Source organism: Girardinichthys multiradiatus, chromosome 24 (genome assembly GCF_021462225.1).
Source record: "Girardinichthys multiradiatus isolate DD_20200921_A chromosome 24, DD_fGirMul_XY1, whole genome shotgun sequence".
Taxonomy (NCBI): domain Eukaryota; kingdom Metazoa; phylum Chordata; class Actinopteri; order Cyprinodontiformes; family Goodeidae; genus Girardinichthys; species Girardinichthys multiradiatus.
In genome coordinates, this window is record NC_061816.1 from 4,754,750 (window position 1) to 4,876,645 (window position 121,896).

A 121,896-nucleotide genomic window follows, 5' to 3' on the forward strand; every position below is an offset into this window, starting at 1 on the left:
CTGGGACACATGAAACACAGGATGGATACGTAGGCTGGAAGGCAGGCACAGACGAAGAGCAGAGGGACTGATGACTGAGTCAATAGTGTAGGGACCAATGAAGCGAGGAGACAGTTTCTTGGATATAGCCTTCAATGGGATGTCCCGAGAGGACAACCAAACCTTTTGGCCAGGACTGTACACCGGAGCAGGTTGCCGTCTGCGGTCGACGTACTTCTCATTTTGGTCTGCTGTGCGAAGGAGGGCTCTGGTAGCGTTACCCCAAATTTGTTTACATCTACGTATATGGTGACGAACGGAAACATCCGTGGGAAACAGAGGAGGTAGGTAACCCATGGATACCTCAAAGGGTGACAGACCAGTAGCTGAAGAGACTTAGGAATTGATAGCGTATTCAACCCAGGGGAGATAAATACACCAGTCCAGAGGTTCAGTAGCGGTCATGCATCTGAGTATGGACTCCATCTGTTGATTCAGGCGTTCGGTCTGACCATTAGATTGGGGGTGGTAACCAGACGTCAAAGAGACATTGGCTCCAAGAGCCAAACAAAACTGTTTCCAAACGCAAGATATGAATTGGGGACCACGATCTGACAAAATGTCCTGACGTATGCCATGGAGGCGAAAAACATGCTGAACTAACAATTGGGCCGTTTGGAAAGCAGATGGAAGTTTCTTTAATGGGACGAGGTGGCAGGACTTAGAGAAACGATCTACTATCGTGAGAATGACCGTATTTCCCTTTGATATGGGTAGCCCAGTTACAAAGTCTAAAGCAATGTGAGACCACGGACGTTTGGGAGTGCTGAGAGGCTGGAGTAACCTACAAGAAGGCTGATTGCTCGATTTTTGCCTGGCACAGATTGAGCAAGCCTGCACATACTCCTTAACATCCCTGTGAAGGGATGGCCAACAAAATCGCCTTGAGATGAGGGAGATGGTTCTGCTAACCCCTGGGTGACCTGAGAATTTTGCTGAATGAAACCAATGGATTAACCTAAACCTAACAGATGTGGTAACATAAATCCTGTTGGTAGGGCCAGTACCTGGGTCTGGTTCATTACGTTGGGCTTGGTTTACCAGTTATTCCACCTCCCAAACTACGGCTCCAAAAGTCCATTGAGATGGTACGATGGGTTCAGCCTCTTTCTTGGTGGTGTCTGGTGAGTAAAGCCGGGAAAGAGCATCTGGTTTGAGGTTCTTTGAGCCAGGCCTGTAAGAGATGGTGAGATCAAAACAAGAGAAAAACAGTGACCAACGTGATTGTCGTGAGTTAAGTCTTTTTGCTGATTGCAAGTAAGCCAGATTCTTATGATCGGTCCATACTAAGATGGGGTGTTTAGCACCCTCTAGCCAATGTCTCCATTCTTCGAGAGCTGACTTGATTGCAAGTAGCTCTCTATCTCCCACATCATAATTCTGTTCAGTGTTTGTTAGGCGATGAGAGAAGAAGGCACATGGGTGGAGTTTTTCATCAGAGGAAGAGTGCTGAGAAAGTACGGCTCCAACCCCTGTATCTGAGGCATCAACCTCCAAATTAAACTGTCTGGAGGAGTCGGGGTGAACCAGTATGGGAGCCTGAGAAAACCTCTCTTTTAAAGGTCCAAAAAGCCTTATCTGCCTCTGGTGTCCAGGAAAATCCTATTTTAGTGGAGGTCAGTGCAATGAGAGGGGCAGTTATTAAGCTGAAGTTCTTGATGAACCTTTTATAAAAGTTCGCAAATCCAAGGAACCGTTGTAACTGTTTGCGGGAGTCCGGGACAGGCCATTCCAGTACTGCCTTGATCTTCTCGGGGTCCGAGCGAACCTGTCCACCCTCCAGGATGTAGCCTAAAAATGTGACAGATGTCGTATGAAATTCACACTTTTCAGCTTTCACAAACAGTCTATTTTCCAAAAGTCTCTGGAGGACTAGACGGACGTGACGAATGTGTCCTTTAATGTCCTTAGAATAAATCAGGATGTCGTCAAGGTAGACGAAAACAAAAACATTCAAAAAGTCTCTAAGGACATCAGTAATTAGTGATTGAAACACTGCTGGTGTGTTACACAGGCCAAAAGGCATAACCAAGTATTCAAAATTTCCCAACGGGGTCTTGAAGGCGGTCTTCCATTCGTCCCCCTGGCAGATCCTAACTAAGTGATAACCATTACGGAGATCTAACTTAGAAAATATGGTTGAGCCATGAACTGGTTCAAAATCCGAGGAAAGGAGTGGGAGAGGGTACTTATTTTTTACAGTGATTTGATTTAATCCCCTATAGTCGATGCATGGGCGGAGTGAGCCATCCTTCTTTCCTACAAAGAAAAACCCTGCTCTGAGTGGAGAAGAGGAGGGGCGAATTAACCCAGTTACCGGTGACTCATTAATATAATCCTCCATAACTTTTCTCTCAGGTCCTGAGATATTATAAAGCCTACTGGACGGCAGGGGGGCTCCAGGAAGCAAGTCTATGGCACAGTCATATGGTCTATGTGGAGGTAATGATAAAGCCTTGGATTTGCTAAACACTAACCTCAGATCATGATACTCTGGAGGGACGTTTGAGAGATCGGAAATCTCATTCTCTGCAGGAGCTGAATCTGAGGGGAGTGAGGCGACTGCTGACCGCAGGCAAGAGGAATGACAGTTCGTGGACCAGGATTCAATTCGGTTCTCTGCCCGGTTAATGTGAGGATTGTGTTTCTTTAGCCAAGGAAAACCTAAAACAACGGAATTTAAAGCAATGGGAAACACAAAAAAAGAAATCTCCTCCCTATGATTTCCAGAAAGGATTAATGTCAAAGGTTTGGTACGATGAGTAATTTGTGGTAAATTTTGTCCGTCTAATAAGGACACTAACTGGCGTGCAGAAAGTGGTTCAGTCTCGATCTGTGCTTCATTAACTAACCTCTGATCAATAAGGTTCTGATCACTACCAGAGTCAATAAGGGCAGATAGGTTCTGAAAAGGGCAGTGTGAAATCATTGTGGCCGGTAAACAAAGTCTAGGGGTAAGTGGACAGTCCGTCAGTCTCCCCTTACTTACTGACGGACCTGGCCTTTTGGTCCCGTGGGACGAATAGAGCAGTCAGCCAGGAGATGCTCAGATGAGCCACAGTAGAAACACTGATTAGTCTGGCAGCATCTCAATCTTTCCTCTGGAGAAAGTCGAGTCCGCCCTGTCTGCATGTGTTCTATTTCGGTAATATGTGAAACTGAGGTGGGGCGAGATGTTTCAGTGATTTAACTAGGAGGTCGGATCTTAACGGTGCTCTGTTCATGACGGGATCTTTTTCTCTCTCTCATTCGATTGAGTCTGACAGCTAAATTGATTAGTCCATTCAAAGTCTTGGGCTCATCGATTAATGCTAACTCATCCTTTAACGGATCGTTTAAAGACTGGAAGAAAGCTGCTCTGAGTGCAGTCATTCCAGCCAGAGGCTGCTGTGAGGGTGCGAAAATCAATGGAGAACTCTGCTACTGACTGGTCTCTCTGTTTAATTGAACATAATTTACGTGCAGTGGCAGTTAAATCAATCTCACAGGAAAAGACCTGTCGAAACTCCTCCTCAAAGTCAGAGAATGTACAACCAAAATCTAAACAGTTAGAAAAACGCGCCTCCGCCCATCTCAGGGCTTTACCGGTGAGTAAGCCCAGAACATAAGAAATCTTTACTGAGTCAAATGGAAAAGACTGTGGGGAGCGATTAAACACAAGAGTACATTGGAGGAGGAAACCCTTACAATCACCTTTCTCCCCGGAGAATTTTTCAGGGTTTGGGGATATGACATCACGTGAGTGCAGAAGTTGCTGGGAGACCAGAGAGGCTGCAGCGCCCTCTAAAGCCGGGGCAGTGAGATTGCTCAGGGTGTGCTGAAACATTGACGTTAGTTGTTCGATCTGCTGGTTAGTTTGTTTCTGCTGTTCAAAAAGAGAGCGGAGGGAAGAGTCATGAGTTGTGATTTGATGATGTTGTTCTGAAAGAGTTCTCCTGAATGCTTCTGCTGGGTCGGGATGGCCAGACTGTTCTGTCATATTGTTTCGAACAGATTTTACCCACATGCAGAAAGCAATTCAGGAGACAGAGTTTAACGGTAAAGAGTTTATTTACAGGAAGTTGAAATGTGTAGGAAACTGGAACTGGATACCAATGATTTGAAGGAGAGATCCGCCAGAGGGGGGTGGAGAGACAGAAGGTTGTTTACCCGTGGGACTGGAGACTGTGAATACTGGTGTGCCAGGATGATAGATGGTCCAATAGTTTCTGTAGTTGGTGCAATGGAAGGAGGAGGGTGGACAGGGTTCACAGAGGTAGATCCACGGAACGAAGGAATCAGGAGACTGCCAGCTGGTTTGATCCAATGAGGTAACAGGAGGCTTGAGTCTTGGTTCATGGAGCTGGATAGTTTCTTTCCAGAAGACGGTAATCCAAGCAGGGTTTGATGCTGAAGGCAAAGTCAGGTTCAGGTAACCTGCAAGGCAACAAATCCAAAATTACAAAGAGAGCAAAGCATGGTCAAGGCAAAGGCAAAGGTAATGTGGCTTGAGCTGTACCACAAAGGGCAACACTCTGGCAGTGAGTTGCTGGCAGCCTCCTCCTTAAATACTCCTCAGCAGATCATCAAGGAGATAGAGAACACCTGTCACCTCTCCTCCGATTCAAACGCCATCTAGAGGCTAAGCACAGAAATAGCACCATACAGACAGACATGGCACAGATCCTGACAGTATCAGGTCATAAACCAAGGAATTTAAGTAAGGTACTAAGTTTTTCATCATCATCTCTAATTGAAAACTGACTACAAGATATTTGCTTGTATACTTGGTAAAAGGCTTAAAAATGTTTAGGATCAACTTACTGATGAAACTCAGTCTGGATTTCTGAGGAAAAGACATACCTCCAATAATATTTGGCTTGTTTTAGATCTAATCGACTACTCATTTCTGTGTCCTGATGACAGTCTTATCTTCTTCCTGGATTTTTCTGAAGCCTTTGACACCTTAAAGCATAACTATATTTATAACAATTGAGCTATTTGGATTTGGTATGTTTTTTTATAAATCTTCTTTACCCCCTTCTGGGGCATCAAACAAATGAGAGCTATTATGGGGAGCTAGTGTGTATGCTGAAAAGAAAGATAACACTGTAGTAATATTAACTGGCTGAAGCAGTGATGACAGTGGCGTGGCATGCAGCAGGTGGGTACAGACAACTGGCATACCTTACGTGCAGTATAAGCTGTGAGATGACCTCAGAGGTTGTCAGCTACACAAAGATGATCAAAAGTATGCCTTTTACTCACATGTAAAGGAAGTGATGCTTTCAGGAAAGAAAATGTTTTCAACATTTTGTCATTACATTGTCAATGTAATTAAAACAAAGCATGCAATAACCGTCTTTTCATTTCTTCTGAACATCTTGAGCCCAGGGTGTGCTGATTAGAATAAATGTAGATGGGTCCTCTTCTCCCCCTCTCTTTTTTTATGAGGAGAAATATAGCAATTAGAAAAGAATTAGGCAAAAGCACTGCCAGGGAATGAATTGATCCCTTGAAAAGAGAAAAAAAACAGAGTTCTTCACCAACCGCTTTGGACAGCTGGCCAGCTGCAATTACAGTTCTTTGCCTTTGTGGTTTGCCATTGCCCTGGACTGGTTGTTCAGGTGGTGACCCTGGCAAAGGATCCGTCACCTCTTGCAATCCGGGCGCGTCCTGTGGTCCTGGGGGATCCTGTGCTTGGGCCTCTGGGGTCGGTGGAACCTTCCTGCAGTGAGATCTGTGAATACAAGGGACGCACTGTTTGACTTTAACAGCCATGTGGGTCACCAGCACTACCTGGAATGGCCCCTGCCAACGCTTGGATTGCCAGCGTGTTCTGCGGAGGTCCCTGACGATGACCCAGTACCCAAGAACAGAGGATGAAGGAACCCCGGTGCCGTCACTAGTTGGGCGTCCTTCACCGTCTGCGAAACTTGTGAAAGCACAGTGAAGAGATTTTGGCAAGAAGCCAACATGCTGTCATCACATAAGGAGTGGAGGGTAAAGGTCTTGACAGGGTCCCCATGCCCAAGTCTGGGGTCCTGCCGAACAGCAAGCCCAGGTGCGCCTCTCCTCCACTGAAGCAAAACTCTGCTGAGCTGTCAAGTCATGCAGAGGGGAGAGGTCAGCATGTGTGTCACTGGGGAGCTCCCTCCAGTGAAACACAATTTCCTTTTAGAATTTTTAAAAGCAACTGCTTTATGGCATGCCAAAAGAGGACTGTCTCAGTCAATGTTCTATCTTTCAGCAGCAATAAGGTTCATATTTGCTCTGCACTGAACTGAATTCCTCACCTGAAACAACATCAAGCTAAATGTAAACATCATTGTGTCTGCAAAAAAATCAGCTGAGGTGCAATGCCTCTATTCTAGCAGTTCCTACTTATAGCGGTTTGTGATTACTTATGTCCATGTAAACATTTTCATTGTAACTCAACTACTGACCCAATATAGGGTTTTTATTTTATCTGAGTAATATTTGATCATCATGACTGCTCATGGATTGAGACAGCTTTTAATGTATAAAAAATCTGTTTGTTCTTCTTTTGACTTTCATTTTGTCTCTTAGACTTAGATCCTGTAACCTCTCAGGGAGAACTTGTGAAGTTCTGTCATCAGTTCTTAGATCCCAGTCCTGCTGTCTGAGAGAGGTTGACCTGCTGAACAACAACCTACAAGATTCAGGGGAGACGTTGCTTTCTGGTTCAGACTGTACACTGGAAATATTCAGGTGAAGATTCGTTGAACAGTTTCTTCTGGGTTTTAATGAGGAACAGTATTCTCGTTTCACAAATGAAAATGGTTGAATTGATAAGTTGATTTTCTGGTAAATCCTTCTGAGTCGTTAGTTTCTCAACTGGAACAGACAGCAGTTAGTTCATCATCTGTTTCATTGTCTTATTTAGAATCATGTGTGACCAAGATCAAACATTGTCCTGGTCTCTCTGACCGGACTCTGGTTTTAAGGAACATCTCTTTATGTTCACTTTTCTAACCAAACACTTTAGTTCCAACGACTTACAGAACATTGACTCTTTTGGACCTTATAGAACCATTTACTCACCAATTCCAGAAATGTCTGTAAACTCAAGGTGCCTCCAGAGATACACCTCACTTCAAAGAAAAAAGCAGGAGGACCAACCAACTGTTTTATCTTGCACTGGGTGGACACAACAGCAAAGGCAGGAACATCACCAGGTGGTGGAGTGTGTCATATCTAATAACAGATGGTTTGATGGTGTAAACATCAGGACTTTCCCATTCTGATTTAGCACATCTGGAGCATCTGTCCATTGGTTTACCTGCTCTGACCATCCTTAAGGATCAGAACGGTTGTCAATATTACACCTCAGGCAGATAAAGATCTAGCTTTGGCTGCACTACATGATGAACTCAGTGAATATCAGAACAGTCACCTGGATGCTGCTCCTATCATAACAGAGGACTTTAATAGTTCACGTCTCAGACAGGTCAGGACTTTTTGCATTAAGATCTTTGAGCAGATGAAGCTGCTGCAGCTCATCTTGTCCAGGAAGTAGAGCTGATAGTTGCTGAAAAATCTGCTTGATTGTCTCTCATGTCATCAATCTGCTTCAATCTCATTGTGGATGCTGGACTAAATAAACCTTGAGGATGTGAGTGCTCTTCAAACTAGAGATGAAAAACCAGACTGGATGGTGTCCTCCTCCTGCCTAATTTAAAAAGATGAAATGAAATGAATGAGTTCAAACTGGGCTAAAACATGACAACTACAGGACAGGATATCATTGTTTTAATTTTTTTTCTTCAAGCATGTCCTGTCCGGTAGAGTAGCACTCAGAATTGTTGTCTGAGTGCCAAGAAAAAGCCCAACAGATTTACTTCCACAAGGGGAGCATTACAGCTAATGCTTTAAAGCTCTGCTTGATATTTATAAAATAAATGTTTTTATCAGAACTGTTTTTAGGATTCTTTCAATTGCTACGGACACGGAGACAGAAACGAAAAGGAAAAAAATAAGAAGCACAAAAGAGAGAGAGGTGGGGTAAAAAGCAAAAAGGGAGAGAAGGAAAAAAGAATGGAGGAGAGAAAGAAGGATGAAAAAGAATACAAGATAACACCCTGCTTGCTTTTACACCTGCAGAAACATGTATATTGACAGCTTTTTTTTTTACAAAAAGTGCACGGTACTTATGAATGCAAGATGTATTTAGTGGTAAATGCGACTCAATATAGAACATTTGTGTGTCTGTTATCACCGGAATCTAAACACCTGTGGATCTGAATGTGAGCATGCTTATGTATACGGGGTTTCTCCATGAAAATATGCAATAGCGAGTGTGAGGAGCCACAGACCTGCCCCCCGGACATGAGACCGATACGGAGGAGAGTCGAGCCATAGACATCTAAAGGTCCCCCAGAGCACAGGAACCCCAGAAGAACCACTGCCGGGACTAATGCAACAACCCCACAGAAGGGGCGAGTCCCAGAGAACCACCCAGCAGCCACAGTGCAGAAGCCCCAAGGAGCTGCAGTGATGAGCCCACAGGCAGCCGTCTATGCCCGAGCAGATCTAGCCATGGACACAGAGACCCGAGACCCCAGGCGATATCACTCCCCAAGCAGAGGCCCGACAAAGCCCAGGGGTCCAGGCCCCGGGACCGGGAGTGAGCCGGCACATACCAAAGCACCCAGCCCCGGACACTGAGAATCACAAGTACACCAGCGGGCAGAGCCACCAACCACCAGCACGTAGTGTGGCGGGGAGGAAGTAGGCCCCCATTTGATGGGGAGCCTAAACTGATCCAGTAGAGGGAGTAGTCCAATACCCAACCTGACACAAAAAAACAGGCACACACTGTCATAATCACACATTCCCACCTCATGTGTATACATAAAAACATTCACACCCATGCACCCAACATAATGACAAACAACAATGGACGTCGTACACTCACTCACACTCCCCATAAATATTTTATACTCCCAGGTCCAGGTGCCGATACCCCATAGGGGTAACTGGCCCCTGGACCCAGGAGGTGGTCCCCGTCCCTCCGGGGGTGGAGACAGGCAGACCGCCCCAGCACCTGAACTTGGGCTGGGGCTAGCCTGGGCTGGTCCCTGAACCTGAGCAACCCCGGCCCGGACCCGGCCCCCCGCCCCGACCCCAGTCCCCAACAACCTTATCCGGAGAGGGGGCAATGTAAAAAAGAGGGGGCTACATGGCCCAAACTAGCCCGCCAACCAGAGACTCCACAGGATGAAACAATTGCAACCACCAAATGAATTCTGATTCTAACCCCATGAGCACCCCGTCCCCCAACATGAATTTCCGCACAGGGCCACCCCAACTAGGACACAGATATCAAACACATGCCCCCAAACCCAAATGCCATGAATCCCCTCCTAGCAGCACAGGGGCACATCCCCACAGGTGAGCTCCATGCCCGAAAAGCCGACGAAGCCACACCCATACAGCACAAACTCCACACACAGCCCAGCTCAGAGCAACCCCGTCGGATCCTGCTCCCCACCACACAGCGCACCGCGACGGCAAGACGAGGACCCCTCTCCATTCAAATGGATGTGTCCAAATGTTGGACAGTTGTATTCTGAGTGAAGAAGTTGTGGCAGAACCTTCAGAAATAAGACAGGAAAAGCCAGCTTGGATGATTTGGACTACATAATGTTAACATTGAGAAATTAAGAGAATTGGGTCTAGAGGCCTGGCTGACTGCAGCTTGACTGAGCCAGACATGAGCCAAGGTTCCTCAGTCATGAGCTAGCTTTATACAGCATAGTTCATTGTTAGCAACTGACAGACAGTATAGGCTGTGTCATGTTGTCTTGGTTGATACTGGTCTATCAGTCTGGTTCCTCCCACAATGGACCAGACATCATATGAAGCAGGTCAAAGAGTCCAAATGACCCAGATCTAGTTCTTCCAGCAGCATGTCAGAGTGGAATCTGATCTGATCTATTACAATGTCTATGTTTGCTGCTGAAAGAGACTAATGGTCTGACCCTCCTCCTCCTTCCAGGAAGCCTGCTGGAGTCCGATGGTTGAAACCAGGTCTGAGGAAGTGTAAGTGTGTTTTTCATTTGTTTCATGACAACAAAGCAGCTCACATTCAACCATCTTCAAACTGTCCATCACTCATTCAGGAGTCATCATCAAAGTGTCAATAAATGATCAATAACTGCAGCTGGATTGTGTTTGTTCTCTCCATCAGATTCCTGTCAGCTCACAATCGACACAAACACAGTGAACAGAAACCTCCAACTGTCTGAAGACAACAGGAAGGTGACACATGTGGAGGAGCTTCAGTCATATCTTGATCATACAGACAGATTTGATTACTGGCCTCAGCTGCTGTGTAGTGATGGTCTGACTGGTCGCTGTTACTGGGAGGTTGAGTGGAGAGGATATGTTTTTATATCAGTGAGTTACAGAACAATCACAAGGAAAGGAGACAGCTATGACTGTTGGTTTGGATATAATAATCAGTCCTGGAGTCTGAGCAGCTCTGATGGTGGTTACTCTGTCTTGCACAATAACAGAATTACATCCATCCACTCCTTCTCCTCCATCTCTAACAGAGTAGCAGTGTATGTGGACTGTCCTGCTGGCATTCTGTCCTTCTATAGAGTCTCCTCCAACTCACTGATCCACCTTCACACCTTCAACACCACATTCACTGAACCTCTTTATCCTGGATTCTGGATCAGTTCTGGTTCCTCAGTGTTTCTGTTTTGAGTCTAAAGAGTCTCCTCCTGTCGGAGAAACACTCTCACTGTTGAACAGATAGTTCAGTCTCTACATGTCTGTCTCTTTCACTCAGAAACATTTTCACATTCAGTCAGTTTCTTTCTGAAACTCTTGGAAAAGATTCCTTGTAAACTTCGTCCTCTTCCAGTCCTTTAAAGATGGAAGCTGGGATTATTCCAGAATCCAAAGGTTTTGTTCTGTTTTCAGTCAAAGCTTCATTTAGAGGTTTTCCTGCAATGTGCTTCCAGTGCTATACCAAGGCTGCTGCTGGAGTTGGTTCTTTATTGGTTCTTTACTGGTTCTTCACATCTCTTCCAGTAATTGGTTGATCCTGGCTCTTAATATCACCATCCAAAGAAAGTTTAACATTTCTATCTACAGTCCTTTGTGCCATGTCTTTTGATTGTGTCACTAATGTAGTTTTTTTTCATTTGATCTGAACAGTTTTGTACTTTAGTCCCAGATGAACAGGCTGCCTCCTCAGGATCTGTGGGCTGTGAAGCTCAGGGTTTCTGGAACTGATTTGTGATGAAAAATGATGACGTGAGTGGAGCTGCTGTTTTAACTGCCCAGGTGGTTGTTCAGTTCCTCACTGTTAGTATCTGCTATGTTTTAATGAGCCAGATCAGTTCACAATATGACTTCTGATGAGACTGTTCCTAAAAGAAGAATCGTTCCAGACTATTTGTGGCTGAACTGCAGATGATGGAAATGTAAATATTGGAGAATAAAACAGTATTTGCTACCAGTTTTCTGACTGTTATTTTACAGAACATCAAATATGTCTAAAAGGTTAAAACACTGATGGACTCAGCCAGTCTCAGTCTCCTGCAAATACTCATTTGACCTTTAGTCCCAAGAGAGGAGGAGGGGGTGTCTGTCCCAGCAGTCATTAATGGACTACAGGCTGAGGACACACTGGACAGGTCACCAGTCCATCACAGAGTCAGGGTTGGATCTACCTCACCAAAGTCTAGGTTCTGATTGGGTCAACTGGACCAACTTTGACAAACTTAATACAATTATGTCAAGTTTGTTGTTCATGTTCTACCTCTTCCAGTAGTCATTGTTGTAATAAATAAGTTGAAGAAAATCACAAAACATTAAGATAACATTGTTCCTCCAGGTTCTTCTGTCAGCAGATTAACATCTTACTTTTAAAGGTATCAGAAGGAGACACATATCTAATGGACATGAAGACAGAGGAACCATTTTCTGGGTCTCTTTGGGTTCCTGTTCTGGTTTATTGTTGAGAAACACGCCTGCAGTCCAGATCTATCTCCAACTGATGCTTGGACCATCCTGGAGAAACTAGAGAGACAACCATCCTGTTAGTGGATCACAAGAGAGACGATGATTGTCATCTGGAGTGATTTCAAAGTACATCTCCCCACCCTGTTAGTGGAGGCTGCCTGGCCCCGCCCTATAAAAGGAAGGGGAAGCCTTCACTTCCTGTTTGACAGTCTGACCTTTCACTTGAGCTGGTATGGATGGAGGAAGCACATGAAGCCAACATTTGGGTAACTGCACTTTGATATCAATCAGTGACTTTCAGTCTGTCATCGCATACAGCTCACATAAATGCAAAACACCATCGTTCATACATCATTCGGAGATTCACCCATTCATCTATCTGCCAAATACTGCGGATCCAGGCCTTTTCATTCATACATCGCATCCACACTTTTTTTATCCTTTTCATCATTTATCATGCCCCTTCGTGCTTTTTCATGCCCATTCATGCCCCCGGGGGTCCACTGACCTGATTAATAGTTTGTTGATGGTCAATTTCAAAATTTTTATGTGTTCACACAGTTTTAATTATTAGATTATTACTCCAATCCATTTAACAGGATGAATTTACCATTTCTGCAGAACATCAAACTCCGCTCACCACAGAGATCTCGAAAATACTGCAGTTTTCTCAGTTTCAGGCTTCAACTCTCCAAGGGGTCATCCTCGATTGCCCCTTGGAAAAAACCTGGGCATGTGCACGTAACTCCAGTTTCTCTTTGCCTCTCAGGCAAATATTACTCAGCCTTTAAAATGTCCGCCTCTCAGGCATTTCAAAGAGGTTTCAATTCACCTCTACTCAGTCCACCGGCTATTTATTTTCAAGGCCATTACGTGCCTTTTGTAACGTTTTTTTTATATATCAAAATAGCTATTTTCCTACAGTGATGGCTTAATTCCCTGGAGAAAAAAAAAATTGTATAATAAACCAAGCACTCTATCATTTAGGAATATTCCGGGTATAAACATTACTCATTTCGAGACTCCCAGGTAGCCAATTCCAACTTTGTGTTTTTGACTGACAGCCTCCTTATGTGCGAAAGCACACGTCGGCACATAAAGGAAAACCAGATGTCCGGTCTAATTTGACAGGGATACATCTGATATTGTTCACTTGAATTAATAACCAGAGCTGAGGGCCTATGGACAGCCATATTTCTAAAGTGTAAAAAAAGAGACAGATGGTCTTACCTCTTCTGGTTCAACGGGCCCGTTTCAGCAGTTCAAGTCCCTCCACCTGCACCGGCCACTTTTCTCTTCTCCCTCGGCAAAAACAATTTTCCCGTATGGGCCACCAACTATGTGGAAGAAGAAAGTTTAAAAATGATGAAGAGACAACTGGTTTCCTCTCAAATCCGACGCGGGGGACCTTTTATTCAGAACACATCTCTGAATACATCTTCATACAAAATCCCAAAGAATCCCAAATCCCTGACACAAATCAGGATGTATATATATATATATATATATATATATATATATATATATATATATATATATATACAAAAGTCATATCATTGTTGTGTATTGAAACTTTTTGACCAATCAGTTGTATCCTTTCAATTTACGTACATTTTTGGAAGCATGGACTCTAGACTCTTAGCAGTACTTACGGGAATAAACGGGAATAGACTCACATGTGGTAGATATCAAGACCGGTCTACGTGACAGTTGTACCAAAACAATTTCATTAGCTCTTATCAACTCCTCATTCCAAAGCTGAACTGGACCGCTGTTTCCCCTTTTTGGGCCCAACAAGACTCAAAACAGGCCAGCTAAGAAAGACTCTTTTTTTGTGTCGAAAGCAGTTTATGCAGAATTCACTTTCACATATAGTAAGGACAGTAGTAATACGTTTAATCTACCAAACAAAGCTGTAAGCTTCCACAATACCACAGAATTTATTGGTAAAACAACTTAAACACTATAACACATATAACTTTCTGAACCAAGTTTAAATCCATTTATTTGTAGAGCATAATAACCAATAAACTAAGCATTAACATCAGATGTATTCTGACTGAATTATATCTGTGTTTAACTTCCATTCATTGGTGAAAACTGGCGATGATATGAAAACGATGGGCCTGGAGACAGCCGTTATCCCCTGGTCTAGCAAGCCTCGACCTCCCAGTCAGTTGACAGTTTGCGAGGCCAGCCGTCGAGCACTATTGCAATTAAGCGATATCTTGGCAAACCGAACAGATATGTCAGTTTCACACAGCTTTATTCTCGCCTACAAACATTGTAAAAGTTAATTTTATTTCACAGAAAACATAATATACCCAACTTTATTCACTCCCATTACTACTTCCGTTTGAACAATTCACTACAGCCGGCAATGAATCATGCGATTTGGGTGGGTCATGAAAATTACACCGAACCCATCCTTCAAATCTGGGGAAAAGAAGGACACATTTGTCGGCTGCATTTGGAGGAGCCTTCGAATTTGGACAGCCTTTATCGCCTCGCTATGACGTAATCGGTCTAAAATCTGGCCTTCAACAGATGCTGCCCCCTAAACCTAAGACCATTTTGACATACTACCATATCAAAGTGTTTTCTTTACCGCCTCCAAAGTCCTATTCAGTAGCCTACAGCACCCTCTGCTGGTTGTCTTGAGTAAAACATTGCAGAGATGCAACTTAATTTACATGGGGTTTGGAACCCATCTTGGGCATGCCAAGATACCTAAATGGGCAGGCTTGTCCCCCCAAGCCCGCCCTTTGGCGCCTGGTCTATTTTTCTCGATGCTCAGGTAAGACACTTCAGGAGTGGATTGACACGAGGAATGCTACATTTGTTGCCCATGTCTAGGATTTGGCTGTGTGTGGTGGCTCTTAATGCACTGACTCCAGTGAAACTCCCCTAAATATTTTAATGGATTTCGCTTGACAATACTCTCAAGGCTGCGGGTCTCCCTGTTGCTGGTGCACCATTCCTACCACACTTCTTCCTTACACTCAATTGTCTGTCAATTTACTTGGATACAGAACTCTGTGAACAACCAGCTTCTTTAGCAATGATTTTTTTTATGGCTTAAGGGTGTCAATGACTGTCTTCTGGACATCCATGAAGTCAGCATTCTTGCCCATGATTGTATACCCTGTGATCCAGAGTGAGAAACCGTTTAAAGGCTAAGGAAACCTTTGCATGTGTTTTGAGTTAATTAACTGATTAGGGTGTGCATCATTGGACACCTTGAGTGTCCAATATTCCAATTTTCACTTATTTCACTTATGTGTAATAAATCTATATAATGTATGAGTTTCACTTTGAGATGGTTGGCAAAAAATATTGCACTTTTATGCAATATAAATTTTTTTTTTAGATGTACCACTTTATTTACTAGCAATTAAGTGTATAACAGAGTGAACTGCCACCAGCCAATTATCATCAGTATAAGACTCATAAATGAATGATGGAAGCTGCTCTGATAAGTCAAATATGAATGAAAGCAACATTCCCCACAGAAAGGTCAACAGTGTCTCATTCCCCAACAATTCATTCAAGTGGCATTTTCCTCTTTGTGGGATATTCTGTCTGCAACGTTAAAAAACAACATTACCTCTGATTCCTGTAGCCCTACACTTATCCATGATCATTGTTTTTTTTCTTCCAGCATGAAATGAGTGCAGCCTAAATCCTACACCCTGTTTGCTCGTGGTTGTTTAAACCTAGGTGGACTGACTTGGGAAGCACCTGTTCGCAAACAGGAGACACATTATTGTGATAAGAAGTGGTTCAATCCTTGACTCAAACAGCCATAGACACAGTCAGCAGCGTAATATGTGGGTCTTCCCACATTGGATTGAAGCTGTTCCCTCTAAAACACTTTGAAGAGAACCTGACCTGGCCACTGGTGTTCTGAGGTTATGCGGAGGTACATAAGGTTATATTTTGTCCATTTGTGTTCTTTTTGCATAATTTCCTGTTTTCCCATTGGAATCACAATGGAATTACAGAAGGTTATTCATACCAAAGGTCATAAGAATACAGTCCATCCAGCTGATTAGCGATGATACACAGATCGATACTTTATTTGTATCCCAAAATTCCAGTCATGATTTATGATTACAATAAATTTTAGTAAGATACCAGAAATGTCACTGTAATCTGTCACCCACTAGTTTACTTAAAGCAATTGCATAAGGATGACCTCCAGGAAATATTTAAACTTTACAAAGAACACAGTTTTACTTGCCCTGCGATGGACTGGCGACCTGTCCAGGGTGTACCCTGCCTTTCGCCCATAGACTGCTGGAGAGAGGCACCAGCTCCCCCGCGACCCACTATGGAATAAGCGGTAGAAAATGACTGACTGACTGACTGACATTTTTACTTCCGATTCATCTAATTCATTAAAAATAATTTTATTGTTTTAATCTGTTTAATATGACATTTGGGTTTAGGAATGAACCTTGGCTCTTTTTTGGAATGACACTTTTGGACTATGGGAGGAAGCCGGAGTACCAGGATAAAACCAATGCCTGCACAGTGAGATCATCCAAACTCTGTGTAACCAGAGCCCTGGTCGGGATTTAAACCTGGGACCTTGTTGCCTACCAACTGCATCTACACCTCAACAATGGCATCAGTGTTTTAAAGTCAACCACAAAGCATTGACTGTGGTTGACTTGAAGTTTGTTTCAGTAGACCTGTATCACCCCATCATTCCACCTGGACCTTCATCTCCCCCTCAGAGGGTGGCCACCCTGAGGAACACCACAAGCTGCCCATATGTATTTAGGAAGTAGAAACTTTGAATCCTGCAACCATTTTCAACAGGAAATGCAGCAAACAGCTATATTCCTCCATCAGTTTAGTATGTAAACAAAAATAGAAATCCGTCAGTGTATGTAATTTTATAGTGAGTTCAAAACTGAAACATTTGATGTTGTTTGCATGGTTCTTTAAAGATTTTAATTCTCTGGAGATCAAATCACGTTTGCACACACTGTGGATAATAAATACTTAAATGTAACTTTTGTTTAATGTAAACCATTTGGTCCATTTTAAAAGCCAGTTTTATCAGGTTTGGCTTCTGCATGTCCAGAGCTGTGATCAGAATAAACTTTCCTCAGGGATGCATAATTATGATACCTCCTGAATTAGGAACACATGACCAGAAAATCCTGATCTTTTGGACCAACATAGATAGTTTTTTTATGAGAATCCACCCCTGGTAGTTGACAGATTTGTTTTAGGTTAAGGAAACACAGCTTAATTCTCCCAAAACACATAGGTCAATTAGCTTTGATGTTGTTAATAATAAACAGATGTTAGGTTTTGGTTGCAGATAAATTAGCATCTAAAACTAATCTTTTTTGGAGACTCTTCCTGTTACAGCTGTTGATGGTGGTTAGTAATGAAATGTTTTCTACTTTGTAACTTAAATAATTTTATTTCCATTATTTGTAGATGAAATCTTTAAAAAATATGTATTACTACCTGGGTGTCCAAGTTTATCTCTACAAACATTGAGAGAAACAAATCGGGGGTGGTCCCGGGGTACACTCTGGACAGGTCTACTGTCATACAATTAACTATCCATACCCCTGGCTAACTGCAGGCCAATTATACCCAAGGACTGAAAAGGAAAAAGGCCTGGTTACTGAAGGGTTTTTAGAAATGAAAATAAAGATGATGTGGGATAAACTAAGGGTTTTGTCTTATTCAATAGGAGTGGTTGCTGTATAACCGACTGGGACTCAGGTTGGCAGAGGAGATGGAGTGAAGTTGTGTGTCTTTCAGTTTCTCAGAGTGGTTCAGAGGCAGGCTGAGGGCGCACGGAGAGGAGAGTGATTTCCAGGGGAGCTGTGAGCCTATACTTGCTTTGAAAAGAGATGAGATGAAGAGTGGCATGGAGATCAGGAGAATTTATGACAAGTAAGTATCTTGAAGCAAAGAACAGATTCCAGCAACAAGAAGCCTGATTGCCACTAAGAAGCAGAGCAATCTGGAGACCCTCCTCTCTCTCAACTACTCTTTATTGCCATCTTTTAATGACTCTTAAAAAAGAGCAGCTACAGATGTTTAAACCTATCAGCTGTTGCTGCAGCAGAGAGTTGGCACAGGACTGCACACACACAGTCTGCATTCAGCCCAGCAGATGACACTGGCAGATTTACACTTAAAATTATTTTTGTGCAACCAAGAACTTTGATTCTGATCGGCAGTGAAACAGGCAGTTCTCAAAAGCTAATTAACAATGGAAGACCATGTTTAACCATTGCTTTGGTCATGAGTGCTCCTCAGCTGCTCTCTGGGGATAACAATCAGCCCTGGGATGCAACAAATGTCAACTCATGTTTTATCGCGGTGCAGTAAAGTAAGTGCAAGTATGAAATCCAAATTCAGACAAATTCCAACAACCTACTCAACAGTTTGTGTTTCAGTCCTCCGGACAGCTCTGCACATTCCAAGAAAACTGACGAGCAGTTGGAAACTTCACCTCATTTATTTTAGTCTTTATTAAATCCAGGAATAATTTTACTTTGCCTGATTCCATAAATATCTCCCTGTTAGGATTCAGTTCTCTTAAAACTTCCATTTACTTCCATCTCCCCAACAATAGAGTCTATAATTGTGGAAAAAGCCCCCTGTTCACCATCCTTTTCTTGGTGACCAAGTGTGTCTTCCACCACATGATCCTGCAGCCAAATCTGTGCCTGACTGGGTCTTTTGGGAGAGAAAAACAATACAGGTGTCATTCCGACAGTCAATCCAAATGTTTAGAAACTCATGATGGTTTTCCACTGAAAACCGATGTGCCATTGAGCCGAACAGTGGTGAAGTTGAGGTTTCTGGGTTGGAGCATTTTGTTTGTTGGCTCCAACAGTTGCAAAATCATTTGAATCTCACAGGTCAGAAATGTAAATTTGGCTTCCTTGTTTGCTTTATGGAGTCCCATACCTTTTATGTTCACATCAGTAGTTGTTCTCCAGGTTTCTTTCACTTTTAGAAGCTCTGCAAGTGTCATGTCGGATTTCAAAATTACAGATACAGTCTCAAGGTGTCCACCATTAATTAGTCCAACAGCCTTTTAAGCTTTTTCTCCTGATACTCTGCAGCTACAGTTGACTTTCTCAGGAACTTAAACAATCTTCAGTTGCACTTACTAAAGAATTGGCACAACAACAAGGTGAAGCTGATGATTAAAACTGCGGATCTACAGAACTTTCCTTTCTAGTTTTTTCTCTAAAAATGGACATGCAGAGAGCTAGCTTAGCTCTTGATGTGAATGATATCATTGGTCTGAACTAACCAATCAGTGGATGAGATCTGAACGGTTAGAAATGTGAGTGCATCATGTAAGTATGTCTAATAAATTCTATATTTGTTTTATTTGAGATGGCTAGACTTTACCATTAAACAGTTAAAAGTAATGCCCCTGTACTTCCTCTCACTGGACCCATCCAAGCTGCGTCCCCATCTGAGTTTTTTTTTATACAGAACTCAGTTGTAGTTTTATGAGAACATGAAGAGAAGGCATTTTCCTTCTGGCCTCAGAACTACTAAAGACAAACCTAATAGTTTTGCTTGTGAGATGACTTTCCATCCAGATGGAAGAATGGATAAAATACTTTAAAAACTGCTAATAAAAACAAGAACAAAATCATTGCTGTCTTTCTGCAAAGCTTTGGTCGTTTTTCATTCTGTATCCCTTAAAATTCAGTGAAGCTGCTTCATTGTAGACTTGTTTGTCGGCAGTTAACTTAGGTCTACACTTCATCCTGCAACACCTCGACCACCCAGGGACGTACGCCAGGATCTTGTTTGTAGACTTCAGCTCGGCTTTCAACACCATCATACCAGACATCCTCCACCAGAAGCTCACCCAGCTCAACATCTCAGCCTCCACCTGTCAGTGGATCAACAGCTTCCTGACGGATCGACAGCAGCAGGTGAGACTGGGGAGCATCTTCTCCCGATCCAAATCAATAAGTACTGGTGCGCCCCAGGGGTGTGTTCTATCCCCACTCCTCTTCTCTCTGTACACAAATGACTGCACCTCACCGGACTCGTCCGTGAAACTCCTGAAGTTGAAAGATGACACCACTGTCATTGGTCTGATCCAGGACGGTGATGAGTCTGCATACAGACAGGAGGTGGATCGGCTGGACACTGGTGTTGTCAGACCTACCTGGAACTCAACCCACTCAAGACTGTGGAAATGGTGGTGGACTTTCGGAGAACACCACCCCCATACAACCCCCTCATCATCCTCAACAACACTGTATCGGCCGTGGACCACTTCAGGTTCCTAGGAACCACAATCTCTGAGGACCTGAGATGGTCTTCACACATAGACACTGTTTGGAAGAAGGCCCAACAGAGACTGAACTTCCTGAGGCAACTCAAGAAGTTCAACCTTCCACAGGAGCTGCTGGTCATCTTCTACACTGCCATCATTCAGTCTGTCCTGTCTTCATCCATCTCAGTGTGGTTTGGCTCATCCACAAAACAGGACAGGTCCAGACTGTAACAAATAATCAGGACTGCAGAGAGAATAATCAGGGCTGACCTTCCCTCCATCCAAGACTTATACAGGTCTAGGGTCAAGAAAAGAGCTGCTAAAATCTCTGCAGACCCCACACACCCTGCACATAAACTGTTTAGAATTTTACCTTCAGGTCGCCGCTACAGAGCACTGTTTACTAAAACCAGCCGCCACAGAGACAGTTTCTTCCCCCAGGCTGTTTCTCTGTTGAACATTTAATAGAATACCAAACAATTGCATCCAGAAGTTGCAAATGCACCTTTTTATATGTGTATATTTAAGTACATAAAGATATATGCATAAATATATCTTATAACGCATTAAAATAAAAAAATAAAAAAACCCAGAGAGCAAAGTGTACCGGAGTCAAATTCCTTGTTTGTATGTACGAACTTGGTAATAAAGTTGATTCTGATTCTGATTGTAGACATGGAGGTGGGTCTTCTTTGACCTTGGCTGACCTTGTCTGATCAGTGGTTTATACAGAGTGCAGATGGATTAAAATTAGGACACATCCACAGTTAGACAGTGGGACATTTTCACCTGTAGAGTGAAGCTTTGAGACATGGTTGTGCTGCAGCTGAGCTGCTGGGAAACTGCCTGGAATGATTCCTTAGGAGTCAAATGTTGGAAGAGATCAACATGTCTGTGAAGCATTTTCCTCAACTGAACCTGTCTGTGACAAACTGAACTAACTTCAACATTTCTGTCCTGCAGCTCAGAGTCTCAGCAGCTGTTTAGTCCCACCTCCTGACTCAGGTTCTGTAGCGGTCCAGTCAGCCTGCAGGGTCATCAGAGGTGGAGCTACACAGGTGGTTCTGCTGCTTTGTGTTTTAAGAAAATGGATCTTGTTGGACTCTTGTTGTTTCTTCTCATCAGGATGTTTCAGCAATGAAACCTGACTGATTCCGGTCTCATTCAATCCTTCATACTAAATGAAGACCAACTGCTGCTTCAGATTTATTTGCTCATATTACGTCTAACCTTCTGCTGAATGTTTGAGACTTTAATGTCACCTTCTTCTCTGAACCAAAGCTCTGTTGGACAAACTGGGAACAGTGAAAACTGCTCTGGCATCAGATAAATCAGGAACACAGTGGCTTTTACTTATCCTGGATGCTGCAGAGAAAATCCACCTTGTTATTAGAACTTAGTTCAAACTCTAGCATCTCTGCTGGTTGGGAAGATGGAATACTTTAAATAATCAATAAATCAATCCTTGGATATATATATACACTGCTCAAAAAAATAAAGGGAACACTTAAACAACACAATATAACTCCAAGTAGATCAAACTTCTGTGAAATCAAACTGTCCACTTAGGAAGTAACACTGATTGACAATCAATTGCACAGCTGTTGTGCAAATGAAATAGACAACAGGGGGAAATCTTTGGCGATTAGCAAGACACTCAATAAAGGAGTGGTTCTGCAGGTGGGGACCACAGACCACTTCTCAGTACTTATGCTTTCTGACTGATGTTTTGGTCACTTTTGAATGTTGGTGGTGCTTTCACACTCGTGGTAGCATGAGACGGACTCTACAACCCACACAAGTGGCTCAGGTAGTGCAGCTCATCCAGGATGGCACATCAATGCAAGCTGTGTCAAGAAGGTTTGCTGTGTCTGTCAGCGTAGTGTCCAGAGCCTGGAGGCGCTACGAGGAGACAGGTCAGTACACCAGGAGACGTGGAGGAGGCCGTAGGAGGGCAACAACCCAGCAGCAGGACCGCTACCTCCACCTTTGTGCAAGGAGGAACAGGAGGAGCACTGCCAGAGCCCTGCAAAATGACCTCCAGCAGGCCACAAATGTGCATATGTCTGCACTAACTGTTAGAAACCGACTGCATGAGGATGGTATGAGGGCCTGACGTCCACAAGTGGGGGTTGTGCTCACAGTCCAACACCGTGCAGGACGCTTGGCATTTGCCAGAGAACGCCAGGATTGGCAAATTCTCCACTGGTGCCCTGTGCTCTTCACAGATGAAAGCAGGTTCACACTGAACACATGTGACAGACGTGACAGAGTCTGGAGACACCGTGGAGAGCGATCTGCTGCCTGCAACATCCTTCATCATGACCGGTTTGGCAGTGGTTCAGTAATGGTTTGGGGTGGCATTTCTTTGGAGGGCCACACGGCCCTCCGTGTGCTCGCCAGAGGTAGGCTGACTGTCATTAGGTACAGAGATGAGATCCTCAGACCCCTTGTGAGACCATATGCTGGTGAGGTTGGCCCTGGGTTCCTTCTATTGCAGGACAATGCTAGACCTCATGTGGCTGGAGTGTGTCAGCAGTTCCTGCAAGATGAAGACATTGAAGCTATGGACTGGCCCGCCCGTTCCCCAGACCTGAATCTGATTGAGCACATCTGGGACATCATGTCTCACTCCATCCACCAACGTCACGTTGCACCTCAGACTGTCCAGGAGTTGGAGGATGCTTTAGTCCAGGTCTGGGAGTAGATCCCTCAGGAGACCATCCACCGTCTCACCAGGAGCATGCCCAGGTGTTGTAGGGAGGTCATACAGACACGTGGAGGCCACACACAATACTGAGCCTCATTTTGACTTGTTTTAAGGACATTACATCAAAGTTGGATCATCCTGTAGTGTGTTTTTCCACTTTAATTTTGTGTGCGACTCCAAATCCAGGCCTCCATTGGTTAATAAATTAGATTTCCATTGATGATTTTTGTGTGATTTTGTTGTCAGCACATTCACCTTTGTACAGAACAAAGTATTCAATGAGAATATTTCATTCTTACAGATCTAGATTGAGTGTTCCCTCTATTTTTTTGAGCAGTGTATATATATATATATATGTGTGTGTTAAAGTGCAGCATGTGCTTCTATCCAGACAGTGTTTCCTTCAGAGAAGTCCTTGAATATTACAGCCAAATAACAATAAACTTCATCCATCATCTATTCTAATGGCAGATCTTCTAACATCATCTTCAGAAACATTTTCCTCACAGCTAAACTTCTTCTGTTTTCTGTCTTTTGAAGCAGTTTTATTGCTCCTAAAAGGGAGGATTGGAGCAACCTGTGAAGACAAAGTCAGACACGTCTAACATCAACCAGCCTCTAGGATCAGTTACTGCAAACAGGTTTTTCTGGGATTCTTTCATAGTTTCTGTTCAATGGAAGAGTTCAACTCAGGACAGAAAGCTCAAACCTTTTCTCTGGAAATGAAAGCTGATCAATGTCTGAGAAACTGCTGCTGCCCCTCCTACCTGTCTCTTTAGGTCCAGCCTCCATCACAGGTGAAGCTCTGACTCATTCCAGGAAGCAGCTCACCTGTATCTCAGTCCAACTTCAACACATCGAGTGTCTTCAACACTTTGGGAAGTTCTAACAAACTGTAAGTTTATTTTGCTTTGTAATTAAACTTTGACTTTAATCATTTTTTACTTTTTCATGTGTGGAAAACTCCTTATTTCAGCTCAAAGTTTCAGCAGTTTTATGTTTAAAGGAACATTTACTGGATTATTAAATATCTGAAATCAGTCAACATGATGAACAGCTGATGTTTAAATATTTTCTTCATTAAACAAAATAAATAGTTTTTAATTATGAGAAGTAAACTGTCATCTCCACTATTAAAGTCTTACACAACAGCTTCCTTCTACTTCGTTTTATAATTTCAAAATAAAATGATATTAAATAAAGTTAAACTGCTTGATTTTAATGAGGTAAAGTTTGTTGCAGTTTTAACTGAGCAGATTATCCAGTTGTTTAGTTTGATGGTTGTGAAACACAGCAGCTCCAGTTGTTCAGTGTTCATTCTGCTTCAGGTTAGTATTTTAATTGGTTTTATTGTGAAGCTGCAGCAGAAAACAGTCTGACTAACCTGAATCTACAATTGGACTGATCAGGATCTATAGTCTGGGATTCTGCAGATCCTTCAGTTAGAATTTACAGTCAAACTGGAATCACTTCATTCCTTCAACATCAACCTTTACTTTCAGTTTAACTGTCAAATATTGTGTTTCAAATATTACGTCTGGTGTACCTGGTGTGTCTAAGTGAATAAGTACTCCTGGATCAGTGCTTCTGTGTTCTTTTTGCGTCTCTGCTCCGTTCTCTCAAACCCCCAGTCGGTCGTGGCAGATGGCCGCTCACACTGAGCCTGGTTCTGCTGGAGGTTTCTTCCTGTTAAAAGGGAGTTTTTCCTCTCCACTGTCGCTACATGCATGCTCAGTATGAGGGATTGCTGCAAAGTCAACGCCAGTGACTGTCCACTGTCTCTACATGCTCATCCAGGAGGAGTGAATGCTGCAAGTCACTGACTGGATGCAATCTGCTGGGTTTCTTTAGATGGAAAAACGTTTAACCAATTTGAATAATAAACCGAATCCTACTACACTGTTTGATAGAAAGGATTAATTGGAATCTATGTACCTGACTTGAAATCTGCATGATTTGACTGAATTGCCTTTGTAAAGTGCCTTGAGATGATGTGTTGTGAATTGCCGCTATAGAAATAAAACTGAAATGAATTGTTTCTATTCGAAAATGTATCTTCATCATGTGTGTTCTTGGCTGCAGCTCCATGTGTGTGAGCTGATGTGAACTGAGCAGCATGGATCAGTGTGAGGACAGAGAGGACAGAGTCCCTCCCTCTAAAACCACTCTGTGTGGAGAACATGAGGACCAGAGCAAAGTTCAGAGGTCAGATCACCATCTCTAACTGTCCAGGACTCTTCTCCATGTCAGAGCTCAGCTCTCATATCACCAAACCATCTTTATTCACAGGAAACTACCAAAACCTGCATCTGGACTTGAACCAATCTGTGTGCCCTCAAGGAGCAACAGGTCAAAAGATGTTCAATCAGACGAACATTCATCTGCAAACAAGTGAGCTGTTTCTAAATGTTCAAACTAATTAGTTGAAACTAACTTCATTCCAACATACACTGCTCAAAAAATAAAGGGAACACTCAAATAACACATCCTAGATCTGAATGAATGAAATATTGTCATTGAATACTTTGTTCTGTACAAAGTTGAATGTGCTGACAACCAAATCACACAAAAATCATCAATGGAAATCTAATTTATTAACCAATGGAAGCCTGGATTTGGAGTCGCACACAAAATTAAAGTGGAAAAACACACTAGAGGCTGATCCAACTTTGATGTAATGTCCTTAAAACAAGTCAAAATGAGGCTCAGTATTGTGTGTGGCCTCCACGTGTCTGTATGACCTCCCTACAACACCTGGACATGCTCCTGATGAGACAGCGGATGGTCTCCTGAGGGATCTCCTCCCAGAACTGGACTAAAGCATCCGCCAACTCCTGGACAGTCTGTGGTGCAACGTGACGTTGGTGGATGGAGTGAGACATGATGTCCCAGATGTGCTCAATCGGATTCAGGTCTGGGGAACGGGCGGGCCAGTCCATAGCTTCAATGTCTTCATCTTGCAGGAACTGCTGACACACTCCAGCCACAGGAGGTCTAGCATTGTCCTGCATGAGGAGGAACCCAGGGCCAACCTCACCAGCATATGGTCTCACAAGGGGTCTGAGGATCTCATCTCTGTACCTAATGACAGTCAGCCTACCTCTGGCGAGCACACGGAGGGCCGTGTGGCCCTCCAAAGAAATGCCACCCCACACCATTACTGACCCACTGCCAAACCGGTCATGCTGAAGGATGTTGCAGGCAGCAGATTGCTCTCCACGGTGTCTCCTGACTCTGTCACGTCTGTCACATGTGCTCAGTGTGAATCTGCTTTCATCTGTGAAGACCACAGGGCGCCAGTGGCAAATTTGCCAATCCTGGTGTTCTCTGGCAAATGCCAAGCATCCTGCACAGTGTTGGGCTGTGAGCAGAACCCTCATTTGTGGACGTCGGGCCCTCATACCATCCTCATGGAGTCGGTTTCTAACCGTTTGTGCAGACACATGCAAATTTGTGGCTTGCTGGAGGTCATTTTGCAGGGCTCTGGCAGTGCTCCTCCTGTTCCTCCTTGCACAAAGGCGGAGGTAGCGGTCCTGCTGCTGGGTTGTGGCCCTCCTACGGCCTCCTCCATGTCTCCTGGTGTACTGGCCTGTCTCCTGGTAGCGCCTCCAGGCTCTGGAAACTACGCTGACAGACACAACAAACCTTCTTGACACAGCTCGCATTGATGTGCCATCCTGGATGAGCTGCACTACCTGAGCCACTTGTGTGGGTTGTAGAGTCCGTCTCATGCTACCACGAGTGTGAAAGCACCACCAACATTCAAAAGTGACCAAAACATTAGTCAGAAAGCATAGGTACTGAGAAGTGGTCTGTGGTCCCCACTTGCAGAACCACTCCTTTATTGAGTGAGTTTTGCTAATGGCCAAAGATTTCCTCCTGTTGTCTTTTCCATTTGTACAACAACATGTGAAATTGATTGTCAATCAGTGTTGCTTCCTAAGTGGACAGTTTGACTTCACAGAGGTTTGATTTACTTGGAGTTATATTGTGTTGTTTAAGTGTTCCCTTTATTTTTTTGAGCAGTGTATTAATGAGAACACAACTCTTTCTCACACATGTCTGTGTTCACATGTGAAGCAGTGTGTGATGGATGCTAAATCATGAAAATAATCAAACCATTGTATTATTGTGATGATATGAAATTATCTTGTTAGATGATATTGGAGCTAAAATCAGTTGTTCTTCCATCCAGTTGAATCATTCTGTATGTTTTAACTGTATGAAACTGAATTGATTAAGTTTGAAATGTTTTGATTCCACATTTTTCCACATTTTTATTCCTATTTATGAAACTGTTCGTTTTTGCTGGAAACTTTTCCACAAATTCAGTCTCCAGTGAGTTCAGGGTAAACATTGTTGGAGGTGTTTCTAAGTGTCTGTAGTTCACCTGTTAGTCCAGCAGGGGTCAGGCTGATTCCAGCTGAAGACATAATTCAGGTTCACCATTTTAAAGAAATAATCAATGACAAAATAAGTGTGTTCCCAGTTCAGACTCTAGTGGATTGTTTTGTTCCTGAATTTGTGCTTCTGATGTTTTTCTCCCTCAGTTTTAATTCATATGTTGAATCAGACGACTTTTAAAGTGAAGAACTAAAGGAGGGCAGATAATACAAGATAAATGACCAAATTAACAACCAACCCTTTTTATCTGATCATATTTAACTCATAGGTTTAAGTGTGTAAATACAAATGCACAGATGTTTAAGCTATGTTTTTTCCTTCTGGTGAAGATATGGAGCAAAAACAAAATAATTCCCCTGTAAATACCTTACTGAGGTCCAGTTTTCTTTTAAATTAGTTTATTTTTGCTTGAATCTGAAAATTAGATATAAAACCTCAAATGAATAATGTTTTCATTCAAAGTAAAGAAATGACTTGTTGCAGCCACTTTCTTACCACACAGCAACATTATTTCTGGACATGAATCCTCCTGTTAGCTCTCTGCAGATGTTGGACGATGTTCATCATGAAGCACACAGATTCATCTCAGGATGTAAACCTCTTACCTACCTTTGGACTTTGTTCTGTCTGACTAACTTGCCTTCATTGTTCTCACACAGACTGTTGCACTGGAATATTTTCATTTCCAGATCAGTTCTTGGCTTAATAACTGTGTCTCCAGCTTCCTGTCAGTCATTGAAACAGAGCAGCTGCAGCCTCTGATCACAGACTTGTATTAGATTTACTGTTCCTTCAGTAGGGTTAGGGTTAGGGATGCTAAAGGTTGGGAAAAACTCATTTTTACAACAAACTACAACAGGAGCTGGAGCTGTGCAGCTTAATGTAAATGAACAATTTTAAACACATTTTAAGGACAACAGACAAATCACTGAATGGCTGTTCCCGTTTTTAATATTTTATTATTATCTTCTGTTTATATTTGATATTTTCAGTTAAACTGTTGAATACATAGTTGAACCTCAGTCAGTCATTTTCTACCACTTATTCCATAGTGGGTCACAGGGAAGCTGGTGCCTATCTCCAGCAGTCTATGGGCAAGAGGCTGGGTACACCCTGGACAGGTCGCCAGTCCATCACAGAGCAACACACAAACAACCATGCACACACTCATTCATACACCTAAGGTCAATTTAGAGAGACCAATTAATCTAACAAGCATGTCTTTGGACTGTGGGAGGAAGCCAGAGTACCCGGTGAGAACCCACGCATGCATGGGGAGAACATGCAAACTCCATGCAGAAAGACCCCTGGACAGGAATCGAACCCAGGACCTTCTTGCTGCAAGGCAACAGTGCTACCAACTGCGCCACTGTGCAGCCCTAGTTGAACCTATTATATTGAATACATCATTTTTACTTTTGTTGACATTGATTCTGGTCGTAGCAGCAAAAATCCATTTGTGAAGGTCACGCTGAACCTCCTGAAGAAGATGAAGCAGGAGGAGCTGGCTGAACGTCTGGAAAGCAGTAAGAGGATTTCTATAAAGATTTGACATGGAGATAAAATTATGTATTTAATTATATATTATGGATGCTATATTACATATTTAATATCCTTTCAAATATTAATATTTATATATATTTTTTTACTTCTGTCTAAATACAGAACATGTTACATCCATTTGTCAACGTGAACTTAAATCTGGTCTGAAGAAGAGTTTCCAGTGTGTGTTTGAGGGGATCGCTAAAGCAGGAGGTCCAACCCTTCTGAACCAGATCTACACAGAGCTCTACATCACAGAGGGAGGGACTGGAGAGGTCAATGATGAACATGAGGTCAGACAGATTGAAACAGCATCCAGGAAACCACACAGACCAGAAACAACCATCAGACAAGAAGACATCTTTAAAGTCCCACCTGGAAGAGATCAACCAATCAGAACAGTGATGACAAAGGGAGTGGCTGGCAGTGGGAAAACAGTCTTAACCCAGAAGTTCACTCTGAACTGGGCTGAAGACAAAGCCCACCAGAACATCCAGTTCATATTTCCATTCACCTTCAGAGAGCTGAATGTGCTGAAAGAGAAAAAGTTCAGCTTGGTGGACCTTGTTCATCACTTCTTTACTGAAACCAAAGAAATCTGCAGCTTTGAACACTTCCAGGTTCTGTTCATCTTTGATGGTCTGGATGAGAGTCGACTTCCTCTGGACTTCCACAACAAGGAGATCCTGACTGATGTTACAGAGTCCACCTCAGTGGATGTTCTGCTGACAAACCTCATCAGGGGGAACCTGCTTCCCTCTGCTCTCCTCTGGATAACCACACGACCTGCAGCAGCCAATCAGATCCCTCCTGAGTGTGTTGGCATGGTGACAGAGGTCAGAGGGTTCACTGACCCACAGAAGGAGGAGTACTTCAGGAAGAGATTCAGAGATGAGGAGAAGGCCAACAGGATCATCTCCCACATGAAGACATCACGAAGCCTCCACATCATGTGCCACATCCCAGTCTTCTGCTGGATCACTGCTACGGTTCTGGAGGATGTGTTGGAGACCAGAGAGGGAGGAGAGCTGCCCAACACCCTGACTGAGATGTATGTCCACTTCCTGGTGGTTCAGACCAAACTGAAGAAGATCAAGTATGATGGACGATCTGAGACAGATCCACACTGGAGTCCAGAGAGCAGGGAGATGATTGAGTCTCTGGGAAAACTGGCTTTTGATCAGCTGCAGAAAGGAAACCTGATCTTCTATGAATCAGACCTGACAGAGTGTGGCATCGATATCAGAGCAGCCTCAGTGTACTCTGGAGTGTTCACACAGATCTTTAAAGAGGAGAGAGGGCTGTACCAGGACAAGGTGTTCTGCTTCGTTCATCTGAGTGTTCAGGAGTTTCTGGCTGCTCTTTATGTCCATCTGACCTTCATGAACTCTGGTGTCAATCTGATGGTAGACCGAAAAAAAAAAGTTTCTTCTTGGTCTAAGTTAATTAAGAAATCAAATCTAACAAGTCTCCATCAGAGTGCTGTGGACAAGGCCTTGCAAAGTCCAAATGGACACCTGCACTTGTTCCTCCTCTTCCTCCTGGGTCTTTCAGTGGAGACCAATCAGACTCTCCTGCAAGGTCTGCTGACAAAGACAGGAAGTAGCTCACAGACCAATGAGGGAACAGTTCAGTACATCAAGAAGAAGATCAATGAGAACTTGTCTGCAGAGAAAAGCATCAACCTGTTCCACTGTCTGAATGAACTGAATGATCGTTCTCTGGTCCAGGAGATCCAACAGTCTCTGAGTTCAGGAAGTCTCTCCACAGATAAACTGTCTCCTGCTCAGTGGTCAGCCCTGGTCTTCATCTTACTGTCATCAGGAGAAGATCTGGATGTGTTTGACCTGGAGAAATACTCTGCTTCAGAGGAGGCTCTTCTCAGGCTGCTGCCAGTGGTCAAAGCTTCAAACAAAGTTCTGTAAGTTCTGACAGAATTTGGGTTTTGACACCAGGAGCTAAAACCAGGAAAGAGTGACTATTATCATAAATGTTCTGCTCAACAACTAAGGATTTATTAGAAAGTATAAATATTGATATTTTGCCATCAGTTCTCTCAAAATGTGTTTATTAAAACCCTGTAATGTTGTTTTATAAACTATTTAACATTTTTATTCCACAAGACCCAACTGACACTTAAAATCTGGTCCAAAATGGTTCCTTTTAAAAATGTTCAGTTATTATTATTTTCTTTTCACTTTTAACATATAAATTATATTCGGCTTCTTCAGACAAAAAATAGACATATATATTTTTATTAATCTGATTATTTTCAAAGGGGAAATCATAAAATATTTATTGTGTTCCAGTATTTCATATAATTAGCCTTTAAGCTGAGATTAAAAATCAAAATTAAAACAAAACAGTCCAGTTTGGGTCCAAAGCTCCCTCAGGCTTACATTATCATAGGACTGCTCAAGTTAAAGGTCACAGCACAAACTTCCTCCTCTAGAGGCAACATGTTTCCTGCATATAGTGACTAGAATTTAAAATAACAAAATATTGCTGCTTGGTTCTGATAATTAATGTTGAGATTTCTGGTTGCTGTTCTGTTCTCTTAATGTCCTTCCCTTTAGTGATAACTTTCTTTCTATTTTCATAAGGATTTTTATTATACTGATTATCCCTCAGCATTTGAAGGAGGAGTAAATATGCATCAGAACCTGATTCCAATTTGGAATAGGGTTATATGGAAATATCATTTAGTTTTCCACTATTCGCAAGCCGATGCAGGATATTTTCAATAAAACAACAACAGGCCGTGTTTACAGCTCAATCTGTACAGATTAAAACGTTATTCAAAGTTTAAGTGGGTCACTGAACATAGAAATTTGAATAAATAACATTTTGTTCTGTTTTAGGGGTCTGACATGCATTGCATTGCAGTTGCGTTTCTGAGTTCTTATTTCATGAAGTAGTTTCATCTGTCTTGTTTAATACTAAGATGTTTTTATTTAGTTTTATTCCATCAGAATTGTTCTTATTCATTTTGATTTCTGTCTCTTCAGATTGAAGAACTGTAACCTCTCAAAGAGAAGCTGTGAAGTTCTGGCTTCAGTTCTCAGCTCCCAGTCCTCTAATCTGAGAGAGATGGACCTGAGTAACAACAAGCTGAAGGATTCTGGAGTGGAGCTGCTGTCTTCTGGACTGAAGAGTCCAAACTGCAGACTGGAAACTCTCAGGTCAGAACATTTACGCGACAATGGCAGAGTAATTGAAGAAATGATGGATGACAAATCATTGGTATGCCTTGATGATGGTCAGGGAACAAGAATGAATATAAATTAAGGCACAGTTTCATGCCTTGATCTTACATTAGTGTCTGACTCTACTGTGAGTTCATGTGAGTGGAGAGACTACATTGGGGAATGATCACTTCCCAGTAAGTACAATAATTAATGACAATATATGCAGACAATGAGAATTCATATTAACAAGATGGTGCTTTGATAAAGCTAACTGGCAATGTTCAAACAATCAGTCAAATAAGTCACTTGGTAACATAAAAAGGAAACATAAGTATTGACTAAACAGGTAACAGAACATCCATTAAATGCTGCAGTGTTTAGTGTTCCAACAATAACTACAAAAGGAGTGGTACTATGGTGGAATGAGGAATGTAGAGGAGGGTTTAAAGAGCTCAAAAAGCATTTAAAACATTACAGAAAAATATGACAGGAGAAAACCTTATAGACTAAAAAAGTAAATGGGCAGAGGCTCGTAAGATTATTAGGAAGATATAAATAGGAAAGAACCAAAAAAACAGTAATAAAAGACACAGGATATTCAGCTGGAGGGGAAGACTATTTATGCTATGCCATGTTCCAGAAGCTTCCTGAAGTAACATTAAATTTAGTACTAAAACGTTTTAATAACATTTGGAGAGAAGGTACAATTCTGAATATATGGAAAAGGAGAACAATACTTCCATTTAATAAGCCAGGGAAAGATACATCAACCCGAATAATTATTGACCGATTGCTGTAACATCCCACATGTGCAAATGGATGAAGAGAATACTAGTCAATAGATTGGTGTATATCCTGGAACAAAGCGAGCTGATTAATAATTACTAGTCTGGATTCAGAACAGGTCGATCAACAAAATATGCACTAGTTAGAGGAAGTAATGATATAGAAAAAGCTATAAAAATGACAGAACTGATGATTGTTGTATTCTTTGATATAGAAAAAGCAAATGTCTCAATGTGGAGTAAAGCGTTGCTAATTGTAAATTGAAACATAAAAATGCACCTCAATAAATTCAGTTAACAAAGGAGATCGGAGAGAATCAAAGTGGCACTTTAATTAGTTCTTGCAAGAATTGAGAATGGACAGAGAATACAATCAAACAAGTATGATGTCTGGAGACTAGTTAGTTGGCAGTCAAGGTTTAAATCTAAGGACCTTACCAGGTCCTCAGGTGTCCCATATCAGTAATCAGTGCTGGATATGAAAGATAAATGCCCAACCCAACTACAAGGGTCCTGCAGGAGTCATAATAGTGGAACATCAATACCGACCCTATTTTTATCTGAGCAAACTTTGATCATCCTGACTGTTCATGGATTGAGACAAAGTTTTTATGTCCAAATAACATCTGTTTGTTCTTCTTCTAACTTGTTTCATTTTGTCTCTCAGACTTAGATCCTGTAACCTCTCAGGGAGAACTTGTGAAGTTCTGTCATCAGTTCTTAGCTCCCAGTCCTGCTGTCTGAGAGAAGTTGACCTGCAGAACAACAACCTACAATATTCAGGGGAGAAGTTGCCGTCTGGTTCAGACTGTACACTGGAAATATTCAGGTGAAGATTCATCAAACTGGTTCTTCTGGGTTTTAATGAGGAACAGTATTCTCTGTTTCACAAATTAAAATGGTTTAAATGCTAAGTTGATGATTTTCTGGTCAATCCTTCTGAGTCGTTAGTTTCTCAGCTGGAACAGACAGCAGTTAGTTCATCATCTGTTTCATTGTCTTATTTAGAATCCTGTGGGACCAAGATAAAACGTTGTCTTGGTCCCTCTGACCCGACTCTGGTTTTATGGAACGTCTCTTTAAGTTCACTTTTCTAACCAAACACTTTAGTTCTGACTACTTACAGAACATTGACTCTTTTGGACCTTATAAAACCATCTATTCACCAATTCCTGGAGAGTCTGTAGACTCAAGATGGCCTCCAGAGATAAACCTCACTTCAAAGAACAAAGCAGGAGGACACAAATAGTGACAAAGCAAAGACAGGAGAACCTGCTGGAGTCAGAACCGGACCCAGTGAACAAACACACAGTTTCCAGTGGATGATGGTTACTGGGTCCCCAGTTTCTGGACATCAAACTGGATCATCTGTGTCCAGAGTAAAGTTACAACAGAACTTTAGAGATTTTAATATTGTCTGCTTCTCTGAGACATGGAGAACCCTAGTGGTTCTGGACCTCACCATGATACGGTCCAATTGTTTTACCCTGCACTGGGTTTACAGAACAGCAAAGGCAGGAACATCACCAGGTGGTGGAGTGTGTGTCATATCTACTAAGATGGTTAGATGGTGAGAACATCAGGACATTTCCATTCTGATTTAGAATGCTGCAGCTCATCTTGTCTAGGAAGCAGAGCTGATAGATGCTGAAAAAACTGTTTTTATTGTCTCTCATATCATCAATCAGCTTCTATCTCAGTGGGGTGTGGGAGAAGGCAGTGGAATAAATAATTCTTAAATAAAATGATGAAGAAACAACTGGTTCCCTCTCAAAGTTGATGTGGGGGACACCACAACTGAATACATCATCAACCAAATCCAAAGAATCCCAAACCCCTGATACAAATTAGTGTGTATATATACAGACACATACACTCACCAGCCACTTTATTAGGTACACCTGTCCAACTGCTCGTTAAGTTTCTAATCAGGCAAACACATGGCAGCAACTGAATGCATTTAGGCATGTAGACATGGTCAAGATGATCTGCTGCAATTCAAACCGACCATCAGAATGGGGAAGAAAGGTGATTTAAGAGACTTTGAACGTGGCATGCTTGTTGGTGCCAGACGGCTGGTCTGAGTATTTCAAAAACTGCTGATCTACTGGGATTTGTTTCCAGAACAAGGTTCCTCAGTCATGAGCTACCTTTATACAGCATAGTTCATTGTTAGCAACTGACAGGCAGTACAGGGTGCGTCATGTTGTTTTGGTTGATTCTGCTCTATCAGTCTGGTTCCTCCCACAATGGACCAAACAACGTATGCAGCAGGTCACAGCGTCCAAATGACCCAGATCCAGTTCTTCAAGCAGCATGTCAGAGAGTAATCTGATCTGATCTATTACAATGTCCATGTTTGCTGCTGAAACAGACTGATGGTCTGACCCTCCTCCTCCTCCTTTCAGGGAACCTGCTGGAGTCAGATGGTTAAAAGATCTGAGGAAGTGTAAGTGTGTTTTTATTTGATTAATGACAACAAAGCAGCTCACATTCAACCATCTTGAAATTGTCCATCACTCATTCAGGAGTCATCATCAAAGTCTCAATAAATGATCAATAACTGCAGCTGGATTGTGTTTGTTCTCTCCATCAGATTCCTGTCAGCTCACAATCGACACAAACACAGCGAGCAGAGAGCTCAAATTGTCCGAAGACAACAGGAAGGTGACATGGTTTAAAAAGCCTCAGTCATATCCCGATCATCCAGACAGATTTGATGTTCCTCAGCTGCTGTGTAGTGATGGTCTGACTGGTCGCTGTTACTGGGAGGTCGAGTGGAGTGGAGGAGTTTATATATCAGTGAGTTACCGAGGAATCGGGAGGACAAGACTCATTAATGAGTGTTTGTTTGGATCTAATGATCAGTCCTGGAGTCTGACCTGCTCTGTTGGTGGTTACTCTGCCTTGCACAATAACAGCGAAACAGCCATTTCCTCCTCCTCCTCCTCCTCCTCCTCCATCTCTAACAGAGTAGCAGTGTATGTGGACTGTCCTGCTGGCATTCTGTCCTTCTACAGAGTCTCCTCTGACTCACTGATCCACCTCCACACCTTCAACACCACATTCACTGAACCTCTTTATCCTGGATTCTGGATCAGTTCTGGTTCCTCAGTGTTTCTGTGTTGAGTCTAAAGAGTCTCCTCCTGTCGGAGAAACACTCTCACTGTTGAACAGATAGTTCAGTCTCTACATGTTTATCTCTTTCACTCAGAAATATTTTTCACATTCATTCACTTTCATTCTGAAACTCTTGGAAAAGATTCCTTGTAAACTTCGTCCTCTTCCAGTCCTAAAAAATGCAAGCTGGGATTATTCCAGGATCTAAAGGCTTTGTTCTGTTTCCAGTCAAAGCTTCATTTAGAGTTATTCCTTCAATGTGCTTCTGATGCTATACCAAGACTGCTAACATTTCTATTTCCAATCTTTTCTGTCATGTTTCTTGTTTGTGTCACTAATGTAGTTTTTCTTCATTTGATCTGAACAGTTTTGTATTTTAGTCCCAGATAAACAGGCTGCTTCAGGATCTGTGGGCTGTGAATTTCAGGGTTTCTGGAACTGATTTGTGATGAAAAATGATGACGTGAGTGGAGCAGCTGTTTTAACTGCCCAGGTGGTTGTTCAGTTCCTCACTGTTAGTATCTGCTATGTTTTAATGAGCCAGATCAGTTCACAATATGACTTCTGATGAGACTGTTCCTAAAAGAAGAATCATTCCAGACTATCTGTGGCTGAACTGCAGATGATGGAAATGTAAATATTGGAGAATAAAACAGTATTTGCTACCAGTTTTCTGACTGTTATTTTACAGAACATCAAATATGTCTAAAAGGTTAAAACAGTGATGGACTCAGCCAGTCTCAGTCTCCTGCAAATACTCATTTGACCTTTAGTCCCAATAGAGGAGGAGGGGGTGTCTGTCCCAGCAGTCATTAATGGACAACAGGCTAAGGACACACTGGACAGGTCACCAGACCATCACAGAGTCAAGGTTGGATTTACCTCACAATGGTTGGTGAGGTAAAGAAAACCCATCATTTCAGGATTAAATGACTACAGGCCTGTTGTCCTGATGTCTGTGGTCATAAAATCCTTTGAGCAGCTGGTGTTGAAGCATCTGAAGGACATCACAGGTCCCCTGCTGGACCCCCTGTAGTTTGTTTACCAGGCACACCGGTGGGACTACACTTCATCTTGCAACACCTCGACCACGCCAGGATCCTGTTTGTGGACTTCAGCGCGGCCTTCAATACCATCAACCCAGACATCCTCCACCAGAATCTCACCCAGCTAAAAGTCCCGGCCTCCACCTGTTTGTGAATCAGCAGCTTCCTGAAGGATCAGCAACAGCAGGTGCGACTGGGGAGCATCTTCTCCTGCACAAGATCAAGAAGAGCTGGTGCACCCCAGGGGTGTGCTGTCTCCCCACTCCTTTCTACACAAACCACTGCATCTCAGCAGACCAAAACTCCTGAAGTTTGCAGATGATACCACTGTCATTGGACTGATCCAGGATAGTCATGAGTCTGCATACAGACAGGAGGTGGATCGGCTGGTACACTGGTATGTTAGAACCACCTTGAATTAACCCACTCAAGAGTGTGGGGATTATGGTGGACTTTTGTAGAACACAGCCACCACACACCCCCTCACCATCCTCAACAACACTGCGTCTGCTGTGAACCACTTTTGGTTCCTAGGAGCCACCATTTCTCGAGACCTGAGATGGTTCTCACACATAGACAATGATTGGACGAAGGCCCAGCAGAGACTGTACTTCCTTAGGCAACTCAGTACAACCTTCCACAGGAGCTGCTGGACATCTTCTACAGTTCAGTTATATAGTCATCCTGTCTCTGTCCATCTCAGTGTGGTTTGGCTCATCCACAAGACAAGATGGGTCCAGATTGCAACAAACAATTAGGTCTGCAGAAGGGATCATCAGGGCTGACCTTCCCTCTATCCAGGACTTATACAGGTATAGGGTCAGGAAAAGAGCAGCTAAAATCTCTGAAGACCCTACACACCGGGCAAATAAACTGCTTAGGCTTTTACCTTTAGGTAGGCGGTCCCTCGCTAAGTGGGAAAGAAGGAAGAATTTCTAGTCTGAGTTGTTAGAGTTCAGAGAGTTAATCGTCAAACCGAGGAGAAACGTAACGCGTGCCATGATGATGTACAAGCAACTGCATCATCTATGTCTGTCGGGGAAGGACTGTGGGTCGGACCAAAGCGCAGACAAGAGCTCGGTAGCCGCATCATAATTTATTCCACACTCCAGGTAGTATGGCAAAACGTAGCAAAACGAAGCATGAATAAAGCATAGACATAGAAACGTAGCATAGAAACGTAGCATAAACGAAGCATAGACATCACCGACATAGAAACAAGGAACCAGCAAGGAACTAAACAAACAGAACAACCAATATACACAGAGCACAGAGAGGGGAAAAGGCAGGTAATCAAAGAAACAGGGAACAGGTGTGACAAGGAACAGGTGAAACAAATACAAAGGCTGAGGATGGGTGAAAGGACTGAAACAGAAAACACAAACTAAGCAAGATAATAAATCAGAGGAGGAAATAAAGAACTAGAATAACTATGAACTAAAGTAAACAGAGAAACTAGAGGGGAACATAGGAACAATAACTTAAGACATAAACAAAGAGCCATAAGGAGAATCAAAATTACAAAATAAACCAACAAGTCCAAAATGTCACTCCATGACATAACCCCTTCCTCAAGGTCGGATTCCAGACGACCACTTGGAGACTAAAACAAAAGTTCAAAACAACCCGACCAGGGCGGGCGGAGGGGGCCCCGGAAGGAGGGCAAGAGTCCAAAACACAAACCACCAAACCAGGGTGGGTGGAGGGGGGCCTTGGGAGGAGGGCCAGAGTCCAAAACAAAAATAACTCCCAATAAACAAAACAACAAAACCAAAGTCCATAATCTCCAGAGGCCTGCGGCGAAGTAGCCAGCGAAGTGGTTGATGATCCGGAGGCCGGCAGTGACGAAGTAGCCATCGAAGTGGTTGATGATCCGGAGGCCGGCAGTGACGAAGTAGCCATCGAAGTGGTTGATGATCCAGAGGCCGGCAGTGACGAAGTAGCCAGCGATGAAGGAACCGATGTCTCGGAGGTCTGCGGCGAGGATGCAGGCGCCTCGGAGGTCTGCGGCGAGGATGCGGGCGCCTCGGAGGTCTGCGGCGAGGATGCAGGCTGCCTGGAGTCCGACAGCGGAGATGCCAGGCAAACACACGAAGCGAGGAGTCAAGCAGTGTATGATGTGGCGAGATCCTCAGAGACTTGGCCCTGGCGTCCAACTTGGACCCAGGCAGAAACCCTGAAGACTGGGCCCTGGCGTCCGGCAAAGAGTCAGGGAAAGAGTCAGGCTCTGGTGTGTCAATCAAAGTCAAAAAGTCAGTCCGTATCTCCAGTAACACCCCCCAGAGGAAACTAAGGCTGAGGCTCTGTAGACCCGGCAACGGCCGGCTGAGGCTCTGTAGACCCGGCGACGGCCGGCTGAGGCTCTGTAGACTTGGCGGCAGCCGGCTGAGGCTCTGTAGATCCGGCGACGGCCGGCTGAGGCTCTGTAGGCTTAGCTGCATGCTGTGAGTCCAGAGGCATGGTTGCCTTAACGGCCATGAGAAGAGGATCGAAGGGACCTCCAGCGGAGAGTGGAGCTGGAGCGTCTAGCCATCCCTCTGCAAGAAACTCATCTAGTAAAATAGTGTGCACGTCAACCAGATCCTGAGGATTGATAGTCAAGTGAGGAACACACTCTAGGCAACGTGACTTCATAAGTTCCTTCTTGATCTCCTGCAACCCGGCCTGAAACCATGGCGGAGCAGGAGGTCGTACCGATGACCGGAGACCAGCACAGGGCATGACGAGCTCAGGTGCTGCTACTGCTGCTGCTACTGCTGCGGACGCGGCAAGCTCAGGCGCTGCTGTTGCTGCAGCTGTGGACGTGACGAGCTCAGGCGTTGTTGCTGCTGCGGACTGCTTACGGCGCCGGCGACATCTCCGACGAGATGGGGCAGGCTCCGAACTGGAAGAGTGCGCTGCAGGCAACTCTGGCTCCAAGGAGGAAAAGTAGACTGGAGCTGGTGACTTACTCCGGGGATGAGGAGAGGGTCTGTGGCGCAGCGGACCGGTACCCGGAAGAGGCCTAGCCAGTCTTGTGCCCCAAAATGGTGACCGCTGCTCTCTCTCCTCTGCAGCCTGACGTGCGCTCTTCTCCGCGGCATGTCGGAAGTACTCAAACAAAGTAATCCTCTCATTGTCTGCTTGGTCCATCTGTTGGCTGGTTCCTAATGTCGAGGAAGGACTGTGGGTCGGACCAAAGCGCAGACAAGAGCTCGGTAGCCGCATCATAATTTATTCCACACTCCAGGTAGTATGGCAAAACGAAGCATGAACAAAACATAGTCATGGTACACGTAGCATAAACGAAGCATGAATAAAGCATAGACATAGAAACGTAGCATAAACGAAGCATAGACATCACCGACATAGAAACAAGGAACCAGCGAGGAACTAAACAAACAGAACAACTAATATACACAGAGCACAGAGAGGGGAACAAAAGGCAGGTAATCAAAGAAACAGGGAACAGGTGTGACAAGGAACAGGTGAAACAAATACAAAGGCTGAGAATGGGTGAAAGGACTGAAACAGAAAACACAAACTAAGCAAGAGAATAAATCAGAGGAGGAAATAAAGAACTAGAATAACTATGAACTAAAGTAAACAGAGAAACTAGAGGGGAACATAGAAACAATAACTCAAGAAATAAACAAAGAGCCATAAGGAGAATCAAAATTACAAAATAAACCAACAAGTCCAAAATGTCACTCCATGACAATTTCACCTACTTCCTCATCTGAGATACCTATCAGAATTCCCGTCATGACATACTCTACTGATGATGATGATCCAACTGTCTACCAGCATTCATCCCGTGAATTGAATGCTCCTAAGAAATCAACATACTACCTTTGCAAGATGCAAAGACACCCGTTGGACACTCTGTAGGAAGAGTGGTCTTTGGAGCCATATGGCCTGAGTGGTAGCTGGGGGTCTATTTTCATGTATGAAATAGGAGAGCTCTGCCTGTATAAATTGAATCAAGATGAGGTATTTAATGGATCATTGGCTCTGTGTACTCTCACCCACAACGACTGGGCTGTGTTAAGGCTTGCAATCCTGCACCTTAATGATAGCCCTGAAACAGTCTCAATGCAGGAAAGGGAGGATGAAGAAGAAAATTAACTGTCTCTTCGACCTGCAAAATGGGCGACAATGTCTCATATTTCATCCGATGTTGAAATAGTTGAGAGAGAACCTCTCCTTAGTGCTGTGTGGGGGTCAAAAACCACAGCAAATGGTCACTGGTCTTTTCGGGCAAGCAGACGCAAGAACAACCGGACGAACCCCTCAGATCTGTTTGTGCTGGATGAGTTCAATCAGGACTGTGGTATATTCAAGACAATGCTGGCTCTGCCATTTGAAGCTTGGGCAGAGAATTTTGAGTGAAATTGGACAGCGTCTTTCCAACCTTTTCCACAACTCACGCATTTGGATTGATGTCATGTCAGTGAAAAAAACGCTGACGTTGCCTGTTTTACGTCTAAACCACACCCTCTTCTGAGGACCCGCTCCCTTATTATGATATATATATGTGGGGGATAACAGCAAGCTCACAGACACTGAGAACTGAATCCTGAGAATGAGAGGCGTACGATAAAACACCATACAGGGATCTCTACAACCACCAAGCAGAGATCCACTTCTCTCCTGAGCATGATGAAAGCTTCAACATTGGACCGTGTCATCCGCCTTCCCTGGACCTCTTCTCACAATCCACCTCAACGTCCTCGTTCTCTGAGACCCACTTCAGTCCTGCATCACCTACAGGATACAACATGAAAATGCATCAACCGCCTTCTCCAGACCTCGACTCACCATCGCCGCAATTCATGGCTGAGTCTGTAGAAGTAAATATCCAGAAAAATACCTCAAACAACTTAACTTTGTTTCAGAGTGCTACCATCTGACAAACTGATCTCACATGTTTGATGACTTGTTGTATCATTTTTAGTATTCCAGTACTTTAATTAATCTGCATTATCTGATTGTTCTTCTTTTTTTTACTATTAAATACAATTAAAGTGGGAACATATTAACTTTTCCCAAAAGTGTTGTTTAAAAGCTTGCAGTGTTTGAAATTAATCTGCATTATCTGATTTTTCTTGTTTTTTCTTTTTATTATTAAATGCAATTAAAGTGGGAACATATTAACCTTTCCCGGAAGTGTTGTTTAAAGGCTTGCAGTGTTTGAATTAATCTGTATTATCTGATTGTGTTTTTTCTTTTTCTTTTTACTATTAAATACAAAAAATAAAAAAGGGTTAAATCTACCCTCCGGTGTGTTTTTTTCTCATTATTTAACAAGTAATCATCTGAGTGAGCATAAGGCAGAGATGGCTGGAAGACGGTTGATGAAGAAAGTATATTATAGCCCTTCAAATCCGGGAAGTTTTAGGGGTATAGATAGGTTGAGGAGAGTTATGTAAGATGAAACGGGAAAGAAGGTTGCGGTGATTTTTTATCAGGAGAAGATACCTATACTCCACATAAACCTGCAAGAATAACATTTTTGTCACTAGACCATTGAGGCAGTTCCAGGCTGATCTCTGTGACATGCAAGCTCTGGCCAAGGAAAATGATGGTTATAATTATTTATTAACAGTCATTGACATCTTTTCAAAAAGAGCGTATGTACGAGTTCTGAAGAGGAAAACAGCCGCTGAGGTGGTAAAGGCATTTGAATCAGTTTTTAAAGAAAGTCAGATGCCCAAAAAACTTCAGACTGATGCCAGTAAAGAATTTTTTTAACAAGAAATTTAAGGTTTTAATGGAGAAACATGGTATTGAACATTTCGCGACAGCGAGTGAAGCAAAAGCTTCTGTGGTCGAGAGATTTAACCGCACATTAAAAACAAGGATGTGGAGATATTTTACAGCTAACAACACCCGGCAATACGTTGATGTCCTGCAAAACCTAGCTAGAAGCTACAACCACGGCTACCACACCAGCATCAAAATGGGCCCTATGGAAGTGACCTCAGAAAACGCCTTTCAAGTGTTTCAGAATCTGTATGATGTCAAGTCCAACAGATATTGCAAGGACTCAGTGATAACGTTTAAACAAGGGGATCTTGTCAGAATATCCAAGGTCCGTGGAGTGTTTGACAAAAAATACAAGCAGAGTTTTACGGATGAAGTGTTTACAGTGTATGAGCGGATACCCCGATTTCCTCCTGTATACAAACTCAAAGATTTGGATGGGGAACCTATCTAGGGTTTCTTTTACGCAGAGGAACTTCAAAAAGTAAAAATATGTAACGACAAGATGTATCAAGTCAAAAAAATATAAAAACGACGCACAGTCAAGGGTGTCAAACAGGTTTATGTAAGCTGGAAAAACTGGCCTGGGAAATTCAACAGTTGGATGAGGTTTGATGAACTTCGAAACGTATAAAAAGGTTTGCACTAAACCTCACAGTTGACACAGCATCATGAACCGTCAGGTAGAGGATGATGGCTTTTACGTTACCCTTCCCTTTAACACTAGCAAGGAAGTGTTTAAAAATAATACCAGTTCAAGTTTCCGTGTAAATTTAGATCAACATATTGATTTAGAAGGTCAATGGCTGGTTGCATTAGCAGAGATTTCATATCCCCATACATGGCATGATTTACCGGATTATGAAGCCTACTTTGGATGGAGGAAGGTTGGTGATGTGGAGATCCATACGCAAAGGATTAGAGGAGGCTACTATAACAACGTTATTCAACTCGAGACAGAGATGGACATGTTTTTCAAAAAAATAAACTCGGATATCCGCATTAAATTCAGCAGAGTTCAAAAGAGATTTGCATTTCAAGCAAGCAGTCCGTTTGAAATACGCTTCTTCAACACTCTAGCTTATATGCTGGGTGTGAAACTAGGGGAATGGATTCATGTATCTGAACCAAAGCTGGCTCCTTTTCCAGCGGATATGAAGGCTGGTTTCTATCACCTATACTGTTACAGCGACGTGGTCAGCCCGCAAATAGTAGGCGATGCTTTTGCACCTTTACTGCGGACCGTCAAAATACAAGGTGACTTCAGTGATATGGTTACTCTGTCGTTTAACCCCGCCCACTACCTTCCAGTTTCCAGAAGACATATTGAAAATATCCATATAGAAATTAAATCGGACCAAAACGTTCCTGTAAATTCTGTCTACGGAAAGACCGTCATAAGACTACACTACAAACCGGTGATATCACAACGTAGCCTGAGATAAATTTTATTTGTATAAACTATTCCAGAGATGTATATAACATCTAAGCCATCTAAACCAATTGGTTATCATTCATATTCCCCCTGATCCTTCAACACTGCATCAAGCAGGCAAGAGAGAACATGGCACAGCTAAGACTGAGACATGATCCAAATCGCTTTGTAAATTACTATGTAAGTCAATCAGGCGGTAATCTGCCAGGGATTTATGGGGCTCCGGTAATGTACGGACGTGGAATTGGATCATTATTTTCAAAATTATTTTGCTTCGTATCCCCTCTGGTTAAAAAAGGATTTGCTATTGCAAAACCCCATCTGAAAACAGCAGCATCAGAGTCTGAAAGAGAGCACATAGAGTTTGTTACAGTTAAGCTCAGTCAATCGCCATGTCTAGGAGAGAGAAAGGGTTAAACACTAAAAGACAGGGCTATGTGGATCATCGGTAGAGGGTGAGCATTAAGTTGTTGCCAGCAGAATCTCGGACGATTCCCCTCTCCAGAAAGGTATCACAGGTAGACACAGAGCCAGGTCAGGTGTAGCTTCTAGGAAGAGAATAGAGAGAACAAGGTTAAAAGCGGAAATAACAGCAAATAATGCAAAATTGGAGAGTAGTGTGAGAATGTAGCGAAGAGGGTGAAAGTGGTCGTTATGTCCTCCAGCAGCCTAAGCCTACAGCAGCATAACTACACAGATAGTTTCAGTTCAGATTATTTAGTTAAATAGCACTTATTTACAACAATGTCGTCTGAAGGAACCCCACAAAGGGTCCCACTGATGGTCATTGTTATACTAAAAACCACAAGGATTGGGATACCTCTCTCTGTCAGACTGATTATAGCCATTGGAAAAGAGAAGGGGTCATACTTATGGGAGGGTATCTTAATAAATACCTGTTTGTGTCCCAGCAACGGCTAAATAAGGACTGAAGCCTCTTTTCATCTTATGCCTTATTGTTATTCTAAGTTATCTTCCTAAAATACTACTCTTCTAGGGTGATCATGGTGGCCATTAAAGGGTGCCTCAGAATGAATATTACTGTGGGGGGTCTACACCTATTTTGTGCCCACTAGGAGCAGTGGTTAGTTTGCTATAGGTAGTTTGGTTTTTCTGAAGCCAAGGTTGTTATCAGTTTTCGGAAGATTAAAACAAAGAATGCTAAGTTTAAAAAGCTTGCGGCCATTTTGTTTTGTTTATTTTGCTTGGCAGCCATTTCTGTTTGGAGGAATGTTTCGGGGTGGGTTAATGTCGCTGCCAGGAGTCTCACGCTGTACCATAACTGTCTCTTCACCCCTTTTGCTTCAATCTCTGCCTTTCGTATTTCCATGTCATACCTATTACAATAAGGTAGCACGCAGATTTTACCTTTAAAACTATATGATTCAGTCTTTACATTTTTTGAGTTGGAATGTTAAAGGTTTAAATCACCCAGTGAAGAGAAGGTAGGTCTTCTCACATATTAAACAATTTAATGCAGATGTGGTGTTTCTGCAGGAGACTCACATCAGAAGTTCTGATGGTGGGCGCCTCCTGTCGTGCTGGAGGGGACAACGTTTTCATTCCCATTTTCAGGTTAAGGCACGAGGGGTCTCCATACTAGTCAGCCAGAATGTCCCATTTGAGGCTAATGAGGTGGTAGCTGATAAACATGGCAGATTTGTTATAGTGAGTGGAAAACTGTACGGTACTCAGGTCGCCCTGGTGAATGTCTACGCCCCTAATACAGATGATGAGAATTTTTTTAAACAACTATTCTCTTCCCTACCAGATCTTAATAAATACTCACTGGTCCTGGTGGGAGATTTCAACTGCTGGCTGGACCCAGTTTTGGACCGCTCATCCATTAAAAGCAGTGTCATAAGCATATCATCATCAGTTCCTAAACTTTCTATCTGAATTTGGACTGTGTGATGTGTGGCGCGCTTTAAATCCCAACAAGAGGGACTACTCATACTTCTCAAATGTAAACAAAACTTACTCTAGAATTGATTATTTTGTCATTGATACTAAATGTCTGCCACAGGTCAGTACTTGTGACTATCAAAGCATAGTCATTTCAGACCATGCTCCAATCACTATGTCCCTGTCTCTTCCTCACTTTCCCCTAAGAGCTGGACCGTGGCGTTTTAACTCAACCTTGCTGTCGGACGAAAACTTCCAGAAATTCATTCAAGATGAGATAAGTTTCTTTTTTGCTACCAACTCCTCCCAAGAGATGCCCAGTCTTGTAATATGGGATGCCTTTAAGGCCTATATCAGGGGCCAGATTATAGCCTACTCAGCAAAAATTAAGAAGCAGTCCACCTATGAACAGAATAACCTATTGCATGCTGAACATGACAGAGACCTCCTCACTAAGACTTAAAGCTTCATGGGAAGAGGACTTGAATCTGGCTATACCAGATGAGACATGGACCTCTATACTCAAACTTGTGAACTCATCATCTCTATGTGCGCGCCGCTGTCTCATTCAATTCAAAGTGTTACACAGAGCCTACTTCTCCGAAAGCAAACTATCTCGTATTTATCCAGAGATCTCCCCATACTTTGACAAATGCAAAACTGCTAAAGCCACAATCATTCACATGTATTGGTCCTGCCCTAGACTCGGCCAGTTCTGGACGGAGGTTTTTTACACTCTGTCCAAGTTCCTCAGAGCACCAATAACACCTTGCCCTCTCTTGGCTCTCTTTGGTTTCAGTTGTGAGGAGTTGTCTTTACCAGCTTCTAAAAGACAGGTGCTGGCATTCTGTTCTTTCCTGGCGAGGTGCACAATTCTGACCAGACGGAGGGGTGCTGCTCCTCCAATTCATGAGCAGTGGCTTTGACGTGACCTTATGTCGTGCCTGAGACTGGAGAAAATCAGATGCTCCCTTCAGCACTCAATCGGGAAATTTGAAAAAACACGTGGCCCCTTTCTTGACACATTCTAAAATGTATTATAATATTTCAGAATAATTAACTTTTATTAAAATGTGCTTAGCCCCTGTCAGGGGTAGAGATGCAGAACGTGGACCTACTGGGCAGTGACATGAGGGAATGAATGGGATTACTTTGTAGGGATTACTTTTCTGTATTTTATTTTATTATCTTGTGTTTGTTAAATGAATATTACCTTGTATTCATAAATTTTATGTACAAAAGGAAAAACTTCAATAATAAGACAGTGATTAAAAAAAAAAAAGGAATGCAACGAACACATTGTTTCCCTTGTTTGGAGGAGAGATGACACGCTTGCTGTAGTTCCATTGCACTACACACATTTCAGGGTTGAAGAAATTAAAGTAGTTAACCCTGTATTTACTCGAGAGCATGAAGCTGAAAAATTCATCAGCGTTAGTGATGACTGTGGTCTGAGACAGATCACTTCTTTGCGCAAATGTCCCCCAAAAACTGTTTAAACACAGTTTTGCCACCTGCCTTTTGGCAGGGTTCACCTCAATTTTCTCAGGGTCTAATTGGATACCCTGATGGAATTTGTAGTCTCTTACATACTTTGACTTGCTCTCCTGATCCACTGCTTCAGATGGGTAGCTTGAAGCCTCCTGCTTACCCTTCAGGAAAGTGTTAATATACCCTTTGAAGATTGTGCTACTTTTTCTCTCAAAATGCCATACTTCTGTGATTTTGGCAAGGCGATAACCACACTACAACGCTTTACAAAACTCTACACTCACTCACACACCTGACAGAGCTCTGTCTTCATCACTATGCACGCAGGGACCTGTTTGATTATTTATTTCAGCGCATGTGCGGCAAAGAGTGAACGCTAGTTTACCTCGAGAAGTTCTGTAAGGCAAAAACAGGGAAAAAGAGACCTCGTGGGGGGTACACCACGGCTCTGATGATACTGCTGGGGTCATCAAAATCTTTGTAAATGATGGTGGGGTGCCCGATGGGAAAGACGCAGTTAGCATTTACATAAGGGTACAGAGATGTGTAATCCACATAGTTTACAGTTTTACCTGGCCCCGTTGTGTAACTCAACCTCATAGGGCAGGTGGGTCACCCATACAGAGCATGTCGGGGTGATAGCGGTTCGGGTGCGTTAACGTTCTCAAGAAAGCTGATCACCCCCGGGTGGGATGCTCCCAGATGACCTCGAGACGAAGACTGTACACAGTTTGGAGCACCTGAAGCACACTGAAGGCATCAAAACTATGAATTAACACATGTGGAATTATATACTGAACAAAAAAGTGTGAAACAACTGAAAATGTGTCTTATATTCTAGGTTCTTCAAAGTAGCCACCTTTTGCTTTGATTACTGCTCCGCACACTGTGGCATTCTGTTGATGAGCTTCAAGAGGTAGTCACCTGAAATGGTTTTTCAACAGTCTTGAAGGAGTTCCCAGAGATGCTTAGCACTTGTTGGCCCTTTTGCCTTCACTGTGCGGTCCAGCTCACCCAAACCATCTCGATTGGGTTCAGGTCCGGTGACTGTGGAGGCCAGATCATCTGGCGCAGCACCCCATCATTCTCCTTCTTGGTCAAATAGCCCTTACACAGCCTGGAGGTGTGTTTGGGGTCATTGTCCTGTTGAAAAATGAATGATGGTCCAACTAAACGCAAACCAGATAGCATGCTGCTGCAAAATGCTGTGGTAGCCATGCTGGTTCAGTATGCCTTCAGTTTTGAATAAATCCTTGGAACCCAAGATCTCAAACTTGGACTCATCAGACCAAAGCACAGATTTCCACTGGTCTAATGTCCATTCCTTGTGTTCTTTAGCCCAAACAAGTCTCTTCTGCTTGTTGCCTGTACTCAGCAGTGGTTTCCTAGCAGCTATTTTACCATGAAGGCTTGATTCACACAGTCTCCTCTTAACAGTTGTTCTAGAGATGTGTCTGCTGCTAGAACTCTGTGTGGCATTGACCTGTTCTCTAATCTGAGCTGCTGTTAACCTGCCATTTCTGAGGCTGGTGACTCAGATGAATTTATCGTCCACAGCAGAGGTTACTCTTGGTCTTCCTTTCCTGGGGCGGTCCTCATGTGAGCCAGTTTCTTTGTAGCACTTAATGGTTTTTGCGACTGCACTTGGGGACACTTTCAAAGTTTTCCCAATTGTTCGGACTGACTGACCTTCATTTCTTAAAGTAATGATGGCCACTCGTTTTTCTTTACTTGCTGCTTTTTTCTTGCCATAATACAAATTCTAACAGTCTATTCAGTAGGACTATCAGCTGTGTACTGTATCCACCTCCTCCACAACACAACTAATGGTCCCAACCCCATTTATAAGGCTTGAAATCCCACTTATTAAACTTGACAGGGCACACCTGTGAAGTGAAAACTATTTCAGGTGACTACCTCTTGAAGCTCATCAACAGAATGCCAAGAGTGTGTGGAGCAGTAATTAAAGCAAAAGGTGGCTACTTTGAAGAACCTAGAATATAAGACATATTTTCAGTTGTTTCACACTTTTTTGTTCAGTATATAATTCCACGTGTTAATTCATAGTTTTGATGCCTTCAGTGTGAAGCTACAATATTCATAGTCATGAAAATATAACTCTTTGAATGAGAAGGTGTGTCCAAACTTTTGGTCTGTACTGTACATAGATATTATTGTTATTTTCATTTTATTTATTTTACTTACCTTGCTGTTCCACAGCTGATGGCTGCCCATTGTTTATTTCAATTCGTTATTGTCTTTAGTTTGCTTGATCAAATCTGCTGCTTCTTCTTCTTCTTCTTTCAGAGATTTGTTCTCCATCAAATTTGTAAACAGTTTTATCTCAGGGTTAAACAAGTCTATAATAATACACATTCACCCACAAAGAAAACAAATAGTTTTTGGTACTTACTTTCTGGCCCGGCAACAGCTGGCAATTTATCCGTTGTGTTTTCAGGGGAAATGATGATAATATGCGGATGCGTATTCAACGCTTCAGATTCTCTTTCTTTGATAGAAGAAAGTTCAGATGTGGTCGGGGTTTCTTTTTTGGAGATAAGCCGCCTTCTCAACTTTGACTTTCTGGGGGAATGTCGGTTACTGCCGTTGACCCCTCCAACGTGATCATTCAGATACACGCTTCTCGTTAAATCTATAAGTAGATTTGTTCAATGTTAGCTGATTTATTCGTTAACTATAAAATGTTGTTGCACTTAACATTAATTACTGTATTCGGACTGTGTTAACATGTTGACATCAAGGCACGACCTGACCCACAATCAGAGCTATGCGCTCTCTCGATTAAAAGATGCACTGTTGTGATTGCTTAATACGCTCCTCGAATTTTTGGCAGGAATGTGACGCCAAATGACAGTTACAAAATAATGGCGTTAGTAACTGCATTAGTAGCGGCGTTAGTAACTTTTGCGGTAACAGCGTAATATAAGTAATTACTTTCTCATTTCTGTAACACTGTTATGTTAGGACTAACCTTTATTAATATGACTCATAGCTGTTTATCCCTTTAATGCCATAGTGATATAAAGTATAAGTTCTAATGTTTCCCTTTTGTTAGAATAGGATAAGAATGCTCATCGACACACATTAAAAGGATAAATGGCCCAAGGTTTGTCGTAAATGACTTGAGGCTGGGGCAAAGGGGTTGATAGTGGAGCAGCTGGTATAACTGGTTTGATTAGAATGCAGCAGCACACTTAGATTAAGTATGAACACCTTCTACTACACAACCTACCAGATAAACACCACAATGGTGACACATAGTCTACTGATAATCACTGAGGGAGAGCACATCTATTACATTGGAGTGCCAGATATAAAACTACATGTGACCTTCTTTCGGGGATCTTCGTCATCCTCTAACAGACGGCGACAGTCCGAGACGGGAGCCTCAGCGCTGATCTCTGTAAACATTAATCTGCCTTAATTTAGATTAAAGGAGCTAAAGGTTAGAAACTGTTTGAGAGTCATTCATTCAAAAGTCTTTAGATAAGAGTGTGATTGCTTCTGGGGACCAAGGACCGGAGGAGCTCCGAGGCATCTGTCCGCCAACAGGGTGCGGTAGCTCGGACAGTTATGATGTTTACAATGTAAGGCGACGCATTACTACAACTCAATAAGCAGGGTTTAATAAGAGCACAATCTGCTGCTGAGGAAAGATCTGCTTTTCCCCCGCACCTGCAGTGAATGTTTTGAAAGCTCTTCAAGGAAAAAGCAGGAGGTGGGGGAGTGGGGAAGGTGGGCATGGACAAAAAGCAGCATATGTGTCACCGATTGCCTGAGAAGGGATCGGGTAGGCAGGTTTTCACCACACCCACAGCAAGAGAGAAACATGACGATGGAGGGAAGTCTTGTAAATTCAAAGACAGCGTTTGAAAGTTGAAGGAATAGGCAATATTTCATGTTCGCTTAAGTTGAAGGCAAAAATGTGCAGTTGATTTGCAAGTTATGTCCGGGAACAAAGAAATTATCCACATCTGTGACCAGCAACTCCAACTTATGAAGCACCTCGCATCGTCTTTCCCTTCCACAACACTAGTAGCTAACAACACAAGCCCTGCTACAGCCAGTGACAGCTCCGACCATCCTACACCGTGCAAACAGAAAAGGCTTGTGTCACATTTTGAGGTTGAGGTTGACCAAAGCACAGACAAGAGCTGGGCAGCAGCATGCTGTAGTAAGGCTTCAGCTTTATTCAAAAGGATTCCAAAAACGTAGTGAAAACCCTGCAGACTAACATGAGTGAATCCAAAAACCTACATGAGTACTCTTTGCAGGAACGAAGCAAACACAGAACTTAGTCCTGGTGTAGTGAACGGGCAGGAACCTGTGAAAAACAATGAAACCAGAGAGCTTATAAACAGAGGGAAGTGGAATATGGACCAATGAGACAAAGAGACAGGAAATCAGAGGAGAATGGAAAACAGGTGTGAACCAGGCTGCAGAGAAGTGAGGGAATACGAATAGTTACTATGGTGACCAAAGTAGAAAACAAAGGGAACACGAGAGGAGAGCAAACAACAAAACAAACATGACTACAAAACCCAAACCAGGCGAAAAGTAAACAAATACAAAACCACAAACAAAAGTCCAAAATGTCGAACTCTGACAGCTTGATTTTTCTGGTCAACTTCACTTTAGATTCTAAAACGTATGTTGTGGATGTATGATTCTGTGGCGTTTTCTAATCATCTCTTTGCTGCCCTAATGAAATATATCTGCCCTTGTTGCTTATCTGCCGCACCGCTCACTGCTACAGCTTACACAACATAACTGTTGATTTCACATAAGACGCTACACATAGTAGCGTCTTATGTGAAATCAAACATTGAAATGTTATTTATGTTCTCAAACATAAATAACATTGCATGGTAATGTTGCATCACTCTTTCAGTCATGGTTTTCAACCATCTTTGATCAACTTGTTTATATTGTACATAGCCCATTAGTCTTCCCTATTCTTTAATTCTGCTTGGTAGTTTAGTTGGATTGTTTTAGCATAGTAAAGAGTTTGTCGATTGAAATATGTGTGACTTGAGTTGACTTATTTTTGTTTATCAAGGATAAACTGATACAAGAGGATGACACCCTTTAGGAGGGTTAAGAACAGGCATAGATAAAAACAGGACTCACGCTCCATTCTTTGCTCAGTTCATCCCTGAGATGGGCTGAGGGGGGCCCGGTACCAAAGGTGAATGACACTCTGTATCTGTTCAACTGTATACTCTGTACACTGCTCATTTTGGCACTAAATCTTGATTTTATACTTAACCATTTCTCATTATTTCACAAGGTTAAAACTTTGCTGGTTTTACTGGTTGGGTCTCGGAACTACAGAGAAACGGACCCGGTGGTGCACAGGGAGGAAAGAGAGTAAAAACTCCCATTTTGCAACATAAACTTTATTTAAAGGGCGATTTTAAACACAGAAGATCGGCCATAAGGCGCTGTCTACACTTACGCATTTCAACCCTTTTATCAATGGTATTTTGAAGGTATGTGTTTGATTCTGATGATAAGCTCTAAGCTTCTTTTGTTAGCTTCAACCGCTAACAGCTAAAAACACGTGCTTGCCTGCTAAGATCATTTTCCCAAAAAGGTTGTTAGTTTTCAATCTTGGAAATAATATTTCCTTAAATATTATTTTACTAAACTTGATAGCTAAATAAACACTATTAAGCCCCATTTCTCCAGAAAGATTTGGTTTTTATTGAAAATAATATTTCCTTAAATATTATTTTACTATTTCCTTAATAATATTTCTTTAAATCTTATTTTAATACATAAAGGCAGCTAATTAAACACCGTTGAGAATTGGTCATCCAGAAGGTTGGCTTTATTCAGCAAGTCATTCTTTAAAATAATATTTTATTTAAATAATATTTTATCTGATCTTGCATTGTGAATGGTTGTCTAAGTTAGTTCCAAGACTAACTTCACTTCACTTCCAGATTCTTCAAGATAATCCTTGGTTCTCAAACATAAATAACATTGCATGGTAATGTTGCATCACTCTTTCAGTCATGGTTTTCAACCATCTTTGATCAACTTGTTTATATTGTACATAGCCCATTAGTCTTCCCTATTCTTTAATTCTGCTTGGTAGTTTAGTTGGATTGTTTTAGCATAGTAAAGAGTTTGTCGATTGAAATATGTTTGACTTTGAGTTGACTTATTTTTGTTAATAAATTCTTGTGTTTTAAGAAATTGTGTGAATTCATTCCATGTGTGTGCAGAGTTTATGCTGTTCAATAATGTCAGAGCTTGGCTCACCCCTTTCAATTTTGTTCTAATACCATCGCCTTATTGGGCTGGTATTCACAAGACAAACCCTTAACAGACCAAAATATTATTTAATAAAATATTAAAGTATTAATATTGAATAAAATATTCATATTCATAATTACAACAGTTCCATACAGCCTTGGATAATTCTAGAGGTTATGGTAGATTTTACTTTGATGAAAAGAAGAAATGAGGAAAAGGAATTTATTTTAAATTTACATGTAGTACAGGATTATATCAATAAATATTATGGTTATGTTCAAATTGATACAGATGCTTCTAAAATTATATTAAATAAAGTTGTAGTAGCTTTCATAGTACCAGAGTTCAATGTTAAAATAAGGAAAAGAATAAATGATGGACTTTCAGTATATACAGGGGAAATGATTTCATTATTATTAGCCATTCAATGGGTTGAAGAAATAAGACCATTAAGATCAGTAATTTGTTCAGATTCTAGTTCATCATTAATTAGTTTACAGTATAATCATTAAGAAAGCAGACCAGATATTTTAATAGAAATTCAACAGACATTATTTAGAATAAATATGATGAGTTTAATGATATTTTTTTATGGATACCAGCATATTATGGTGTTAAAGAAAATGAGTTGGTAGATAGGGCAGCAAAGGAAGCTGTTAGAAATTTATCAGTAGATTTAGTTATTAACGTTAGTAAAAAAAGAAATAAAGAGGTTAATTAAACAGAAAATGAAGGATAAATGGCAAAGGGAACGGGAGAAAGAAAAGAAAGGATGTTGGTTTTATAAAATTCAAAAGAAGACTGGAGAAATGAGAAGAACACGAAGGGCAAGGAGGGAAGAAACAATTATTTCTTGTCTCATATTTGGGCATACTGGGTTAAATAGTACTGTTTTTTATTTTAGGGAAACACTGTAAAGGTAAATGTGAATCCTGTGGAATAGATGAAACCATAGAGCATATACTATAAAAATATAAGGTAGAGAGACAACAATTAATCCAAAATTTAAATAGAATTAGAGTTAAATTAGATTTGGTTGATTTATTTAGAATAAATTCAAAATGTAACATTTATCAGATACTATTTCGTTATCAAAAAATGCTGTACAAAAAGCTGTACAATCGAATTCAATTTCTGAGACATTTTGGTCCACACTCCATACCAGTAGGTGGCGGTAGGTGCGCCAATTTTGTTGTTTGCCAACCGCTATGATAAAGAAAGAAGTGCGGACAGGCAGCTGCAGGAGCCGGAAGTTCAGGTGAGTTAACCCGAGCAAGATCAGGAGACCACGGTGAAGTTAGTTTGAAGATGGATATTAGATATTCAAGTTCCGCGGAGTTAGCGGCATCTAGCTCACGGTTGATCCGATTCAGGAACTCCGATTTCGGCGAGTGGCTCTCTGTTGCTCCCTCTTCTGACGCGCGTTGATTCACTTAAGTCAATAAGTTTCTGAACCAAACACTTTTGGAAAATAAAAATAAATAAAGTCCGTGTCTTGTGACCAACTGAAACAAAAACAATGGTAATTCATGCTACTAGAATACATCAATGAGGCGCACTCATTTTTATTCTATTTTAAGCCTTTTAATATTTTTTTAGGAATATATTTGTCAAAAATAAATTCAATGGCTTCCAGGTCATGTGACCAGTTGACACAAAATCTGTCTGAAATTGTTTTACTAGACAGGATAGATGAGGCACACTCATTTTTTAAATCTGATTTAATGCAGTTTCTTTTTTTTGTCTATAGCTTTGAGGTAACATGTCATTCACAAAACTAATGTTAAATCATTCTACTAAACATGACAGATGAGACAGTCTTAAAGCAATCTAACAGATCTACAGTTTTCTAACATTATTGGACAAACTTCACACTTTGGACCTTACTTGCATGATGGACATTTCCAGCTGCATTTTTTTTGCATTTTCACTTTCTGTGCTGTTTGTGTTGAGGCTCTGGACATGGAGCAATCTATCAGTCATCACACTGGATCTGTTATTATCATAGATGCTGATGGCTGTGGGCAGGAAGGATCTCCTGTAGCGCTCCGTCTTACAGCAGATCTGAAGAAGCCTCTGACTGAAGACACTGTTGTTGTAGGACAGTCTCATGAAGAGGATGCTCAGGGTTCTCCATAATGTTCTTCATTTTATGAAGAATCTTTCTTTCCACAATGATCTCCAGAGGTTCCAGAGGAGTCCCCAGAACAGAACCAGCATTTTTTATCAGCTTGTTGAGCTTTTTTAAGTCCCTGGCTCTGATGCTGCTTCCCCAGCAGATGATGGCAGAAGAGATCACACTCTTATAGAAGATATGCAGCATCTTGCTGCAAACACCAAATGACCTAAGCTTCCTCAAGAAGTACAGTCTGCTCTGTCCCTTCTTGTAGACGGCTTCACAGTTGCATCTCCACTCCAGTCTGTTGTCCAGGTGAACACCGAGGTATTTATACTCCTCCACCACCTCCACTTCTTCTCCCATGATAGAAATAGTTTTTGACTTATTCCTGTTTCTTTTAAAATCTACAATCATCTCCTTTGTTTTAGTCACGTTCAAAATGAGATGATTGTTTCCACACCATGCCACAAAGCGGTCCACCACCTTCCTGTACTCATCTTCTTGTCCATCTCTGATCCACCCCACGACTGCAGAATCATCCGAGTATTTCTGCAGATGACAGGAGTCTGTCTTGTACTGGAAGTCTGAGGTGTACAGAGTGAAAAGGAATGGTGAGAGTACAATCCCACAGAGCTGCTTTGCACAGACCTTCAGGACTCTAGGGCTGACACCATCTGGACCTGCAGCCTTGCTCTGGTTCAGTCTCTCCAGTTGTCTCTTCACCTGACTTCTTGAGACACACAGGTGGAAGGGGGAGGTAAAGTGAGCATCAGCATCTTCTGATATGGTTGATGGCAAACATGTAGAAGCAGAAGGGTCTAGGGCTGAGGTGGAAGATAAAAAATGTGAGGTGTTACTGGACAGCTGTGAGTCCTGTGGGTCAAAGGAAGGTGGTTTGTCTGTTTGGCTGTGAGCAGGAGAGGAGGATGCTGAACTTGTTTCTGAACTGAACCTATTGAAGAATGTGTTCAGTTCATTGGCTCTGTCCAGATCTCCATCGGTCTGATCATCCTTCTTCTTGAAGCCTGTGATCTTCTTCATCCCTGTCCACACATCTCTGATATTGTTTTGCTGGAGCTATCCAGCTTTTTTTTATACACCTCCGTGCTGTGTCTGATCTTGACTTTTTCAGGTTTTGCTTAGTTCAACAGCAGCAAACAGTGTTTTTAACATTGAACTTTGTTTTGGTCATCACATAAAACCCCACTAAAATGCATTGGATTTTGTGGTTTCACAGCATTAAAGCAGATAAACATTTAATAAGTATTAAGAGGTTTTTTTTGTGCATATGTCTGCACTAACTGTTAGAAACCAACTCCGTGAAGATGGTATGAGGGCCCGACGTCCACAAATGGGGGTTGTGCTCACAGCCCAACACTGTGCAGGACGCTTGGCATTTGCCAGAGAACACCAGGATTGGCAAATTCGCCACTGGTGCCCTGTGCTCTTCACAGATGAAAGCAGATTCACACTGAGCACATGTGACAGATGTGACAGAGTCTGGAGACACCGTGGAGAGCGATCTGCTGCCTGCAGCATCCTTCAGCATGACTGGTTTGGCAGTGGGTCAGTAATGGTGTGGGGTGGCATTTCTTTGGAGGGCCGCATGGGCAGCCACATTAAATGGGCTTGCAATATTCTGCGTAAGCAACATAATAATTTATAAATACTTAAAGTGGCTAAAACTGCTTACCAGAAAATCTGATCATTTGTTGATATCAGTTTTAAAATGAAGAAGTAAATGTTAACAAATAAGTGAAACATGAACTTAAAAAATACAATCACACACATTCCTCTCCTGTCAACTGCTGATGTGGACAAAAGGAGCAAAGCTCTGAATGATGGATGAACGCTTCGACCCTTGATTTGTGAAGGGACATCTGTGCCCCTCTTTTTCCAAAATAAGGTTAACTCACAATCAGAAACCGAGAAACTGGTTCATGCATTGAAGACTTCTACAGTAACGCTGGACAGTTTCAAAAAAGCAGGTGTGATCTGGTAATATGAATGTTTTGTATTTGACTGGAGCTTGTAAGCTTTGAGAATTACCTTGCAACTGATCACAGTATGTACAGGTCCTTCTCAAAATATTAGCATATTGTGTTAAAGTTCATTATTTTCCATAATGTCATGATGAAAATTTAACATTCATATATTTTAGATTCATTGCACACTAACTGAAATATTTCAGGTCTTTTATTGTCTTAATACGGATGATTTTGGCATACAGCTCATGAAAACCCAAAATTCCTATCTCACAAAATTAGCATATCATTAAAAGGGTCTCTAAACGAGCTATGAACCTAATCATCTGAATCAACGAGTTAACTCTAAACACCTGCAAAAGATTCCTGAGGCCTTTAAAACTCCCAGCCTGGTTCATCACTCAAAACCCCAATCATGGGTAAGACTGCCGACCTGACTGCTGTCCAGAAGGCCACTATTGACACCCTCAAGCAAGAGGGTAAGACACAGAAAGAAATTTCTGAACGAATAGGCTGTTCCCAGAGTGCTGTATCAAGGCACCTCAGTGGGAAGTCTGTGGGAAGGAAAAAGTGTGGCAGAAAACGCTGCACAACGAGAAGAGGTGACCGGACCCTGAGGAAGATTGTGGAGAAGGGCCGATTCCAGACCTTGGGGGACCTGCGGAAGCAGTGGACTGAGTCTGGAGTAGAAACATCCAGAGCCACTGTGCACAGGCGTGTGCAGGAAATGGGCTACAGGTGCCGCATTCCCCAGGTCAAGCCACTTTTGAACCAGAAACAGCGGCAGAAGAGTCTGACCTGGGCTACAGAGAAGCAGCACTGGACTGTTGCTCAGTGGTCCAAAGTACTTTTTTCGGATGAAAGCAAATTCTGCATGTCATTCGGAAATCAAGGTGCCACAGTCTGGAGGAAGACTGGGGAGAAGGAAATGCCAAAATGCCAGAAGTCCAGTGTCAAGTACCCACAGTCAGTGATGGTCTGGGGTGCCATGTCAGCTGCTGGTGTTGGTCCACTGTGTTTTATCAAGGGCAGGGTCAATGCAGCTAGCTATCAGGAGATTTTGGAGCACTTCATGCTTCCATCTGCTGAAAAGCTTTATGGAGATGAAGATTTCATTTTTCAGCACAACCTGGCACCTGCTCATAGTGCCAAAACCACTGGTAAATGGTTTACTGACCATGGTATCACTGCTCAATTGCCAACTCTCCTGACCTGAACCCCATAGAGAATCTGTGGGATATTGTGAAGAAAACGTTGAGAGACTCAAGACCCAACACTCTGGATGAGCTAAAGGCCGCTATCAAAGCATCCTGGGCCTCCATAAGACCTCAGCAGTGCCACAGGCTGATTGCCTCCATGCCACGCCGCATTGAAGCAGTCATTTCTGCCAAAGGATTCCCGACCAGGTATTGAGTGGATAACTGTACATGATTATTTGAAGGTTGACGTTTTTTGTATTAAAAACACTTTTCTTTTATTGGTCGGATGAAATATGCTAATTTTGTGAAATAGGAATTTTGGGTTTTCATGAGCTGTATGCCAAAATCATCCGTATTAAGACAATAAAAGACCTGAAATATTTCAGTTAGTGTGCAATGAATCTAAAATATATGAATGTTAAATTTTCATCATGACATTATGGAAAATAATGAACTTCATCACAATATGCTAATATTTTGAGACGGACCTGTATTATAATCCTATGTTTAATCAAAATGATCAATTGTGATTACAAAAATTCTTAAAGAAGTGTGTCTCATCCGTCCAGTCTAGTAGAATGATTTCACATTAGTTTTGTGTCAGTGGGTCACATGACCTGGAAGCTATTGAAGAAAAATCAAAATGTCTGACAAATAAATTCCTGAAAAAATATAAAAAGGCTAAAAATGGAATAAAAATGAGTGTGTCTCATTGATGTAATCTAGTTGATTTACCATTGGTTTTGTTTCAGTTGGTCTCAAGACAAGGAATTTATTTATTCGACGGCCGCAAGAGGTTAGCAACAGAGAGCAGCTCCCCGAAATCTGAGTTCCTGAATCGGATCAACCATGAGCTAAATGCCGCTAACTCCGCAGAGCTTGAATATCCAACTTCAAACTAACTTCACCGCGGTAATAATCAGCCAGTAATTTTGGGCCCAATGACAAAAAAAATCTAATTGTCCCCCGACGCAGCCACTGTCACCAAATTTCTAGGATCTAAGTGACCCATAAAGCGCTTTACATAACTTTAAAGGCTTGCAACTGTATTCCTTCCTGTAGTTCAATACTAGCACAATATTTACTGGTAGTAAATTGTACATGTAATAGTCTGCATACAGTATGCAATTCATTGATTGATGGAAGATTCAAAGCAGACAAAAAGTGTTAAAGGCCTATCTTTTACAGTCTATGTATCATAGTGAAAAATCCTCTAACCATTCTTAATAGATAAACAAAAAACAAGGTAACTTAAATGTACATTTAACTGTATAACGTTTATAAATGTGGCAGCACTAATTGGGGCTCCTGAATATTATGCAGTTTATAAGTTCTTAAAAGGCACACAAGTTCTTTGATACAAATATTGATGAAATCTGAGACAGGATTCAAAATGTACCAAATCATTTATTAAATTCCATTATTTGAAATCCTTTTCTTTAAAACAAAATAAGGGCCCTCCTAAATAAAAGGAAAAAGAAATAAACCTGAACCACAGCAGCTCAGGTTGCCGGTAGGGACTATTGGCAATGGGCAGCATCCACAAACATAGCAAAAGAAACGAAAACACCTATAAGGCACCTGACATGTAGTGAGACACCCCAACTCAGAAATCATGGCACACTGAAAAGGAAAACACCGCCAAAAAACCAGCACCACCGCTGGACCTCAGCAACTGAAAAAATAAATAACACTATTAATGAAGGCCACAAACCTTAAACTTAATATAACAAAAGAAAAACAAAATGGGCAAATTACACCATAATTCGACAAATGATACCAAACTAACTGCCCAAAATAAATGTTAGCCCAAATAAATATCTAAATCAGATACAAAGACAATTTCCAGAAAACAAAATGGGCAGGAGATAAAAAAAAAAGAAAAGAAAAACACTGAAATATAAACTATTAAAATTTATATCAAAACCAGGTGTGCAGCTAATTGACCATGCTCACAGCATGATGCCAAACAGGCGCTCAGATGTCGCATCCCAAACGTCAGCGCTTGAATATCTCAGTGAGACGTCTGGACACAAACAGTTTAAAAGCAGAAATCCAACACAAAGCAGCAGCGGTCCAGATGTCGGGACAAGACCTTCCAATCCAGCTAGTTGATCATTATTTCTTAAATCAAAATGCAATAACCTTGATCTGACAATAAAAGTTGAGACTTAATTGCCTACCTGCCAACACCCGCAGACTCGCACGTACACACAGGAGGAGGAGGAGGAAAACAGCAAGCTGGCGTTCACCTATGATCCCACTAGGACAAGGATCGGCAACCCAAAATGTTGGAAGAGCCATATTGGACCTCTGTGAGATTTTAGCTGGACCTGCATCATGATGGAAAAAAATATTTAATCCTTTACCTTAGTCAAAATCAAAGCATTTAATCCTAAAGTTACTAAACATTAAAAAGCCCTGCAGATCCTCACATTGCATCTCATGGCTGCAGCCGGTCCTATAGTCCAGTTCTACATCTAGACAGAACCAGGTGTTGCTCAATAAACCAGGAAAATATCTCCTGGTACCAGTAAGACACAGTAGAATGAGCAAAAGCAAGCCTCCCTCTTCTCTGTCTTATGTTCTGATCCTAAACGTACAGGTCTGGGTTGTTTAAAGGTGCAGAATTAATAAGAGATAAATCATAGTTAATCATAGATGGATCCTTAATTAGTTAACTGTTTTTATCCATCCATCGTCTTCCGCTTATCCAGGGTCGGGTCACGGGGGCAGCACCCTAAGCAGAGAGACCCAGACTTCCCTCTCCCCAGCCACTTGGGCCAGCTCGTCTGGGGGAATCCCTAAGCTTTCCCAGTCCAGCCAAGAAACATGGTCCCTCCAGCATGTCCTGGGTCTTCCTCTGGTCCTCCTCCTGGTGGGACGTGCTCAGAACACCTCACCAGGGAGGCTTCCAGGAGGCATCCTAACCAGATGCCAGAGCCACCTCAACTGGCTTCTCTGGACGTGGAGAAGCGAGGAGTCGAGCAGATGACAGAGTCCCTCCCGGATGACCGAGCTTCTCACCCTATCTCTAAGGGAAAGCCCAGACACCCTGCCGAGGAAACTCATTTCGGCCGCTTGTATCCGTGATCTTGTTCTTTCGGTCATGACCCAAAGCTTATGACCATAGATGAGGGTAGGAACGTAGATTGACCGGTAAATCGAGAGCTTTGCTTTTTGACTCAACTCTCTTTTCACCACGACAGCAATGGCTGTCGCATCGCAGCACCAATCCGCCTATCGATCTCCCGCTCCATTTTTCCCTCATTCATGAACAAGACCCCAAGATGCTTGAACTCCTCCTCTTGAGGCAGGACCTCCCCTCAACCAGGAGAAGGCACTCTACCCTTTTGCGGCTCAAGACCGTGGCCTCGGACTTGGAGGCACTGATTCTCATCCCGGCCTCTTCACACTCGGCTGCAAACTACACCAGTGAGAGCTGTAGATCACGAGCTGATGAAGCCAATAGGATCACATAATCTGCAAAAAGCAGAGACGCAATCCAATGGCCTCCAAAACTGATCGCCTCAACACCTCGGCTGCGCCTAGAAATTCTGTCCATAAAAGTTATGAACAGAATCTGTGACAAAGGGGTGACCTTGACGGTGTCCAACCCTCACCAGAAACGATTCCGACTTACTGCCCGCAATGCGGACCTAGCTCTGACACCGGTCGTACAGGGACCTAACAGCCCGTATCAAAGGGCCTGGTACCCCATACTCCTGGAATACCCCCCACAAGATTCCCAGAGGGACACAGTTGAACGCCTTCTCAAAGTCCACAAAGCACATGTAGATTGGTTGGGCGAACCCCCATGAACCCTCCAGGACCCTGCTGAGGGCGTAGAGCTGGTCCAGTGTTCCAGGGCCAGGACGAAAACCACGCTGCTCTTCCTGAATCTGAGGTTCGACTATCCGATGGACCCTCCTCTCCAGAACCCCGGAATAGACCTTACCAGGGAGGCTTAAGAGTGTGACTCCCCTATAGTTGGAACACACTCTACAGTCCCCCTTTTTGAATAGTTGGAGTCCATCCAGTGTAACTGCCCTCGATGTCCACGCGATGCTGCAGAGTCGCGTTGACCAACACAACCCTATAACATCCAGAGCCTTAAGGTAATCCGGGTGAATCCCACCCACCCCCTCCCCGCCCTCGAGACGCCAGAAGGTGGACCAGAATCGCCTCGAAGCTGTACGGAAGTCGTTTTCCATGGCCTCTTCGAACTCCTCCAACGGCAGAGTTTTTGCCTCAGCAACCACCTGAGCTGCATGCCGCTTGGACTGCCGATACCCATCAGCTGCTTCCGGAGTCCCACAGGCCAAAAAGACCTGGTAGGACTCCTTCAGCCTGACAGTGTTCCTCACTGCCGGTGTCCACCAGCGGGTTCGAAGATTGCTGCCACAACAGGCACCAGCAACTTTGTGACCACAGCTCTGGTAAGCCACCTCGGCAATGGAGATGCGGAACATGGCCCACTCGAACTCAATGTCCCCCACCTTCCCCGGAGCTCCGTCTCACGGGGACTCCGCCAGGTGTTCCCAGTAAGACCCTCAAGGTTCGTTTGGGTCTGCCAGGTCCGATCATCATTCTCCCCACCATCGGAGCCAGCTCACCACCAGGTAGGGGTCAATGGAAAGGTCCACTCCCCTCTTCACCCGAGTGTCCAAGACATGCGGCTGCAGATCAGATGACACAACAACAAAGTTGATCATCGACCTGCGGCCTAGGGTGTCCTGGTGCCAAGAGCACAGAGAGACACCCTTATGCTTGAACATGGTGTTCGTTATAGACAGTCATGACGAGCACAGAAGTCCAATAACAAAACACCACTCAAATTCAGAACGGGGGGGCCATTCTTCCCAACCACACCCCTCCAGGTCTCACTGTCATTGCTAACAGCATAATTAAAATAAATATGTTTTTAGGGTCTTACCATTCCATTAAAATCTAAGAAAACCAATTTTATACCAGTTTTCTATTTAGGAATATAAGAAAGAGAGGAAAAGAAAGTGAGAGTAAAATTTTAAAAAGTTATTTTATAGAAGAGAAAATAAGTATATTTTTGAGCCACAGTAAACATAGTTTCTTAGAGTTTAAGAACAACTTTATTTCGACGGACTGAGCATAAAGTTGTTTTTCTTTTTAATATCAAGAAATGTCTATCTGCTTCAGCCAAATGTTTTTTTTTTTATCATTGTAAACTGTGTCTCTTCATCCTTCAACTACTAACAAAAAATTAAAACCAGGTCAAATTATCGTGAAGCTTTTTTGTTTGATTCACTATAATTTACATTCAATGAAAACCCAGCCAAGGCAGAGAGCTGCTACAACATGTCTTGTTACTTTAACTTTAAGTGACTTATAAACTGGGCCGCTGTCTGATGAATATTAAACTATTTAGTGCCTGGACTAAAGACCATCATGGTTCAGACCCTAAAAGGCCCCTGGTGGTGCCTGTACTTTATAAGTTAATTTGTTCCATGATGGAGCTCTTAACTGGAATTATTTATATGTGGAATCATTGAAATGAATTGAAAACAAAAGGGTTAGCTTCCATCTCAGGTCCTCAGAGGTTGTGGTTCCTAGGAACCTGAAGTGGTCCACAGCCGACACGGTGTTGTTGAGGATGGTGAGGGGGGGTGGTGTTCTCCGAACGTCCACCACCATTTCCACGGTCTTGAGTGGGTTGAATTCCAGGTAGTTCTGACAACACCAGTGTACCAGCCGATCCACCTGCTGTCTGTATGCAGACTCATCACCGTCCTGGATCAGTCCAATGACAGTGGTGTCGTCTGCAAACTTCAGGAGTTTCACGGACAAGTCCGCTGAGGTGCAGTCATTTGTGTACAGGGAAGAGAAGTTGGGACAGAACACACCCCTGGGGCGCACCAGTACTTATTGATCTGGATCGGGAGAAGATGCTCCCCAGTCTCACCTGCTGCTGTCGGTCCGTCAGGAAGCTGTTGATCCACTGACAGGTGGAGGCTGGGACGTTGAGCTGGGTGAGCTTATGGTGGAGGATGTCTGGTATGATGGTGTTGAAGGCCGAGCTGAAGTCTACAAACAGGATCCTGGCGTACGTCCCTGGGTGGTCGAGGTGTTGCAGGATGAAGTGTAGACCTAAGTTAACAGCATCATCTGCCGACCTATTTCGGTAAGCAAACTGCAGGGGGTCCAGCAGGGGGCCTGTGATGTCTTTCAGGTGCTTCAACACCAGCCGCTCAAAGGACTTCATGATCACAGACGTCAGGGCTACAGGCCTGTAGTCATTTAATCCTAGGATGGTGGGTTTTTTGGGAACCAGTATGATGGTGGATCGTTTGAGGCAGGAGGGGACCTCACACGTCTCCAGTGACTTGTTGAAAATCTGGGTGAGGTTCGGAGCAAGTTGATTTGCGCAGGCTTTCAGGCATGATGGGGAGACGTTATCAGGTCCTCCAGCTTTGTTTGTTTTCTTGCGCTGAAAGAGCCTATTTACATCTTCCTCGGAGATCTTTCGTGCAGGCAGAGGATCTGAAGGTAGGGGTTGGTTGCTTTACGGGAATAATTTGTTCCTGAATGGGATGTGGAGGAGATGGTTTGAGGTGTGAACGGCTTCCTGTCATGTCTGCAGTAGAAGCCATTCAGACGGTTGCCAGGCGAGGATTCTGTTCATGATGGGTGGAGGGGCTCCTATAGGCAGTCAGGTTTCTCAGACCAGTCCATACAGCTGAAGTATCACCAGTAGAAAGGCTGTTATTTAGCATCTCACTGTAGCTTCGCTTGGCTCCTTTGATCTCCTTTGTTAGTTTGTTCCTGGCCTGCCTGTACCGCTTCCAATCTCCACTGCTGTGATCTTCTTCCTTGTCCTTGTGCAGATTCCTGAGGTGTGGAGTAAACCATGGCTTGTTATTCCCAAAGGTGCAGAAGGTCTTGGTCTGCACACACATCTCCTCACAGAAACTGATGTATGATGTCACCACATCAGTTAGTTGGTTTAGGTCAGTGGCTGAAGTTTCAAAAACAGTCCAGTCTGTGCATTCAAAGCAGGCCTGTAGCGTCTGCTTTGAATCCTCAGTCCACTTCTTAACAGTGTGAACCGTGGGTTTGGAAGCTCTTAGTTTCTGTGTGTAGGTTGGGATGAGGTGGATTAGATAATGATCTGAAAAACCCAGAGCAGCCCTGGTAACAGCATGATATGAGTCCTTTAAAGCTGTGTAACAATGGTCCAGTGTGTTATTATCTCTGGTGGGACACTTAATATGCTTGTTTTAATATGCTTAATATGCTATGTAAACACTATATATATATATATATATATATATATATATATATATATATATATATATGGTTTTAGACCACAATAATTTATTAGTAAATTATTGTAGGGCCTCCTTTTGCGGCCAATATAACGTCAAGTCATCTTGAGAATGACATATACAGGTTCTTCTCAAAATATTAGCATATTGTGATAAAGTTCATTATTTTCCATAATGTCATAATGAAAATTTAACATTCATATATTTTAGATTCATTGCACACTAACTGAAATATTTCAGGTCTTTTATTGTCTTAATACGGGTGATTTTGGCATACAGCTCATGAAAACCCAAAATTCCTATCTCACAAAATTAGCATATTTCATCCGACCAATAAAAGAAAAGTGTTTTTAATACAAAAAATGTCAACCTTCAAATAATCATGTACAGTTATGCACTCAATACTTGGTCGGGAATCCTTTTGCAGAAATGACTGCTTCAATGCGGCGTGGCATGGAGGCAATCAACCTGTGGCACTGCTGAGGTCTTATGGAGGCCCAGGATGCTTCGATAGCGGCCTTTAGCTCATCCAGAGTGTTGGGTCTTGAGTCTCTCAACGTTCTCTTCACAATATCCCACAGATTCTCTATGGGGTTCAGGTCAGGAGAGTTGGCAGGCCAATTGAGCACAGTGATACCATGGTCAGTAAACCATTTACCAGTGGTTTTGGCACTGTGAGCAGGTGCCAGGTCGTGCTGAAAAATGAAATCTTCATCTCCATAAAGCTTTTCAACAGATGGAAGCATGAAGTGCTCCAAAATCTCCTGATAGCTAGCTGCATTGACCCTGCCCTTGATAAAACACAGTGGACCAACACCAGCAGCTGACACGGCACCCCAGACCATCACTGACTGTGGGTACTTGACACTGGACTTCTGGCATTTTGGCATTTCCTTCTCCCCAGTCTTCCTCCGGACTCTGGCACCTTGATTTCCGAATGACATGCAGAATTTGCTTTCATCCGAAAAAAGTACTTTGGACCACTGAGCAACAGTCCAGTGCTGCTTCTCTGTAGCCCAGGTCAGGCGCTTCTGCCGCTGTTTCTGGTTCAAAAGTGGCTTGACTTGGGGAATGCGGCACCTGTAGCCCATTTCCTGCACACGCCTGTGCACGGTGGCTCTGGATGTTTCTACTCCAGACTCAGTCCACTGCTTCTGCAGGTCCCCCAAGGTCTGGAATCGGCCCTTCTCCACAATCTTCCTCAGGGTCCGGTCACTTCTTCTCGTTGTGCAGCGTTTTCTGCCACACTTTTTCCTTCCCACAGACTTCCCACTGAGGTGCCTTGATACAGCACTCTGGGAACAGCCTATTCGTTCAGAAATTTTTTTCTGTGTCTTACCCTCTTGCTTGAGGGTGTCAATAGTGGCCTTCTGGACAGCAGTCAGGTCGGCAGTCTTACCCATGATTGGGGTTTTGAGTGATGAACCAGGCTGGGAGTTTTAAAGGCCTCAGGAATCTTTTGCAGGTGTTTAGAGTTAACTCGTTGATTCAGATGATTAGGTTCACAGCTCGTTTAGAGACCCTTTTAATGATATGCGAATTTTGTGAGATAGGAATTTTGGGTTTTCATAAGCTGTATGCCAAAATCATCCGTATTAAGACAATAAAAGACCTGAAATATTTCAGTTAGTGTGCAATGAATCTAAAATATATGAATGTTAAATTTTCATCATTACATTATGGAAAACTTTCATATCAGCAGCAGTAAGAGCCTGCTGTAGGTCCATAATGATATTTTAAGGTTTTTGAAGACTTCCTTTCTTGCAGTCTCGGCCAGTGACTCGGCTTCCTTAGTCAGAACTCAGTGATTGCTTAGTTAAATTTCAATGGATGCAAATGTGAAGTAGTGTTGTCAAGGAGCAGCAAGGTGAACAAGAAAACAGCATACGCCATCGGTTTCAGATTCTTCTGTTGACTTTTTATTAGTCCCTTTTGACTCAGACCACTCTCTTTTTTAGCTTCCAAGCACTCACTGGTTTGTATAGCCAGTTGGCAACACACCTGCGCTTGAGTGGACCAAGCCACAATTAGACAGGAAAAACAAAAACAAAATCTAAACAGAGAAACTAGAAAAACAAAATTACTAATCTAATTTACAAACTCATTTTCATAATGAAAGGATCTGCAAAATATACCATGTAATAGAAGTTAACTCAAAAGTTACTTTAAAGAAAAACAAACAAAGCAATACTCCAAAGAAAACCCTCTAATTGGTAGAACCCAGCAAGGTAATCAATGACATCATCCAGCCAATCAAGCAGGACACACTATGACAAACAATGGGGAATAAAAAGGAAAACAAATACCATGAATATACTTTGAAACAAAATAAACAAATTCAACCAATAGTCCAGAAGTAATAGCTTTAACCCAAACATATAAACAGATGGAAACTGCAACATAATGCTAACACAAACAAACCCGGGATAGTAAGTGAAGCAAAGTTGCAAACTAATGTTTAAATTTAAGCTTTATGACCAGCTACCGAAAGTAAATAAATCAGAAAAAAGAATAAGGGAAAAGTGGTAAACACAAACTGAACCACTTTGTCACAGCAAATGACTGTTATTATGGGACTACGATTGCATTATAACAGTGAACCCAAGGATCATTCTCTCTTAGCACAAGATGATTTCCCCTACATAGAGGACTTAATGATATAATTACCTCTTTAGAAAGATTGGTTTAGAACCAATTCATTCACACATGAATAATATGGTGGACAAAACAGGATTAAAACAAGACAATAAATCATTAAATATCCAGAAATATGCAGCAACACCTGAACTATGAACATTACTCACTGTGGGAAAGAAAGTCAACTCCCCACACTGACACTATGTGGAAAAGTAAGTGCACCCTAAACCTAATAGCGGGTTGTGCTGGTAATGAGTCTTCATCATCACTGTGGATGAACTTTGACCCACTCTGCTTTGTTGAATTGCTTTCATTCAGACACATTGGAGGGTTTACAGCATGAACGGTCTCTTAAAGGTTTTAATCTGGTTTAAATCTGGACTTTGACTAGGACACTCCATAAACCTCAGTTTGTCTTTTTGTTAGTTTTGTTTTTGAGAGGTGGACTTTCTGATGTTCTTTGGATAATTGTTCTTAGCCTCTTCTTGAGCTGAAGGTCACAAACTGGTGGATGGATGTCCTCCTTTAAGATTTTCAGCTATAGAGCAGAATTCATTGTTCCGACTGTGGTTCTCTGGGGTCCTAAAGCCTTTAAAATAGTCTTTTAACCCTTTCAAATACATTTCTGAACGATGAGGTTTTATATCAGTCATTTATTTTCAGTGATTTAATATTTCTCAGAGTTTGTTTTGGTGGTGTACCTTTTTAACGCCACATTTCATGTTCTAATTTTAGGTTTCCATTGAATTTAGAGAAGTTTAGAGGGACGGGGGTTCGTGTACCATATCAGGGATCTATGCTGTAGTGGTGCTGTAGTGGGATAATATGGATGTATCTGATTGGTTAATTAATTAGGGTTATTTTTTATATTTCTTTAAATAAAATGTTGGTTCCTGGATGACAGATGATGAGCCAATAAAGTTTTAAATGATGCGCTAAGTGTTTTGTTTTAATTTATTGTTAATCTCTAGTTTATTGATAGTTTATTAATAGTATTAAAAGCATTTATCAGTTTCAGAGCAGAATCAGAATTATCCTCCAGTATTAATGAGCCTAAACAACAGTTTTATTTAGTAGAAATGCAAACATCGTTATGTTGTTTATAGTACAGCAACTTTTTGTAGCTTATTATTGAGACAGCAGATTATTTTAGTGTTATTCAGAGACTAATGATGTTTAAATAAAATATGTGAACCATTTAATTTAGGAAGACTGTTGGCTTTCCTCCTAGCTTCTAGTTAAGCTGCTTCAAGCAACAGCAGTATTATTGCTCCTGGTGCTTTATTTTGAAAGAAACTCACAGGAAGCGTGGGTATAATTGTTCTAGATTATATTAGCTGTAGTTACCACTTGTAGCCACCAGAGGGCGGTCAGGCGAGCGGAGCAGCGTCCCAGATTAGTTTCTATGGAAGTGTTGAATCTCCACTTTGGAAACGTTTTAGTGGAGTAAACTCACCCGGAAACCAGATAAAGAGCACCAAGAACCCTACAAGAACCTCATTCTGATGAAACCAGATGAAGAGCACCAAGAACCCTACAAGAACCTCATCCTGATGAAACCAGATGAAGAGCACCAAGAACCCTACAAGAACCTCATTCTGATTAAACCAGATGAAGAGCACCAAGAACCCTACAAGAACCTCATCCTGATGAAACCAGATGAAGAGCACCAAGAACCCTACAAGAACTTCATCCTGATGAAACCAGATGAAGAGCACCAAGAACCATACAAGAACCTCATTCTGATGAAACCAGATGAAGAGCACCAAGGACCCTACAAGAACCTCATCCTGATGAAACCAGATGAGGAGCACCAAGAACCCTACAAGAACCTCATCCTGATGAAACCAGATGAAGAGCACCAAGAACCCTACAAGAACCTCATCCTGATGAAACCAGATGAAGAGCACCAAGAACCCTACAAGAACCTCATTCTGATGAAACCAGATGAAGAGCACCAAGAACCCTACAAGAACCTCATTCTGATGAAGCCAGATGAAGAGGACCAAGAACCCTACAAGAACCTCATTCTGATGAAACCAGATGAAGAGCACCAAGAACCCTACAAGAACCTCATTCTGATGAAGCCAGATGAAGAGGACCAAGAACCCTACAAGAACCTCATTCTGATGAAACCAGATGAAGAGCACCAAGAACCCTACAAGAACCTCATCCTGATGAAACCAGATGAAGAGCACCAAGAACCCTACAAGAACCTCATCCTGATGAAACCAGATGAAGAGCACCAAGAACCCTACAAGAACCTCATCCTGATGAAACCAGATGAAGAGCACCAAGAACCCTACAAGAACCTCATTATGATTAAACCAGATGAAGAGCACCAAGAACCCTACAAGAACTTCATTCTGATTAAACCAGATGAAGAGCACCAAGAACCCTACAAGAACCTCATCCTGATGAAACCAGATGAAGAGCACCAAGAACCCTACAAGAACCTCATCCTGATGAAACCAGATGAAGAGCACCAAGAACCCTACAAGAACCTCATTCTGATGAAACCAGATGAAGAGCACCAAGAACCCTACAAGAACCTCATCCTGATGAAACCAGATGAAGAGCACCAAGAACCCTACAAGAACTTCATTCTGATTAAACCAGATGAAGAGCACCAAGAACCCTACAAGAACCTCATCCTGATTAGTCTGAGGTTAAACTTTGGTCCCAGCAATGAGGAGACTAAATTATATTCAGTCATGGATCCAGTCGCTCGGCAGGAGCAGCGATTTGTTTTCCTAAGTTTCCTGATGAACTTGTTCCAGAAAGGAAGGATGATGAAGGTCACTGGGTCGCCTGAGTCTGGAAATAGAAGAAGCCTTTTTTATTTGGATCAATGTTTATGGAAACAACAACGAACCTAGAAACAGAACTTGGCTTCAGCAAATGACAAATGTTATAGAAGAGATGAAAACAACATATTTTAGGGATCTAGTTGTAGTTGGTGGTGATTTTAATATAGTTCCAGATGAATGCATGGATAGATGCTCCTCAGAGTTTTCACAGAGTCATCAGAACCCAGTTATTGGAAACTTTATGTAAATAACCATAAGCTTCTTTTGTGACAGCAAATTAAAATGATTTTTGTTTGTTTCTGGAATGACGTCGTTGACTTCCTTTTTCTGAGCTGCATGCCTTTAATTTGAACTTTCACTTCCTGTCTTGCGCAGTTGTACAGAAGGTAGCTTGTTTTCCACAGGTAGGGCAGTAAGTTTCACACGGAGCCACAGTAAAGATGATTGTTATACTGGCAGCTTTGGTGACTAACAGAAAGGAATAAGGTTCAATCCGAGTGGACAGAAGATGGGAAAACATTCCTGCTTTTTTATCCGGCTGGAAAAACGAAGACTAGAGAAAAATAATTTGATTAATGGGGAGAAATGTCCAAACACAAAAACTATATCTAAAGAAATATATCATTTCTGCAGTAAGATTTATTCGCGTTCTGGAGAAATAAACATCATTATATGAGAAAAGCAGACATGATGAAAAGTTCTGAGGAAGGAGGATTAAAAGCGACTGACTCTGAAACAATGAATGGTGAATAAAGCTAAGATGGCTTCAGTCGTTTCTAAGAGCTGCGTGAATCTGACTCTCCACCCACTTGAAAAACTCCAACAAATAAACAGAATGGTTGGTGCTTCGTTTGTGTTGTTTTCTTCTCTTTTTTTGATTTAGTTTATTGATGGTTGACAAGGAAATTGGTGCATTACCGTCACCGACTGGTATGGTGTGTGAACCAGAATGTCACTCAAGGGTTATATGTGTAACTTTGAATAACAAAATACTCACTGATACTTTTGTTGTAAATATTGTTTTAGTATAAATAACCATTAGATTTAAAATAACATATTTTACAACTTTAAAACTAATTGAAGTATGAAGTCTGAAATATGAAGATTTTTATTTCCAGGATAATTCATTCAGTCTATTTAGATTTTTTTTTCTATCAGCGGGACATTATGTCAAATTCTTGTTATATTTTATTTATTTATAATAAATTTATTTATTTATAATAATAATAATAAATACTCATTTCCCACTGGTGGTAAGATATTGTAATCAGTATTATTTATATAAATTGTTCAGTCAGATGTATTTTATATCTTTGTTGTAATTTAAACTTTAATCAGTGAGATAAAATCAGCTTAAATTACTGTTGTTAAACACATAAGATTCACTGCAGGGTTAAACTCAGTCTGAACAGAAACTTCCTGTTACAGAGATGTTTGTAACACAGCAGTTAGCTTTATAATTCAGTTTATTTATATAGAACTAATTCTCAACAAATGTCATTTGAATTTTGTTGTATCTGATTATTTGAATAAAATACATAAATAAAAATATATCTATTTTCAATATATCCTAAAAGTCAAAAGGTATTACTTATAATAATATAATATTGTAATTTATTTGGTGAATCTAATTAAAAGCTGAGTAAAAATATGGTAAAATCATGAATAAAATGAATTATTTTATTGCTTACGGTTTCTAAAGCAGATGATAAAATAATTTAAACCACTGCTGTGTCTCACTCAATAAACACTGACATCTGATTGGTTGACCTGCACAGCAAATCAGCTGCCGACCAATCACATTTCTATAGTAGTTTTAGCTCTGATAAGTGATTTTGATTCGTAAGTTGGAGAGAGAAAATAAATTCATGATGAAGCACATGGCTATGAATTAAAATGTTTATTAAATAATTACTAATAATTAAAGTCATTTCTGCATTTATTTATCAAAGGGTTATTACAGAATGATTCATTGAGTTATCTGACACATAAATCTCCAGTTTTATTAAAGTTTCCCCGTTTATAAATTGTAATTTTGGCTTTTCAAACATGTAACTTTACTTTGGCTGTAGTTACACCCTGTGTCCACTAGAGGGCAGAAAGCTCAGTTAGCAGCTAGCTGGATTCCAGCGGTTGATTAGCAAATGGAGACTTTTTGTTGATGTTTGTGTTTCAACTTTGTTTCTTTCCAGCTCTTCAGCCTCCTTTACAAAAAAATCAGCATTTTCTCTGTTAGTGTGAATCAGAAGCAGCTCTAAAAGAGCAGCTAACAGACTGAACCAGCAGCAGCTTCAGAGGAGCTGTGGCTCCTAAACTCCAAGCAGAGGTTCAGCTCCAACAGACAGATGAAACTAAGCTCTAAAACTCTGCTTTAAACGTTAAGATGCTGAGCTTCTACTTTAAAGTTAGGAAAATATTTATGAAATGTTAAATTATCAAGGAAACAGTCAGAATAATGTTGATGTTTTAGCTGCGGAGCCGCAAATTAAAACTCTTTATCAGAGCAGGGCGGTTATTATTGCCCTCTACTGGACACAGACGGTAACTGCAGCTGTTTAAATCAAGGTAAAGGTGAACATGATGGAAATATGTTAAACACAGAATGAAAAGTGTTTTATTTTGAAGAAATAAAGAAATAAAAAACGATCTGTTTTTTATTTATTTACAAGAGTTGTTTAGATTTAACATTTATTTATGTGTCTGACCTAATGTCCTGATTCACTCTGCCGTCCATTTGGTTGTATTATTAAATTAATGTATAACATAATCAGTGCTCGTTTCTCACTGGTGGTGAGAAATTGGAAGCAATAGTTCACACCTCAGGACTACAGATGCAGGACTTCCAGCTTCTCCAAGCGGACCACAGCTCTGTCCAGAGAAAGAAACTCTGAATGTTTCAGTATACAGGGACATTTTGGACCGGTCCCAAACTAGATGGATGTTTTTCTTTAGAGCTTCACCAGTCAGGGTCAATAAAAAGTAATAATTTCTATTTGATTTACTTTCCAGTTGACTTGCTGTTATTTTTCATAAGGATTATTCCAAAATTAAACCAAAAGTGTGTTTTTAGTAGAGGCTAAAACCAGAAAAACTGAGCAGATGTGTTTTTTCTTCCAGCTAGATCTCCCTTCAGATTGTCTGAACATGGAATGTGGCGTGTAGTATTTAATATTTACATAAAGTGCAGCTTGTGCTGAAACAGTCTAAGATGGGCTGGTGGTTTGTTTGATTATCAGCTAGATGTTTAGTGTCTAGCAGAGGAACAATTGCCTTCACTGCTTTGGAAATTAAACTGTTTCTAAATCTATTTCATTTTGATGTAACATTTTCTGAATCGTTTTCCTGATGGAAGTGGGACAAGCAGTGCACTGCACATATAATTGTGTTATTAATGAATCTCCATCTCTAATATACATAAAATATGAAGTTTAACCGTTTTAGGTTTGATTATGATTCCTTACTGCCCCCTGGTGGTGATATATTGTAACTACAGATTTTCCTCATATCAATTGTTCAACCGGATGGATTGTTTATCTTTCTTTTTTCTAATTTAAATTAAAAACTGTATTCATTACAACCAAAAATACCCCTTTTATGAAATGCATATTATCAACATAACTAAATGCTTAAACCACATAAACCGATTCTAAACAATGCTTGATAAAAAATGTTTTATTTTTATTAAATCTGAGTCTGTAGTCATCGTAGAGATTATCTGTGGTTGTAATCTACCCCCTTCTCAGTCTTCTGGCTGGTCAGAAGAGTTGCTGCTGCAATAGCAGGAGTCTCTGCTCGCTGTACTCAAGAATGGAGCAATTAGACTTTTAACAATCTCTGGTACAATAGATATTATTTATAATATAAATGTATGAATATATATATATATATATAGTACAGATAAATCCAGTTACAGACGTTTTATCATCGTTTTATCTTTAAATAACTAAAAGGAAATGCCAACTATGTATCAGTTTCTACCTGTAATCATACAGGTAGAAACTGTAAAAGTGTAAAAAAAACATAAAAAAAATTGTTTTTGTATTTACAAGAGTTAAGTAGATTTTACATTTATTTGTCTGACCTTATGTCCTGATTCATTCTTCAGACCATTTGTTGTATTAATAAATTAAATTAATACCTATATATCATTATCAGTGCTCATTTTTAGATATTGGAAGCAACAGCTTAGACCTCAGGACTCAGCACTACAGATGCAGGGCTTCCAGCTTCTCTAAGTGGACCACAGCTCTTTCCACAGAAACAAAGTCTGAATGTTTCTGTTGATCTCCCTGTTTGATTGGCAGAGTGGTTCTAGGTGTTGTCCTGTGAGTTCAATGGTTCTTGGTTCAATCTCTGCCCACAACAACCTTCCATCTTTTGTCTAAATACTTCATCTCACAATTAGTTACACGTTAGTATGTGGAAGTTACAATCACGACTAACTTTTAGAAAAAACTGTCGTATGTCAGTTTGTTCTATTTGTAGCAGCTAGATCTCCAAGCTTCTCAGCTGGTTGGTTGGCCATGTGATTCAAGGCGCTCTGCTGTGGACCTGATGATCCTGGGTTCAAACCCTACCACCTCCACTCCTTCACCAAGAAACAAATTCAAACTCAGTGTTCTAAAGTTTCCACAGGGAAGTCAAAACCGAGGAGGTACATCTTCAACGCTACGGCAAGGGGGAGCCAAGACGATAGGTTAGGGTGGGAATTAATCATCATCCCACCATTTTAGAAGACTTTAATCTTTCAGGCAGCTGACCTGAAAGGTTACAACTGGACATAGGTGACAGTGACCACAACCCCAAGAATCAAATCTAATAATGTGCTCTCTATGTAACCCTACATCTATAATGTGTGAAGGTTCTAGTGATGGACTTGTTCATGACCGTAAGGCACAAATATACTAGAGCAGCCACAAAACTGAAAACATAAGAGTAAAAAAGCTTTTAAACGGTCGATACAACCATTTCTTTCCCTCGAACACCATCCTCGTTTTATGTCGTTCTTGTAAAATAACACTAAGGAACAACTTTCTGTTGATTTACTCTTTTCCGTCGTTGCTACTTATTTACCTTGTTGTGTTTGTAAAACAAGAGTGTTCCTAAAAATTTGTTAAATCCCACAACAGTTTGAGCCTTTATGTAATTTTATGTTAACGACAGAAACTAATAAATTGTTTGTTCTTCTAATGGTTGTTGGAGACAGTAAAAGGTTGCTGTTTCCAGATGTATAACCCCCACCATTCACTTCTCTGAAAGTCAGGGAGGAGACACAGCCCCCTCCCTGACCCACCACAGTGGGACATGTTTTGGATGATCCAGGTCCAGTAATGGTCAGGATTAGAACCAGACGCTGCACCGCTGGCGACTTACGGTCACGAACAATCCCACCATGCTACCAAGTCCCTTCACACTCTGACCAGTTCTCCCAGTGCATTTATCTTTTTCTCTTCTATAACTCTGATAAGTCAGGTGACCTGGTAAAAGGTCACAGCAACACTGAACACCTTCGACACTCTGACCTGCTCTCCAAACACTATTGAACCCATGACCTTGTGACCTCCTAACAGTTCTCTCTACAATCTGAGCTAAGCAGGTAGATACCTGAGAGTCAGCAGAACTGAGCTTTAACTTTTTAGTTACAGTTCAGATAACTAAATATATCTTTACTACATTTAAGGTTCTTTATGTCTAGTCTAGGACTTGAACTTCCAACCACTTGAAGACCAAACATGCTTCCCAACCTATTGAGCTACTTTCTCAGAGGAGACTGAAGTCTCACAGGTCCTTATGTTCCTTTCAGGTCGGAACCAGAAATCTGGTCACATGATGCTTGACCCCATAAGTACGACTCTGCAAAGCTCAGGTAGGAACACAGCTCTTTGGTGATCCAGGTACCTGGAACAGGTGGGGTTTTAACCAGACACTGGACCACCAACAACTTCTGATCAGTCATGGAGAATCTGTCACAAAACGTTTCAGTTTGAAAAAATGAACTTTAAAATTTAGTTACCTATAAAATTCGGCACCTTTTTTTTTAATCATCTTTTCAATAATTTTTTTATTCTCTATAATTATTTAAATACACTTATGCCCCTTTTATGTTTCTTTTTTTTTCATGTACAGCACTTTGAATTGTCTTGCTACTGAAATGTGCTATAAATAAACTTTGCCTCAACGTAGAAACCATTTGCTGAAGAGGCTGAAACACGTGAACAGACAGACAAGTCTGGTATTCAGAAACTTATCCCTTGTTGCTTTGGTTATGGACTAGAACTTGATATATTTGTCTTAAAACCTGAATGAACAGGGAACCAGTGAGGAGAAGTAAGTACCAGGGAAATATGTTCATTTTTAGTTTGTTTCAGATGATAAGTTGCAGCATTCTGGACTAACTGAAGTCATGCCAGGCGACACCAACATATAAAGAGTTACAATAATTCAGTTGGGATGTAATTTAACGTCTGGATCACCCAATGTTAGTGTTTTAAGGCAGAAATTATTTCTGTCCAACTGAACAAACCTGCTTGTCAAAAGTAAAATTTTATTCAAATATAACCCTGAAAATTTTAAGATGCGACTCAAAAGGCTCCAGGATATCCGGGTCCGAATGAGAATCACCATTTGTCCAAATATAGTTGAGTCAGTTTAGTTCTGACTGAAATTGAGAAAAGTTGAGGCCATCCAAGCTTTGACTTGAATGAGACTGAAATGATGGTTTTAATGAAGCAGAACAGTTGCAGGACTGTGGGAGGACGTCGGAGTACCCAGAGAGAACCCACACATGCACAAAAAAGAACTTCTCTAAATGAACCTCGCTTTAAAAAGCTGCAGTGGATTTTCAGATCATTTCTGTTCTAGAATTGAACTGTAGAAAATCCTGAATATCCAGGTTAATTATGGTATTGCTGTGAAGACCCAGTTAGATCATAGTATTGTTGTGAATCTGCAAGCTGAGTGTAGCTTTGCTGTGGAGATTTGCTGCAAATTTCCAGGTTGACTGTTGAATTGCTGCAAAATGAGCCTGTTAAACAGAGAAACAACAAGAAATACATAAATATTCTCTACTATATGCTGCGTTTAGAGGACAATTAGCTTCAAAATGACACAAAACATTCAGGCTCTCCAAGGCCTGACAGGACTGGAACACAACATTATTATTTAGCTTCTCTTTGTTTAATTCAGGGGGACAAAGAGGAGATGGTGGATGTCTACCAGGAGCAGATATTACATCCTGCAGCCATGTTCAGACAGCTCTGCTGCTTCAGTTTCCTGAAGATGCATCGAGACGAGGACTGGAGATGGTGGAAACTTGGAATGGAAAATGTCAACGTTCTGCCCGGCACCAACCTTTATGTTGGCTGTCTTCTTGCACTACACAATCAACACCTAAAAGTCAAGATCAGAAAAGAAATGTCAGATTAAAACAGATTTTAAATGTAAATAAAATGCTAATCTGAACAGATTGAGTAGTCCTTCCTGGGATTTACTCTGTAGTTCAACCTGTTAGTTTATGACCCCTCATAGGAGCTGATATTTGCATAGTTCCACAAGGTCATAGGAGACATAAAGATTTACAGCTTGACTCGTGTTCATTAAAGCATCCGTCTGCTTTAAATTTACTGTATTTTCTCTTCTCAGTCTCTGACATTGTGTTTGCTTCTCTCTACAGAGTTTCTCCTCAGATATTAAACACACAAATCAACCAACCAGGTGTCTCCAGCAGCCAGTTATTGGTTTTATATCACAAAAAGAACATTCTCCAACCACTGATGCCAAACCTGTGTGTGAAAACCAGAGAGTGGCAATATTTAACGGCCACCATGTTGTGTTAATTGTATTAATTAAGGTAGTTGTTTAATCTCTGCTGTGGAGGAAAACACCAGAACCAGCGGCTGATGTGAATCCAAACCTTCAAACATTCACTGATGTGGTAAAACGTCCTCAGACGATACAAATGAACACATTTAAGCAACATTTAAAGTCTTAAACTGAAAAATAACAACAACCCAAAGGATAAAGCGTGAACAGATCAGACTTTCACTGTCAGCTTGATTTACCTGGTTTGACTTTAAGTGCTGGAATGGAGCAGGTACCCTGCGAAGTTTCTCTCAGAGATGAAGTGCAGCAACACGTCTGATGTTAGACTGAGAGACAAACGAAGCATGAAACATGCCAGAGACTCACAGTGGTTCTGGCAGATCCAACAGTTGGTCCAGAGCAGCTGGGTCATGCTGAGCTTGGTTCTGCTGCTGGATGTGGAGTCACTCCCTTTATGGCCTCATTAGCAGGAAAACCTGGATGTTAACGTCTTAGAAACATGTTCTTATCTATCCTTCCTGTTTGCTCTAAGAAGAAAGAACATCATAGGTGGACAAACTGACTTCAGATGGAAATACCTCCAAATTCTCTGCATCTCTGCTGCCACTGTTGTAAAAAGTTAAAAATAACTTCATGCATATTTATCTACATTCTTTTGCTTTGTATTCTTTTGACTTGTGTTTTAAATGTTTTAGTGAATTCTTGTGTAGTTTTTCCTTCTTCTGTATCTTCCGGTAGTGCTGTTTTTTGGTGGCTGGCATTACCACCACTTACAGGATTGGAGTGTCTTTTTCAGCTGTCAATAATGAATCTTATTATATTGTTTTTTACATTTTTCCTTTTTGTCTGTGTAGATCATTTTATAACTTTAATCTTGAACAATACATATATATCGGAAAAAATCACTCAGAGCAAAGTGTACCAGAGTCAGATTCCTTGTTGGTGTGCAAACTTGGCATTAAAGCTGATTCTGATACTGATTCTGAGAGGGTCAACTGGACCAACTTTGACAAACTTTATAAAAATGATGTCAAGTTTTTTGTTCAGGTTCTATTAATTCAGTTTCTGTTTACATCACAATCTGGATCAGCAGAAACCATTCCTACTGCAGTGGGTAGGGGAGGCTGTCTTCAAACAGAAATTGTTGTAAGAAATAAATGGAAGAAAAGCTCAAAAATAAAATGAAGATAACATTGTTCCTTCAGGTTCTTCTTTCAGCAGATTAACATCAGACTTTTAAAGGTATTGCTGTAGAAAAATTTGTTTTTATCAAGACAGACCGATGATTGTCACACAGAATCAGCTTTATTATAATCTTGCAAGAGAGAAGGATTTTTTACAGCTTTGGAGATGTGCTCAGTAGTGCTGCCAAATCGTTCTGACTAGACAAAGCAAAGGTTCTCCTGATAAGCTACAACAGTTTTCAAGGTAACTCTCATGAGACCCAGAAAGACAAGGTGAAACCTGTTGTCCTAGACATGTTGACGATGGAAATGGAACCTTACACAGTGTGGACAAGTTATCTCATACAAGTGAATTGGAGAAGGTTGAAAAACCATCTCTGTAAGACTAAACAGTCTGTCCTGACCCTGGAAGCAGAAGAGAATAACACAGAAGGGTTTGAATACTTTTATCAGATCCTGCAGAGTATCTAGTAGAAAAGAAAGCAAGGCACTAAAATTTTCCATAACAGTATCAAAAGGAGACACATATCTGATGGACAGGAAGACAGAGGAACCATTTTCTGGGTCTCTTTGGGTTCCTGTTCTGGTTTATTGTTGAGAAACACGCCTGCAGTCCAGATCTATCTCCAACTGACGCTTTGACCATCCTGAAGAAACCAGAGAGAATACCATCCTGTTAGTGGATCACAAGAGAGACGATGATTGTCATCTGGAGTGATTTCAAACTACATCACCCCACCCTGTTAGTGGAGGCTGCCTGGCCCCGCCCTATAAAAGGAAGTGGAAGCCTTCACTTCCTGTTTGACAGTCTGACCTTTCACCTGAGCTGGTTTGGATGGAGGAAGCACATGGAGCCAACATTTGGGTAACTGCACTTTGATATCAATCAGACTTTAAATCTGTAACTGTATTAATGTGACTGTGAATGTGGAGTTCAGATGGTGAGGAAGAGGAGAAGGTTTAGATGTGAGGAAACCTGAAACTGCTGCTTTGGTTCTCCAACTTCTGGATGAGCTCAATGAGATTGGTTTAAATGTTGGATTCAAATGAAAGTTTGTTGCATTGAAACACTAACTGAGGTCATTTAGATCCAAGGTTCTTCTAGCTCAGCTTTGGAGTTTGATCTGTTTGCTGAAGAACTTCCACAACATGTTGGTGTTAGCATGTGGAGGAGAACATGCTAACTGGTTTGAACTGCTTGAAGATGTTTGACTGTCTTCAGAGACTTGAGTTCAGCTGAGATGTTGAGTTTCTGAAGGTTGGTTGAACTTCTTTCAGCAGTTTAGCTGAATTTAGCATGTTGTTCTCCAGATGCTGATGCTGAGATGTTTTGTAAGTTTCTGCTGAAACTCAGATCAGATGTTGGTGTTGAACCAATCTGGATGATCTGTTTTAGAGTCTCCATGTAAGAAAATTAGATTTGAATCCAGCTTTGAAGCATTTTGATGGGGAGGTCCAGAAGCTGAAGAAAGAAAGCAGCAGCAGGTTCTACTCAGGTCCAAAGTTGTTCCTGTTGTTCTCCCAGTAGAACTCTACATTCCCAGTGAGTTTAATACAGTTTCAGGTTTAAAGTCACTGGTATCAAAGTGTAGTTTAGCCAAAAGGAATCAGGTCCAAGCAGTGAAAGTGTGTCAGTGCAGAAGATCCAGAGTGTGTAATAAAATATTGATCCTGTGTTGTTTAGAAGCTCATAACCTCATCCATTTACCTCCTGAGAAGCCGGGGAGGAGACACGGCCCCCTCACACACTCTCTGCAGCAGGACTAGATCTTCTCTCCATGTTGTAGCTCAGGCAGGACTTGAACCCAGGAACTCCGCCACTGGCATCTTCTGGTCACAGACAGGTCAACCACACCATCAGATCTGCTACCCTCTCATCTCTCTTCTCTTGGCGCTTTTCAACTTTTCATTTTGAACCCTGAACTCCTCAAAATACAGACTCTGAGGTTCTTCACAACAAATCGGCTCCTAAAAGGTTCCTTATGAGAAGGTGAACCCAGACTTTCTCAAATCTCCACCCTACGGTCTATCATGTTGAGCTATTGGCTCACACTGATTAAACTATTTGAAATGTTGTTCAAAGTTTCTCAATTGTTTAGTTTTGGTTTTTAAAAACATGGACCTTCTCAGTCTTGATCCCCAGAACATCTCGGAACTCTGAGCAAACACCTTGAGGTATCCAACCAGACACTTTGCTGTTGTTTCCTAAAGCCACAGCCAAGGACACTAAACATTCTCTGTACCTTAGTCCATCACACTGAGCTGTTGGCTTATTCACATTTGCATTTCATAATGTAAGAGTTCTGAAGCAATCTGAGCTAATCTGCCAGATGATGTCTTTTATCCTAGAAATATTTAGCTTCAAACATTTAACAAGCTCAAAGTGTGAAGTAGCAGGGATGCCACATGTAGTGCACATTATTTTACACAGTTTATCAGGAAAAACATGAATGCATGATGCATGTTTATATCAGCAGACTCTGCAGCCTGGAGAGGAAAATAAAGAGTTGGTTTAAAGTTTAGGGACAAAACCAAATAAAAGGACAGTTAAAGTTAAATTAGTTCAACATGATTTAAAATGAAGTTTTCTTTTTGACAATCACACTTCAAGAATCACAACAAAATGAAACATAAAACTGGGAAATACTGAGATCAACACAAAAACTAAATCTTTCTCAGAGGAACAAAACAGCCACTGAGAAAAACGTCTTCTATGAACACAAAACATGACTCATGTTACATGTTTCCAGTCCTCAGTTGTTCTGTCCTCTGTTCCTTGAACACATCATCAGATGCTTCATAATGATCCAGGTCATCCTGTTGAGTCTCTAATACACACAGAGGTCAGGAAACTTCATCTCATAGATCGGCGTTGAACGACGAGACGATTGTCCAGATGGAGACGGAGGAGGACGAACAATCAGATCAAAGACCTGATCTAGTTTGGACTGAAGCAATGAGGTCTGTGGAGAAGACAGAACCATCAGTTAGTTTGGTGGTTTGACATGTTTCCATCCAGAACCACTAGAACTGTACATCTGTTTGTTCACAAAGATTCCAGTCTGACCAAGATCTTCCAAAAAGGTTCATTTTTAGATTGAGATTCTGGGACGAACTGATGACCTGATTACAGTAAATCAGAACCAGAAACAGTTTTACACTCAGATAAACCTTCACCTTAGAAACCAAACAGAATTACTCCAGGTTTACTTCAGTAAGTGTCTCACCCTGGATCCACAGAGAGCTGCTATTTCCTCAAAAGGAGCCGTCTGAAACCTCTCCACCACCTGCATCCTCTTCCTCCTTTCCTCCTCCTCCACAGGTCCTCTATCCTCTAAAAGAAAGACAACGTCTCTAAGAAATGCAGAAACAAATCATGACAACATGCATGTAGGAGATGAAACATTTTACCAATGGTGTTCTTCAGCGTCTCAAAGGTGATCTGCTCAGTCGGAGGTTTCTGCAGAGCACAAAGTTAAACATAAATAAACGTGGAGATGCACAGTTAAACTTAAGCACACAGAAACAAACCTGAGGATCAGAACTGGACTCATGGTCTATGGCTATCTGGAGAGAGACGGTGTCTGCGGTACTTATCTTCCTGGACAGACGATCTTCATCTGAAACCAAACCAAAGTCTAAGAATCATAAATCCCAGGGCAGACTTTTACACTGTTGTTTTGTTGTATAAGCAATTCTTAAAAAAATGTTCATTAGAAAGTACTGATAACTAAGAAACTTGGCTTTAGGTTTTCTCATGGGTTAAGTAGTGCAGATACCTGCCAGCTGAGGTGTGTACGGTGTGTTCAGGCATTCACATTGTGCACTGTAGCTGCTTCCTGTCAGTGCATCGCAGATCTTGGACTGAACAAACAGAAAAGCTTTGTCCACCCTCAGATCTTCCTTTGGAAGCCTAATAAACACAAATTAAAACCAGCTTATTACGTCTTTTGATGCAAACTTGTTTTCCTTAATGGAGAACTAATCTTATTGCTTCAGTCACAACCCACAGATCATTACCAATGTAGAGGGCTTTAACATAAATCTAGAGTTTCTATGTCTGCTAATTTCCCTCATTACCATAACAGAATAGTGTAATGTCCCCATCACAGCTCCCAGCCACCTAATAATCTGTAGCATTGTTGTACTGCTGCATAGGCGTGATAAGGCGTATTCGTCACTTCCTGTTTTCACTGTTGCACTCGGTGGATTGTTTGGTGTGTGAAGGCTCTCTCGATTGATCATATTTCTCTCTACTGTGATATCTCTGACTTGTTATAATACATAAGCATGTTAAAACACATATTTTCTGTTGCTACTTTTAACGGACTCTCCGTGTCTTACACGGTTTTTCTAGTAGTGGTAAGTGGTTGCTAGCTTAGCGTTAGCTACACCATGGCTACCCGTTCTGCTGTTTCTCTCTCTGAGTCTCCTCTTCTCTCCTGCTCTCTGTGTCAGATGTTCAGTTACTCCTCTGCCTCCTTTAGTGATAATGGTATGTGTGATAAATGTAGCATTTTTGTAGCTTTGGAGGCGAGGGTGTTGGAATTGGAGGCCCCGCTCCACGATGTTGGAAAACCAACAGATAGCTGAGGCCCCTTGGCCAGTGCGGAGCCACCAAGGGTAGCTCCCCGTCGCAGTCCTCCAGCAGAGCCCGCGCAGCCGGGGCCTCAGGCCAGCTGGGTGACAGTACGTAGAAAGCACAGTCCTAGATCCCAGCCCACAGGTCACCACAGGTCTGCGTTTCTAACAGATTTTACCCGCTCAACGACACACCCGCTGAGAAGCCGACTCTGGTAATTGGCAGCTCCATAGTCAGAAACGTGGCACTAGAGACACCAGCGACCATAGTCAAATGTCTGCCAGGAGCCAGAACGGGCGACATCAAATCATACCTGAAATTGATGGCTAAGGATAAGCGTAAATACAGTAAGATTGTTATTCACGCTGGCGGTAATGATACCCGGTTACGCCAATCGGAGGTCACCAAAGTTAGTGCTGCTTCGGTGTAAGTTTGCCAAAACAATGTCGGACTCCGTAATTTTCTCTGCTCCCCTCCCCGATCTGACCAGTGACGACATGTTTAGCCGCATGCTGTCATTCAACCGCTGGCTGTCTAGGTGGTGTCCAGAAAACAATGTGGGCTACATTGATAACTGGCGAACATTTTGGGGAAAACCTGGTCTGATCCGGAGAGACGGCATCCATCCCACTTTGGATGGAGCAGCTCTTCTTTCTAGGAATCTGGCCGAATGTATTAGTTCTCCAAAACTCTGACAACCCAGGGTTCAGACCAGGAAGCAGGGTCTTAGTTTAATACTCCTCTCTGCAGCTTCTGTACTGCTACCCACCCATTACCCTATTAAGACAGTGTCTCACCCACGACCAAAATTTAATTGATTAAAAAATAATCTAAAAGGAGGAAATCATGAAAATCTCATAAAAATAAACACAACTCAGACTGAAAAGAAAAATAAAACGATTAAATATGGCTTACTGAACATAAGATCTCTCTAATGACTTGATTTGTGACAATCAGATTGATTTATTTTGTCTCACAGAAACCTGGCTACAGCAAGAGGAATATGTTACTATAAATGAGTCAACTCCTACTAATTATTTACATTTTTGTACATACCTCGAAATACTGGGCAAGGAGGAGGAGAAGCAACCATCTTTCAGTCCGATTTATTGATTACTCCCAGACAAATTACTAGGCACAACTCTTTTGAATATTTAATCCTTAGTTTTCCTCATCCAAATTGCAAAGCACTAAAACCACTTCTGTTTGTTGTTTTGTACCGTCCACCAGGCCCTTATCTAAATTTTTAGACCAGTTTTCAGACTTTTTATCTGATTTAGTGTTAAATATAGATAAGGTTATTATAGTAGGTGATTTTAACATTCATGTTGACACTGAAAGTGATAGCTTAAATATAGCCTTTAATGCTACCTTAGACTCAATTGGCTTTGCTCAAAACATTAACAAACCTACCCACCTTTGTCTTCATTCTCTGGACCTTGTGTTGACACATGGCATTGAGTGTAAAGACATAACAATATTTTCTCATAACCCTGTCCTGTCTGACCATTTTTTAATAACCTTTGAGTTTAATTTAGCCGAGTACTCCACCCCTGAAAGAAAATTTCATTATAGTAGATCATTATCAGACAATACTGTAACAACCTTTAAAGAATCTGTTCCACTTTTAATTTCTGCATTATCACAGAAAAACACTGTGGAGGGCAATAATTTTGTTTCTTCCACTTCACAAATTGATTCTCTTGTTCATAGTGTTACTTCATCACTGCGTGGTGCATTAGACAATGCAGCAACCTTGAAAAAGAACGTATTTATTCATAGGAGGCAGGCTCCCTGATTTAATTCAGAGCTGCGTACTTTAAAGCACAATGTTAGAAAATTGAAGAGAAAACACTACACACCTAGAGGATTCCTACTCAATCTGGAAAAATAGTCTACTGTTGTATAAAAAGACACTTCGCCAAGCCAGAACAGCTTATTTCTCATCATTAATAGAAGAGAATAAGAATCTGAGGTTTTTTTTTAGTACCGTTGCTAAACTTACACAGAGTCATAGCTCTGTTGAGCCATCCATTGCCTTAGCTCTTAGCAGTCATGACTTTATGGGTTTCTTTTGAAATAAAATGGATTCTATTAAAAATAAAATCATTGTCATACTCCCGAAGATGATTACTTCATCCTCAGCAAGCAGGCAACATTGGAAGTAACTGTAGAACCTGATCTGTTTGGACTGTTTTGATCTTGTGTAGCTTCCTGAGTTATCAAAATATTAGCTTCATCTAAACCTTCAACTTGTATCTTAGACCCAATCCCAACCAAATTGCTTAAAGAAATGTTCCCTCTGATTACCAGCCCCAATCAAGATATGATTAATCTATCCTTAGTAAATTGATATGTACCACAGGCTTTTAAGGTAGTTGTAATTAAACCTTTACTTAAGAAACCTTCGCTGATCAAAATGATTTAAAAATTACAGACCTATATCCAATCTTCCGTTCTCATCTAAAATTCTTGAGCAAATAGTTGCTAATCAAATGTGTGAGCATTAACACAGCAATAATCTGTTTCAAGAGCTTCAGTCAGGTTTAAGAGCTCATCATAGCACTAAAACAGCTCTGCTGAAAGTCACTAATGATATCCTCCTAGCTTCAGATAACGGACTTGTGTCTGTATTCGTCATGTTAGATCTCAGTGCTGCATTTGATACAGTCGATCACAATACTCTCTTCTCAGCATGTTCCAGAAAGGCTGGAACATGCCATTCTGGAACATGACTTGGGTGTGTACTGGTTCTGTTAGATCTCAGTGCTGCATTTGATACAGTTGACCATAATATTCTCTTAAAAAGGCTGGAATATGCTGTAGGGATCAGGGGAACAGCGCTAGCCTGGTTTAAATCTTATTTGTCTGACAGATTCCAGTTTGTTCATGTAAATGATAAATCATCTTCAAACTCCAGGGTTAATTGTGGAGTACCACAGAGTTCAGTACTTGGGCCAATTCTCTTTACTATATACAGGGGTTGGACAATGAAACTGAAACACCTGGTTTTAGACCACAATAATTTATTAGTATGGTGTAGGGCCTCCTTTTGCGGCCAATACAGCGTCAATTCATCTTGGGAATGACATATACAAGTCCTGCACAGTGGTCAGAGGGATTTTAAGCCATTCTTCTTGCAGGATAGTGGCCAGGTCACTACGTGATCCTGGTGGAGGAAAACGTTTCCTGACTCGCTCCTCCAAAACACCCCAAAGTGGCTCAATAATATTGACTGTGCAGGCCATGGGAGATGTTCAACTTCACTTTCATGTTCATCAAACCAATCTTTCACCAGTCTTGCTGTGTGTATTGGTGCATTTTCATCCTGATACACGGCACCACCTTCAGGATACAATGTTTGAATCATTGGATGCACATGGTCCTCAAGAATGGATCGGTAGACCTTGGCAGTGACGCGCCCATCTAGCACAAGTATTGGGCCAAGGAATTGCCATGATATGGCAGCCCAAACCATCACTGATCCACCCCCATGCTTCACTCTGGGCATGCAACAGTCTGGGTGGTACGCTTCTTTGGGGCTTCTCCACACCGTAACTCTCCCGGATGTGGGGAAAACAGTAAAGGTGGACTCATCAGAGAACAATACATGTTTCACATTGTCCACAGCCCAAGATTTGCGCTCCTTGCATTATTGAAACCGACGTTTGGCAATGGCATGAGTGACCAAAGGTTTGGCTATAGCAGCCCGGCCGTGTATATTGACCCTGTGGAGCTCCTGACGGACAGTTCTGGTGGAAACAGGAGAGTTGAGGTGCACATTTAATTGTGCCGTGATTTGGGCAGCTGTGGTTTTATGTTTTTTGGATACAATCCGGGTTAGCACCCGAACATCCCTTTCAGACAGCTTCCTCTTGCGTCCACAGTTAATCCTGTTGGATGTGGTTCGTCCTTCTTGGTGGTATGCTGACATTACCCTGGATACCGTGGCTCTTGATACATCACAAAGACTTGCTGTCTTGATCACAGATGCGCCAGCAAGACGTGCACCAACAATTTGTCCTCTTTTGAACTCTGGTATGTCACCCATAATGTTATGTGCATTTCAATATTTTGAGCAAAACTGTGCTCTTACCCTGCTAATTGAACCTTCACACTCTGCTCTTACTGGTGCAATGTGCAATCAATGAAGACTGGCTACCAGGCTGGTCCAATTTAGCCATGAAACCTCCCACACTAAATTGACAGGTGTTTCAGTTTCATTGTCCAACCCCTGTATATGCTTCCAATAGGTAAAATTATAAGGCAGCAAGGGATAAATTCTCACTGTTATGCTGATGATACTCAGCTTTACTTATTCATAAATCCTGATGAGCCTAACCAGTTAGATAGACTACAAGCATGTCTTAAAGATATAAAAACGTGGATGACTTTACATTTTCTGCTTCTAAATCCAGACAAGACAGAAGTTGTCGTCTTTGGACCAGAGTCTTTGAAAAAGAAACTGCTTAGTCAGTCATTTAACCTGGATGGCATTAAACTGACCTCTGGTAATAAAGTAAAAAACCTTGGTGTTATTTTTGACCAGGACATGTCATTTAAATCCCATATTAAACAGGTTTCTAGGTTTTTCTTCTTTCACCTCCGGAACATTGCCAAAATTTGAAATATCCTATCCAGGAGTGACGCTGAAAAACTAGTTCATGCATTTGTTACTTCAAGGCTGGATTATTGTAATTCTTTACTATCAAGATGTCCACAAAATGCAGTTAAAAGCCTTCAGCTGATTCAAATTGCTGCAGAAAGAAATCTGATGAAAATTAAAAAGAGAGATCATATTTCTCCTACTTTAGCTTCCCTTCATTGGGTCCCTGTTAAATCCAGAATAGAATTTAAAATTCTCCTCCTCACATATAAAGCCCTTAAAGATCTAGCTCCATCATACATCAGAGATCTGATTGTTCCATATATTCCTAACAGAGCACTTTGTTCTCAGACTGTAGGTTTACTGGTGGTTCCTAGAGTCTCTAGAAGTAGAAAGGGAGGCAGATCCTTTAGTTATCAGGCTCATTTCCTGTGGAACCAGCTCCCAGTTTTAGCCCGTGAGGCAGGAACCTTGTCTACTTTTAAGGTTAGGCTTATAACTTTCCTTTTTGATAAAGCTTATAGTTAGAATGGCTTAGGTTATCTTGAGCTATCTCTCTAGGTATGCTGCCATAGGCTTAGGCCATTGGATGACATAATGACCACTTTGACTCTCTCTGCTACATTCTCCTACTACTCTCCAATTTTGCATTATTTGCTGTTATTTCAGCTTTTAACTTTATGTTCTCTCTGTCTTTCAGTGTTTAACCCCATTTTTCTCCTAGACATAGCTACTGACTGAGCTTTTACTGTGACTAACTGTATACACTCTCATTCTCTAAACTTGCAAACTGGCTCAAAGTTTATCTGTTTTTTCTTCCTAGATGAAACCACTAAAGGAGCTGCATCCACTAACATTAATGTTTTCTTCCCATAGAAAGTACCCCTGGATCACTGCTTCTGTGTTCTTTTTCTGTCTCTGCTCTGTTCTCTCAAACCCCCAGTCGGTCGTGGCAGATGGCCGCTCACACTGAGCCTGGTTCTGCTGGAGGTTTCTTCCTGTTAAAAGGGAGTTTTTCCTCTCCACTGTCTCTACATGCATGCTCACTATGAGGGAATGTTGTAAAGTCAACGCCAGTGACTGTCCACTGTCTCTACATGCTCATCCAGGAGAAGTGAATGCTACAAGTCACTGACTCGATGCAATCTGCTGGGTTTCCTAAGATAGAAAAACTTTTTAACCAATTTGAATAAATAACTGAATCTGACTGTACTGTTCAATGATTAGGATTAATTGGAATGTATGTACCTAACCTGAAATCTGTATTAGTCTATTGAACTGACTTTGTGAAGTGCCTTGAGGTGACATGTGATGTGAATTGGCACTATATAAATAAAACTGAATTGAATTGAATGGAATATGAACAGGACCCAAAAATACTGAAACTCCACTTGAGGCAACAACCAGATCCAAACCATTAGCTGGAACCTGTTTCCCGCCTGCTTGTGCTCCAGAAGCTGCAAGAGGTTTACAACAGGCAATCCAACCAGAAATCTTTTGTTACCTGCCCCTTGAGAACTGTGATCCCTCATTAGAAGAAACACAACATATAGCAACACTTTTCACCAAAGGTGACCAAGATTTCAGTTTGCTAATCCGATAACAGTGTCCCACCTTTAAATGTGATGTCACAAAGACATGTTGACCAAAACAGCCAAGCAACACCAAAGGGCTTTAGGAAATTTGCACAGATCTCTTTTGTGCATGTGACCCTGTGATGCAGAGTTATTTAACTACCCTAGTAACAGTCAAATCCTTGCCACATCCCTCATCTCTTCAATCACCTAAGGTCTCTGATTACTTACCAGAATCTCTTTCAATCATGACATGGAATTTCTTGCTCTAGTGCCCCACCACACTTAGACTTCATCAACCTAAAGAGCCACTGTACATAACTTGCTTGTTTATGTACCTGGGTTGGTCACACAGGATGTTTTCAGGCAGCAGTTGTGGTTGGTCCTTCTGACGACTTTCTATAACCTGCAGGTACACAAAAATAGAGTAAATATGCTGCCTCACATTAACACACCTTCATTCCTTATTTTCACACTCTGATCACCTGAGTGACATGGTGATTGAGAGATGGAGGCAGGCCTAGTTGTGACAGAAGATGGAGGGAGGCGGCGCAGATGGCATGAAGACTGCAGCGGTTAAAAACAGAGAGATTCTCCTGATTGGACATGCCCAGTTCCTGAGTAGCCAATCACAGAATAGTTTATTAGAGAGGAGAACAGCAGCACGGCAACATGTATTCCTGTCAGATGGTCTGTTCTCACCTGCAGAGCCAGGATCAGTCGGATCAGGTCCACCAGTACCTCCTCGTTAACTAGTTCTACACTAAGTACAGCCAGCAGGCTGAAGAGCGCCTTGTAGTGGTCCGGCCCATTGTTCTCCTCCTTACAGGCCAGGTAGACATGTCTATAGAGACGCTGAGCATGCTGCACAAACAAAAACACAGGAAACTCAGGAAAATATATTGAAAGACTGAAACAAAGCCTGGAGACACAGCATCCAACTGTCAGTTCAACATTATCATTCCTAAAATTTCAAATGCTGATATTGAAATTTCTTGAAATGTAAAATGTTCATGCTACAGTGAAATAATATATTGAAAGCGGGGCATTTAAGTAGATGGTAATTACTTCATCTCAAACAATTAAACAAATAACCACAACAGTTGTGAATATACCACAACAATAAAATGTCAGCGTCTTAGGTCATTGAGTTTCTGGAGGGAGTTTAGTTGAGATAGGCTTGGGGTCACCAACATTTCGCCAGCGTTTGGATTGACTGAGCAGTGACAGTAGAGCTGAACTGGTTAGTACTCCCTGGGCTGACGCTGCTGAGGCTTTGTGCTCTGCAGAAACCTCAAGTTTGTGTGGTTGGGGGTGCATGGTGGGGGCTGTTGGCCCTGGATGCGTGCCACCGGCCAGGAACTGCTTGACAGTTGAGTTGATCCCGTTTTGGTGTGGGGTTAGGTGGTCCAGTGGTCTATTGCGCTTGTAGGCAGTGGCTGAGGTGGCGTTGCGCAGGGCCCTTGCCCTGCAAGTTCACTCCCGGTGGCTGCTTGGCAGGGGCTCGGACCCCCTGGCTCTGTCAGGCCTCTGCTTTGGCCACCCCTGAGCAGAGGGTGTCTGGGTGTCTGGTCCAGACAGAGCACCTAGTCAGGGCAGCCGAGTGGCCTTTGGATGTCTGTGGCTCCGATATCCTGCCTGTCTGCCTTATATATTGAGCAGAGCATTATAGGGATAGCCGTAATGCTCCACTTATGAAAGTAAATCTGTTAGGCTTCTTCTTAGCACTCAGACAACAATTCTGAGTGCTACTCAGACAAAAAAGCAAATAAAATCTTTGGTCAGGTGACCGTGTAGGTCATCTAGCATGCAATCTATGCTGAAAACGTAATATTCTGATGTCTCTCACCTCCCTTCAAGATGTCTAGATTTGAGTGGAATAAGGGCACTCTTGTTATCATGGGATGTGGCATGCTATTATACAGTTACATCTAAAAAAAAAAAGAATATTGCATAAAAGTGTAATATTTTTTGCCTCAGAAAGTTAAACACATATATTATAGAGATTCATTACACATAGTGATATTTTCCAAGCCTTTGTTTCTTGTAATTTTGATGATTATGGCTTACAGGTAAAGAAAACCCAGAATTCAGTGTCTCAGAAAATTAGAATACTGTGAAAATTTTCATTATTGGACAGTAACCCTAATCAGCTAATTAACTCAAAACACCTGAAAAGGTTTCCTGAGCCTTTAGATGGTCTCTCACTTTGGGTCTGTAAGCTACACAATCATGGGGAAGTCATTGCTGAAGAAGCTGGTTGTTCACAAAGTTCTGTATCCAATTGAGTGGAAGGAAGAAATGTAGTATAAAAAGGTGCACTAACAATAGGGAGAACATCAGCCTTGAGAGGATTTTCAAGCGAAATCCATTCAAGAATTTGGGGGAGCTTCGCAAGCAGTGGACTGAGCCTGGAGTCGGTGTATCAAGAGCCACCACACACAGACGAATACTAGACATGAGCTACAAATGTCGCATTCCTCGTGTCAAGCCACTCCTGAAACAGAGACGTCAGAAGTTGTCTTTGGGCAAAGGAGAAAAGGAACTGGACTGTTGATCAATGGTCCAAAGTCCTGTTTTCACATCAAAGTAAATTCTGCAGTTCATTTGGAAATCAAGCTCCCAAAGTCTGGAGGAAGAATAGAGAGGCACGGAATCAATGTTGCTCATCTGTTGTTTCTGGTCCACTTTGTTTTCTGAATTAATGATGTAACTGATGTTTCACTCCTCAAAACTTGATGGCATTAAAAGAGGACACACAGGCAGCACAAGATACTTAGCAGCCCTTTCATAAGCTGTCCAAAAAACAGCACATCTGGTAATGCACCATAAACCTTAGGTGAACACAAGCCATGGTGTTGTGGCATTCCTAGGTTCTCGAGCCTTCAACATGTCAGAAAATTGCTGAAATTCTACCACAACCTCAAAACACATATGTCACAGAACATGTGAACCTTGCCACCACAATGCAGCAAACATCAGATCAACCACACAACTGTGGAAGAGCTAGTAAAAGCAATCCTACTTCATGCTGCAGTAGCTGTGATGAAATGCGAAGGACATCAAAAATTTGACTCCTAGACTGCAAATGGAAATGATGCAGCAGACCAAGCAGCCAAATAGGCTGGTGGCTACACACCTAAACAGATGCCGCTCACATCTGAGGTTCTCCCCACTCTCACTGAAGTCAACATCAGAGACATCCAAAAAGCAGTTGATGTCTATGAACAGAATATATGACCTAAAAAAGGAGCAAAACAGAACAATGGACTTTGGAGATAATATGATGGCAGGCTAGTAGCACCTGCAAAACTCTGCGACTTGCTGCTAAAACAGGTACATGGACCCGCACATGAAGGAAAAAGGAAAATGTACTGCTAGGCTGAGGTATAGTTCTTTGTTCAGAGAGCTCAAACACCTATGGATGTCTCGGTTTCCAGCAGAGCATAAGAGTTCATTTGTATGCATGCCTTTATTATTAATCTACACTTTTCTGATTCATTCAATATAACTTGCATTTAATCAAACTTGGTATGGTCATTTTAATCTAAGTGAAGTCTTCTTTCCAGATTGTCTGAACTAAGGAAAGAGCCGAAGTAAATTTTCCTTAACACCTCTAACAAAACAACCTCACTGACTCAAACTAATTTGGATTTCAAAGTGACAACTCCACCAAAACAGATCTGTTGGCTGTGGCAGAAGCCTTAAAAGAAGCCAGGGTGACAGATCTCATTAGTTATCATCATCAACTTAACAGCTGCATTTCACGCTGTCCACCACTATATCTATATATGGGCATCAAAGTGAGAGCATATTTCTGGTTTGAATCATTCCTCACTGGTCAGTCATTAAAAGTATTCTGGCCAGGAAGTCACACTTCTGCAGTGCACTACCTCAATAGAAGGGTTCCCCAATGCTCAGGACTGGAACCTCTTGTCTTTGTCATATGCACCACCTCAGATCATCCAATCACATGGCTTCTCATACCACTGCAATGCAGATGATACCCAGCTCTATCCCTCATTCCCACACGTCCACACACTCTCAGCACAATTCTTGGACTGTTTCCATGATGTATCGACATAGATAAAAGCCCATAATCTCCAACTAACCCTCTCCAAAGCTCAACTGCATGTCTTCCCAGCTAAACCAACCATTCACCACATCATTGCATCCAAACGGAAATTCAATCTCTTGGTCCATCAAAGGTAGCTAAAAACACAGATGTCTTGATTGATGACCAGCTGACCACTGAAGATCATGTTGGCTCCTTCATTCAACTGTGCTGCTTCCCATTATTAAACATGTGAAAGATCACCACCCAGCTCCTGGTGCAATCTATGGTCATCTCCTGCCCTGACTACTACGTTCTATAAACTGGTCTCCCAGCCTGTGCTGTGAAACCTTTGCAAATGGTCCAGAACACAGCAATCTTCAATCAGCCCAAAAGGGCATTCACCCCTCATTGTTCATTGAAATTACAAAGTACTTAATAGAAAGGCTGCCATCTACTTGAATGGTCTCGCAAAGAGTTATGTAACAACTCTGTCACCCCATTTGTTAAGGGTAGACAATTAAGACTCTTGTCATATGTCGTGCAATGATCTACCGGGTGCTACCAGATTGCCTATCTTAAGAACCTCTTGAAAATAGACCTGATCAACCCATATGGTTAACCACATCGTTACATCCTCATCTTGCTGGATAAAGTGTCTGTCAAACACAGAAACATAAACATAGAAAGCATGAAGTGAAACTATTGTCCTCACCTTCCTAATGAACAGGTTGTCCTGTCGGGAGCATCTGTCCTCCTTCTGCTCCAAAACCGACACATCAAAAGTCACACTGTAAACAAACCAATCAATCAACGGCAAGTTAAATTCTGCCTTGTTATTGGTTGGTTTTACCTGTTTTCAGATCAGATTTAGTAAAAACAGTCACTATATGCAGTGACAGGTATCTGACACTAGATAGACGTAAAGTGTTTCAGCATAAATTTCCTGACCTGACTTTGGTGATCCTCGCTGCGTTCTGCCGACGGTCGATGAGCGAAGTGAGGATGGACAGAACCAGCAGCCGAATCTCTGGATCCTCCATTAGGGTGAAGGAAAGCAGAGGCTCCAGGAATGAGGAGGGCAGTGCTGTCAGCAGGTTGCTGCTCTCGTAACGCTCCGAAACCTGAGTAGGAACCTCTTGCTTACTTTATCCAAACATATACAGAATGTTTAAACTTTGTATGCTCTGAATGAGTTTTAAATAGCTATCAGTGGTTTTACAGCTGTTCTTTCAAAGCTTTTCTCAATGAAATCATGTATAAAAAATATTTTTCATAATTTTCTTGCATTTATTTTTATCTAAGTATGTTTTATTTGTAATTTATTGTGTCATAGTACTGTGTCTCAATTATAAGTACAGAAATTGTTATCTTTTGATAATCAAGACAATATCTTCCTAATTAGTCAAAGAAACGATTTCATTAGTGGATTGTATTAGTGTTGTTGGACATTAATTAACTTATACATTGTATATTTTACTTTAATTTCTTTGTATACATTTTATATGTGTTGGACCACTTGTTGCTGAATATTGGACTACTTGCACAGACACCAGGCCTCCTGGTGCTTTCGGCCATTTTGTATCCAGGACATTGCGGCTGATATGACACGCCCCAAGTCTGACGTCACAGGGCGCTATATATGGAGGCCTCCATGTTGAACACGCCGCCTTCTGTTGGAAACCGGACTAGCAACTGAAGCGCATCTTCAAGAGAAGAGTTCCTTGCGGAGTTCATTTATTCTCTCTCGTTGGCCAACGAACAATTCATAACTGAGGTTTCTGGAATGAGAAGGCCAGAAATTTCACTTTGCCGATCGAAGACGTGAGCTTAACACGTAACTAAGAACACGGAGTTTCGAGGAGTCGAACCGCTACGGTGCTTCATCCCAAGTCGACTTTGATGGTCAGATCATATTTTTCCTTTTCGCCAAGAAGGCCAGAAGACAAAGACCGACCGCTTTTCCTGAAGTTAATTGTGGACGCACAGTTAACCCCCCCTCCCACTTTTCCTCGCTCGACACCCCCCACCCCCCCGCTCAGAAGGAAGACGACAACAAGTTTATTTCTTTATTAGAAGGCCTGGGCAGGGTCAGAGGTTGTAGAGCGATGAGAATCGCTTGTTAGAATCTAATGTGTTCTGAATGATATGTGCATGTAACTCTGTTATTGAAACCTTGATGTGCTGCATGTTACCTGGAAGCAACGGCGCTCCCCGCTCTGTGCGTGTTTTGTGGAGTATTGAACACCTGAGAGGTGCGCTGTAAGACTGGATTGTTAAAATAACCTCATGGTGAAATCCTCCATTTTCTTTGTCCTCAACCTCACTGCTGGCCAGCTTGCCGCCAAAGTTTATAACCCTTTGTGTGCTCAGGAGTTGGGGGAGGTTTTATGAACAGAGCAGAAGTTACAGTGTTGCTGCGCTCCACTCACCACAACACCCCTTTTTCATATTCTCGTTTTTGCCATAACTGCTGGTTGATTCAATACACACCCACTGCTGTTTGCTTTATTTTTCTTATTTAGATGTGTTACCCCTTTTATGTAGAACTTTGCATGTTGAGTAGGTGAAGATTAATAAATATTCACATAGATAAAGAGAAAGCGTTTTGTGTTTATTGTGTGCAAACATGACTCGTCAGTCAAGATAAGGTTAAAAGTTCCACACGTTTCGGCAGAAACGGTCGATTAAACAGTGACATCTCCGGTAATAGTTATTAATTATTACGGAGTATTTAACGGTTGTAATTGTCAAAGGCGTTGAGCCACAATTACAACACCAGAAACATCTCTGGTCTCGATTCATAAATGAGGATTTTGGTTAAGAAGTTGATTTAGTCAAATTATGAATTGTAATTATAATTATTGATCAAGATTAATCAATCAATAATCATAATTCCAACATATGTATACATACTTATTTATCTATATTTTATATATTGATGACAAATAGTATTTTAGATATTTACTTCTAAGACCAATTGTTGTCAATGACAATAAGTAAGACAGTAGAAACTTCGTAGAGATGTTTGGATTTTTGTTTAGTTGTAATTTTTAGGCTCAGTGGTTCAATTTACAACTTGAGGACAATGGACTCTCACTTGAAGACAGCGATATGCACATTTTGGACAGGGAAGACGAGTAGATGGAGAGAGAGGTGGAAGAAGCACCTATGTTAACTCATCTGTGTTAGAAGCTGAGACGGGGGGGTCATTAAGAGGAAGATGAGGTTCTGGCAGGTGCAGAGACGGCTACTCAGGGCACAAATATATATTTGTTGGCATCTTGTGTTGACCCATAATGTCTTATAAGTAGTTTAAGATCGTTGTACACAAACAAATTTGGATTTGCCTTTATTTTCTTGTAAATAATTTTATAAAACTGTGTTGTTTCTGTATTTGTAAATAAGTTTTTGAAATTTACAATAAACATTCTAAATGGGCCTCTTTGCCTGACCACTCCTTTGTCCCAGTTTTATTACTGGAGCTTTTCCACCGAATTCCCGCCTCAGAGTTTTATGACCCTTTGCTCGAGATTTGGGGCAATCAGCTGCTAGTGGCAAAAGGGGCGCGGCCCCACCAGTTTTACCAGCTAATAGCCGCCATCCAGATGCATCAGCGCACCAAGAAGGCTTCCCTGTGCAGTGGTTTGCTCCACTTTCCAAGTAAACCCAAATTGCACATTTTGTCCATAAAACTGCTGGTTTGATCTTCATAGACACTCAATGCACAGATATTTTCTTTTATTATTATTGTTAGATAGTCATTTTACTCCCTTCTGTAGAATAATGCATATTTAGTTTGGTGAAGGTTTTTGGACCAGAATAGTAATTATATCAGGGCTAAATGGTTTCAATAACTGTTCACATATATAAAGAGAAGCATTTGTGATTTATCTGTCAAAATAAGGTCAACGTTCCCCCACCAATTGGTGGAGTAGCTGATTAAACAGTGACATTTAGCGTGGTTTTGGTTAATAATTATCTATTATTAATGATAATTAATATAACAAATCATAATTAGTGTTTTGAGCCCATAATCACAACACCAGAGGACATCTATGATTTCTATTCGTAAGCAATGATTTTTGGTTAAGAAAACTATTTTCCTTATGATTTTTAATTATACTTTTTGATAAATATTCATTAATCAATAATCATAATCCTTACAGGAATTAATATTCCTTTATGTGGGATCATTTGGGGGGTTCGGAGATTTCTGTGGGAAAATATAATGTTAAAATCTAAATTAGTCAAAAATGGTCATCTACAGGGGTTGGACAATGAAACTGAAACACCTGTCATTTTAGTGTGGGAGGTTTCATGGCTAAATTGGACCAGCCTGGTAGCCAGTCTTCATTGATTGCACATTGTACCAGTAAGAGCAGAGTGTGAAGGTTCAATTAGCAGGGTAAGAGCACAGTTTTGCTCAAAATATTGAAATGCACGCAACATTATGGGTGATATACCAGAGTTCAAAAGAGGACAAATTGTTGGTGCACGTCTTGCTGGTGCATCTGTGACCAAGACAGCAAGTCTTTGTGATGAATCAAGAGCCACGGTATCCATGGTAATGTCAGCATACCACCAAGAAGGACGAACCACATCCAACAGGATTAACTGTTGACGCAAGAGGAAGCTGTCTGAAAGGGATGTTCGGGTGCTAACCCAGATTGTATCCAAAAAGCATAAAACCACGGCGGCCCAAATCACGGCAGAATTAAATGTGCACCTCAACTCTCCTGTTTCCACCAGAACTGTCCGTCAGGAGCTCCACAGGGTCAATATACACGGCCGGGCTGCTATAGCCAAACCTTTGGTCACTCATGCCAATGCCAAACGTTGGTTTCAATGGTGCAAGGAGCGCAAATCTTGGGCTGTGGACAATGTGAAATATGTATTGTTCTCTGATGAGTCCACCTTTACTGTTTTCCCCACATCCAGGAGAGTTACGGTGTGGAGAAGCCCCAAAGAAGCGTACCACCCAGACTGTTGCATGCCCAGAGTGAAGCATGGGGGTGGATCAGTGATGGTTTGGGCTGCCATATCATGGCATTCCCTTGGCCCAATACTTGTGCTAGATGGGCGCGTCACTGCCAAGGACTACTGAACCATTCTTGAGGACCATGTGCATCCAATGGTTCAAACATTGTATCCTGAAGGCGGTGCCGTGTATCAGGATGACAATACACCAATACACACAGCAAGACTGGTGAAAGATTGATTTGATGAACATGAAAGTGAAGTTGAACATCTCCCATGGCCTGCACAGTCACCAGATCTAAATATTATTGAGACACTTTGGGGTATTTTGGAGGAGCGAGTCAGGAAACGTTTTCCTCCACCAGTATCACGTAGTGACCTGGCCACTATCCTGCAAGAAGAATGGCTTAAAATCCCTCTGACCACTGTGCAGGACTTGTTTATGTCATTCCCAAGACGAATTGACGCTGTATTGGCTGCAAAAGGAGGCCCTACACCATACTAATAAATTATTGTGGTCTAAAACCAGGTGCTTCAGTTTCATTGTCCAACCCCTGTATGTACCCTGGACCCCAGAGGGTTAAACATGAAAACCAGGACTTGCTACGCACATGTTTGGAGCGTTAAACAACAACACCTTAAATATTGAACTTAATAGAGGGTAAGGCCAGTGACACGTGTGTCCTAAGTGCCCAATTAATGAGCTTCACTGCCCTATCGGTGTGATTTTTCTGACTGCAACTTATAAACCCGTCACTTCCAACCGTGTTCAGAAGTGGAGAAGAAGTTTGGATGAGAGGCAAAAAGTCTTCCAGAAACCAGAGAAGAAATTCAGCTGCCTTTAATTAAGCACTTAAGAGAGAAAGTGACCGTTGGTGAGCATTCAGGTCCTTGTATTAATTTCAAATTCAGCTAAATTCAGTTTATAATATTAATTTGAATTAAACTCAACAATTACTATATTTATTCTATTAATTTACCTAATTGTCTTGCTTTTTTTCAGGAGTCACAGAATCAAATATATATTAATTTAACAGCTGCATAAATAAATATATTTATATATTTAGTTATACACACACTACCAGCCAAACATTTTGATACACTTTCTCATTTAATGGCTTTTCATTACTTTCATGACTATTTACATTTTGGATTCTCACCAAAGGCAACAAAACTGAATGAACACACATGGAATTATGTAGTAAACAAAAAGTTTGAAATAACACAAAATATTTTTATATTTTATATCCTTCAATAATGCCGCCTTTTGTTCTGATGACTGCTTTGCTCCCTTGGTATTGTCTCCATGAGCTTCATGAGATGTTCACCTAGAATGGTTTTCCAAAGAGTCCTGAAAGAACTTCCCAGAGGTTCATGGAGAGACGGCCAGAGGTTAATATTTCAGTCATCACAGCAAAGGGCGGCTACTTTAAGGAATCGAAAATATAACATATTTAAGGTTCTATTACAGTTTTTTGTTTGCTACATAATTCCATACGAGTTCATTCACAATTTTGATGCCTTCAGTAAAAATCTACAAACAATGTCAATAGTGTTTGTCAAATTAGGACCATAAGCTGCTGAATCTGATCAGGATCTTTGTGAATATTTCTTTAAGTTTGGTTTCTCACCTGCAGTAGAGACTTTAGCAGCATCACCTGGATCATCCTGCTGCCTTCAAACCTGAAACAAGGATTTTGTTACAAATCATCATGTTAGCAGCTTGTTGGGCAGCTTGCTGTGGGAAACAAATAGTTACCCGGCGTTCGGAGAGCCCAGCGCAGGATAGATGCCAGGAACAGGAATTTTCCCCATGATGAACAGCATGACCTCTGACCTCTGGTAGACAGGAAGCGTGTTGGCAAAGGATCCTGCAGCAGCATGGACGATAACATATCAGTTCAAACCATCAAACTTTAACAGAGATCAGTTAGTGATGCCAGGCCAGACCGATGGTTTTGATGACTGCGTCCTGCAGGGTTTTTTCCTGAGCTGATGTGGTCATTTGTTTGCCCGCGTTGTCATAGTAACCAGTCAGCTGGTAGTCGACGCTCAGCCTGAGCTGTCGCAGTAAAGTGTTGAACACTTCCAACACGGTGGGACCTGCAGCATGAAGCAAAACTCATCAGAGTTGAGCAGATTTCTACATGTCCAGCTTCTACATGAACAGATTCAGGCTCCTGGCTGACCTACAGATCCTGTGGCTTCTATAACAGCAGCTTCAGACAGAACCTCCACGATTCCGGCTCTGATCGACGCTGGACTTCTGCTGTTGGCATCCAGATGACCCAACAGCTGCTGGATGACCAGATGGGAGTGCTGGGACTGATGTAAAATGTTATTTAGTCAAACTCCAACAGCTCCACCCAATGGAAGTACTGCTACAGGACAGCACTTTCATGGATGATCAGGCAATGACTTGAAAAGAGTAACAGAGATGTCCCTATGGTGCAATAACAGGTAACGTCAGTGTTTTTTAGCTGACCTGAATGGAGAACATGATGATCTGAAAACAACGAACAGCAAATCCTCCTCCTTCCCACAGACTGTGGCTGTCCAGGTGCCTGAAAACACAACAGTCATCCGTACCTGAGAACTACTTCTTGGCCATAAGTGTTTTGCTGTGTTTATTGGCTTCAACACATTAAATGTATGTTTTAAGGGGTTTATCAGTAATGAATGACCTTTATTTAGTGATGATCTTGTTTCACAGTTTGATGGCTTTTGTTTATCCTCCAGTTTTAACAAGGTTTACCAAATTCTTTTAATTCAACTTTAAGGAGAGAGTCCTAGGAGGCATGAAAGGAATGCTTACATTTCAGACTGGACTTCCATGACCTGCATGTTTTTTTATAGACTCTTAGACCTCCTCTTTAACTTCCACAACAACTTCATCGCACCAGGATGGGGTTTCCTCAAAGAGCAGGAAAAAGGTTGCTTAAAAGTATGTTGAATTCTGCTTTACTACCACAATACTTACATGAATATTTTAAAACGTAAAATAAACATTAGTTTACCCAAATCAAATGTCCCATAACTTATGTTTAAGGGAAGTAAGGTGTGACATTTTCTCTTCACGGTGCCATTATAACCACACTGACTGATCTAGAATCAGCTGTAGAGGAACTGCATCAAACTCCATTCTTTTTTCGGGTAGAAATAAATCAAAATGCATCACCAACAAGCCTTCAGCTAATGCAAAATGCTATTAATGAGATGGATCCACCCCAGTTACATTCACTCACTTCATTGGAAATGGCTGGAAGGCATTCAGCGAGTTAAATGATCATCAACCACCTCTTGATACTCTCTAAGCGGATGAATTATTCAACCAGATAGAAGATTGACTCAGGAATTAAATTAGCACATCTCTCCTCAAGTCTCACTTCCTCCCACTCCTTCTCTCTCTGGTGGCGTCTCCACCAGCTCCTCTTCCTCAGACACTTCTAACCAAAACCAAAATGATCAGCCATTAAAAATAACCTGAGAATATTCATGCTGAATTCTACACAGATGCAATGAACCAACTTTCAGACATAGCCACCAGGGTACCACCCATAGCTACATTAAATTATATAATTCAATTAGAATTAATAAGTCAAAATGCTAGAAAACACACCACTTTTTCTGCAGGCAATAATGGGGAAAATCCTATCTGAGAATTTAAAGGATTCTTGGAAGTTACAGTTCAATCCAATGCCGAAATAGCAGCCGGGGAAAATGTATAATTGCTTTGGCAGGAGGGACAGAATCCTGATGGTGGTTCTGGATACAAGCGGAAAGCTGTAAACAACCCTGGAGTAACATCTCTGGATTTTACAGAACAGAGATCAGATCTGCTTTGCCATCAGTGTAGCTCACGTGTCTGATCCAAACCTCGCTGATGCTAAGGATGTTCAGTTAATAGCAAGTCAATGCGTCTAATATGTCTTAGCAACAACATGACAATTATCTTTCTGATGTCTGTAGGTTCCAAACAAGTTCAAACCATGCAATTTCTTCTGTTTTACAGACCCAACAGAGATAAGGCCATGTCCAAATTTGCATGTTCAAAAACCACATTCAGGGATTCAGAAACTTCCAAGGCTCTATAGGAACGAGCGACTTCTGCAGTTATAGCTATTCTCCTCTCAATGCACCACAGAAAAGGTTACTGCAAGACATGCAACAATCACTCATGTTCTCTGTACCAAGAGTACCAGAACATGTCACCATCGAATACGTTTGTGGAGATACATTGCTCCAGCTTTCCTTCATGCCAGCCTTCTGGCCTTGTTTTGCCGGCTGTGTTCTGGCAAAAGAGGCCAGCTGAAGCTCTCAGCATCAAGTTGTTGATGATCTAGAAATCCATTCTTTCAGCTCCAGCACTCTCAGCAGCAGATTCCTGCATGTGAAGCTGTTTTTAATGGGGAGGTAACCATGCTGACACAAGAAGACATTATTTCAGTACATCTCCACAGCTTTTATAAGAATCGATTTGCTGTTGAAGTTTTTACTAATTCTAGTTTTTCTACAGAAAACTAGGAAACTAGGTCTTTGTAGAGATGAGTGAAACATCTGACCTGAGATGATATTATGCAGGGTGTTTCTTACATGAGCACAGGTTTGATGGCGTTGTTGATGTGACCATAGGCAGCTCGACCCAGCAGCTCTCTGAAACACACCTCTGTCTGTTCTGCAGGAGAACCGCTGCATGAAAACAGAGCAAGAACTTATTTTTGCCCTAATAAGCAAAAATTAAACCAAATTTTTAAAAAATGCTTCTTACTTTCCTGCTCATTCCCAGAAGATGTAACGAAGGGAGAGTGTTTGTGTACCTGTTGCTGTGTGAGTGCTCCAGGTTGACCAGCAGGGCGGGGACAATCTGCTCCATGTGACGAGGCTCCCAGATGTTCACCTGCAGCTCATCGTCCACCGTCTTCCTAACGACGCCCTGCAGGCCACGGATCCCCGACACACGGATCCTTAACAACACAGAAACTGAACCTTTACTGCCGAATCAGGCTGAACACGACAGCCAACTCAAACACTGAGATTTTTCTTCATACTGAGAATCACAAATAAAACTCGGCTGAGAAAAAAAAATAATAATAATGTTTCATTAATTCGAACTGATGTATTTTATCCTCATGGGTTTTGAGCCAAATTTTCTCAGTCTTTCAGGTTTAGGATGTTTGATTTTATTTTTAAATGATACGGGAAAACGTTTAGGGTATTTAGTTTGAAATTTCATTTGTATTTAATTTACCGGTAAATACAAATTTAAATTAAATTTGTATTTCCCCAAATTATCTCTCTTTAAAATTGTAATGTATCTGATGACTAGAAACATTCAGGTGTGACAAAAAAGTAAAACAAAAGAAATCTGGAAGGGGAAATAGTGTTATAGAGCACTGAAACACTAAAATGTATGAAAAACATTAAAATACTGCAAGTAACTACTCAGGTTTTTAACAGATGAATATAGTGGGTTAATGTTTTCCTCTAAAATCTTGATAATATGTTAATATTTTTGTGCATTCTGATGCAGCGTTCATTTTTGAGTAAACACATTTTTTGCATCTTTGCATTTTTTACTGGCTTTAACGGCAGGAATAAGAGTCCATTGCAATACATTTATGACCCAAAAAGATTCAGACTGAGGAGCTATATTTGCTGATTTGCTCTATTAAACAGCAGAAACGATAAATGTTTCAAATAAAGCAGCTGTAACAAAGCTGGAAACTGACTTGATTTTTGTGTCGGGGTCTTCGTGGTCAGAGTGACACATTTCACTGAACCGAGACACGAAGAAGTCGTAGCTGCGATGATATGAAGGAGTGTCCTCCTCGATGTTCGCAAACTTCACAAACTGCAACAAAAACAAACATGTTATTAAATATAACATCATGTTATTCTAATTAGACATAAAAACAAAACTTGGACTTTGGCTGACCTTAAAACAGAGTCCTATGTGTCCTTTTTGTCTTCTAGATTATCTTAATGTATTTTACTTGGAAAATAAACCATAATATAACAACATTTTTAAAGATTAGAGGAAGGACGGGCTGGTTTCCATGAGGCCTCGACCTAAGATGGATGCTTTATACAACCACACTGCAGCTGAATTAAAATTAAGTAAAAAAAATATCTTATAGTAAAGATTGCCAAAACATTTTCTCAGAAACGATGCAGGGATCTTCAATGATTGAAATGATAAGAGTTCCAGCAGCTGAGCTGGATGCACATCAGCCCCAGTTTGCTGAAGTGAAGTCACAACGTTCCCAGTTTGCAGGACTTAGTTCACACCTTGATGGTGAAAAGCTTGCTTCCATGTAACACAGCATGATAGACATGAAGCAAAATATTGCTGCCAACTCTTCATCAGGCTTAGAATCTGATCACGCAAGAAGAAGAACCCACGGAGAAAAGGCTCAAGTTTCCAATGATACGAGTCACCAACTTGGAAACAAAGATGGAAAATCTGGAAAACTGGGGTTGGAGAAAATCCTGCATCAGGTTGCTGAGATTTATTTAGGATATTCAAGGAAGATTCCAGGAAAATCTCTACAAGAAGAGGAAAATCTACCTGTTATCTTCACACAGAGAGCAAAGGAATTTCCCTGAAGAAAGTTTGTAAAAGAAATCTTGCAGAAATAATGCAGTAACATTTTGACTTTTTCTAAAGTGTATAATTTTAATATCAGTGGTTCAAGAGTGTGCATGACCACATTACCTAATCTGTGCTTTAATATAGGAGATAAAACATTTAAAGCACAGATAATCCTACTGTTAAACACTGCGATAACCGCAGTGCATCATTCTGCAGAGACTGACTCCACCGTTAATCCTAAAAAAGAAGAAATGTGCCACAGTTTGAGGATTATATAAATAAATGTAGCATGGGAACACCATGTTTGCATCGCAGACCAAGCAGATATTTAAGCTCCAGTAGGGGAGCAGAAACAGCCCAGTGTGGTGGTACCTACAGAGTTGGTGGCCAGGATGTGCAGGTGTGCTTTCTCAGCCTCCAGTAGCAGACGCAGGGTGCTGAGGAAACTCTCCACCAGCAGGTTGATGCTTTGGCAGTGACAGGCCAGCAGCAGCTGCTCTATTGCCTCGAGCGCTATACAGACATACCTGGGACACAGCAACACCGCTGGTTAAAGGTTTGTTTTATTGTGGTAGTTATCCTACTTCAGACTGGGTTCTGACCCATAACGGTGGCGGTTCAGCTCTCTGGTTAGACGCTCCGACAGGTACGCAGCGATTCTGTCCAGTTTCTCTGGAGCTGACAGAGCAAAGAAGGTCAGCTTCTCCATGTTGGCCTTCACCAGACCATCCTGTCCACACAGCAAACACACAGGTCACCACTGCCTCATCATTTCACCATTGAGGTACGGTTAGAATAAGACTAAAATGTGTTTTATTAACCAGTGTTTGTTTACCTCTGGGTCTTCAGGGAAAATGTTGTCGACCAGCCGTTTGTAGCGAGGGCGCAGTGCCCAGAAGCAGCCACACACACCTGCACACACACACACTCTTAAGGCTTTAAGGAAGCTGTAACATGGGGTTGCTTGGAGAGACAAAGAATTTAAACAGGTTTTTTTATTTTATTTATTTATCCCAAATTATTCTGTTAACTCTAAATATTCATTTATGACACTACATTAGTGTCTACAGATGAGAAAATCAGTAATCTTCACAGCCTGAAGGGGGCAGCAGAGCCTCAGCTGGCTTTAATCTTTGAATTTTCATCTCTCCATGTTAGAGCGTTTCAGGGATTTAACGGCTGTAAGATGAACCAGTGGTCTGCTGCCCAAACGTCACCTTCAAAAATCACATGAATTTGAGTCCTATCCCCACCTTAAACCCAATCTGAACCATAAGGGTGAGGATTCATCATAAATGTTATGATGTTCCAAACTTCTCCTGATGACCCCAGATGGACACAGAACAATACAGCAGTGGCAGCAGTAATGCCGCATCTTAGGAGTTAATCCTGCTGCTGGTTGCATAACGTCTTTATAACGTTGTTGTTTTCAGTTAGCAGAGCTTAAAGAGTCCTCAATACTGGTTCAATCCACACAACTGGACAACTGATCTGTTTGGACCTCAGAGGAACCAGAAACAGAAACATGTTTGTAATCAGCTTTTTAAAATGTGGGTTATGGTACAGGAGTGTTGTTGGGTTCAGTTTCAATCACTTGACATGAGGGAGCATCTTTATCATTAATAACGCAACTCTTTAGTTTGATCATTTTGATGTTGGCAACTGAATGAAAATGCAGCAAAGCTTAGGAGGCATCAGGATGTTTGAACAAGAAGGCAAAGGCATGCTGGGAAATGAATGTAATAAACAAAGCCCAAATAAAACTAATGAAGGCAGAAGAACAGAGGAAGATAATCTGTGAAACAGAAAGTGATGCAAATAATTCAGTTTCAGTTTATTAACATAAGGGCACTTGTAAAAAAAGGGAGAAGGTCCATTTTATTTCTATTTCTAAAGAATTCAGTTTTGTCAGAACTGAATTTAGTTTGGTCCACATCAGTCAAATACAAGCAATCATATTGTCACATTTAGAGCCAGTTAAAGACAGTCCAATTTGATCGTAATTCTAATAAAATCCAATCAAATCAGGCTTATTATTTTGCTTAGTAAAATGTTGCATATTTATGGAAGCCCACATGCTTAAATTGGATTGTTGACTTCATAGTATTACCACATCCTAAGCAAGCATGTGAAAACAGTGGAAAGGAGCAGGAATAAAACTCTAGTAGAACCACAACCAGGCTCAGTGTGATCAGCAAATCTGTGGCAATTGCTGAGGGGGTAAGAGAACAGAAAGCAGGCAGGAAAAAAGAGAAGGAACAGTAGTTATATGTAGGAGATTTGCATAAACAAAAAAACAAAACAAAACACTGGACCAGGGGTACTTTCTATGGGAAGAAGAAACAAAGGGTTTGCTTATAGTTATATAGACATCGCAGTAGTTCCTCCAATAGAACTATTAAGGTAGAAGATATTAGAAAACATAGCATTGGACCAGAAGTACCTTTTATGTTGTGCCAATTGTAGATAATGCACATGTGAATGGAGAGTAGAAGGAGAATGTAGCAGAGTGAGAGAGAGTGGTCATTATGTCATCCAGCAACCTCAGTCTATAGCAGCATAACTACAGAGATAGCTCAGGACAGGATAAACTAAGCCACTCTAACTATAAGCTTTATCAAAAAGGAAAGTTTTGAGTCAAGCCTTAAAAGTAGACAGGGTGTCTGCCTCACGGACTAAAACTGGGAGCTGGTTCCACAGGAGAGGAGCCTGATAACTAAAAGATCTGCCTCCCATTCTACTTCTAGAGACTCTAGGAACCACAAGTAAACCTGAGAGAAGGGTTGGAGACGAGGTAAAACAAAGATAAAACCTAAATAGAGTAAATGTTCTGCTGACTGGAAGTGCAAAGAAGTAACTAAGTCTAAACCAGAAACTCAGCAGAAAAGACAATGAGAACAGTTTAGACGCCATTATTTCAGATATCACATAAGAGTGCATATAGTATATATTAGGTAGGGGAAATCCCGAAAGGAATCAACTGACCATGGTTTTATAACAGAGGATGGCTTCTTCTGTAAGACATTCCTAGAATCAGGAACTTATTTAGGTCCAATTCATTTCATGGACCCTCCATCGACTCAGCTGTCCAAGAAATACAACTATACAGACTGTCATTGTCAAGTTAAAGGTTTCTTCCAGTTCATCCATGCACAAAGGAAAAACAAACTGGTTACAACTTCATCTATTCAGTGTTTATAGTCCGGGTCAGGGGTCAGAGGTCAGGGACTGACAGCATGTTATTCAGCATATGCACTGATCCATGAGGCTGATTAGTGCAGCCCACAATACTGTGACTGCATAGCCTGTGGTCATGTATATTTCATAGACTGTGATGAAACTCCAGATTTAAAATGTGCCATGACACAACAAGGAGGACAGTGAATCAAACTGTCCACATATGTCCAATTCATCACCCAGAGGAAAGAAATTAACAGGAGAATCCAGTCATCAGCTAATAAATCACAGCTAACTATCACTACCTGTTGGACTGCAGTTAGAAACTATAAAGCAGATGGTGCACCATTACCCAGGCGTCAGCTAGATGACTTTAAAGTCCAGAACTGAGCCAAAAGATTAAATCAGCTGCAGAAAGTGAATTTAACTGAAGGCGAAGACTGCTCTGAAAAAAGATGATTTATTACGTTTGTGGTTCATGGCAGAAAATTATGGAAAATCTGTTGACTAAAGCTTATAGACAAAAATTATCTGTCTAATATGAATGGATCCATGTCTAAATATTATAAATGGACCAAACAAAGCAACATGAATTACTAATGAACAAAGCAAATAATAAGCAAGACAAACAACTTGTAAACTACACTCTTCTAGACTTAAAGTCGGACTGGATATCAGCCTCATGAACACCTAAACGTTAACTAAGGTGTCGAGAGGAAGGATTTTTGTAGCATCTGATTAGGAGATTTATGACCTAATGGTAATTTAAAGGAAAGACTTGGGAGAGGCAGAAAGTAAGGAACTGAAAGTGTCAGAAACCACCTGGACATCCAACGAACTGGGCCAGAACTTTAGGAATAGAAGAGGAAAATATCCTGCTTACTGTGGGTCAAACGGTACTGTTTACTCTCTCTGAATCATCTGGTTCTGCTCCCTACCTCTCTTAGTACTGGCTTTGGAGATATACAGAAGGTTCTCAAGTCGGGTTTGGAACAAAACCAATCAGTAGCTTTGACTAAAGTTGAGGCGTGGAAATTCAAAGATAATAGATGTAAGTTAGTCTATAAGCACTTTATTAATTAGAAATTAAGATTTCTACATCTTTAGAGGACGGAATAAAACATTTCTACATTCTCTGTTTTCCTACTTAGACCTGGAAAATACTGAATAAAAGTACATTTCAGAGTGTGTAGAGACTTTGGAATACCAGCTCCATTTGTTTACCTGAAACAGTATGTTGAAGCCTTCAGAGCTAACTTACCACAACTTCCAGGAAGCATGTAGGCTCCAGTTTGTCTAAGTTCTAACTAATTTACAGGATTATAAAGTCAGGAATCGATGGTTTAGATGCTGAATACTTCAAGAAAGCTTTAGAATCACCAAACAATCAGCATCAGTTTGGACATGTCTGCATCCCTGCAGAACCTTGTTGCACACAGGGCATTACATGCAGCTCATATGTGGAAAATGGACGGGGATTATGAGACTGAAATCTGTGCGGGGAGCTATGAATCCGTGAGGTTTAGAAAGCAGCGGTGAGGATGCAGAGGAACATTTAGAGAAGATCGGAGATGTTTTTATGCTAAAAACTGATCGGTTATCGCCAATAACCACAGATATCTATGGTTTAATTTACACAAGATGAAAATCAGCTGATCACAGGCAGCTGAAGAGGAAAACAACAGAAAAACTGAAAATTGTCATTTTAATGCATTCTTTTATGAACTCCACAATTGTGTAATCTGTAAAACCCTGACAAATTTTATTTAAATCCTATTATTATTATTCAAAATATGGTGTAATGACCTTTAAAAATATGAAACAAATGTCATTTAAATCCTTTCTAAACAGGCTGATAAATTTTTCACCTGAACTGAATCAATTACTTATTTTCTCAGAATAAAAAAAGTAAATTCCAGGTTTATAAAATGTAAATATTATCCTACCGTACATGAGGATGGCTCCTTCAGCTCACATCCACACACAACTGGAGTTAATCCTCTCCACACACACACACACACACACACACGGTACCATGGCTCCACCCACCTTCATTCACAATCATGCTCCCTGATTAAAATCAGCGGCTGATTAACCGTCTGAAGCAGGGTTTAAACCGACCTGGTAATGAGTTTGTTCCTGCACCGTGCTCTTTTAATGATCTCTCAGGGTCAGAGGGGTTTTCTGTGTCAGTGAGAGCGCTGTTGGTGTGATCCGGGCCACGTGCAGCAGCTCAGCACTCGGTAATCTGCTCGGGTTTTATTTGCCAATATAACAGAAATCTGCAGGAAGCTGGAGGTCTGGATGGTTGGAGCTCTAGAGGGACAAATATTCTGGTCTTTTACAGCTGGAAACGCTCTTAAATGAATAGCAAGTCTAATAAGGAATGAATGAACTAATTTATTATTGAAGCTTTTTAGTGTTTTGACCTCTTAATTTTAGGATTTGCAAACATGAAGAGAATTTACTGGCTGAATAAATTATTTTCTTCTTTATGTTTCTTTCGCTTGGTGTAATTTCTGTTAGCATGTTGCTTGTCAGGAACAACAAGCTCCTCCCATTAATCTGGTCGGTTATTTGACCAACCAGTATGTGGCGGGCTGGTTTCCCACCACAGACTCTGCTTTTAAGCATAATTCATTTGTGAAATGAGGTGAGGAATTTGAAGGTAGTCCTTCTTTTCCTACCACAGGCAGTGAAACAGACCCACAGCATGGTGCCTCCACCACCATGCTGTGGATCACAAAACCTTACTTCGACTCCTCCTTTAGTTAGATGACTGCAGAACATCTAGAACCTCAGTACATCCTGTTATAAGACCTAAATATATGTAAATGAATATGTATGCATAATTTTGACGCTGAGTAAATCTCTAATAATCATTTCATCCTAAAAAAGCATCTAAGAGTTAAAATGACATCAATGAACATAAAGAATGGATGTAAACGTTTGCTGAAAGTCTCAGAGAGGCAAATTTATATTACCTCCAGATTTCTGGTGATCAAACATGGAGCAGCAGTCCTGCAGGAGCCGTCGTGGAGCCTCTGGGAGGGTTGGCATGGTGACAAACCTGGGAAGAGTCACTCCCCTGGGCAGGCTGGGTATGGTGATGCCTTGGTGAAAGCTGGGGAAGCTGGGCAGAGTGGGCAGACTTGGCATGGTGATCCCTCTGGGCAGACTGGGAGGGTTCACGCCTCGGGGCAAAGAGCCGAGCAGAACCGGCACCGTTACCCCTCGAGGCAGGCTGGGAAAGCTGGGAAGAGTCCCCGGCATCGCTAGGGTGACTTCCTGAGATCCAGCAGAGGAGAAGAGGAGTTTCCATGGTGAAGGTGTGAAACCAGAAGAGGGAATCGAGTTAAAATCTCCTGCTTTACCACATTCCTCCAAACATTACTTCCTGCAGCTCAACCTAGAAAATAAATAACTGAGCTCAAAGTGGCCCGATTACTTTTACTATAAAGCAAAAAGTTACAGGAAATGATAAATACATCTGATAAATGTTTTTGTTACTGGAAAAAGGTTAAAAATGTGTTGGGCTATTTAGGTCTATTTTAACAAGTAGATAACAGTGAGTTAAAAATATTTTAAACTTTATAATTATAAATTCTGCACATAATTCCAAAATTAAATACTGGATAATATCATTTTACAGCAGATTTATTTATTGGCAGGTTTTAGAAAATAAACTAATAAATATGCAGAGTTTTAACATGGAAAAAAAGGAATAAAAAAAGATAAAAATAACTATTTAAAAATTGCCAGGAAATATTTGTCATAAGAAATGTTTTTTTCTTTGATTAAGCTGAATTAAATTCAAACAGGACAAATAATCAGCAGATGCCAACTGTAGAATATTCACATTTAAAATGTAGTGCTAATAATTAACAGTAAACTGATCATGTAATGAAGAAACATTTTGTTTAATAGTAAAAAGAATAAATTTAATTTTTGCAAAATTCAAATCAGATACAACTGCATTAAAGTTTACAGCTAATCCTGAAAATGTTTAATTCCTGCAGTAAAAACAGACCTTTATTTTCCAGGAAAGTCCACTCAGCTGCAGCAGTGAGGTACCAGAGCTCCAACCTGCAGCTGCTTCCCTCCAACAGGCTGATCAACAGCTGCTTATGTAACATCTGCTGAGCCTCTGATGTCCTGCAGCTCTGATCGATAATCGATTCGCCGCTCTGCACTCAGCTCCGCCTCTGACATCATCCTCTGGATGGTGGAGCTGCTGTTTACTGGCAGAGCGTCACATTAAACTTTCATGAGGAGAAACCGCACCTGCACTGCTCTTTCTCTTCCTCATTGGGATGCTGCTGTGGTGCAGAAAGAAGTCCCTCTGCTGGCAAACAGGGGGCACTGCAAACGTCCAGTTTGTGACATCTGGTGGAGTCTGGGATAGTAATTCACGTACATGACACAAGGGGGCGCTCTCTTCTGTTAGACTTAAGTATTTTATTACAAAAAGCAGAAAGAGGGACAAAAACAAAACATTCAGAGCGGATTTTCAGGCTTTTACAGAGAGCTACACATACATGGTACAGGAAGAATGTTCTAAACATACTTTACACAGTTTATTGTTGGTTTTACTTAGTTTGTTTTAGCTTGGCAGCAGAATTAGTGACAGAAGGAGTCCAGACAAAACTGTGAAATCATATAATCCCAGGATCAGAGCTGAGTGGACAATAAAAAGTCTCAGGATGGAAGCTGAACAGGAGCAAGTCCCTCGCATCAGTCCTGGTGTTAAAGCTTTAACCCGTCCACCTCAGTACCTCCTCTAACCACCGCTGACCCTCCGATGAACAGTCCGCCAAACACCGCCTCCAGCTCCTGCAGGTGGGCGGGGCTTGCCTCCTCCCCCGTGTGCATCTCACCCAGCAACCTCCACCAGGGCAGCCGGTTCGCCTGCAGCGTGGCATTGTGGGCATCCCGTGCGCGAGCGGCGATAGAGGCTGATGGGCTCAGGAAGGACTCAGCCTGTTTCACCGTGACAACTGAAAGGGGCGGGGCATCTATGGGGGGTGACATAGTTATTGATTAATGATCTTTGCACCAACAACGTACTTACAGTATTTAGTTTGTGTGTGTGTGTGTGTGTGTGTGTGTGCTACCTCGAAGCATCTCCAGTTGTGTGTGTGCACACGCCAGCAGAGCCTCCACCCGCTGCTCCTCTCTCCTCCACCGCTCTCCTTTCTGCAGCTCTGCTTGCAGTAGCAGTTGCACCTCCTCATGCAGCGACGCACACTCCTCAGCAGACACGCATGTCGACTGCACAGACACACACGTTAATAACATGCTAACGACAACATGACGTATAATTTGAGGCTTGTTTAGGAAACCCTCCCTTCCTCTGTTGTCCCCCTGTTGAAGGGTGGTACTCCCTCAATTTCAAATACCTTTCACCGTTTAGAACAACTTTCTATGTTTGCCAAGATTCCAGATTTGGAAAAACTCTTTTGAGTCTCCATATTGCACCAAAAAACATTATGACAGTAAACCTAAAAACTTAAGAGAATGCTAAAAATCCTATAATAAAAGAAATCCTATAAATATTTTGTTAAATCAGAGGACCACAGCACAGCGATGCTCTTGGTTTTATTGGGTCTCAGCGTGTCGTTCATCACAGTTCAGGTGAAATGTGATCAAGGTAACATCCTTTCTCACACAGTGAAAAGTGGGCTGGATTGTCTAAACAGGTTCAGATCTTATCTGGCAGAATACGACTCCTTTGTGTTATTTGATCATTAGAAACCAGAGCAAAACAAAGAGCACTTGTGGGGTTCCTCAAGGCTCCATTTGTGGGCCACTTTTATTTAATGTCTAAATGTTATAGAGACTTCTTGAATTTTTTATACCTATGTAACGGTTTTATGGCGCCCCCAGGTGTCCTCTGATAAAAACAGATGTTAATCTCATGTGACTTCCTGGTTTCTTAAATGAATAAGTTACCCTGTGCACAGAGATGTACTCCTCCACCTGTTGTTGTAACTCTGCCCACCGGCTGTCCGTCAAACCTTCCTGACCAATCCAGAGAGGGTTGAGGGGCGGGGCCTTTGCAGCTCGTCGTTTTTCTATAAGCCGACGCCCCTAAAAGAGCAGACAGTGTTTTATTCCTCAGCAGTAGAACAGGATAAATCAAATCAAGGCTAAGTTTGCATTTCTGTATTTTACGGCTCTCTGCAGTGTCCTGGCAGCACGCTGCTGTCTCTGCGACTCTCTCAGAGCGTCTCGCAGAGAGTCGTTGTAGCGTCTTCTTTCCCTGAAGCCTCTGTAGACGCTCTGGATCACCACAGCTGCTCGACGCTCGCACTCCTGCAGGTACGGTCGCACCTGATCTGAAAAAACATGTGAAAGAGAGGTTTAGTTAAATAGTTGATGAGATGATCTGATGAGTTTGACTCAGTCAAGAGGAATTAAAAGTCTGTCTATCATCTAAAACTGCTCTTCTTCAGCAGAACAGCTCCAGTTAGCATCAGAACCTCTGGTTCTAATCTGAATAAGATGACAGATTCCCAGTGAGGTATGAGATGAGTTGAGGGTTTACCGGGAGGAAGCAGCAGCAGCAGCTCTCTCTGTTTCTGATGGAAGCGTCTCCTCGCCTGCTGCCTCCTCACACACACCTGCAACACATTTCAGCAGCTGGAAAACTGAACAACTCAATTTCAGAACCCAGCTGAGCTCCTCGCTACAGCTTTTTACAGGTAAGGGTGACTGTTGGGGCCCTAGCTGTGCACCAGAACCATGAACTGCACTAACCTGATACCTGAGCTGCTCCTCCCACTGCTGGGCCTCCTTCTGCTCCTGCAGACGCCTCCTCCGAGCCCTGATGCAGACATAAAGTATGTTATCATGTTAAATATGTGAAACAAGAAAAAGTTTGATTATTTTAACAGCGCCAATCAGAATCTGCATGAGACAGGCTGTTCTTTATTCCTTCAGGAAGATCACTATATATAATGATTTATGCTCGTTGCTGTTTGTGATGATCCTCTATATCTCCTCTGCAGGAGCAGTGGCGTTACCTGTATCTCTTCTGCAGCGTGCTGACGGCTCTGTTGAGGCTCTTCACTCTGCGTCGGGTCTGAAACGACCGCCACGCTGCCTGGATCACACACGCTGCCCGCACGCGCTCAGTGCTCACCTTCAAACAGAGAGTTGAGTTGTTGTTATATTTTCTCAAACTGTTTAAAATGCCAGACTGTTAAACTGATTTAAAATTTAAACTGTTTGTTATTTGATCCTTTGATGCATTCTGATGTCAAATAAATGTTTAGTAACTGGTAATAATAATAATAAAGGTCCTTTATATTTATGTTGTCATTCCCGCAGCTTCTATCATAAGAGGCAGAAGAAGAGCATAGCAGGTCCTGCATCAGGAAAATAATCATGTTATTATTTTAAAAACATCTCCAGAATGTTTAAAATTGCTCCTCTCCTTTCTGGTTTTATTAATCATACATAGATTGGAGAAGCAATCATAAATAATAGATTTTTTTCTTGGAAAGAAAAATATTTTTTTTTTAATAAAACCTCATGATTTTACGCTATTTGTTTTTCTTAAATATTTGCTTTAAAAGCATTTATAAAGAAAAAATACAATTACTAGTAGAAGGAAAGAAGGAAATTCTTAAAAAACATAAAAGTAAATTTTAAACTTTTGAAAATTAAATAATTAAAACTAAAATTCTTCTACAGACGCCAAGAGGACAGAGATCTTAATGTGCTGAAATATAGTTTTTAGTAGAAATAAAGAAAAAAAAAAAACATATTTCAAAAAGAAATGGTTGAAATTCAAAAAGGTAATTCAGCAAATAGGAAAAACCAAAAAGATTTGGTTATACTTTAAAAAAAAACAATTTGGTAAAACAAAATAGAGGGAACAAAAATCCACACATAAAACGGTTAAATATTAAAGAGATTTGTGTCAATCTTAGGCAAACATTTAGCAACAAATTTATGACATCAAATTGGATAAAACGTTTATATATTTACAACAAAAAAAATTTCCAAAAAAAAATTTTGTTAAAAAAATTTAAAAATGTTTGCTAAATAAAAAAACTTCAAAAAAGGGAGTTTGGTTAAACTTTTAAAAAGAAATATTAGAATTTAATAAAAGTTACAAATTTATTTAAATCACAGAACAGTCACTAAACATATTTAACACGTTTGTTGCAATTTGGAACAAAAAAAATCATATTTCCATATTTTTGGGGAGTTATCCAGACCCAAACCTCTGACTGGCTGCTGACGGCTTTGTCTCGTTGGATGATTGAGATCAGCTGATCAACTTCCTGGTCAAACCCCCGTCCTGTCCAGTCCTTCTCCAGCAGGCTGTCCAGACCTGCAGAGATACAGAATGACCCCTGACCTATCCGTCACATGACAACAGTTTCACCTCCTGCTGATGGGCCACAAAGCTGACCTCTGACCTTTAAAGTTGACCAGGAGAGCCTGTAGGCGGAGTCCCAGCTGACTGGCCATCAGGAGCATCAGTTTGATGGAGGCTCCTCCCACAGCAGAGTCTGAGCTGAGAGCTAATTGGGCGACGGCCTCGTTGAGCAGCAGCAGGACGGATTCGTCGCTCAGATGGGACAAGAAGTCTCTGCAGAAGGACAAAAACAGTTTGACCCCATTTTTCATGTCAAATAAATTCCTGCTTCAATCATTTTAACTGGAGGAAAAACCACTGGAACATCTGGAAGATCCGCACTAATAATTTATAATCCTGAAGTTAATATCAGGAGGACAGATAATGAGAGGTATGTTTTCCCTGTAAGTGTGACCAGCTCTCTGATCAGATGGTTCAAAGCTGTTGCTGATCTCCATTTTCCAACACAATGACTTAAACATAGAATTTATGGTATTTATAAACTCTGAGAGGAAGAGTCTTTAGTCTCATAAATCAGGTTAAACAGGAAGTGGCGTGTTATGTTCATGTGTGTTACCTGTTGACTGCACAGGTTTGAATCCACATCTGGATGCACAGCAGCGATATGGTGACATCATCACACATCTGGATCTGTTCATACTGGACGGAGCTGAGGACTGCAGAGACAAGTGGACACAAAATAAAGGAAACTTAGAAATTTGAACAGATGTTTAGTAAAAAGTAAAACAAATTTAGGGGCTGTTTTCAGTGGTGGATTAATCTGGTGATGTGGTGACTGCGAGAAAGTCAGAAGGTTCAAACATCTGTTCGGCCTGAAGCTCAAGCTCAGCGTTGGTTTTTAAACGGACCCTGAGCTGTGAGGTGGGTGTGAGCAGAGAGCAGCCAGCCGATAGAGTCCAGCACCTTCCTGAAGAGAGACGAACCCTGACAGACAAACAAAACCAGAGGAGGTACAGCCACAGTTTCTCATCACATCTACCGCTCCCCAAACTTTACTCCTCACCTCAGCTCGCCTCATCAGCTGACTGGCCAATGACAGCAGGACGTCCATAACTGATGGCAGGAAGAGCCTATGAAAATCCTCGGAGCGGCTGCCTAGGTCCGCCCCCACACAGCTGGAACTACAGTCAAAAAAAGGGAACGAGGTTTAAACGGATAATCTTTCTTTAAAAAGTAAAAACTAAAACTACAAGGCTAAAAAAAAAATACTCCAATGCTATATAAATGTAACAGACAGTTACTCCTGAAAATTATTTCCCAAACATTAGTAATTATTAGTATGACATATATTTACAACATAAGATCTTAAAAATAAATATTTAAGTATAATAAATATAACTTTAATGCACAAAAACACATAAAAAGGGTTAAGTGTAAACTAGAGTGAATCTGAAGCCTTTTAAGAAAGGATTTTATATGAAACTTAAAGATGACTGAAAATTGGACCTTTACCTGGTGAGGTGAGCGAGCCTGGCAGCACAGGTCCAGTTTCCCCTCAGCCTGCTGGGACTCAGAGAGAGGACCCCCACACAGTGACTCAGGACCCCACTGTGATATAACTGAGACTTGACTCGGGTCAGCGCTCTGCTGTCTGTCTGCACGGCTGCAGAGCTCAGAACCTCTGAAAGAAAGTCATGTAATCAGAACCATCTGGAACTCTGATCCGGTCCTCCACAGTAAGACGCACAGATTAATCATCTCACTGTTTAAGGCATCGATCAGGAGGCTGATCTTCTCCTCTGGGTTCAGATCTTCGTTCTCCAGCTTCCTCTTCAGCTGTGATATCAGAACCTCTTCTTCCTCCAACATCTCCATCCCACCGGACTTTAAATGGACCTGAAAACAGCCATGGTCCCAGATCCGACCTCAATCTGTAAATTGATTAAGCATCATCTCTGCCTTCAGGAAAAGATTTCATATCTTGGTGTTAACAGTTTTACAGACGTTTTCATTCTGACCTGCCGTAAAACGAAATACAAAAAAACAAAACAAAAAAAAACGACAAAGTTCGACCGGGTTCTAGTCCCTTCAGATCCTCACCTTTCCAAACCAGACTCAGATCCTGGACTGAAGATCACAGCTAGCTTTAGCAGCGCTGTGCTTCCAGCCCTATTTTCCCTCCAAATAAGGAATTATTTCACGTCTCCAGGCGTGAAGCGTCTCTTTAACATCTTAACTGACGTGCTGGGTCATTAGAAACCTCAGCTGAGCTGCAAACATTCCGCTTCCTACCGAGTTACCCTGCTGCTAGCACCTAGCTCACCGACAGAGGAGGCGACGCTCTTTGTTTCCACGGTAACCCGACGTCATAAGTGTGCGACCTCAGCGCGCTCTGCGCCTGAACAAAGGAGTGACGTCCACCTGCAGTATTTTAACGCGAACCGAACGAAACAGAAATCTGTATTTAAGAAACGTACGTGTGCGAGAAGCCGACATGTTGTCTGTTGCGTTGAGACGTTTAGATTTGTTTCTGGGCCGGTTCTGGGCCGGTTCCGTCCTGCCCTTACACCACTGCGCTCTTAGACCGGGCTTTATGACGGTTCATTCAAGTACAGCTCGTACAGTTGAAAATATATATGGCTTTAAAGTTTTTACGTCTTTTTTTTTTTTTCTTTAGCATCAAATGTCATCACAGTCTTGTTTTATGCATAACATTCTGGACCTTTTCAAATATTTTGACAGATTAAACATATTACAGCCATATTAAAATCAAATTATCAGAACATTTGAATAAAATCTTGATTCATTACTAATAAAGCACATATTAGAAAATAAATCGACCTCTTTGGCATTTTATGAGAACTCTGCAGCAACTCTCTGTCTGCAGGTGAGCAGCTGGATACCCAATAGATGTACAGTAGATAAGCAAACCCCATTGATATAAAGTAGGTCTGTGTCCATTTTCGTTCT

General features: G+C 41.6%; 4 protein-coding genes and 1 long non-coding RNA gene across 8 annotated transcripts in view; 3 read left to right on the top strand and 2 right to left on the bottom strand.

Moving 5' to 3' along the window:
- LOC124861512 (protein NLRC3-like) overlaps positions 1 to 11,766 on the top strand; it is a 737,509-nt gene extending 725,743 nt beyond the window's left edge. The window contains exons 9-11 of the mRNA XM_047355317.1: positions 6,589 to 6,750; positions 10,040 to 10,083; positions 10,232 to 11,766. Of these exons, the coding sequence (XP_047211273.1) occupies positions 6,589 to 6,750; positions 10,040 to 10,083; positions 10,232 to 10,755 (730 nt within the window). The 3' untranslated portion in view covers positions 10,756 to 11,766. The remainder of the gene's footprint in view (positions 1 to 6,588; positions 6,751 to 10,039; positions 10,084 to 10,231) is intronic.
- Positions 11,767 to 28,877: 17,111 nt separating this feature from the next.
- On the top strand, positions 28,878 to 36,736 carry LOC124861423 (protein NLRC3-like). Its single transcript, XM_047355186.1, has 6 exons — positions 28,878 to 28,957; positions 29,097 to 30,894; positions 31,982 to 32,155; positions 33,614 to 33,775; positions 35,355 to 35,395; positions 35,543 to 36,736. Exons 1-6 carry the CDS (start codon positions 28,921 to 28,923, stop codon positions 36,073 to 36,075), a joined length of 2,745 nt encoding a protein of 914 aa, XP_047211142.1. The 5' UTR covers positions 28,878 to 28,920; the 3' UTR covers positions 36,076 to 36,736.
- An 18,379-nt stretch (positions 36,737 to 55,115) lies between these two features.
- LOC124861533 lies at positions 55,116 to 79,338 on the top strand. The gene is made up of 3 exons (XR_007036655.1): positions 55,116 to 55,231; positions 77,828 to 77,890; positions 79,210 to 79,338. It is a non-coding gene; the product is annotated as an uncharacterized LOC124861533 (long non-coding RNA).
- A 2,356-nt stretch (positions 79,339 to 81,694) lies between these two features.
- On the bottom strand, positions 81,695 to 114,893 carry LOC124861425 (protein EFR3 homolog B-like). 2 transcript variants are annotated; one of them, XM_047355189.1, is made up of 23 exons: positions 114,625 to 114,893; positions 113,579 to 113,882; positions 108,253 to 108,329; positions 108,020 to 108,147; positions 107,794 to 107,944; positions 106,555 to 106,676; positions 105,643 to 105,789; positions 105,419 to 105,514; positions 103,311 to 103,389; positions 103,015 to 103,150; positions 102,776 to 102,928; positions 102,585 to 102,696; positions 102,457 to 102,508; positions 96,797 to 96,969; positions 96,561 to 96,636; positions 92,494 to 92,655; positions 92,277 to 92,408; positions 92,130 to 92,197; positions 84,809 to 84,942; positions 84,561 to 84,649; positions 84,441 to 84,489; positions 84,257 to 84,363; positions 81,695 to 83,992 (listed from the first exon to the last, which is right to left on the bottom strand). In XM_047355189.1, the coding sequence occupies exons 2-23, from the start codon at positions 113,865 to 113,867 to the stop codon at positions 83,858 to 83,860; spliced, it is 2,667 nt and encodes an 888-aa protein (XP_047211145.1). In that variant the 5' UTR covers positions 113,868 to 113,882; positions 114,625 to 114,893; the 3' UTR covers positions 81,695 to 83,857. The 2 variants fall into 2 exon arrangements, with proteins under 2 accessions (XP_047211145.1, XP_047211146.1); XM_047355190.1 differs by lacking the exon at positions 114,625 to 114,893 and having other exon boundaries at positions 113,579 to 113,895.
- A 139-nt stretch (positions 114,894 to 115,032) lies between these two features.
- LOC124861455 (IQ calmodulin-binding motif-containing protein 1-like) lies at positions 115,033 to 121,503 on the bottom strand. Of its 3 annotated transcripts, none has more exons than XM_047355248.1 (15): positions 121,027 to 121,503; positions 120,690 to 120,857; positions 120,439 to 120,607; positions 119,990 to 120,107; positions 119,835 to 119,910; positions 119,543 to 119,642; positions 119,027 to 119,199; positions 118,829 to 118,938; positions 117,620 to 117,738; positions 117,354 to 117,420; positions 117,142 to 117,217; positions 116,769 to 116,932; positions 116,547 to 116,684; positions 115,709 to 115,865; positions 115,033 to 115,609 (listed from the first exon to the last, which is right to left on the bottom strand). In XM_047355248.1, exons 2-15 carry the CDS (start codon positions 120,799 to 120,801, stop codon positions 115,341 to 115,343), a joined length of 1,848 nt encoding a protein of 615 aa, XP_047211204.1. In that variant the 5' UTR covers positions 120,802 to 120,857; positions 121,027 to 121,503; the 3' UTR covers positions 115,033 to 115,340. The 3 variants fall into 3 exon arrangements, with proteins under 3 accessions (XP_047211204.1, XP_047211205.1, XP_047211203.1); XM_047355249.1 differs by having other exon boundaries at positions 120,690 to 120,885; XM_047355247.1 differs by having other exon boundaries at positions 120,690 to 120,822; positions 121,027 to 121,502.
- Between the last annotated feature and the right edge of the window lie 393 nt (positions 121,504 to 121,896).

Excerpts from the sequence above, each read along its gene's own strand:
- LOC124861423 (XM_047355186.1), top strand. The coding sequence starts at position 28,921 with ATGAAGCAGGAGGAGCTGGCTGAACGTCTGGAAAGCA. Across the intron at positions 32,156-33,613 it reads TGCAGACTGGAAACTCTCAG|ACTTAGATCCTGTAACCTCT; the intron begins GTCAGAACATTT and ends TTTGTCTCTCAG. Across the intron at positions 33,776-35,354 it reads TGTACACTGGAAATATTCAG|GGAACCTGCTGGAGTCAGAT; the intron begins GTGAAGATTCAT and ends TCCTCCTTTCAG.
- LOC124861425 (XM_047355189.1), bottom strand. The coding sequence starts at position 113,867 with ATGCCGGGGACTCTTCCCAGCTTTCCCAGCCTGCCTCGAGGGGTAACG. Across the intron at positions 108,148-108,252 it reads TTTTCCCTGAAGACCCAGAG|GATGGTCTGGTGAAGGCCAA; the intron begins GTAAACAAACAC and ends CTGTGTGGACAG. Across the intron at positions 103,390-105,418 it reads GCCATCAAACCTGTGCTCAT|GCACCTGGACAGCCACAGTC; the intron begins GTAAGAAACACC and ends TTGTGTTTTCAG.
- LOC124861455 (XM_047355248.1), bottom strand. The coding sequence starts at position 120,801 with ATGGAGATGTTGGAGGAAGAAGAGGTTCTGATATCACAGCTGAAGAGG. Across the intron at positions 117,218-117,353 it reads AGGAGCAGCTCAGGTATCAG|GTGTGTGTGAGGAGGCAGCA; the intron begins GTTAGTGCAGTT and ends AATGTGTTGCAG. Across the intron at positions 115,610-115,708 it reads ACAACTGGAGATGCTTCGAG|ATGCCCCGCCCCTTTCAGTT; the intron begins GTAGCACACACA and ends CACCCCCCATAG.